Here is a 144,179-nt window from a genome sequence, read left to right as displayed (position 1 = left end):
GTTTCATTCTCACTGGTCTTGACAGTTCATGTGCCCACTTTGTCTTTGGTAATTAAGTGTTACCTACTTGACTTCTGCTACTCTGGGTCCTCATCATTCCTACTGAAATCAGGGAGTCCATCTCAGTGATGGTATATCACCTACAATCATACCTGACCTATAGAGGAGAATAACCACTTAGGCTTCAAGGGTAAGGTGCTCCACTTACCTGTTTCTCAGTAAAGTTGTGGAAAGAGTGTTCTGTTCCCTCAAGATGGGATGGGGAATGGGGGCTGTGTATCACACATGATAAATCCATTGCAACATTCCTATCTCCCTAGGATTTGCTCCTTCAGATTTTGTTGTGGAGTTCTGCTGGTATGTGAACTCTTTCTGCTGGTATGTGGGTCACCAGTGAGTCTGTGGTGCCGTCTAAGCTGTTAGAGCTTTCCCCAGATCCATGAGCTAGAATGTATTAAACCCAGACTGTCTAAAAAGCGCACCCATGTCAATGAATTTGGCCCAGTTTATTTGTTGTATTTCAGCCTTCTAGGTTTGGCATGCTTACAGCTGTTTCTCCCGTAGGGTACCCAGATTTCTTCTCCATGTTACTGGAGTTGAAACTATTTTGTTGTGCAAGCTATTTTATCTTGCACTGTGTTGTATTCCTGTTACTGTGGATTGTGAACTGAACTAGTTATGTCACCAGGGGCATAGCACATAGTTTGGGTGGGTCTTGAGGAGGAGCATTTCCTTCCAAGACTTCTACCCCAATGAGATTTTTCCTCAGTATTTTTAAGCAGAGGAAGGCTCATTTCAGAAACGAAAGGGCAGGATAATTCCCTACTATGGGAGAGTCAGTGTCTTATGGATTTAAGATTGTGAGCTTCCTGTTGGTCCGACTAGATGTTCCCATTCCAGTTTTCAAGTACTCATTCCTTTCTCATCAGTGCCCTAATTTTCACACAAACAACTAGTTGAGACAGCCATTCTAATTGTGGTGTTATTTTTACCTGTGCAATTAAATTTCATGTTTGATTTTCAACAATGTGAGTCCCGTGGCCACAAGAAATGTGCTTTTTAAGAGCTGTCTTGAAGCTTTCTGGTTCTCAGGCCTTGAATTGAGCTTGTAGTAAATCTGAGCATGTCATTTCGTGTGCAAGTCCAGCCATAAGAATCCTTGTACTCCTCACTAATGAGGTAGGAGCCAAACATAGCATTTACTTGGACTCCCAAGCAAGTGCTTTTGTTTGCCTAGCTTCACAATGAGCTACAGGTGATAGCTTGATTTTCATAACGCAGCTGAATGTCTTTCCCATTGTCAGGGAGCTTAGCTCCTGGCTCCAGAACAAAGACTTGATGAAATCACACACTTGATGAATCTCCACATCTCGTCTCTACCAGTGTACCTCCTGCAGTCACTGTCCGTCTCAATTTTGTATAAGTCTGGGTGTATGATCAGGAGACAAAAATCTCTCCTTGATTTCTAGATCTACATGGGAAGAGTTTACAAAGATGTAAAGAGTACTCTATCCTAGAACTGAACAGAATAATAAGGTAAGATTTGTAGGGGTGCCTTCTCCCCAAGACTGGGTCACATCTTATTTGTGAAGGTATCATTGCAGTCCATTGCTTGTGAATAAGTTGGCTGGGTTTCCTGGGGCAGAGGTGGTCAGCAGGCATTGGGCAAGCATTTGGAATGCAGACAAGCCAGGTATCCACAGGAAATAAGTGTTCAATTTGCAGACATTCCTGGCTGGTGGGTAAGTGCTTAGAAGACTGAGATCCCCATACACTTGTATTTCTAGAATAATTAACTGCATTTCCCAACACTTGGGATATATACTTTGTTAGAGACTGTTCTTTAAAAAAAATTTTTTTTTTAACGTTTATTTATTTTTGAGACAGACAGAGCATGAACAGGGGAGGGGTAGAGAGAGAGGGAGACACAGAATTGGAAGCAGGCTCCAGGCTCTGAGCCATCGGCCCAGAGCCCGACGCGGGGCTCGAACTCACGGACTCACGGACCGTGAGATCGTGACCTGAGCTGAAGTCAGATGGTTAACCGACTGAGCCACCCAGGCGCCCCTGTTAGAGACTGTGTAATCTAGATGGAGACACATTAAGTGATGTAAAGTAGCTTAGTGGTCTTGGTCAACAATCACTGGGTGCCCTCAATGAGCCAGGCCCCGTGACATGTACTGGAAAATAATGTTCTTCAAGCAGATGTAATGCTACCCTTAATATGCAAAGAACTCTCCAAAAGAAAGGGGATCCTCCTGTCAGACAGCTTTTTGGGGAGATGAATATATTCTGTATTTTCCTTGTACTGCTCATTACATGAGTAAACATAAGTGTCAGAGCTCATCCTCAGAATACTTAAGATCTACGCATTTCATTGCATAGCACTTATATCTCAGTTAAAAAGAAAAACCAAAAGGAAAAATGTACAGGTGTGGCATGAAAGTAAACACATTTGGGTCTGTTCAGCCCAAAGGACTTCAGTTTGAGACCCCTGGCAGTAAGTGCAATCTGTACGAAGCATTTGAGATGCAGTATTTGTGGCAGCATGTAATTTCAGGGTTCTGGTCTTTTCATGGATAGAATGAAGTATCTCGGGTTGTGAAGGTTATTTTGGTTTATGGTAATGAAACTGGAATTTCCAGTGTTTGTCATCACTTGGATAGCATTCTGTAGATCAGCATTTGGGCTGCTGTTCTGTGTTTAATTTATTAAAGAATTATTAATTTTTAACATAGGAGTTATCCTTCGAACTGTATCAGATTAAAAGATAAAGTGAGTAGGAAGCCTTGTTAAGAAAGGAATAAAGGGGCGCCTGCGTGGCTCAGTCAGTTAAGCGTCTGACTTCGGCTCAGGTCGTGATCTCACAGTTGTGAGTTCGAGCCCTGTGTCAGGCTCTGTGCTGACAGCTCAGTGCCTGGAGCCTGCTTCGGATTCTGTGTCTCCCTGTCTCTCTGCCCCTCCCCTGCTCATGCTCTGTCTCTCTCTGTCTCAAAAATAAGTAAAAACATTTTTAAAAAGTTAAAAAAAAAGGAATAAAAATGACATAAAAACTTGGTGAGAAACAGAAGTGATAATAGGAAAAGGAGGTTCTCCAGGAAGACTTCTAAATAGACCAGTGTGAAGCCGTCTGATTTGGCATTGCTCCTTTGCCAGGGTGAGAGGAAGTCCATAAACCTTAATTGAACTGAGCCTCAATTAGGACCCACTGAGGCTGTTGAACACTTGTAATGTCTTCTGAGTTTTATAAAACCTTTCCACCATTATTTTTCTTATCTTTTTGGGTTATTTAGAATAGCTTATGGTTACTTGCCTTGTTTGTCCTTACCTTGCCCAAAAGAAATCCAAAATATTCGTGTATACATTTGTGTTTGTATATAGGATACTCGATTTTCTCACCTGTTTGAATTTTTACAACAATGATTGGATGAATCCATTTATAATTGAGTATCTTGTCTCTTTGGAATGTTGGGCCATTAAGCCCTGGGACATTTGCTGTATATGTCACTGTTTTCTACTTAGTGCCTAGCACAAGACCACAATTTCTTAATTATTTGTGGAAAGAATGAAGGAATAAGCCCATTATGATAACTTAAGAGGAGGTTCAGGGCTCCAAGCCACTCTAAGCTCCATCAAATGAAGCCCAAGGGTGTTAACCAAATAGAACACTTCATTTTTATCCTCTGTGTACTATCCAGCAGTGTTCTAGGCCAGTGCTGTCCAATGGAAATACAAATGTGTAGGTCATGTATATGAACAAAGCTTTCCTATACCTGTAAAAAAAAAAAAAAAAAAAAGGAGATACACTTTATCCCATCTATTCAAAATATTTCGGCATGTAACCCATATAAAAATTGATTTTAAATTATTTTCATCATACCAAGTAGTCAGAATTCATTGGACATAAAATTTTTGTGACATGTACTTGATATGTGTTTGAATCGTGTAATAAATACAGTTGACAAAGTAGATGTAAGTTTACCCAACCATATTTAAGTTCTCTAATAAGTGAATCTGCAAATGAGTTTTACATTTAAAATATAAAAATAAATAAAACTTAAAATCCTGTTTTACTAACTGCCTATCAAGTACTCAATAGCATATGTAGCTGCTGGCTACCAAAATGGACAAGTCTAAAATGCAAGTCTAAAATGATGTCTGATTATTATTTGGGAATAAGAACCTCAGGAGATCAAACATTAGAGACAAGCCTATCTACATTAAATTGTGGATCTCTTTTTTACTAATTGGAAGGTGTTGGACAAATGATTAGTGTTCTATCTCTAATTTTATCAGCTATTAAGTAGGGCTAATGATACCTATTGTAGAGAATTGTTATGATAATCAAGTGAGCTGATATACATAGAGCTCCTAGTGAGAAAATGTGTCACATATCCTCAGGAAATTGTAATCGATGTTATTGACTTTCATACCATAGATTATACCATTTTTAGTGAATCTCACATACATCATCTGCAGAGAGAGAGCTAATGTATGATGTTTGATTGATGGATTAGTAATGCTTGCTGATTAATGATTGATGTGGAAAGGACTCCAGTTAACCCTGTGTCAAGAGTAATGAAAATTGCCATATTTACTTATATTCTTAAGTTGCACTGAAGTGATCTTGGCATCCGATTTCGCATCAGGCAGATTTCACCATCAGTGTCCCAGGATGGCAGCCATTGATTTGACCCATGGTAAGTCATTGTTGATTCTCATTTTCAGAGGATTCTTAAATGTAACCCCTATACAATATAGGGTCCAGGGATCTGGGCCTAAGCAGTTAGGCTGCTGGTTCATTAGAGCTAAAATTTGCCAGAGAATGCTGTTCTCTAAGTCAGCTTCCTGGTGTGTGTGCTTTGGGAGTTGGTGCTGCATAATCCCATTGATGAGTTCTATTATCTTGGGCAAATAAAGAATCAGAGTTCCCAGGGATTGGGTTTCCATACCTGCAAAATAAGACTGTGGCCCCTTTCTACATGGGTAGTGTGTCTGGCACATTCTTTTTGTGGCTTCAGGTGTGGCTGGGCTACTCTGATATTTTATGGCAATAGTGTGTATTTGCATGAGATTTCTTGAGTGTATAGGGATATACAAGAATCTCAGAATAGGATGGAATGACTTTCAGGTGGGTGATTCTGGGAGATATGCTTGTGTTGCATTCTAAGAACCTAAGTGTTATTTTTTCCCTGAGATCTTTCTAGAGATCATTTTCCCCTTCATGAGGAAAACACAGAGGCAGAAAGGATGGTGGCTGTCTGGCTGAAAAATTATCATCAGGTAAGAAATAATCACATCAATCAACAGAATGCCATATTTACATCTACCAGGTGGACACATTCCTTCTAGGCACATCTATGTCCTGAGCTTCCTAAAGCAAATGAAGCCCCATGCAAGGACTGAGTCCCGAATTGAAGCTTCCCTGGAAGTGGAAATTCATTGAAAAGGGATTACAGTGAGAAGTAGTCTCAGTATTTCCGTAATCAATCCTGAAGCTCAAGGATTTCAAGTGCAGGCTTCCGCCTTGCTGTGTGCTCTGACATGGTAAGATATAAGTGTCCTTTTCTTAAAGAATTCAGTCATTTTATGCTGTTTATCGAGAATCTGTAGCGTGCTCAGAAGTCTATTGCAATAGAGGGAAATAAGAAGAGAGCTCCTACTCTGGTTATGATGAGATAAACTCATGTTTAAAAGGTGACATTAAAACCATATGAGTGGAGAGGAGCAGTGAGTGAGTCTAGATCGAGAGAAGAGTACCTAGGACCACAGAACCATGAGATGATAATGAGAAATCTCACAACCCTGCATCGGTATTGAGTCTCCCATCCTGAAAAAACGTGTTCCTTTGGGGTTTTTTGGTGAACGTTGGTGGGGATGTTTCTTAGGCCAACCCCGGTGTGATGGTTTAGATTTCAGTGACCTTTGACGACGTGGCATTGGACTTCACCCAGGAGGAGTGGATATTACTGGACCTCTCTCAGAGAAACCTATACAGAAACGTGATGCTAGAGAACTACCAGAACCTGGTCACAGTAGGTACGTAAGGCTGCCACCATTCCTGATATGGATCGTGTACTTAATGTGTTTCCAGGCTTGGTGATGCCTAATCTGAAACAGAATTGGAAATAGGAGATGCATAGTCCCTGCACTAATGGGCTGTAATCTGCAGTGGGTATTCTGGAAATGTGGCCGTAGGGCCCACAGTAACACCATTGCTCTGCTAAGAATTTATATTCTCAGACTCCATTTTTGACATTCTGAATTATAAAGCTGGGGTTGTTGCCCCATCTTCTATGTTCAGTAAGCTATCCTGACGATTGTGATGCGCTCCAACGTTTGAGACCACTGCTCTAGTGATTTCCCCATCAGAAAAGGAAGATCTCCTTTCCTTATCTCCTTTATTTCCTTTGGGTTTTTTTTTTTTATGTTTATTTATTTATTTTGAGAGAGAGAGTAGGGGGAGGGAAGAGAGAAAGGTAGGGAAAGAGTTAGGGGGGTGGGGGGGACAGGGAGAGAATCCTAGGCTTTGACAGTGCAGAGCCTGATGCAGGGCTTGAACTCACAAACCATGAGACCATGATTTGACCTGAGGCAAAGTCAGATGCTTAATCGACTGAGCCACCCAGGTGCCCCTTCTTTATTTCCTATTTGAATAAATGTCTTATGCTTTTTAAATATATATGTACGTTTGTTTTGGCTTTCAGGGGTCAGAGATAATGATTTTTTTGCCACAGAAAGGGAGCATTTGCCTTTTTGGTCCTTTGGAATAATTTCACTGCTTTCATTAGAAATAAGAGTTTTAGGGGCATCCGGGTGACTCAGTTGGTTAAATGTCCAACTCTTGATTTTGGCTCAGGTTGTGATCTCATGGTTCGTGAGTTCAAGCCCCACATCCAGCTCTGTGCTGACGGTGCAGAACCTGCTTGGGATTCATTCTCCCTCTCCCTCTCCCTCCCCCTCCCCCTCCCCCTCCCCCTCTGTGCCCCTCCCCTGCTTGTGCTCTCTCTGTCTCTCAAAGTAAATAAGAAACCATTAAAAAAAAAAAAAAGAAATATAGTTTTGGATTCATCAGAAGCCTTGTGATCTCTTGCGTGAGTCTCTCCTATTAATGTACCTTTTCCTGTGGACAGAATATCAACTGTCGAAACCTAAGCTGATCGCTTGGTTGGAACAACAAGAGCTAAGGGCAGTGGAGCAGGGTATTTTGCAAGGTGAGTGTGGTGACAGACATCACTGGTGAATGAGAAGCATGTCACTGGTCAATCTGAGGTATGACATCTTTGCAACTTTACTGTGTAACATTTTTAAATACATTTTGTCTCAGGGCTGAAGCCATTTGTCTTTGATGTTTTGGGATACCTTGAACTTCCTTCAGTCTTCTATTGAAAATTTCTGTGATGTCACAAATGACCTGGTGCTTCTACAGGTTTATCTTTGGCGTGTCCTTGTTGTCCACATGTTTTTCATGTGTCTACTTGATAATATTATGTTACCTGGATAATATTTTGATAGTTTCACATCATATTTGGTTTTCAGAAAGTTATTTTTTAGTAAGCCACTAAAGTGTGTTCCCACACACTTTTCGTGGTATTTTTCCCATGAACAAACTGATGCAGTCTTTTTTCTTTCTTATTTCACTCATTTTAAAATGAAAATAAAACTGAGTCTTCTTTTAAGATTGTTTAGCCTATGGTTTATTTCTACAGATGTTTGAATCTGTGTCTTTGTTTTACTTCAGAATGGGAGACAGGACTTCAGACTAAAGGGTCAGAATCTCACCAGGATTTTTTTGGAGGAAAAACAGCCAGTGAAATACAAAAAGTAAGACTGATTTGAGATATTTCTTTTTTTTTTTTTTTTTTTAAGTTTATTTATTTATTTTAAGGGAGAGAAAGCAAGCGAGCGGGGGAGGGACAGAGAGAAGGGGAGAGAAAGGGAATCCCAGGCAGGCTCCACAGTGTCAGCCTGACTCAGGGCTTGAACCCACAAACCATGAGATCATGACCTGAGCTGAAATCTGATGCTTAACTGACTGAGCCACCCAGACACCCCTTTTTATGATATTTCTTCTATTCCGCATTCAAAAAAGATTGGTAGTTCTGTTATAAAAACTCAGTGCAGTTTGGATATATTTGAGACAAATGGCATTGACCAAAGACAAAGCAGAGATACTCTGAATATGATGATTTAGGGTTTATAATCTAAATCTGTTTTGAAAATTGTTGATTCCTCGATACCATAAGTACACATTCCCCAAGATATAACTTGTCATTGAGTCTTTAAACATTTTCATGAAATTTTACTAGAAGGGTGCCTGGGTGGCTCGGTCGGTTATTAAGTGTCCAGCTTCAGCTCAGGTCATGATCTCATGGTTCATGGGTTTGAGCCCTGCGTTGGGCTCTGTGCTGACAGCTCAGAGCGTGGAGCCTGCTTCAGATTCTGTGTCTCCCTCTCTCTGTGCCCCTCCCCTGCTCACACTCGCGTGCGCGCTCTCAAAAAAATAAACAAACAAACAAACAAATAAATAAATAAATAAATTTTTACTGGAATGATCACGAGAGTAGAATAGATGACATCAGTTTTTGGCAGAGGAATTCCGTGGTTTAACCTGAAAGAAATCAACAGGAACTGTATTTATGTAATAAAAGTGGTAAGAGTCCTTATCATGTTTTTAGCATTATAAGGTTGAAACTTATCAGTCTGAAAATGCTGTCATCATCTTTCATCCCTTCATCAACAGGAGAGGACCCACCATGGAGTAGAACTCTCTGACTGTCAGCAAAGTGGGAAAGACTTGAGGAAGCACTTCAACCTTAAGACACACGTGAGAACTCAAAATAGAGAGAACGCTTTTGAGTGTAACCCATATCACAATGGCTTCCTTAATCTGCAAAAGAAAAACTCTCCTAGAGAGAAGCTTTCTGAGTTGAATCGGTGTGGTAAAATCTTGCGCCTGACTCCACCTATCATGTATGAGAGAACCAGCCTGGCAGGGAAGTCTTTGGAATGCAGCGACTGTGGGAAAACATTCATTAATCATTCCCATTTTCAGGCGCACATGAGGATTCACACTGGAGGAGATTTTGATGAATGGAAGCCGTTTATAAGAGCTTCAGTCTTCTCAGCAGGCCATACTGAGCATGTGCAGACACATACTCAAGAACCCCATGAATGTAAACAATGTGGGAAATCTTATGCAGATTCCAAGTGCCTCAATAATCACATCATTCGACTTCACACTGGAATAAAACCCTTTGAATGTAGTGAATGTAGGAAAGCCTTTGCTACATCCTCCCGTCTTTATGTGCATTTGAGACTTCACACCGGAGAGAAACCCTATCGGTGTAAAGAATGTGGGAAACACTTCCAGTGGCCCTCGCTCCTTCGTAAACATGTTCGAACTCACAGTGGTGAGAAGCCCTATAAATGTAAGGAATGTGGAAAAGCCGTCAGTCGTTCGTCAGTTCTTAATGAACATTTGAGAATTCACACTGGAGAGAAGCCGTATAAATGTAAGGAATGTGGGAAACGTTTCGCTTGGCTCTCGGTCCTTCGTAAACACGTTCAAACTCACAGTGGTGAGAAGCCCTATAAATGTAAGGAATGCGGGAAAGCCCTCAGTAGTTCCTCAATTCTTAACGAACATTTGAGAATTCACACTGGAGAGAAGCCGTACAAATGTCAGCAATGTGGGAAAGCCTTCACTAATTCCTCACGACTTAGTGTACATTTGAGAACTCACACTGGAGAGAAACCCTATCAATGTAAGGAATGTGGGAAAGCTTTCGTTTGGCCCTCAGTCCTTAAAAAACATTTACGAACTCACGGTGGAGAGAAGCCCTATGAATGTGGTGAATGTGAGAAAGCCCTTGGTAGTTCCTCGTATCTTCATGAACACTTGAGACCTCACACTGGAGACAGACCCTTTCAATGTGGTGAATGTGGGGAAGCCTTTAGGACTTTCTCCTATTTTCATAGCCATTTGAGAAATCACTCTAGAGAGTAACCCTGTGAATGTAAGCACTGTGGGCAAGCTTTCACTGCTGCTTTCATCTGGATTCAACACTTAAGAATCCACACTGAAGAGAAGCCCTGTTGATGTAAGGAATGTGGGAAAGACCTCACTTGGTCCTCCAGCCTTCACAAGCGTATACAGACTCACAGTAGAGGGAAGCCCTGTGAGTGTACGGGATGTGAGAAAGCCTACACCACTTCCACAACTGCAAATACACATTTGAAGTCCCACTGGAGAGAAGCCCTTTGAGGGTACACAGGGAGGGGAGGCATTCACCGTTTGCTCAAGCCGAACTCCATGCGTGAAAACTGATACCGCAGAGCAACCCCTTAGACATAAAGGAGTGAGAGAAAGCCTTCACGTCATGGTCACAACGTAACACCTAAAAAATGCACCATAGATTATGTACAGAATAATTGTGACCAAATTTGTTACCCAGTTGATTTCAAAAACATGACCACCACACTGGGGGAAAACTGTATGAATATGAGGAATGTGGAAAAGTCTCCAGGTGTCCCACTGAATACATGAAAAAACTCACTAATTAGATGCCCCGTGAAGTTAAGCAATGTGGGAAGGCAACCAGTCTCCTACAGAGCACGCTGGAGGAACACAGTGAAGTGGTTAAATGTAAGAGACGTGGAACTCAGCTTATAGGGTGGGTTTATATATCTGTTATGAACATGTGCCACTCTGCCCTGACCATTTTGGGGAAGGGTCTGGCTTCCTGCCCCTGAGAGTTTTGCTAGTCTAGTTTCTACACCTTGGTTGCAGCCTGGTCCCAAGTGAGACTACCACCGTTAGACTTAATGCTGTTCAAGCCACCCGGGTTGTCTGGTCGCGTGGACCTTGTCTAATACTGTGAAGACGGTGAACATTTGAAGTAGTTAGTTCACTGCTCAGAGAGTCCACTGATGGTGCCTCATGGAGGTGAAGGTGTGGGGGTGGTATATGTCTCTAAATTTCCTGAAAATGCTCTTGGTTCTGTCTCACACCTGATCTTTCTGGGTCAGAAAAGACTTTAGAAATGGTGAGGGTTATACACCCAGATTTCATAGCTCTGCAAAGAGAGCCACACACCCAGTACTGGGTTAGAAAATACTTTCAATCTCAGTGTGCGGAGAGATTGGGAACAGAGCTCCTAGATCACCACAACCCGGAAGAAACCAATTATGTTGTTTGCCTGTGTTTAGAAATAGCTGCAGCTGGCACGTGACTTACTGGTTAGTTTCTCATCCTTTCATATGTGGGAGATAGAGAACCTTGTGAATATGGCAAGTCCTGATAATCTGAAGTACTTGCTGCCACCACTGGCAGTTCTTCAAATTGACCTTTGGATAGAGACGCAGAATCCACCAGAACCTTGTTTCCGTACTGAGTTGACACATTCATACACTCGTGACCCTTGAGCAGCCTTTAGTTTTGTGGGTGGCCTCGGAGGCCACAGCAGCTTAATGTCATGTTCGTTTGGGTTTAAACCAGTGGAGTACACGCCGAGTCAAATGTAGCGATGATCCTGATCAGAAGTGACCTGGGCACATTTGTCTTAGGTTTATGTTTGGAGGAGGTTGGGATATGAAGTGATTCTCTTGGGTGTAGGTGGGGGTGTAGGCTTCACTGCTTCGTGTGGGTTGCAGTGTAGAATACGCTGGCCTTCGGTGGCATCATTGGATTATTGCAAAGCCTACTTGTCCTCATTCCAACGATCTGATACCCTCATCAGTAACATCTGTGTTTGTCAATAACCACGCTTGCCGACTTTTTGTCTCATTAGGATCCTCTTTTCGTAGTCTGATTGTCTCTTCCTTAATAAGAATGTCTTCTAGATGGGGAAATGTAAAGCACTTTCCACCTGGTGGGTCTCACTGCTGTGACCTCCATTTCCTATGGGAGAAGCCTGGCAGTGTAGTTCAGTTCTGCTGGAACCATTCTTCCCAGAGAAGCTTGATTGCCTCACTGATGTACACTGTGGTACCCCCCATGCTGGACCCCTTCATCTACAGCCTGAGGAAAAGGATGTGATGGGGGCCCTGGGAAGTCTTCACCTAAGAGAGATGGGCCCTGATGGGCCACTGGTCTCAGAACCGAGAGGATATTGTGGGCCCCAAATGCAAATGTTGTGGATTTAAACCTTGTGGTTATTTTTCTCTTGTAATAGAAACTTCATTTCCTCTGTTTCCAGAGCACCCATGATGTGCTTGTATTTGTCTTTGTATTTGTTTCTCAACAACTTCTTTAGTAGTTCCTTTGTTACCTTTCTTCCCTAATTACAGTTCCAGAATTCTTTGGTCAGATTTCCTGTAGCCATTCCTGACATGGCCAACATTAGATGTGAAACACTTCCATCAAGTGCTGGCCTGCTTTCCTCAACTGCCCTCTCAAATGTTGATACTCTTCAAGTGCATTTATTTGGGTGCATTATTCACATGAAGAAGGGGCATGAAAAGGCTACTACAGTTGTAATTAAAGTCCTTGCCATGTCAAAACTGTTCATCCTGTTTTACATGTATAATTTCATGCAATTATGATGTTTCTTACAGAGATCTTCTCATTTACCCCATTTCCCACCAATAGCTTGTGATTGCAATGGATTCTACCATAGAAACAGGGATGTGATTTTCAACTTCCAGTGTAGGAATGTGATTTGAGTGGTAGTTTGCTTAGGAGTTTCTATGTAGTATGTTGCAAGGAGAAGTCTGAGATACTGCCTCATTCTTTGCCTTCTGTCGTCCTCCTATCAATCCCTCTTTTCTTATCCATGTTTAACTGCACCTTTATTTTCCATCATTGCTACCTTAAGATATGCCCCGGGACCTCAGGTGGAAACTCCTTTTCTCATTGCATGATTGGCAGCTGGTGGAGGGAAAGAAGAATGAAAAATGAGTGTTTGATGGGTAGAGTTTCCCTTTGGGAATATGAAACCATCTGGAAACAGCGGTAATGGTTGCACAAAACAAAAACAGAAAAAAAAACCAATGTATTTGATGTGAACAGAATAGAATTGTACACCTAAGTGTTTAAAATAGTGAATTTTGTTACAGATATTTAAACACAATAAAAAAGTAACAAGAAGAAAAGACTGAGATTCGTTTCTGATAATATCTTTAATTCTGTAGTAAGGTAATAGGCAGTTGCTGGGATTTTTTAGAGAAATCTTTTTTTTTAATTAAAAAAGATTTTTTTTTAATGTTTATTTTTGAGAGAGAGAGACACAGAGACAGAGCACAAGTTGAGGAGGGGCAGAGAGAGGGAGACACAGAATCCAAAGCACATTCCAGGCTCCAAGCTGTCAGTACAGAGTCCGACGCAGGGCTCGAATGCATAAACTACGAGATCGTGACCTGAGCCAAAGTCGGATACTTAACTGACTAAGCCACCCAGGTGCCCCTCGAGAAATCTTTTAATACTAGCCCTGAACAGTCTAGAACAGAATCTCAAAAATTCAATAGTGACATTCTGGTCTGTTTAATAATTTCTTGTGAGGGCTGTCCTGTGTAGTGTAGACTTTTATTTATTTATTTTTTTTTCAACGCTTATTTATTTTTGGGACAGAGAGAGACAGAGCATGAACGGGGGAGGGGCAGAGAGAGAGGGAGACACAGAATCCGAAACAGGCTCCAGGCTCTGAGCCATCAGCCCAGAGCCCGACGCGGGGCTCGAACTCATGGACCACGAGATTGTGACCTGGCTGAAGTCGGACGCTTAACCGACTGCGCCACCCAGGCGCCCCTAGTGTAGACTTTTAAAAGATCCCTGTTGTCTACCCACTAGGTGCCAGCACATACGTGTGGTAACTAAAAATGACTAGACATTGCCTTTGCATAGGGGTCCAAACCAGCCTGACAACCGCTGGAGAAAAATTCTATGGGTGCTAGAGTCGATAGTGTCAGCTTTTACACTGATGGCAATAAGAGGAAGAAAATTGTGGGGAGGATAAAACATCAGTTTAATCTTGGAAAGGGTGAGTTGAGGAGCCTACAGAACACCTCACTGGTAACAGAATATCAGAGGTCAGATTTACTCGTGTGTCCATTGGTCTGTACTGATGCAGGTATAAATCAAGGACATACTTCTCCAGTTTGAGAGCCTGCTTCTCTCCTCTCCTGCAACACACATACTCACCACCAAATGCAGCAATGACTGAAAAGTGACCAAATACATTTTGGATACTACTGGCTTAGCCATCTTTTGCTTTGATCTAGTTATGTGATAAGTTAAGATTTCCTTAAGATTAATGCACTGAAATTCCTGGGACCACAAGATGGCAGAATATGAGGTCCCCACTTGGATCCCCCCACAGCAACAATAGTCAGCCTTCCATGAACAAAAGTGCTTTGTGGAAGTTTTGGAATCCAGATAGGAGACTACAAAACCCGAGTAGAGTCCACAAACTAGGAGGGTCATTTTGAGAAGGGACACCTATGCCCAGATGGCCGGCTCACTGGCTGTGGTTCCAGCTACACATGTGGAAACAGCCATGTCGTCATGTGGACTTCGCTACAGCCCCATTTGGCCTTGTCACCAGCACCATCACTCAGGCCCTGGAAGGAAACACATCCAGCCATGCCTCTCAGGTAACAGGCCTGCTGACCTCACTCTGAGATGCAGACCTTGAGCAAGCCAGCCGGTGACCCACCTGAAGCCTCTCTTTAAAAAAAAATTTTTTTTTTGATGCTTATTTATTTTTGAGAGAGAGAGAGAGACAGAGCACGAGCAGGGGAGGAGCAGAGAGAGAGGGAGACACAGAATCCGAAGCAGGCTCCAGGCTCCAAGCTGTCAGCACAGAGCCCGACTCGGGGCTTGAACTCACAAACCATGAGATCATGACCGGAGCTGAAGCCGGAAGCTCAACCAACTGAGCCACCCAGGTGCCCCCCACCTGAAGCCTCTCTTAGCTGTGGTCTTCCCCACAGAGGAATCCAGAAGGACATGTGTCCATCTGTGAGCCTGGAGGCAGGCCTACTAACCTTGGTCTGACTGCAGATCTTAAAGCAGCCCACAACCCAGCTCTCGGCACCAGGCCACGATATAGGAGGAGTCCTGCCCATCCTGGGACCGTGGGGGAGACTGGCCCATCAGTGCCCCCTGAGGCAGGCCTGCAGAACCTGGTCATGGCTGTGGGCCCTAAGTAGCCTTGTGAATTGGCTCCAGGCCCTCTCAGCTGTGGTCTGGGGCCATTTGTGCCTGCCTAGTTGCACAACTAGAAATGCTACCACCATCTTTGGACCCTGAAGAGAGTGCTTGTCTTGGTGTTGGCCAAGGTCTTGGAGGGACGACCTTTGACCAGGGTCCAAAGAAGGATGATGGCCCTGACAACGGGACAGTATAGCACAGACTCCAATGCAGACCCAGTAGCAGCCATGTGACTGGTGTCAACCCCACTTGACTATGATTCTGGAGGTAGACCCCACCAGTCCAGGGACCCATACAAGACAGTTTTTTACGTATGAAAACAGTCTATACACTCTTAAAGAGATGTTTGCTCTTTCAGTTATGGAGACACAAATGGCAAGCCCCGTTGCCTGCAGATAGAGCCAACAGACCATTAAGTAGCCTACACGGAGCTGAGAGATGAAGGACTTTCTGTAACTATGTGACCCTAGAACGACTGCAAGAGTGATTGATTACTCAAATGTGCAGATCTAACACAAAGAGGCAATGATCCCAAGAATTAGGTAAACATGTTACCACCAGTGCAATTAACCCCAAGCTGAACACCTACAGCAGTAAATGCAACAAACATTACCAACCTTTATATATATACCACTAAATATTAAGACTTGTATACCATTCAAAACAGTGTGATATGAGTGTGAGTAAATGCAATACGAGTGAAGGAGTGTCCAGAGACCAATACAGGAATTCACTGTTTAATCAAGTTGGAATTTCAAATCTATAGGTCAAGAATAGCTTGTAAGTGGTACTGAATCCATCATCTTTTCTAGGGAAAAGAACTACTGGATCCAGTACCCTACCCCGCATGTAAAATATACGCTATGAGGATTAAAGACTTTGGTGTTTTGGAGCACCTAGGTGGCTCAGTCAGTTAAGCGTCCAACTTCGGCTCAGGTCATGATCTGGAGGTTCATGAGTTTGAGCTCCTTGTCGGGCTCTGTGCTGACAGCTCAGAGCCTGGTTTGGATTCTGTGTCTCCCTCTCTCTCTGCTCCTCCCCTGCTCATGCTCTCTCTCTCAAAAATAAACATTAAAAATTTTTAATAAAAAAAAAAAGTTTGGGGGCGCCTGGGTGGCGCAGTCGGTTAAGCGTCCGACTTCAGCCAGGTCACGATCTCGCGGTCCGGGAGTTCGAGCCCCGCGTCGGGCTCTGGGCTGATGGCTCCGAGCCTGGAGCCTGTTTCGGATTCTGTGTCTCCCTCTCTCTCTGCCCCTCCCCCGTTCATGCTCTGTCTCTCTCTGTCCCAAAAATAAATAAACGTTGAAAAAAAAATTTAAAAACAAACAAAACAAGACAAAAAAAAAGTTTGGTGTTTTTATTTTTTATTTATCTTTTGGTGTTTTTAAATAGATTATATTTAAGAAGTAAATTACAAAATCTGTATATAATTGAGATTTTTAAGGCAAGTTAGGAAATCCATATATAATTTTAAAAAAATATTTATTTTTTGGGAATGCAAGCTGGTGCAGCCACTCTGGAAAACAGTCTGGAGGTTCCTCAAAAAATTAAAAATAGAACTACCCTATAACTCAGCAATTGCACTACTAGGCATTTATCCAAGGGATACAGGTATGCTGTTTCGAAGGGACACACGCACCCCAATGTTTATAGCAGCACTATCAACAATAGCCAAAGTATGGAAAGAGCCCAAGTGTCCATCGATGGATGAATGGATAAAGAAGATGTGGTATATATATACAATGGAGTATTACTTGGCAATCAAAAAGAATGACATCTTGCCATTTGCAACAACGTGGATGGAACTGGAGGGGATTATGCTAAGCGAAATTAGAGAAAGACAAATGTATGACTTCACTCATATGAGGACTTCAAGGCACAGAACAGATGAACATAAGGGAAGGGAAACAAAAATAATATAAAAACAGGGAGGGAGGCAGAACATAAGAGACTCAAATATGGAGAACAAACTGAGCATTACTGGAGGGGTTGTGGAAGGGGGGATGGGCTAAATGGGTAAGGGGCATTAAGGAATCTACTCCTGATATCATTTTTGCACTATATGCTAACTAATTTAGATGTAAATTAAAAAAAATAAAACTAATAAAAAATATTTATTTTCGGGAGAGTGCAAATGGGGGCAGGGTGGCAGAGAGAGGGGGACAGAGGTTCTAAAGCAGGCTCTGTGCTGACAGGCTGACAGCAGGCTGACAGCCCGATGCAGGGCTCAAACTCACAAACCATGAGATCATGACCCGAGCCAAAGTCAGGTGTTCAACCGACTGAGCCATCCAGGCACCCTCATATACAATTTTTTTTTTATTTTCTTAAGTTTATTTTTTAATTTATTTTGAGAGAGAGAGTGTGGAAGGGGCAGAGAGAGATGGAGAGAGAATCCCGAGGAGGCTCTGCACCATCAGCACAGAGCCTGATGTGGGGTTTGAACTCACGAACTGTGAGATCATGACCTGAGCCGAAACCGAGTCAGACACTTAACCGACTGAGTCACCCAGGCTCCCCCCTCATATATAATTTTTTAAAAACACTTTTTTGGAGGCACCTGGGTGGCTCAGTCGGTTAAGCGTCCAACTCTTGGTTTCAGCTCAAGTCAGGATCTCATGGTTCCTTGAGTTCGAGACCCGCCTCCAGCTCTGTGCTGACAATGCAGAGCCTGCTTGGGATGCTGTGTCTCTTTCCCTCTCTCTCTCTGCCCCCCCCCCGCCCTTGTTCTCTCTTGCTCTCAAAATAAACATTAAAAAAACAACATTCAATGATATTTAAGAAAAATTAAAATAAAAACACTTCTTTGCCTATATAAAATTTAATGATTTATGCAATAAACATGAAACATTAATGTAGCAAAATAGGTATCGATTCAATAGATGGGTACAAAACATTTAATGATTCACATGAACAAGCCTGGATGAAATATGTTTTAAATCAGTATTTCAAAAGATCTTTTATTAACTGTACAAAGATAACCCACTCAAAATCACAGCAAGTATAACTTTAGAACCATTCCTGAATAAGGGAAGAATGCCCAGTGTTAGTGGTTTTTCACAAAGCAAGAACAAAAATATATATGTGAACAAAATATGAAAGATTTATAAAATTGTCATTACATTGAAAACACAAGGAATCAATGATTAGAGTTTAGCATTACGTCCAGTGTAACCAAAAACAAATAAGGGGAGGGGCGCCTCAGCTCAGGTCATGATCCCAAGGGTTGTGAGATGAAGCCCCCCCCCCCCCCCCCCCCCCCCCCCCCGTCAAACCTGCCTAGGGTTCTCTCTCCCCTTTCCCCTCTCCCTGACTTGAGAACTCTCTTGGTCAAAAACAAAAAACAAACCAGACTTCTTAGCTATATAAAAATTAAAAGTTTCTACAGTTATTAATGAAACATTAACTTAACAAGAGACATATCAATTCAATGTATGCATAAAGCACGTTGCATGATGTACATGGACATTTCTTTCACTTTTTATTGATGAACAACTGACATACAATACTGGATTACCTTCAGGCGTCCACGTAGCAATTTGATATATATATCCTATACAATGCACACATCCTAAAATAGTCACCACAGTAAGTCTAGTTGCCATCTGTCACCAAGGTTGTTACAATGTTGGATTGGCTCATATTCCCTATTGTGAACATTATATCCAGTGTCCCAGTTATTTTACAACCGGAAGACTGTACATCTTAATCCCCTTCACTTATTTCCTCCATTCCCTCCCACTCCCCTCCACTAAGTCTTGAGTAGATGTACTCTAGTCCTGTTTAAAGAGATCTTTACTAACTGCCCAAAGGCCATCCAACGAAAACCACAGCAAACGTGATTAGGGGAGCAACTTTATAACCATGCCTGAAGAGAAGAATGCCTGGTATCAGTGCGATCTCACAAAAACAGATATACATATTTGACACAGAAAAAGGAACGATATACAGGAACTGTCATAACAATGAAAGCAAGGCATCAACGACTAGACTTTAGCGTCGTGTCCAACGTAAACGACAATGAGAGGAAATCAAGGCCTAGAGACGGGATGGACTGCGGCAGACAGACTATGTGACGGACTCTCGGGCTTAACGACAAGGACAACGACCGTGGAGTCTCCAGGACGTGCAGGGAGGCCGGCAGGAAACCATTTACTGAGGATGTGGGGTTGAGCCCATTGGCGCCCTGCCACCGCCCCAGGGAGCTGGGCCCCGCCCCCCACCCCCGGCTCGGTCCCCACCCCCGCCTCGGTCCCCACCCCGCCCCGCGCAGGGTCCCGCCCCCCGCCCGTAGCCGCGCCCCCAAACCTGGTTCCTGCCCCAGCCTCGTCCTCCGGGGGGGATCCAGGCCTCAGGCCCAGCGCGAAGCCCACGCCCGAGGGAAGCCCAGTTCCGCCGTCTGAGGGGGAAGCCCCGCCCCCCGGTTCCCGGCAGGAAGCGGAAGTGGTGTCACGCGCTCGCCGGACTTTCTTCGCCTGCTGCTTCGCGCAGTATTGAGCACGTTGGGCTGCTGGTGGTTGGACGTGGGCCGGCTGTGGTGGGGAAGGCGTGAAGGGAGGCAGGACGTGGGAGTCCAAGGCCGGTTTTAGTCGGGGTCGGCGATGGTCCTGCTTAACGGCCGGGCCGCGCGGCTCGCATCCGCCTAGGCCGCCCGACAGGCCGCTGAGGCCGGCGGTTCTGGCGCGGAGCCGCTGTGGTCCTGCTGGGAGGGCGCGTGCGCGGGGTGTTCGTGGCCACTGTGTTCGCCTGTCCTGCAGTGTGCAAGCGGCCTTTGTGACTTTTGTCCCAAAGGAAAAGAGTTTTCTGCTGCTGGGAGTGGCCCAGACTCCGCCGCGTTACTCGCAGCCTCAGGGACCCGGCCGGTGAGCGTTCTGGAAAGTTGGTTCAGCGGGGCCTGTGTTTCCTTTCGGTGGGGAAGAGGCAGTTTTATCTGAGAATGTGGCTTTGTCTGCGCTCGTCTTTTCTTCGGGACACACTGTCTTAGGCAGGTGATATGCTTTCTCGGATGTGGGTAGTGTGCATGTTTCAGTACCTAGTTATTCACACGTGCTCCACTGGTCTTTGTACTAAAGAGAAACCGTTTTCACGTCGTTTTTCCTGAGACCCTCCTGAGCCTGTTCATTCCCACCAAGTGGCAAGCCAGGGACTCCGGGAGAAAAGAATGGAGGCGTGAATACTCCATTTTCAGAATAACTGGATTTCCCATTAACAGGGCATTTGGACTAAGTTTTTTTCCCATTTTTTGCGTAAAATCTTAAACCTAAAGGAAATGTAAGCAACTGTTGCTGTGAATGTGCACCGAAGCAGATTCACCCATTTTCGCATTTTGCGTGGTTGCGCTCTTTGGATAAAGAAATGTATTTTTTAGCGGATTGTTTGCGAGTAAATAGGAAATAAATTGTAGACATGATACATGACCTTTAAATACTCGGTAATGCATGTTTTAAGGATGAGGTTTTACTACTGAAATCATAATACAGTGATTCAGCCACGAAAATTAAAAATGTTATGCAATATGTACTGTATAAAAAGTAAAATTTTCCACTTTACCTCAGAATATGTTTTGGATCTCGGATGTATTCAAGGTTTATATATGACAACTGTTTGTCTCTTAGGCTCTGCTAACCTGCGGCAGAGCCATTGTTTCTTCATGATACTGACTTGGAAGCCTCACACGCTCTTTGCGAAACTCAGAGTTTCTGAGATCCCGATGTTTCCGTGCTGTCTTTATTTAATTTTTTTAAATGTTTTTTTTTTGAGAAAGAGACAGAGTGTGAGCGGGGGAGGGGCAGAGAGAGAGAGGGACAGAGATTCCCAAGCGGGCTCTGAGCTGACAGCAGAGAGCCCACTGTGGGGCTCAAACTCACAAACAGTGAGACCATGACTGGAGCTGAAGTCTGCCTTTTTATTTTTTTAATTTATTTTTATTTTTAATTTTTTTAATTTTCGATAGAGTGGGCGCGAGTGGGGTAGGTCCAGAGAGATAGGGGAACAGAGGTCCAAAGCGGGCTCCCTGCTGACAGTAGAGAGCCTGATACAGGGCTGGAACTCAGAAACTGGAATCATGACCTGAGCTGACGTCAGACGCTGAACGGACTAAGCCACTCAACACCCCTGTCCTCCCAAATCCCTGCTTAACCGACTGAGTCACCCCAGGTGCCTTGCATGCTGTCTTTATTTTCTGTAATTTCATACACTGATAAGTGAGTCCAGTAACCAGGCTTGCCAACTTTTTGTCTGAAAAGGCCCAGGTAGTAATGTAGCTAAAGTGCTGAAAATACAGGGTCATATAAGAAAAATGCCAGGTAAAGGTTAGTGAGTAACTGCAGGTGGGCTGTGAAGATCAGGTCCATTACTGTCTTGGAGTCCATCATGCAGGGTCTTGTGGCTCAGGCAGTACCTCTTGCCGAAGGGGGAAGTTTAGGTTTCCATCAGGGGATCGTTTGGCCACATGGTCTTTTGTCTGAGTTCAGAGAGAACCTGGAAAGAAGACCTTAATCAGTTAGAAAGTTTGAGGTTAACGTGGAGGTGGCTGAAGTCCTCTTGCATTGAGTACATTCTGCTTTGCTGGCCATCCGGCCTGGAATTCTTCAGCTCTGTCTTTGTAGTTGCACAAGCAACCATACCCCTTACTAAACAAATGTGTGTGGTTTTGTCTAGTAAAAGTTCATTTGCACAGTAAAAATTTAAAAAAAAAAAAAGGGGGGGGTGCCTGGGTTGCTCAGTCTGTTGAGTGTCTGACTTCGCTCAGGTCATGATGTCACCACTTGTGAGTTCGAGCCCCACGTCAGGCTCTGTGCTGACAGCTTGGAGCCTGGAGTCTGCTTGGGATTCTGTGTTTCCCTCTCCCTCTGCCCTAACCCACTCGCGTTTTGTCTCTGTCTCTCTCAAAAATAAATAAACATTAAAAAAACAAAACTTCATTTGCAGAAACAGGCCTGTCAGTTTTAGTTTCCGAACTTCAGTTTCAGAGGCTTCAAAATCTGTCACAAACTATTTTGTGGGTGATGTGTACCTAATTATATTGCGTAAGGAGTTTTAAACGTACATCAAGTGTCATTTGATCTCCATCACAGTCCATTTGTAAAGTACTCCTCAAATTTAGTCACAGTCTCATGAAAATATTTTACCTAAAAATTAATGTTACCCTGTAATAGCTTGTATAGTAATCAAAATGGGAAGGATGCAGCAGAAGTGAAAGCCTAGTTTATGCAAATAAATACATGGACACAAATAAACAGATACAAGCATAGACAAAATATGTCAACCCAGTACAGTTTAGGTTTAGTTTAGGTTTCTGGAATTGGTCTCGAGGTGATCGTAGGTGTCCATGGTTTATTTCTTCAAAGCCAATCCTCTATTTCCCAGTCCTTGGGCAAACTGGATGTTGGTGTTAGTCTTTGCAGTTCCCTCAGCAGTGTCGGTATTATTCCTGGGTGATTATGTCCAGTGGTGGGGAGTTCCAGGATCCTCCTTTTAACTTTGCTTACTGTAATGGCCCTTACCCTATGTGTCGAAGATAAGGGAATTCTGCCAGTTGGCAAGAGTGTCTATATTGCAGATACATTTAGATGCTATAGCTGGGTTTAATCTGAGTTCATTGGACTTTTTATTTTTATTAAAAAAGAAATTTTTTTACTGTATATTTTTGAGAAGGGGGGGAGACACAGAATCCGAAGCAGGCCCTAGGCTCTGAGCTGTCAGCATACAGCCTGATGTGGGGCTTGAACCCACAGACTGAGATACGTGAGCCGAAGTTGGATGCTTAACCGACTGAGCCACCCAGGCGCCCCTGGAGTTAAGACTTTTTAAAAAACTACTGTGCTACGGGTGCAGAGCCCTACTTGGGGCTTGAACCCACAAAACTGTGAGATCATGACCTGAGCTTCTAAAAGCAAGAATCGGATGCTTAACCATCCAGGTACCCCACTCCTTGATTTGTTGATATACATTGGAAGAGTAACAGATACAAACAACTCACAGACCCTACAGGTGATGGAGAGTAATAGGGAAGTTCACATTTGTATAGGGCCTTTCACCCCAAGACTGGGTCAGACCTTATTGTCAGTGATATCATTGCAGTCAATTGGTTGTAAAGAAGTTTGCTGGGTAGCCTGGGGCAGAGGTAGTTGGCACAATGGGCAAGCATTTGAAAACCTCTGGATTACGGTCAAGCCATGACTGGTGAGCAGATGAGTGGAGGGAACCATGGGTGACAACAGGTATAAGAAGCAGCACCCGAGTATCCACATTAGGGGGTCTGTGGGGAAGAAGTTTACAGACATGCCCTAGCTGGTGGGTGAGTGCTCAGAAGCATGAGACCCCACACTCATATTAGAGTACTTAACTACATCTCCTAAAACCTGGGATATATATTTTGTCAGGGACTGTTATTTCAATGTAATCTAGATAGATGTACTGTGTTTTTTATAAATTAAACATTTTTTTTATTAAATGAGCCTCCACACCTACCTTGGGGCTTGAGCTCATGACCCTGTGATCCAGAGTTGTGTGCCCTGTTGACTGAGCCAGCCAGGTGCTCCTAGTTAGATGTGCTTTGAGTGACGTAGGGACTCTGGTCTTGGTCTGTCAGTCAGCAATCACTTGGTGCCCTCACTGAACCAGGGCCTATGTCACGTATTGGAAAATAAAGGGCATCTTTGATACCCAAAGAGCTCTCCAAAAGAAAATGGATCTCCATGTCAGACAGCATTGTCATAGATCATTACTACACATAGAGTTCTTTACGGTAGGTGATTCAATATCTCTAATGTGATTCAATTTCAAAATTTGTATGTACCCAATAATATTGTTGCACAAGGTATAAACCAGTGCTTGACAGAAACATAAGAAGAAGTGGACAAGTCCAAAATTCACTGGGAGATTTAAGAATGTTTTTCCCTTATTGTTTCTTTAAATAGAAAAGTCAGCATATATATTTGTAAACGTTTTACAAACTGAGTAACCTATCTAGGAACTGATAGAAACTGAAAGAAATCAGAAACAGATTGTCTGGAATTAGGGTGAGGGAGTGAACTAGAAGGCTGAAGAGGGCTTTTCAGGGAGACGAGTATGTTTGTGTTTTTAGAAGTTCAATATGCTGTCCATTCTCTATTTTTTTAAGACTGTGATAAGGTGAGTAACTACAGTTGTTAGAGCTCATCCAGAAAATACTTAAGATCTACACTTTTTAAAAAAAAAATTTTTTTTAATGTTTATTTATCTTTGAGACAGAGAGAGACACAGCATGAACGGGGGAGTGGCAGAGAGAGAGGGAGACACAGAATTGGAAGCAGGCTCCAGGCTCTGAGCCATCAGCCCAGAGCCTGACGCGGGGCTCAAACCCGCGGACCACGAGATCGTGACCTGAGCTGAAGACGGACGCTCAACCGACTGAGCCACCCAGGTGCCCCAAGATCTACACTTTTTTTTTGTTTTTAATTTTTTTTTTTTCAACGTTTATTTATTTTTGGGACAGAGAGAGACAGAGCATGAACGGGGGAGGGGCAGAGAGAGAGGGAGACACAGAATCGGAAACAGGCTCCAGGCTCTGAGCCATCAGCCCAGAGCCCGACGCGGGGCTCGAACTCACGGACCGCGAGATCGTGACCTGGCTGAAGTCGGAGGCTTAACCGACTGCGCCACCCAGGTGCCCCAAGATCTACACTTTTGATTGCATAGCACTTACATCTCCATCAGAAAAGGAAACAAAACCAAATGGAAAAATGTTTGTGCACATGCTACAAAAGTAAACACATTTGTGGGCTTATTCAGCTCAAAGGCCCCATTTTGAGACCTCTAGGAGTAAGTGCAATCTATACTAGCATTTGAGATGCAGTGTTTGTGACAGCTTGTTATTTTCAGGGTTCTGGTCTTTTCACCTGTAGAATAAGAATTCTTGGAAAAAAAGATTTTTGGGTCATGAGGGTTGATTTCATTTATGGTAAAGAAACTGGAACTTCTAGTGTTTACCATCATTTGGATTCAGTTTTGTAGATCAGCATTTGGGCTGCTGTTCTGTGTTTAATTTATTGAAAAGTCATTAATTTTTGTAAGTTCATTTATTTATCATGTGCACACGTGTGGGAGGGGTAGAGAGAGAGAGTGGGGGAGAGACCATCCCAAGGAGGCTCCACACTGTCAGCGTGGAGCCTGATGCCGTCTCGAGCCAATGAACCGTGAGATCATGACCTGAGCTGAAATCAAGAGTAGGATCCTTAACTGACTGAGCTACCCTGGTGCCCCAAAAGTCATTAGTCTTTAACATAGGAGTTATCGTTTGAACTGTATCAGGTTAAAAGATATTAAAGTGAGAAGGAAGCCTTATGATTCTTTTTAATGTTTTATTTTTGAGAGAGACAGAGAGAGCACAAGTAGGGGAGGGGCAGAGAGAGAGGGAGACATAGAATCTGAAGCAGGCTCCAGCTAAGCTCAGAGCCTGACGCAGGGCTCGAACTCAAGAGCTGTGAGATCATGATCTGAGCTGAAGTCGGATACTTAGCCAACTGAGCCACCCAGGCAAGAAGGAAGCCTTATTAACAATGGAGTAAATATAAAAACCTGGTGAGAAGTGATAATACAAAAAGAAGGTTTTCTGGGAAGACTCCTAAAATAGACCAGTGTGAAACACAGACTGATTTGGCATTGCTCCTTTCCAGGGTAAGGGGAAGTGGGCAAACCTTAACTGAACTAAGTCTCAGTCAAGACCCGTTGAAGCTGCTGAATACTTGAAATGTCTTCTGAGTCTTTAAAATCCTTCCATAATTATTTTTCATATATTTTTGGGTCCTGTTTAGAACAGCCTATGGTTTTTTTCTTTTTCTGTCTTTACCTTGCCCAAGAAGCAATCCAAAATATTCATGTATACCTTTGTGCTTGTATATAGGATAGTCTTTATTTTCTCACCTATTTGAGTTTTTCCTCCATAAGCTCTGATGAATGGATGTATCCATTAATAATTGAGTATCTTGTCCCTTAGGAATGTTGGGTCATTAAATCCTGGGACATTTTTTGTATATTTCACTGTTTTCTACTTAGTGCCTAGCACAGGACCACAATTATCATAATTGTTTGTGGAAAGAATGAAAGAATAAACCTATTATGATAACTTAAAAAAGGAGGTTCAGGGCTCCAAGCCACTGTAAGCTCCATCAACCAAAGCTCAAGGTATTAACTAAATAAAACACTTCATTTTTCTCTTCTATATAATGTCCAGCAGTATTCTAGGCTAATGCTAGCCAATGGACATATGACCTGCAGGCCATGTATATGATTAAAGCTTTTCTGTACATGAAATAAACAAAAAGAGATCATACGTAATAATGTACTTTATCCCATCTATTCCAAATATTTCAGCATGTAACCCATATAAGAATTGAAGGTTTTTTTTTTTAAATTTTCTTCATTTTTTTTTTTTTAATGTTTATTCATTTTTTAGAGACAGACAGCACCATCAGGGGAGGGGCAGAGAGGGAGACACAGAATCTGAAGCAGACTCCGGGCTCTGAGCTGTTGGCACAGAGCCTGCTGCAGGGCTCGAACCCACAAGTAGTGAGATTGTGACCTGAGCTGAAGTTGGACACTTAACTGACCGAGCCACTCAGGCACCGCTAAAATGGAAGTATCTTAAATTCTTTAAGTCATAGTAAGATTTCAAAATTCACTGGACATAAAATTTTCATGACATGTACTTTGTATGTGCATGTAATAAATACAGTTGAGAATGTAGATGTATTTAAGTTTACCTAAACAAAATTTAAAATCCTGTTTTACTAACTGCATATCAGGTACTCAATAGCGTATGCGACTGGTGGCTACTAAACTGGACAGTGCAGGTCTAGATTGACAACTGATCATATTTGCGAATGAGAACCTCAGATCACACATTTGAGACAAGCCTGTCTGCATTCAATTCTGGATTTCTTTTTCCTAATTGGAGGGTGGTGGACCAATGATTAGTGTTCTATGAATCTAGCTTTATCAGCTATTAAGTAGGGCTAGTGATATCTATTGAAATGGGTTGTTATGCTAATTAAGTGAGCTGGTATACATAAAGTTAGTGAGACAGATATCTGTCACATACTGATTTGCAGTGAATGGTAATTGATATTAGTGACTTTCATGCCATAGATTATACCATTTTCAGTAATTTCCCACATACCACCTTCAGAGAGACAGCTAATGTGTGATGTTTGATGATGGATTGGCAATGCTTGCTGATTAATGATTGGTATGAAAAGGACTGTGGGTATCCCAATGTCAAGAATAATGAAGATTGTCATATTCACCTAGATTCATAAGTTGTACTGAAGTGATCAAATTTCCCAGTAGGTAGACTTCACCGTCACTCTCCCAGGATGGCAACCATTGACTTGACCCATGGTAAGTCATTATTGATTCTCATTTCCAGAGAATTCTAAAGGTCATCCCCACACAACCTGGAGTCCAACAACCTGGTCCTAAAATAGTCATACTGCTGTTCTTTTAGAAAGAGCTGAAATATGCCAGAGAATGCTATTATCTAAGTCAGCTTCCTTGTGTGTGTGTTGGGAATTGTTGGTACATAATCTCATTGATGAGTTTTATTATTTTGGGCAAATAAAGAACCAAATGTTTTAGGGGTTAAGTTTCCATACCTGTAAAATAAGACCATGACCTCTTTCTTCATGGGTAGCATGTCTAGCAAGTCCCTTTTCTGGCTCCAGGTGACGCAGGGCTATTGTATTTTATGGCAGTAGTGTGTGTTTCTGTGAGATTTCTCATGCAGGGATATATGGGGATCTTAAATTAGGATGGAATGATTTTCAGGTGGGTGATTCTGGGAACTAGGGTCAATTCTGTATTCTGAAGTATCCTTTCCTTTCCCCAAGATCTTCTTTCTAGGAATCCTTTCTCCCATCCTGAGGAAAACACAGAGGTAGAAGGGATGGTGGCTGTCAGGCCGAAAAATTATAATCAGGTAATAAAAAAGCGTATCAGTCAACAGAAAGCCATATTTACATCCACCAGGTGAACACATTGTTTCTAGGCACACCTGTGTCCTGAGCTTCCTAAAGCAAATAAACTGCAGACAAGGACTGAGTTCCCAGATGAATTTCCTCTGGAAGTAGAAACTCTCCTATCAAAAAGGGATTACCCTGAAAAAATTCTGGTATTTCGGTAATCAATCCGGAAGCTCATGGATTCCAAATGCAGGCTTCCGCCTTGCTGTGAGCTCTGACATGACAGTATAAGTGTCCTTTTCTCAAAGAATTCAGTTATTCTGTGCTGTTTATGAAGGAACTGTAGCATGCTCAGGAGTGTGTCATAGTAGAGGAAACTGTGAAGACCTACTACTGTGGTTAAGCTGACATAAGGTCTTGTTTATTTTTTTATTTTTTATTAAAAAAAAATTTTTTTTTTTATGTTTTATTTATTTTTGAGACAGGGAGAGACAGCATGAACAGGGGAGGGTCAGAGAGAGGGAGACACAGAATCTGAAACAGGCTCCAGGCTCTGAGCCATCACCACAGAGCCCGACGCGGGGCCCGAACTCACGGACCGCGAGATCATGACCTGAGCCCAAGTCAGCCGCTTAACCGACTGAGCCACCCAGGCGCCCCTTAATGTCACCTTTTTTTTTTTTTTTTCAACGTTTATTTATTTTTGGGACAGAGAGAGACAGAGCATGAATGGGGGAGGGGCAGAGAGAGAGGGAAATACAGAATCAGAAACAGGCTCCAGACTCTGAGCCATCAGCCCAGAGCCCGACACGGGGCTCGAACTCCCGGACCGCGAGATCGTGACCTGGCTGAAGTCGGACGCTTAACCGACTGCGCCACCCAGGCGCCCCTAATGTCACCTTTTAAACAAGACCTTATGGGGCGCCTGGGTGGCTCAGTCGGTTAAGCGGCTGACTTGGGCTCAGGTCATGATCTCGCGGTCCGTGAGTTCGGGCCCCGCGTCGGGCTCTGTGGTGACGGCTCAGAGCCTGGAGCCTGTTTCAGATTCCGTGTCTCCCTCTCTCTGACCCTCCCCCATTCATGCTTTGTCTCTCTCTGTCTCAAAAATAAACGTTAAAAGAAAATTTAAAAAAAAACTAAAAATAATAAAAAAATTAAAAAAATAAATAAAAGGTGACATTAAAACCATATGAGTGGAGAGGAGCAGTGAGTGAGTCTAGATTGAGAGAAGAGTACCTAGGACCACAGAACCATGGGAGGATAATGAGAAACCTCATAACCCTGCATCGGTATTGAGTCTCCTGTCCTCATTCTCCCATGAATGTTGGCGGAGATGTTTCTTGTCTCAAGCCAATCCCGGTGTGATGGTTTAGATTGCAGTGACCTTTGACGACGCAGTGACCTTTGACGACGTGGCATTGGACTTCACCCAGGAGGAGTGGATATTACTGGACCTTGCTCAGAGAAACCTATACAGAAACGTGATGCTGGAGAACTACCAGAACCTGGTCACAGTAGGTAAGGCTGCCAACATTCCTTGTAACATCTTTAGGAACAAATTTGTACTATGTATTTTTGGCGTTCCAGCCTTGGTGATGCCTAATCTGAAACATAATTGGAAATAAGAGATGCATAGTGCCTGCACTAATGGGTTGTAATCTTTAATGGGTTTTCCATAAATGTGGCATTAGGGCCAACAGTAACTAACACTATCATTGTTAGGAATTTACATTGTCAGACCCCGGGTTTTGTTTTTAACATATATTTTTTTAATGTTTATTTATTTTTGAGAGAGAGACACACAGCACAAGCTGGGGAGGGGCAGAGAGAGGGACACACAGAATCGGAAGCAGGCTCCAGACTCCGAGCTGTTAGCACAGAACCTGACGTGGGGCTCGAACTCATAGACCACAAGATCATGACCTGAGCTGAAGTTTGGACGCTTAACTGACTGAGCCACCCAGACGCCCCAAATCAGACCCTACTTTTGACATTCTGAATTATAAAGCTGGTGCTGTTGCCCTGTCTTCTATGTTCAATAAGCCATCCTGATGATTACGACACACTCCAGCATTTGAGTACTATAGCTTTAGTGCTTTCCCCATCAAAAGGAAGGTCTCCTTTCCTCACCTCCTTTATTTGCTGTTTGGATAAATGTCTATGTGCTCTGTAAATGTGTACATACCTTTGGGTTAGGCTTTCAGAGTCAGAGGTAAGTAATCTTTTGATTTGCTTTTCTAGTCCTTTTGAAATGATTTTACTGTTTTCATCAGAAGCTTTGTCATTTCTTACACAGTCCTCTTCTATTAATGTACCTTTCCCCCTGGACAGGATATCAACAGTCAAAACCCAGCCTAGTAGCTAGGTTGGAACAAGAAGAGTTGAGGACAGTGGAGAAAGGAGTTTTCCCAGGTGAGTGTTGTGACAGATATCGCTGGTGAATGAGAAGAATGTCACTAGTCAGTCTGAAATATGGCATACTCGCAATGTGTAAAATTTAAGATTCATTTTGTCTCATAGTGCTGAAACCATTTGTCTCTGATGTTTTTGCGTATCCTTAACTTCCTTCCCTCTTTTACTTAAGCTTTCTATGATGTCACAAAGTGACCTGTTTCTTCTTTAAGATATCATTTTGGTAAACTTAGTTGTCCAGAGGTTTCCTACTTTTCTACCTTGATAATAGTCTGTTTTTGCTCACGATATTTAATTTTCCAAAAATTATTTTTTAGCAGACCACCACAGTTTGACCATCTGCACTTAGTGCCAAATTTTCCCATAGACAAACTGCTGAAATCTTTTTTCTTTATTGTTTTATCAACACTTTTTTTAAATGTTTATTTATTTTGAGAGAGAGAGAATCCCAAGCAGGCTCCACCTGTTGGCATGGAGCCTGACATGGGGCTCAATCTCAAAACCGTGAGGTCATGACCTGAGCCAAAATCAAGAATCAGATGCTAAACTGACTGATCTACCCATGTGCCCCCTTTTTCACAGTTTTTAATATGAAAGTAAAGAAAACTGAGTCTTATCTTTTTTTAATTGTTTAACCTATCATTTGTTTCTGCAAATGCTTACATTTGTTTTACTTTAGAATGGCAAACTCAACATCAAAGCAAAGAGTCACCATCTCTCCAGGATTTGGGGGAAGGAAGAACAGCCAGAGAAATTCAAAAAGTAAGGTTGAGTTGTGATATCTCCTATTTTTCCACATTAAAAAAAAGATTGGTAGTTTTGTTTTAAAATCAGTGCAAGTAGGAGGTATTTGAGACAAGTGGCATTCATCCAAGAGAAGGCAATTCAGAGATACTCGATTATGATTTGGGAGGATAATCCAAACCTGTCTTGGAAGTTGTTGCTTCCTAGATCCCACAAGTACAAGTTTCCGCATATATAAGAGGGATTGAGTCTAAACATTTTCGTGCAATTTTAATGGAATGTTTCTAAGAGCAGAGTAGATGGCATCGGTTTTTGTCAGAGGAGTTCCCTCATTTAACTTGAAGGCATTCAGCAGGAGCTGTGTTTATGTAATGAAAATGGGAAGAATCATCATGTTTTTAGCTTTATAAGTGTGAAATCTGTAATGAATCTGAAAATCTGATCATCAACTTTCATCTGTTTATCAACAGGAAAGGACCCACCAGGGAGCAGAGCTCTCCGAGTATGAGCAAAGTGGGAAAATCTTAAGCCAACACTTACTCCTTAAGACACACATGAGAACGGAAAATAGAGAGAACACTTTTGAGCATACTCAGTATGCCAACAGCTTCCGTCCTCTGCAAAAGGAAAGCTCTACGAGAGAGAAGCTTTCTGAATTGAGTCAGGGTGGTAAAGCCTTCCACCTGACTCCATACAGCATGTATGAGAGAACCAGTCTGGCAGAGAAGCCTTCTGAAAATAGTGGCTGTGGGATGACGTTCATTAGTCATTCCCACTTTCAGACACAGGGGAGAAGTCACGGTGGAGGAGACCTCGATGAATGGATGCTTCCATTTCCAGGGATCTCAGTTCCCTCAGCAGGTCACCCTGTGTATATGCAAATGCACACGGTCAGAGACCCCTATGAATGTAGGGAGTGTGGGAAGTGTTACGCAAATGTGAAACGTCTCAATAAACACATCAGTCGATTTCACGCTGGAATAAAACCATTTGTATGTAGCGAATGTGGAAAATCTTTCTACACTTCCTCACACCTTTATATACATTTTATGATTCACACTGGAGAGAAGCCCTATGAATGTAAAGAATGCGGGAAACACTTCCAGTGGCCCTCAATGCTTCGTAATCATGTTCAAACTCACACTGGTGAGAAGCCTTATAAATGTATGATATGTGGGAAAGCCCTCAGTAGTTCCTCATATCTTAATCATCATTTGAGAATTCATACTGGAGAGAAGCCCTTTGAATGTCAGGAATGTGGGAAATGCTTTGCTTGGATTTCAGGCTTTCGTAGACATGTTCAAACTCACAGTGGTGAGAAGCCCTATAAATGTAAGGAATGCGGGAAAGCCCTCAGTAGTTCCTCAATTCTTAAAGCACATTTGAGAATTCACACTGGAGAGAGGCCATATAAATGCAAGGAATGTGGGAAAGCCTTCGTTAACTCCTCACGACTTAATGAACATTTGAGAATCCACACTGGAGAGAAACCCTATGAATGCAAGGAATGTGGGAAATCCTTCCACCTTTCTTCAAGCTTAGTTGGACATTTAACAGTTCACACTGGAGCAAAACCCTATCAATGTAAGGAATGTGGAAAAGCTTTTGCTTGGCCCTCATTCCTTAAAAAACATTTACGAACTCACAATGGATAGAAGACCTAGGAAGTGGTGAACGTGGGAAATTCCATTTGAGAACTCACACTAGAGCGAAGCCCTGTGAGTGTATGGAATGTGGGAAAGCCTACACCACTTCCACATCTGTAAATACACATTTGAAGTCCCACTGGAGACAAGTCCTTTGAATGTACACACTGACTGAAGGCCTTCACTGTTTCCTCAAGCCTAACTCAACATGTAAAAATTGACCCCAGAGAGAAACTGTGAATGTAAAGAATGTGATAAAGCCTTCACATTGTCGTCATGACTTACTAAAACGCCTAAAAATGCACAATGGATAGAAGACTTACATACATGATAAACGTGGGAAAGCCTCAGTTTTTCCAGTTCATTTCAAAAACACGAAAGAAGCCACATTGGAGGGATACTGACTGAATATGAGAAATGTGGGAAAGTCTACAGGTGTCCCATTGAATACATGGAAGAACTCCCTAACTAGATCTTGTATGAAGTTAGCAATGTTGGAAAGCAATCAGGACACCCTACAACCCACGCTGGAACAACAGTGAAGTTGTTCAATGTGTAAGAGACGTGTGGAACTCCACTAATAGGGTGGTTTTGTAGACCTGTGAACATGTGCTGCTCTACCCCCACTATTTTTGGGAATATTTTGGCTTTCTTTATTCAGCTGTCTGTGCTATGCTAGTCGAGTTTCTACACCAGGTTGCAGTCTAGACCCATGTGAGACAAGCAGTTTTAGACTTAATGCTATTCAAACCACCTGGGGTCTCTAGTTGTATGGACCTTATCTAATACTGTGAAGATGGTGACCACTTGAATTAGTTCACTGCTCATGGAATCCATCTGTATTCCCTCCTGCTGGCCCAGGTGGGTGACATGTCTCTAAATTTTCTGGAAATGCTCTTGTCCTTCTCACACTTGACCCCTTTGGGTCAGGAAAGACTTTAGGAATGGTGTGGGTATACATCCTAATTTCATGGTCCTAGAAGGAGAGCAAGACTCCCAGTAGTAGGGAAGGAAATATTGTGTTAATTTTTGGTAGCTTCCCAGTGAGAGGCTGGGAATGGAGAATGTTCTCTTTGTTCTTACATCACCACATCCTGGAAGAACAATTATGTCATTTGTGTGTGTGTTCAGGAACAACTGCATCTGGCATGTGACTTGGTTAGTTTCTCATCCTTTTGTATGCTATAAAACACAAAACCATGTGATTATGGCAGGTCCTGGTATCCTGATGTACTTGATGCATCACTGGCAGTTCTTGAAAGTGGTCTTTGGATAGAGACACAGACCATCACAACCTAGTTTCAATTTTGTGTGAACACATTCATTACACCTGTGACACTTGAGTAGCCTTTGGTTATGTTGTGGGTGGCCATGGAGGCTGCAGCTGCTTAATGTCACTTCCTATGGGGCTTAATGAAACCAGTGTAGAACATTTCGGATTAAGCTTAATGATAAATCCTGATCAGAAGTGACCTGGGCACATTTGTGGTATGTTTGTGTTTGGATGAGATTGGGTTACAGTGTGATTCTCTTGGGTATGGGTGTGGTCTTCACTGCTTTGAGTGGGTTGTGGCATATAATACATTGGCCTTCCTTAGGTGACATCATTAGTCATCTCAAAGCCTACATGTCTTACCTAACGGAACTTGTTCACGGTCAAATGAGACTAAGTCCTTGACTTCACGGTTGAGGTCAGTACTGCAGGTTGGCCTTATCTAACTACTTGGACTAGTAGTAACAGCGTTATTAAGTGCTGCATGAGATAAGTCAAACAGGTGAGCTCTGAATCTCTGGTATTAGTGGATAACAAAGTTGTATATGAAGTGGAAAAAGTGCCAGAAGTCTGTTTATTTTTCATGTTTTCTTAATGAAAAGTTCTTAGTTTTGTGAGTCAGATTTATAATTTTCTCATGTATCCAGATATTTTGTTGTACCTTGTTTATATATATATTCTGTGATCTCATATTTTTGTATTTATGTAACCCATCTGAAGTATGTTAGTGTATGGTATGACTCTATGTCTGATTGTCTCTCTTGCTTAGATATCGAAATTACCTGGACCATTTACTGAAAAGATAATCTTTCTTTTTGTCTCTATAGTGCCACTTCTGTCATTGCTTAGATTTCCATATATTTGTGTGTTTCTAAGTATGATTAATTGATTTTCCAATGTTGAACCAATCTTGTAATTATAGAAAAAACTCCATTTGGATATAATGAATTCTGTGTTTAGCCTGAATTATTTTATTTACTGGCAATTTGAGACGTCTTTTGGTATTTATTTTTGGGTAATAATGGGGTGTAGTAGTCTTTGCTGTCATTGCTCGAAACTTTTTTTTTCCTTAAGTAATCTCTGTGCCAAACTAGGGCTCAAACTCAAGACCCTGAGAGTTAGTTGAATGCTCTACCCACTGAGCAAGCCAGTCAACCCTGAAATTTTTAATGAAAATTGGCCTATTCTTTAGTAAGTGCATATACTTACTTTATGAATCTCTAAATCATTTTTGCAGATTAGAATTAGAATATTTTGTGCACTGGACTTTCAACCCATAAGCAATGTCTCCCCCTATATTTGCATGCAAAGACATTTAGTGTATTCTAATCTTCAAAAAAAATTTTTTGTATTTTTTTGGTCTACATTTCTCTGAAAATCAGTGGTGTTGATCATCTTTTCCTGTGTTGGCCATCTGCCTTTTTTGGAAAAATGTACAGTTGGGGTCCTCTGCTTATTCTTTAATTGGATTTTTTTGATGTTTAATTGTGATTTCTTTTTTTTTTTTCTTTTGTTTAAGGATTTTATTTGTAAGTAATCTCTACACCCTACATCGGACTTGAACTCACGACCCTGAGATCAAGAGTTGTAATTTCCACTGAGTGAGTCAGCCAGGGGCCCCTAATTGTGTATTTTCTTTGTGTATTTGGGTATTAGTCTATTAACAGATATGTCCTTTGCAATTATCTTCTCCCATTCACTATGTTGTGTTTTTTTGTTTGTTTCCTTTGCTGATCAATAGCTTTCATTTGGGTGTAGTCATCTAGGGATTTTCTTTGTCGTGAGATTCTTTATTACAGGTTCAATCTCCTTGCTCATTATAGGTTTGTAACAGAATTCTTTTTTCCCTTTATTCTTTATCTATTTTGTCATTTAGTATTGGTAGGTTTTGTGATTTTAGGAATTTTTCCATTTCATCTAGATTATCAAATTTATTGGCATACAGTCTCTCCCAATCCCTTTTCCCCCCTGTAGAATCACAGTAATGCCCCCACTTTCATTTCTGGTTTTAGTAATTTAAGTCTTTTTTTCTTTTTCTATTACTATGTAAATGTTGATTACATTGATCTTTTCAAAGATTTTTTGTTCCATTGATAGTTTGTATTTTTTCCTCCCGTCTATTCTTCTCTAGTTTTTATTGACTTCCTAATGCTACCTATGTTTTCTCCTTTTCCTGTGGGAGGCGGCTTGTGTTCGACCTCAGTTCTGGTCGATCCATTCTTCCTATAGAAGCTGAATTGCCTCAGTAATGTAGTGTGTTCACCTCCATGCTGAACCCTCTTCATGTACAGCCTGAGGAAGAGTGATGTGATTGGGGTGCTTGGTAGGTTTCTCAGCCAAGGAGCCCCTGTCTGTGATGGGCCACTGGCTTTTGAACCAAGAGGACACCAAGGGACGCAAATGCAATTGTTAAGAATTTAAATCTTCTGGTTATTTTTTCCTCTGAAAAGATACATTTCCTCTGTTCCCAAAGCAGCTGTGATTTGCTTATAGTTGTCACTGCATTTGTTTTTCCTCAATAACCTTTTCAGTAATTCCTTTGTTCCTTTTCGTCCCTATTTGTAGCACTAAAATTCTGTGCTTGGTCCAATTTTGTACAGCCATTCCTTAGATCTCTAACATTAGATGTGAAGCACATACATCAAGCACTAGCATGGTTTCCTCAAAAATCATCCTCTCTTGGGGCACCTGACTGGTTCAGTTAGTGGTGCATGCGACTCTTGATCTGAGGGTTTTAAGTTCAAGCCCCAGTTGGGTGTGGAGATCACATAAAAAATAAATCTTAAAAAAATTCTGTCAGCCGTTGATCCTTCCTTCACCTTTTCCCCTTAAAATAATGCAAGGGAAAGTTTATTACAGTCAAATAACATGCTTTTCATATCAAGACTGTTGTTTTACACGTACAATTTTATGTAATCCTGACATTTCTTAGAGGTATTTTCTGATTTACCCCGTTTTTTAAAGATCCTAATTGGAATGGCCTTTATCCTGGAAATGTGACACTCTCCTAATTGATTATCATACTTTTCCTGGAAACAGTGATATGATTTGAAACTTTCAGTGTAGGAATCTAGATTTAAATGGTAGTTTGCTGAGGTGTTTCTATGTAGTATATGTTGCACAGGGTAAGTCTGAGATATTGCCTCACTCTTTCCCTTCTAGCCTCCTTTTTTCATTCCCTTTTATTGTCCTTGTTTTATCACACCTATGCTTTCTTTTTTTTTTAAGTTTATCTTTGAGAGCGAGAGCTTGTGCATGTGTGAGGGGGGAGGGGCAGAGAGAGAGAGAGAGGGAGAGATTGAGAATTCCAAGCAGGATCTTCACTGTTAGTGCAGAGCTCAGTGTGGGGTGCTCAAACTCATGAGTTGTGAGATCATGACCTGAGTCGAAATGAAGAGTTGGATGCTTAACAACCGAACCACCCTGGCGCCCCACACCTTCATTTTCCATCACTGTGGTCTTAAGATACACCTGAAGACCTCAGATACAAACTACTTTTTTTTTTTTTAATTTTTTTTTCAACGTTTATTTATTTTTGGGACAGAGAGAGATAGAGCATGAACGGGGGAGGGGCAGAGAGAGAGGGAGACACAGAATCGGAAACAGGCTCCAGGCTCTGAGCCGTCAGCCCAGAGCCCGACGTGGGGCTCCAACTCACGACCGCGAGATCGTGACCTGGCTGAAGTCGGACGCTTAACCGACTCTGCCACCCAGGCGCCCCCAAACTACTTTTATCAGTGTATGACTGGCAATGGGTGGAGGGAGAGAGGAATGAAAAATGAGCATTTAGTGGGTAGAGTTTCAATTTGGGAATATGAAAATGTTTGGGAATGGAGAGTGATAATGGTTGCACAAAATCAATATGCTTCATGCCAAATCAATAGAACTGTACCCCAGAAAGTATTTAAATGTTAAATTTTATGTTATGCCTATTTAACCACAATAACAAAGAAAGTGAAATGGCACAAAGTAATGGAGAAAGACCATGAGACTCCTTTCAGATAATATCTTTAATTCCCTTGTAAGAGAATACTGAATTGTTGAGTGTTTTAGTCAGCAGTTTGTACTGGGATACTGAAATCACAATATTGTGGTCTATTTAATAATTTGTTGTTAAGGGGTTTTCCTGTGTGTTGTAGTTTTTTAAGTGCTCCCTCTCATCCACCCACTAGGTGCCAGCACGGAGTTGTAACTAGAAATGTCTCAAGGAATTGCCAGTTGTCACGTAGGGGTCAAAATCAGCCTGAGAACCACTGGAGGAAATCAATTCCATGGTGTTAGCTTTCAGAGTGATGAGAATAACAGGAAGAACGACATGTTGTTGGAGGATAAAACATGAGTAATTTTGGAAATGGTGAGTTGAGGTGCCTATGGAACACCTCACTGGTGACAGTACCTCAAGAGTTCAGTTGTATTGGTCTGGTGTTCGTCAGTCTACACTGGTGGCAGTATAATCAAGTACATACTTCTGTAGGTTAAGAGCCTACTTCCCTCCCACCCCCTAAAACACAGACATACATACAACACTATATTCAGCAAGGGCTATGAAACTTCAGTAATCACATTTTGAATACTACTGGACTTGCCAGCTTTTGCTTTGATATATTTATGTGCTAAATTAATGTAAGTAGATTTCCTTAAGTTGAGTACGTTGTAATTACAGTGACATCAGCCAGACAGCAGAATATGAGGTAGTTCTCCACTTGTATTCTCTGATAGGAACAATAATTCGGCAGGCTTCCATGAACAAAAGTGCCTTTGTTGGATTTTGGGATCCATGTAAGAGACTGTAAAACCTCAGTAGAGCCCAAGAACAAGGAGGGCCATTTTGAGAAGGCAACCTATGCCTTGGTGGCAGGATTGTTGACTGTGGTCCCAATTAGACCCAGAAAAAGCCATGTTCCTATGGGGATTTAGCTACCGCCCCATATGGCCTTGACAGCAGCATTATCCCTCAGGCTCCAGTAAGAGTCACGTCCACCCATGCCTCCAGGAACAGGCCTGCTGACTTCACTCTGAGATGCAGCCCTTGAACAGCCAGCCTGTGACTCAGCTGTTGTCTTTCCCATGTAGTAATCAAGAAAGACTTGTGTCCATCTGTGTTCCTAGAGGCAGGCCTACTAACCTTGGTCTGACTGCAGATATTGAAGCAGCCCATAACCCAGCTCCAGACACTCTGGCCGTGATCTAGAAGGAATCATCCTCACCTAGGGACCTGGGTGGAGACTTCATCCATCAGTGGCCACTGAGGGAGGCCTGCAGTACTTGGTCATGGATATGGACCCTAAGGCAGCTCTGTGACATGGCTACAGCCTCTCTCAGCTGCGTTGTGGGGCCATTAATGCATGTTTAGCGAGAGAGCCATACATTTCCACCTGGAAAAATAGCCCTGCCATATGTGAACCCTGAAGAGATCCCTTGTCTTAGTGTCAGCCGTACTGGCCAAGGTCTTGAAGTGATGTCCTTTCCTGGCCAGGGACCAGACAGGGTCGATTCACCTGGTAACAGGATTGTGTACCACAGACTCCAGTATAGACCCAACAGCAGCCATGTGACCTGGTCTCAAACCCACTTGACTATGATTCTACAGGCAAAACCATCTGTCTGGGGACCTATCACAAGACAGTTTTATCTATGAAAGCAGTCTATATGCTCTGAACTATACAGTTGCCTGTAGGCAAGACCAGCAGACCATTAAATAGCCTAAGCTGAGCTGACAGGTGAAGGACTATCTGTCCTGATGTGACCCTGTAAAGAATGGAAGAGTGATTACTCAAATGTGCAGATAAAATGCAAAAAGGCAATGATGACAGGAATTAGGTAATACCACCACAGGAAGTACCCCAAGCTGAGCATCATAACAGTAAATGCAGCAAATTTTACCAACCTTTATATATTTGCCACTAAATATTAACACATTTATAATAGAACTGCATCAAAACACACACATACTGTCAAAACTATATTGTATATGCCAGTCAAAACAGTATATTAGCATAAGCAAATATATTATTAGCACAGAAGTATCTAGAGCCTAAAATAGGAATTTCTTGCTTAATAAAGTTGGTATTTCAAATTCAAAAAATTTGAATTTGAAGCAGGTCAAGAACAGTTTATAAGTGGTACTGTATCATTGTCCATTGTTTCTGGGGGAGAAGTGACTGGATCCAGTCCCACACCCCACATGTTAAACTATATTCCTAAAGAGTTAGGATTAAAGAGTTCAATGTTTTTCGGGCACCTGGGTGACTTAGTTAAGCATCTCTTGATTTCATCTCAGATCATGATCTCACAGTTCATGAAACTGAGACCCCACACAGGGCTCAGCACCGACAACACAGAACCTGCTTGATTCTCTCCCCCTCTTTCTGCCGCTGCCCCACTTCCACTCTCTCAAATAAATTTTTTAAAAATAGAGTTCAGTGGTTTTAAACAATACATTTAAGATGAAAATCATAAAATCTGTATATAACCAAGTTTGAATAGACTTTTAAAGGCAAGATAGTAAAGCCAGATATTCTCAAAAACGCTCTTTGCCCACATAAAAATTCAATGTTTTGTGCCGTTAAATGTGAATCTCTAACATAACAAAATAGATAATTCAGTTGATGCAGTTATGTTTGAAAATGGACATGTGTAACTAAATCAGTGTTTTAGAAGATTTTTATTAACTCTACAAAGACAATCTACTCAAAATCAATGCAAACATGATTAATGGAGTAACTTTAGAACCATTCCTGAATAAGGGAAGAATGCCCAGTGTCAGTACTTTTTCACAAAACAAGTACAAAAATAGGTATGTGAACAAAAATATGAAAGATTTATAAAATGTCATTACATTGAAAGCACAAGGAATCCATGATTCGAGTTGACCATTGTGTCCAATGTTAAATAAAACGAAAGAAGGGGAAATAAAGGCCTAAATACAAGGTTGATGGAATAGGGGCAATACACTGGTTTTATTTTTATTTATTTTTAATTTTTTTTTTAACGTTTATTTATTTTTGAGACAGAGACAGAGCATGAACGGGAGAGGGTCAGAGAGAGGGAGACACAGAATCTCAAACAGGCTCCAGGCTCCGAGCTGTCAGCACAGAGACACGGGGCTCGAACAAACGGACCGCGAGATCATGACCTGAGCCGAAGTCGGACGCCTAACCGACCGAGCCACCCAGGCGCCCCATCTGGTTTTAAAATTAGGGGGAGATAAATACTGAAAAAAATGAGATGCTAGACCTAAGTCCTTTATTTACTAGTAACTACATGATATTATGGACTAATGTTCCAAATGAAAGAAAAGGATTTAAAGTGTGATTTAAAACAGAACTCTACATATAGTATGCATAAAAGGAGACTAATAAAAGGCTAGAGGAAGATTAACAAGTTGAGGAGAAGCAAGCTGATGTAACTGCACTATAGCACTTAAACAACTTCTGTGAATAGGTAGGAGCGTATGGCTCCAAGTCCCTCTTCTCACCCATATCATGAGGAAACCTCTCGAGGCAGAAATTTCATGACTGCATTGCAGACACTCATGTCTTCACGCACAGCCTAGCCACCATTGTTCTCCCTCCCTGAAAAGCCATGACTATATTAACACGTCATTCCCATTGCCAAAATTCTTGAATGTGTGATATGATTATTCCTTTCTTCCAAGGCCTTAAGTTAGCCTGTCACTATCTCATTGATGTTGGCAGAGAAGCTGAGACATTGACGTCAGAGACAAAGGCCGTAACTCAATCATGGTCTAGCCAGCAGCACAAGCATCAGCATGTCTGAATTGGCTCCCTTTGTCCCCACATCTGTCTAGGGTTACAGAGGGCCTACATGGATGTTTCCGTACACCCTGGTTGCTAAAGGAAAGGAATACTGAGCTTGTAGAATCTAGCTTATTTGAAGCAGTAAGCAAGCCTGCTCTTTGTCTCAATGGGAGAGGTGATCTCATCGTTCAAGTTTCTTCACTGCAAAGGTACATTTAACAAATTGCCTAGGGAGAGTGTTGAGGGACTTGCCTTCTTCCCAGGTATAAAAGTGATGGAGGGCAAGAGAGAAAGGTACACAGGTAATTCCCATTCAGGATTGACTGAAGCTTGATTTGGATGATCATTACAATGGTCTGATTAAGCCTCAAGAAAAGTGTCACCAAGCAGCTGCAGCCCTGATGGCCACCCATGATGTAACCCAGTGTTGCTGGGGATCAGAGTTGTATGAATTTGTATCACTAAGGCTGAAACGAATTTGTGTCTGTCCCTTTCCACACCCAACGTTCACACTTAGGAACTGTCAGGGATGGCATCAAGCACAGGAGATTGTCAAGACCAGCTATATTCACACCATTTTTCTGTTTTCACAGCACACGGATAGAATGACAAGCACAGAGTCAGACCCCCGCTGTGACACCTGTTGCTTGAGCTACATAGATATGGTTGCTTTGCCAGATTGTGGTACTGGATAAAGGGGTGGAAGAGCACATTCATTATTCTCACCCTCCTGCTGCACAGCTTGAATAGAAGAGTGTATGGGCCTCCCCAGTTGGTAGGGCGGTGTTCCCAGGGCATGTGTTCATGGTGTCTCACATCACTAGGTGTAATCTCACCTTTTCGCCACTCGTCCTATGCTTCATCCTGAGATTTTATGGGATAGGATCAGGTGAGAGAGGGACACAAGGTCATCCTTCCAAAACTGACAGACACGGTTTACATCCCCTACCCTGGCCAGTGTGAACAGTGTAGATGGACTCCATGAGCACTTTCAATGGTGATGTCCCTGTGTTAGCAATGTCCGATCATGCCAGTCAAGTAAGAGCATTCAGGTGGTAGAAGACAAAGTGTGAATTGTGTAGGCCCGCTTTGGGGCAGGATGCAACCTGGAAGGCGCAGCAACTAGACTGGTCTAGCCATCAGGGCAAGGATACATCATGCCCGCCAAGAAAAGGTCAGGATACAATGATAAATTATAAAACAGACCTACACAACCACCCACAGGAGATAAAAGGTCTGAATCAGGCTGAGCCTGATGTGGCTTGAACCCACGCACCTTGAGACCATGACCTGAGCTGAAGTCGGACACTTAACCAAATGGGCCACCCAGGTGCCCATTACTGTTTTTAAATCCGTAAGCACTTGAAGACTAACATTATGTTTGCTAGACCTGACAGTTATTTAGTACATAAGATTTAAAGTTGCCTTTCTTGGGAAGGGACGGATTGCTCGTAGCCACATAAAACCCCTGCCTAGTTTTTTTTTTTTTCCTTTTGGACTCTATTTTTCCCCATTTTTTAAATTTTATTTTTAATGTTTATTTATTTTTGAGAGACAGAGTGTGAGTGGGGGAGGGACACCCAGAATCTGAAGCAGGCTCCAGGCTCTGAGCTGTCAGCACAGAGCCTGATGTGGGACTTGAACTCATGAACCGCAAGATCATGACCTGAGCTGAGTCGGCGCTTAACCGACTAAGCCACCCAGGTGCCCCTCCTTTTTTTTTTCTTTAGGTATTTACCTATAAACTCTTGATGGTCCTGAGTGGCCCTTTGCTATGAGCGGTGGTCTCCTTTTCTAGATGGTCCCTTTCAACCTCAGAGGGACTGGAGTCTATCTCCAAGACAGCAACACAGGGAATTCCCAATTTTATAATAGTTTGACTTTCAAGAAGATGCTCTTACATATTGATAGGCAGTGGCACTCAAAGGAGCCCACGCACACTGACCAGGAGATTTACAAACCGGTTTGAGTTGAGAAACCTCCTGAGGTTTCTTAGGAAACCTCATGGATAAAATCAGTAAGATCCCTCATAGTCCGCCATGTAGGCAGGGGAACACATCATGACAGAAGCGAAGCAAGAACAACAGAGACATATGTGAGGGCCACTGCTGTCTTTGGCAGAGAAGGCTGCTGAGGACCTCCTGATCTCTTTGTCCCCCACGGGGGATGTAGTGGATGAGGAGACTCCCCCACCCCCCACCTTGGGGTTGCAAGGAACACCACCACATAGTATGGAGGAGAGGTAAGTTGTTTCTGGTTGTCCTTACGAGTTGGTAGGGAGAAAATGTTACCGACTAGGTCTACAGTTTGCATTTATACCAGCGAATCATAACATTTATTATTAGGGAAGACAGATGGGCCCTATAGAAGAACAAAAGGGCAATTTACCAGAAATATAGGATGACAACATTTGTATGCATCTAGTTATAGTGCCTCAAAATAAAAGAGACAGAGTTAAAAAAAACAACCACCTTACTATCCACAGTGATAGTGACGCATTTTAACATACCTCTCTCAATAAAGGACAAAGAAGGTTTGTAATGACACAAATTTTTTTTTTCAACTTTTTTTTTTTTTTTTTTTTTGGGACAGAGAGAGACAGAGCATGAACGGGGGAGGGGCAGAGAGAGAGGGAGACACAGAATCGGAAACAGGCTCCAGGCTCTGAGCCATCAGCCCAGAGCCCGACGCGGGGCTTGAACTCACGGACCGCGAGATCGTGACCTGGCTGAAGTCGGACGCTTAACCGACTGCGCCACCCAGGCGCCCCGTAATGACACAAATTTTAAAAACAGTAAGATTCATCCAACAGATGCACTGACAGTCAATTATACCAAATAATTACAGAAGAGGTGGTGTTTCCAACCACACTTAAAGGATTCATAAAACTTGACTACACATGAAATGTATTAGTTAGGGGCACCTGGGTGGCTCAGTTGGTTAAGTGTCCGACTTTGGCTCAGGTCATGATCTCGTAGTTCATGATCTCATGGGTTCAAGCCCCACATTGGGCTCTGTGCTGACAGCTCATAGCCTGGAACCTGCTTCAGATGATGTGTCTCCCTCTCTCTCTTCCCCTCCCTGCTCACACTCTGTCTCTGTCTCTCTCTCTCAAAATGAAATACACCTTAAGAAAAATTGAAATTGGGGCGCCTGGGTGGCGCAGTCGGTTAAGCCTCCGACTTCAGCCAGGTCACGATCTCACGATCTTGCGGTCCATGAGTTCGAGCCCCGCGTCAGGCTCTGGGCTGATGGCTCAGAGCCTGGAGCCTGTTTCCCATTCTGTGTCTCCCTCTCTCTCTGCCCCTCCCCCGTTCATGCTCTGTCTCTCTCTGTCCCAAAAATAAATAAACGTTGAAAAAAAAAAATTAAAAAAAAAAAAAAAAAAAAAAAGAAAAATTGAAATTTATTAGTTAACTGAAATCCGTTTTAACAGAATCTTCCCTCCAGAGTGGTTTAAACCAGTTAGGAATTTATTTTTTCTTGTGTTACAGGAAGTCCAGAAATAGGCAATCCAGGGTTAGTACAGACAAATAATACCGTATATATCCCTGACATATCATCAGTAGCCTCTGACTGTCATCCTCTTGGTCTATCTTCTAGGAAAGAAGAAGAGATAGAATAGAGGGCAAATGGTAGAGAGAAAATTCCAGATGAGACATTCCCATTTCCATGAGCTTTTCTAGAACCCACAAGCAGTGACCTCTATTTCTCACAGGCCAGAACTATGGGCTTATGGGCAAAGTGGCAAGGAAGTTGGGAGATGAATCCTTAAAAAACTGTCTACACTGCCAACTTGAATACAATTATATAGTTTGTTACTTTAGGAAAAGAAGGGTGGGATAGATCTGGGGATAGCAACTCATTGTATCTGACACATTAGCCCACACAGAAAGTTTCCAACAATTTTCTGTTTGAATCTATGTCATACAGAATCTGTATCATGAAGACCATGCATTTTGTGTATAATGCAATTAAGTTAGAAATCTATGAAAAATAACATATGCATGGAGTCTTCACATTAAAAAATACATTTCTAAATAAACTATAGGTCCAAGACATCTTGATGAGGACTGGAAAACATTTAGTAGTAAATTACGGTGAAAACATTATTTATCAACACTTCTGTGATGTAGATTAAGGGGACTATAGAGCACCCTATAACCTTTAATACTTAACAGTTATAACATGGTGTTGCTCTTTCAGGATGAAACACTCGCTGATAAAGACAATCACAGACCCATAACATTTGTAAGATTGGTCCCAGGAAGTCAGGAATTGTGCCTGGAGGCTTTCTACATTGGTCACAACAGGGCTGCTCTCCAGTGTGACTTCTACAATGAGGAATGAAGCATCAAGGATCAGTAAAGGCTTTCCTGTAGTTATTTCATTCATACTTTCGGCCCAGTGTGTATTCGCTTGTGCATTATAAGGTTAGTGCTGGTGCTGAATGCTTTTCCACACTGAGTACATTTATAGGGCTTCTCTCCTGTGTGAGTTCTCACATGCACCCTCAGGCAAGAGGAATTCCTAAAGGCCTTCCCACATTCTTTACACTCATAGGTTTTCTCTCCAGTGTGAGTTCTCTTGTGCACAATGAGGTAAGAGCCCGTGCTGAAGGATTTTCCACACTGACTACACTCGTAAGGTTTCTCTCCAGTGTGAGATCGTGTATGTTTCTTAAGGGATGACTGATCAATGAAGGCCTTCCCACAGTCACTGCATTCGTAGGGTTTCTCTCCGGTGTGGGTTCTCATGTGCTTCTGAAGGGATGAAGGAACAGTGAAAGCCTTGCCACATTCCTTACAGTCATAGGGTTTCTCTCCAGTGTGAGTCCTTCTGTGCACGTTAAGATGGGAGCTCTGGCTGAAGGACTTTCCGCAGTGATTACACTCATAAGGTTTCTCTCCAGTGTGAGATCTCACATGTTTTTTAAGGGAAGACTGAAAAATGAAGGCTTTCCCACAGTCACTGCATTCATAAGGCTTCTCTCCAGTGTGAGGTCTCACACATTTCTGAAGGGACAAGGGGCCAGCGAACACTTTCCCACGCTCATTACGTTCTGAGCTTTCCTCCACAGTACACAGTTTTTGGTGGGTGCTAAGCAAAGCTCTTTCTCTATAATCACTGCATTCACAGAGCTTCTCTCCAGTAGGTATCTGGTCATCTACTGGAAAGGAAGAGTGTATGCTGAGGGACAAAAGACACTGGTTACACTCGTGAGGTTTCTCTCCTGTGACAGTCCTTAAGTGTTTCCTAAGGGAGGACTCTTGATTGAAAGCTTTGCCACAATCCTTAAACTCAAAGGTCTTCTCTCCACTGTGAGTACTTACATGACTCCTAGGAACTGAGGGGTGGCCAAGGTCTTTCCCATTATCCTTATATTTGTGGCATTTCTCTCCCTTGCAATGTCTTGTACACATCAAGTGACAGTTCTTTCTGAAGAATTTTCCACAACGATCAAATTCCAAGGGTTTCTTGCTGGGTTGAGTTGGTACCTGCTGAACAAGGAATAAGTAAGTAAAGATTTCCTCACTTTCTTTACATTCATGGGAATTCTCTTCCAAGTGGATTTGGCCATACACAGGAAACACACGATTACGACTGACATTTTTACTATTTTTCAGTGCATGTACGTGAATTTTTTTTGCTCTATTCTTTCAAGTTGTATCAGCTCCAAACCAGGACTCCATCATCCCTAATAAAGGACATCCTAAATACGGAGTTTTGCCAATAATGAGTAAAGACTGAATCAATTATGTATTAAATACTTCACAATGGAATCATATTTAAATAAATGTTTACTTTTTGGCATTCTCTGTGAAACAGCAAATGTTGAGCCAAGTTTAGAGATTCCTCTAATTTTATGAGATTCAGGAATACTTTCCCAAGACAGCTTTATGGTGAGTAAATGCCACCTGCCTCACTGTCTCTCCTCATTTGGAAGCTAGTGCTTTAACTCCATGACATTCACAGACTTCTCCTCCTGTAAAAGACCAGGAATCATTCCTAGTGAATCTTACCGTCTTTATGTCATTGCAAGTTTTTTCTCTAGGAACATTCTGTACAGGAAATGCATCTTTTGATTTCAGTTGAATATCCAAGCCTGAAATTGAAAATTTTTATAACTATTGGGATAAAAAAATAGGGATAACAGAAGAAAGGACACAGGCGCCCCATGGATGTGTTTTCAATAACACTAAATATAGAGAGGAAATGTGAAACAGAAGATGTAACCCATGACCAGAGAAATTATTCTAGGAACGTGGCTCTTTGAGAAGATGCCATTGATAGGAGTGAGCAATGGAATGGGAAGTGTTTTACTTAGAAAGGATTCTGGAGGTTTGAGACAATAGGAGAGTGTATTATCTGGAAAGCAAAGTAGGGAGAATGGCACAAAAAGTATGCAAAGAAAAGTAAAATTTACAGAGGAATTAAAACAGTATTTTTCTCAGGGCGCCTGGGTGGCTTAGTTGGTTGACTGTCTGACTCTGGTACAGGTCATGATCTCACGGTTCATGAGTTTGAGCCCCGAAGCCCCGCTTTGGATCCTCTCTCTCCTTCTCTCTCTGGCCCTCCCCTGCTTATGCTCTCTCAAAAAGAAATATTAAAAAAAAGAAGAAAAAAAACCCAGTTTTTTTTCCTCTGAGACCACACGAAGATATGAATGAGGGGAGAGATGGTCAAGGAGGGAAAGTTCAAATAATGGCCTCAGTGTTGTCAACACAAATCGACATTCCTAAAAGGACCATCCCACATCAGCTATGGCTGCTCCACACAATGACTCCCTTCTGCCTGGGACTCACCTACACAGGCACCTTGGAGCATTCCTCTCTCCTCTGTGCTCAGTGCCTCCTGCCCCACCTCAGTGATCAGACTGTGCTTGCAGAGAGGGTACCCTGCTCGTAGAGAAAGACACGTGAGGTGGGAGGACTGTGAAGGAGACAAGAAGTCTGTCCACAAAAGTGGTTCCAATACTTTGATACTAAAGGATTCTGAAGCCAGGCAAGTACCACTTCAGGAGTGACAAAGGAATCAGATCCAAACTTTTCCACAAGGTCCCCCAAACAAACACCTACATAACGCCCTGTCCTCATGGAACAGACCCTTGACACCCAAACCCAAGAACAAATACACACTGCAATTACCTAAATGTTGTAATAGTACTGAAAATGAAATCAATGCATTTTTACTGGAAGCCACGAGATTCCCACAAGAGCAGGGGCCACTCATTTCGTGTTGACTGTGTATTGCCGTTCTTTTCACAAAACCCAGAACACGGTGTGTGATGAAGGACTACCTGCTGCATGAAAAAATGGAAAAATGAAGGAAGGAGGCCAGTCTCACCTACAGAGGCCAGGTTCCTGTAGTTCTCCAGCATCACGTCTCTGTATAGGATTTTCTGAGTAGGGTCCAGAAGTGCCCACTCCTCCTGGGAGAAATCCACCGCCACTTCCTCAAAGGTCACTGAATCCTGAAACGTTGCACACATTCAGGCTCAGCCAAGGCCCGTTTCTAACTATTCAAAAGAATAGAATGGTGGGGGAGGCTGCCAGGACCGGGGAAGGAGACCAGCGCACCGCTTGGGAAGTGCAGTTGTGCTCTGAAGGTCTCTTGTTATCTACCCCAAGGCTCAGTTCTTGGAACTCTCCTCTTTTGCTCTCCTTGCCTGGACCACCTCATCCAGACTCAAGCTTTTAGCAGCTTTTCTAACACATAGTTGACCTGATATTTCCACCCAGTAGGTTGTGAGGACCCTTCCAGTCTTAGTCAAGATCCAGTACAGACTGACCATACTGCAGGAGGAGAAAAATACTTGGAAAATGAATGAATGATTTTCCTAGTGAAAAATCTCTTTTCCTTCATAAGCACCCTGCAGAATATGGAACGAATACTCAACCTGGAGGAATATCTGGAAAAAAACAAAAAATTTACAAATGTTGTAGTAATAGAAGCCTTTCCAAAGGCATTCTTTCTCTCGTTCTGAGACGCCCAAAGAACTGGGAAAGCCTGAGGCCAGCCCGCTGGAAGCTGTGGGTTGTGGGCAAGACACGTATCCTTTGGAAACAGCATTTTTTTCTTTGAAACAGAATAATTTCCTATATACCTGTGACCAGGTGGTCAGCAATCCTGCAGCCATTCTTCCTCTTGTGTGTCTCCCTCGTCACCAGACAGGGTTCTGAGCAAGCCGACCTAGAGAAGACAGAAGCCACGAAAGTCTAGGCTTGACAGATATTCAACGCTTACAACCTAGAAGCTTCCTCATACTAGCTTCAGAGGGACCACACACCCACACACACAGTACAGTTCACCTTAAGATTTTATCTCCCTATCCAAGACCAACTAGGAATTAGAAATCTAATATGTTCTTTTTCTTTTTAAACTTTTTTCTGGGCCAAACTCCTAAAAATGTCTAGGGCCAATAGGCATTGCAAGGAGCAATGAGCCCCCACTAGTTCCAGAATGCCTCTAAATGTCACTTGCCCATGAAAGAAACCAAGGCTCATTTGAGAAATAGCTGAGTCCAGTGCAGAACGTGAAGTGTTCAAGGTGAGTCTGGAACATCTTTTTTAAGTTATTTTTTTTAATGTTTATTTATTTATCTATTTGAGAGAGAGAGGGAGAGACAGAGTGTGAATGGGGAAGGGGCAGAGAGAGAGGGAGACACAGAATCTGAAGCAGGCTCTAGGCTCAGCTGTCAGCATGGAGCCTGATGCAGGGCTCGAACTCACAAACTGCGAGATCATGACCTGAGCTGAAGTCGGACGCTTAACCGACTGAGCCACCCAGGTGCCCCAAGTCTGGAATATCTTATAGCAGAAAGTAAGAATCCCAGCAAAGGCTAATGGAGTTGTGTCAAAAATACACAGGAGAAAACTTAAAGGAGCTCTCCTTGGCTTAAGATGGAATAATTTAGGAGCCCCCGGCTGGCTCAGTCAGAAGAGCGTGTGACTCTTGGTCTCAGGGTTGTGAGTTTGAGCCCCATGCTGGGTGTAGAGATTACTCAAAAAAATAAAATCTTAAAAAGAAAAGAACAATTTAATAAATAATGACTGCAGTCAATTGAAATCATGTAAATGTAAAACAAAATCATGAGTTCATAATGATATTTAAAAAAAACCTTAATGGTCAGTATTGGAGAAGGCCAGCATATCAAGTCATAATTCTGAAAATTCATGAGAGGCAAGAATCAAGCATGTGTCTCTCTCTCCTTTATGAACAATAGTTTACGACTGCTAAGTTGTTGTGATGGGGAAGAGTTCTTCTTTATACAAGAATTGTACACGCTTTATAAGCTTTGTTTATTATAAAGAAAATGCTAGAGTCACAAAGTCACCTTTGCAACCAATAGTAAATTAATGAATCTAAGCAATAACAATCAGTGGTTACTCAATTATTAGGGGAAAAGAGAATGGGGATGTTTACTTATAGTTTTCAATTTTGAAAATATGTTAAAACTAAAAGGAAGAAAGATCTGTGTGAATATGATAGACTTCCACAGATTCTTTGCCATTAAAATTTGTCTTCTCTCCGCCCCCCCCCCGCCCCGATTTCCTCTGTGCTTCAGCAAGAATGTTATTGAGAAGAATCTATTCGAGAAGAAATATCAGATTCCATGACCCTTTTCTCCTACATACTTCAGAGTGGCCCAGGAACTTGGACATTCTCTAACATAACTGCAGTGATCAAAATCAGGAACATTTAAACATGGATTTAATATTATACACTCTCTATGCAGAATATCACTAACTGGTCCAGTAATATCCTTTATAGCAATACATTTTTTTGTTGTTGTTCAGTTTTTTAAACGTTTATTCATTTTTGAGAGACAGAGAGAGACAGAGTGCAAGCAGGGGTAGGGCAGAGACAGAGAAGGAGACACAGAATCCAAAGCCGGCTTCAGGCTCTGAGCTGTCAGCACAAAGCCCAGCGTGGGGCTTGAACTCACGAACTGTGAGCTCATGACCGGAGCCTAGGCCGGACGCTTAATTGATAGCCACCCAGGTGCTCCAGCAATCACCTTTTTAAAAGTGTATTTATTTATTGGGGGGGAGGGGCAGAGAGAGAGGGCGACAGAGAATCCAAAGCAGGCACAGCGCAGTGGGGCTCGATCTCATGAACTGTGAGATCATGAGCTGGGCTGAAATCAAGAGTTGGCCGCTCAACTGACTGAGCCAGCTGGGTGCCCCTCCAGCAATCACTTTTTAAATTTCCCATACGGCATCATGCCCTCAAACCATGGTTCTTTATGCTTCTTTAATCGGGACCCATCCCTCAGCCTTTCTTCATCTTTCAAGATACAAAGAGTCCAAATCCGATGTTTGACGGATTCCACCTCAGTTTTGGCTTTTCTGATGTTTTCTCATGATTAGATTCAGGAAGTTCAGTTTTTTTTTTTTTTTTAAATTTTTGATGTTTATTTATTTTTGAGAGAGACAGAAACAGAATGTGAGTGGGTTGGGGCAGAGAGAGAGGGAGACACAGAATCTGAAACAGGCTCCAGGCTCTGAGCTGTCAGCACAGAGCCTGACGCGGGTCTCGAACTCATGAGCTGTGAGATCATGACCTGAGCTGAAGTCAGATGCTCAACCAACTGAGCCACCCAGGTGCCCCAGGAAGTTGAGTTTTGGATGAAGGACTACCTGACTGATGAGTGTTCTTCTCAGCGTGCCACCTTAGGAGGCCTTAGGTGCCAGTCTGTCTCATTATAGGTGAGAACTATGGTCAGTTGGTTAAGGTGGCATGCCACAGGTTTTTCTATGAAGTTACCATTTTCTCCTTTTGTAATTAATGAGGAGTCTTATTAACTAGGGGGATAATTGGAGACTGTATAGATAAGCTGGGAACCTTTATCAAGGAAGGATCAAGCTGACACTGGAACCAAGTGATAAATCTTAACATCACAAAGACGATGTCTGGATAGCAGGTAAATTCTGATATAATGTAAAAAGAAACAGCACCATCTATAAAGTACTTTTGCCAAAAACAACAACAACAACAACAACAAAAAACGCTGACAAATCCTTTCATCTAATTAGCAGTTTACAGAAGAAAGAGTCTGAGGGGACATGTTAACATCATGAAGATATAAGATGATATCACGAAGATACAAGCAGCCAAACCCAGTCTGGGGGACAGACAGGAAGGACTTGTAACAGCTCACAGAAACGTGTGGACCTTCCATCTCGATTCCAGTAACACCAACTGCAGAAACACACTTTGAGACATTCCGAGGGAACTGAACACAGACTGGGTATTAGATGATACTGGCAAAGAGAAAAGCAGCCCCTGACATCCAGGAGCAGCCCTGGGACCATCAGCGAGGCCTGTGTGTTCTCCTATTGAACATGAACGACGTCACAGAACAGCAACAGCAGACACGGCCACTCTGACCACGGCATACGAAGACACAACAGGGCTGTTCTGTAGTCATGTCTGAACACAGAACATTATCTAGGCCTCAGAAATGACTCAGCGTCCCCCCTTTCTGGCCAAAATGAACAACGCTGCTTCCTTATCAATTACAGCTTCACCCTGGTTTATTTTCCCTCCTTCTTGGTAAGCTTTACTAATAAATTCGATGGCAGAATTGCCCTCACTTCCTGACAACATCTAATCCGGAACCCTCCACCAAGAGCACCTGCCACGAGCTCACACCCTGGAGGTCTAACACCCTTGGACTGAGAGGTCCCCCGGTGCACAATGCTGTGCATTCTGCCTTGCTGCAAGGAGTGATAGACCCAACCTGTGCAACTACTTGTAGCCAAAGACCACTGAAAATATCAAGAAATGTTCATTTAGGGAGTGTGATAACGGTATTGTGACAATGCTAAAAACTTCTGTTAAACATTTATTTTTATTAATGGATTGCCTCCTTAGTCTCTTGATCTGTAACAGCTCTCCCTTCCTCGTTTAGCCCCAAACCGGGTTAGGTAGTTATATCCTCATGCTGTCCTTTCCTTTTACTTTATTATTATTATTTAAAAATTTTAAAGTTCATTTATTTATTTGGAGAGAGAGAGAGGCAGAAAGAAGCAGAGAGAGAGGGAGTCAGCACTCCCTGCACTGTCAGCACAGAGCCTGACGCAGGGCTTGAAGTCATCAACTGTGAGGTCATGCCCTAAACTGAAACCAAGAGTTGGATGCTTAACCAACTACGCCACCCAGGTGCCCCATTATTATTATTATTTCTTTAATGTTTATTTATTTTGAGAGACAGAGCGAGCAAGGGAACATGAGCAGGGGAGGGTCAGAGAGAGGGAGAGAGAAAATCCCAAGCAGGCTCAGTGCTGTTGGGACAGGGCCCGATGCAGGGATTGATCCCACCAACCGTGAGATCATGACCTGAGCTGAAAAGAAGAGCTGGATGCTTAACCAACTAAGCCACCCAGGCGCCCTACACGTCCTTTTCTCTTATTAGAGAGAAAACTCAAATTATGGGTAAAATGATATGATGTCTGATATTTGTTCTAACAGGAAAATAAAACTCAGTAATAATATACAAAGGGAGGAACAGACATTATAAGAATGGCAAGCAGTGGTAATCACTGAAGCTGGGTGATGAGTACAGGGAGATTTTATCATAGCACTCTTGACTCCTGAGTATGTTTGAAAGTCCATAATTAAAACTTTTAAGGAAAAGAAAAGAAAAACTTCCATGCAGAAAGGGACATTGAGGATGTGCACCTGTCTAGACCCTGGCATCAGATTCAGTAGCAAAAGCAAATCTTAGGTTTTAGTCCAAATTCACATTCTTCGTGTAGTCCAGAAAACACCAAGAATAATTTCATTTCGAGGGCGCCTGGGTGGCTCAGTCAGTTAAGCATCCGACTTCAGCTCAGGTCATGATCTCACAGTTTGTGAGTTTGAGCCCTGTGCCGGGCTTTGTGCTGACAGGGTGGAGCCTGGAGCCCAGAGCTTGCTTTGAGTTCTGTGTTTCCCTCTCTCTCTCTCTCTCTGCCCCTCTCTGCTCGTATTCTCTCTCTCTCTCTCAAAAATAAATAAACATTAAACAATTTTTTTTAAAAAGCATAATTTCATTTCAGGAGGGTCCTAGGTGGCATTGCCACACTAATTGCAATTAGTATGAGCAAATGGACTTATCTCTGGAAAACTCAACTTCAAGCCAAGCCTCAAAAAATTCCCTCACATAAAGTTGTACGTAAATTGAGAAAGCCACACTTTAAAATGTTATAAATGCAAATACACAATGTACCATGAAAGAAAAGCAGCCAAAAACACAGCAGGAAGTAAAGGCAAAAAATACTACTTCAGATATTCAACTTTTTAGACAGGGAATATAAAAAACTGTTAAATTAAGAGAAACTCAGATGAATATGGAGTAAGATGCTATAAAGATGGTCAAGCAATTTAAGAAAGCTAATATAACTTCTGGAAAGGAAAAATATACTCATGAAGTCAGAAAGAAACTCAATGCAAAGTTCTAACCAGATTAGAACTTTGTTAGCACCGTTTGATAAGAAACTAGCTACAAATTTCCTAGTATTAGTAAATGACACTAACCTTTAGATTCTGAAAGCACAATAAATCCCAAGCTGGATGAATAAAAAGAAATCCACACCTAGATTCATTGTAATTTTTTTCTTCTTCGGTGTTTAATTTTTTGCCCACCATCTTAAGAGCAGCCAGGGGAAAACAAAAATCATCCAAAAAGGAAAAACAAGCGACGACCCAGTTCCGACAGCAATAATGGATGTCACACAAGAGCAGAACAGTACCCTCACTGTGCCAAGAAAAAATAACCATCAACTTAGAATCCTAAATCCAGTTAAAACATCTCCGTTAGTTTAAGAGCGAATTTATGACATCAAGCCTGAATCTAGTCAAGCTTCTAGACTAGCTACTTTTAACAGGAAATACAGGGATCAACAAGTTAAACACAAAGACAAGATATCAGCCAAATATATAATGGAGAACATTTTAAGGACAAATGACTTAGTATCTCCACTAAGTCAATGGAATTAAAAAGAAAATAAAAAGGAGAAAGGAGAGGGGATGAACAAAAACCAAAGTGATACATACTTTAAAAACAATATGGGGGGAAGAGTTAAGATGGTGGAGAAGTAGGGGAATCCGGGGCTTTCCTTGTCCCTCAATCACAGTTGTATTCAGGTCAGATCAATTGGAACACCCAGGAAATCAATCTGCAGACTTGGCAGAAGGATGTCCACAGCTGGAGGGAGACAGTATGGCAGGTGTGAGGTGCATGGAAGTGAAATGGGGGAGAGGAAAAATTGGTGCGGTGGAGAGGGAGGGAACCCTTTCCCTGGAGAGACAAAATGGAGAAAGAGAGAGGGGCTAAGAGAGTGCAGGAAAACCTCTGTGGACCACAGACTGGGGAGCAAGTACTGACAGTCACAGGTTTTTTTTTTTTTTTTGCAAACAGTGTTTGGAGCTCACATTCTGAGGTTTTGGAAGTGTGCAACTTTCTTCAGAGTGGAGCTGTGGTGCGTGCTCCTAGGGAGAGGGGGCTGGCCCCCAGAGTGCACAGCATGGGGTAGTGATTTGGGGGCACACTGGGAAAAAACATTTCCTTTCCTGGCATACTTGTAGCATACTTATCCTCAAGGACAAAAGACCCTGCAGGCGGCAGCAAAAGGCCTTTCACTGCAGGGGACAGGGGCACACCCTGAGGAAATTTAACCTTTGCTGATTTTAATTAATTATTATTTATTATTTTTAAAATGTTTATTTATTTTTGAGAGAGAGAGAGAGAGAGAGAGAGAGAGATGGAGAGAGAGAGGGAGACAGAATCCAAAGCAGGCTCCAGGCTCTGAGCTGTCAGCACAGAGCCTGATGCGGGGCTTGAACTCAGGAACGGCAAGATCATGACCTAGGCCGAAGTCAGTCACTCAACCGACTCAGCCACCCAGATGCCCCTAACCTTTGCTGATTTTAGTGGTGCTACATCATAGATTCTATGCACTGTGCAGGCAGCAGACATGGTACTATTATTCAGGGACAAAGGACTTCAGGCAGAGCGTGGAGAGGTTCTACACCAGAAGAGGGGAGTGGATCGTGTGGTGCTGGGTCCTTTAAGACTTCGAGTTCTGAATGCCAGTCACACCAAAGAAAAAAAGCAGGAGAGCTGTGGCGCAGGGCAAGCTGACTGCCCTTGCTATTCTGTGAGGGCTGCCTGAACAGCGGAGGCTGTGAGATCCTCTGTTCAGGGATGAGATTGGGGTGGCGCCATTTACCCCCAACACCAGCAGGGTGGGACTTCGGAGGGCAGCAAAGCGGCCCCCAGTGGAGGTGGGCCCTGCTTACACCAAACTCCACCCCCCTGGGCCCAGCAACTGCTTATTTACTGGGCCAAGACTGACGCTGAGCCAACGCAGTGGGACTCTCCTACATCAGATCAGCATGGCCAGCACCCTGCATGCACCAAGTGTACTGAAAATCAAGTGCTTCAAAATGACACCTGCAGTTCTGGTGGAAATAGGACCAGGCTTACTTTTTTTCTTTTCTTTTCTTTTTTTTTTTTAATGTTTATTTTTGAGAGAGAGAGAGAGAGAGAGGCAGAGTGTGTGAGTGGGGAAGGGGCAGAGAGACACACACACACAGAATTCTTTTTAACGTTTGTTTGTTTGTTTGTTTATTTATTTTTTGAGACAGACAGAGACAGAGCTTGAACAGGGGAGGGTCAGAGAGAGAGAGGGAGACACAGAATCTGAAACAGGCTCCAGGCTGAGCTGTCAGCACAGAGCCCGATGCGGGGCTCAAACTCACGGAGTGTGAGATCATGACCTGAGCCAAAGTCAGACGCTCAACCTACTGAGCCACCCAGGAGCCCCTGGGCTTATTTTTTTTCTTTCTTCTTTTTTTTTTCTTTTGGAATCAGGCTCAGGGTTTCTTGTTTGTTTGTTTCATTTCCTTTTTTTTCTTTTTTGGATCAGGCTTGAATTTTGATTTTCTTTCTCCCCTCCTCCCCTCCCCTTTTTCTTTGGAATCAGTCTTACATGTTTTTGATTCTCTATTTGTTTTTCTTTATTCCCTTTCCTTTTCTTTTGTTGGGATCAGGCTTTCCTCCCCCCCCCACCCCTGCTTATTCTAACAAAGAATCAAAGCATACCTAGGTAAAGGTCCAAACACTCCCCACTCCAAGCAAGGAGGAGCTCTGCAGAGGAAGACCAATGGGAAAGAGCAGCCAAAATGCAACAACAGAGTGCACACAGCATATACCAGAAACACTTCCTGAAGTGTCAGGCCCTGGGCAGTGTATGACCCCTTTCTAATACAGCATTATTCTCAGGTGGATACATAACAAGCTTTCAAAACACACAAAAGACAGAAACTTAGCAAAAATGACAAGAAGGAGGAATTTTCCCCAAAAGAAAGGTCAAAAGAAACCCCAGCAAGGGACTTGCTATCTGAACAGAAATTTAGAACAACAGTCATGGAGACAACTAGCTGGGCCTGAAAAAAGCACAGAAGACACCAGAGAATTCCTTGCTTCAAGGATCAAAGACCTACAAACTAAAGTCAGGTTGAAATAAAAAAAATGCTATAACTGAGATGCAAAACCAACTGGATACAGTCATAACAAGGACTGAAAAAGCAGAGGAGAGAATATATGATATAGGAGATAAAAATGGAAAATAATAAAGCTGAAGAGGGAAAGAAAGCTGTTAGATCGTGAAGGTAGGCTTAGGGAACTTAGTGATTCTATAAAATGAAACAATATCCATATCACAGAAGTCCCAGAACAGCAGGAAGAGGGGGTAGAAGTTTAATTTGAACAAATTATAACTGAGAACTTCCCTAATCTGGGGAAGGACATAGGCATTCAAGTCCAAGAGGCACAGAGAACTCCCCTCAAAATCAAAAACAAGTCAACACCATGACATATCATAGTGAAACTTACAAAATACAAAGATAAAATGAGAATTCTGAAAGCAGCTAGGGACAGAAAGTCCTTAACCTAGAAGGGTAGACACATAAGGTTAGCAGAAGACTTGTCCACAGAAACTTGGCAGGCCAGAAGGGAGTGGCAGGGAATATTCAATGTGCTGATAGGAAAAATATGCAACCGAGAATCCTTTATCCAGTAAGGCTGTCATTCAGAATAGAAGGAGAGATAAAGAATTTTCCCAAACAAAGGCTAAAGGAGTTTGTGACCACTAAATCAGTAAGAAATTTTAAGGGGGACTCTCTGAGTGGAAGGAAAAAAAAAAAAAAAACCAAAGCGAAAAAGCTACAAAGGACCAGAGAACATCACCAAAACCACCAACTCTGCAAGCAACACAATGGCACTAAATTCATATCTTTCAATAATCGCTTTGAATGTAATGGACTAAATGCTCCAATCAAAAGACACGTGTATCAGAATGGATTAAAAAAAATCCATCTATTTGTTGCCTACAAGAGACTCAGTTTAGACCTAAAGACACCTGCAGATTGAAAGTGAGGGGATGGATGGGGCGCCTGGGTGGCGCAGTCGGTTAAGCGTCCGACTTCAGCCAGGTCACGATCTCGCGGTCCGTGAGTTTGAGCCCCGCGTCGGGCTCTGGGCTGATGGCTCAGAGCCTGGAGCCTGTTTCCGATTCTGTGTCTCCCTCTCTCTCTGCCCCTCTCCCGTTCATGCTCTGTGTCTCTCTGTCCCAAAAATAAATAAACGTTGAAAAAAAAAAAGAAAAGAAAGTGAGGGGATGGAGAACCATCTATCATGCTAATGGATGTCAAAGGAAAGCCAGAGTAGCCATACTTATATCAGACAAACTAGATTCTAAAACAAAGACTATAACAAGAGATGAAGAAGGGCATTATATCATAACTAAGGGGTCTATTCATCAAGAAGATCTAACAACTGTAAATATTTATGCCCCCAAAGTGGGAGAAACCACATATATAAATCAATTGATCACAAACATGAAGAAACTAGTTGATAATAATACAATAATAGTAGAGGACTTCAACACCCCACTTACAACAATGGACAGATCATCTAAGCAGAAAATCAACAAGGAAACTGGCTTTGGATGATACACAGGGCTGGAGAGACTTCATAGATATATTCATAACATTTCATCCTAAAACAGCAGAATACACATTTTTCTCAAGTGCACATGAAACATTCTCCAGAATAGATCACATACTGGATCACAAGTCAGTCCTAAACAGGTACAAAAAGATTGAGATCATACCATTCATATTATTAGATCACAATACTCTGAACATGAAGTCAACCACAAGAAAAATTTTGAAAGCCCTCAAATACATGGAGGTTCAATAACATCTTACTAAAGAGTGAATGGGTTAACCAGGAAATTCAAGAATAAAAGTACATGGAAACCAATGAAAATGAAAACACGACAATCCAAACCCTTTGGAATGCAGCAAATACAATCCTAAGAACAAAGTATATTGCAATTCAGGTCTATCTCAAGAAGTGAGAAAGGTCCCAAATACACAATCTAACCTTACACCTGAAGGAGCTAGAAAAAGAACAGCAAATAAAGCCTAAAGCCAGCAAGAGGGAAATTATAAGGATTAGAGCAGAAATAAATAATATAGAAATAGGAAAACCAGATCAACAAAACTGGTTGTTGGTTGGTTCTTTCAAAGAATTGACAAAATCGGGGTACTCAGTCAGTTAAGTGGTGGACCTCGGTTCAGGTCATGATCCCATGGTTTGTGAGTTCAAGCCCCGGGTCCGGCTCTGTGCTGACAGCTCAGAGCCTGGAGCCTGCTTCAGATTCTGTGTCTCCCTCTCTCTCTCTCTGCCTCTCCCCTGCTCGTACTCTCTCTCTGTCTCTCTCTCAAAAATAAATAAACATTAAAAAAAATTTAGGGGCACCTAGGTGGCTCAGTCGGTTAAATGTCCAACTTCTGCTCAGGTCATGATCTCACATTTCGTGAGTTCAAGTCCCATATTGGGCTCTGTGCTGACAGCTCAGAGCCTGGAGCCTGCTTCGAATTTTGTGTCTCCCTCTCTCTCTCTGCCCTTCCCTCGCTCATGCTCTGTCTCTCTCTCCTTCAAAAATAAATTAAAAAAATTTTTTTTAATTTAAAAATTAAAAAAAAAAAAGAAAGAATCAACAAAATTGATAAACTCCTAGCCAGACTTCTCAAAATGAGAAAGGACCCAAATTGACAAAATCAGAAGTGAAAGAGGAGAGATCACAAACAACACCACAGAAATACAAACAATTATAAGAGAACACTATGAAAAATTATATGCCAACAAACTGGGCAATCTGGAAGAAATGGACAAATTCCTAGAAACATACAAACTATCAAAACTGAAACAGGAAGAAATAGAAAATTTGAACAGGCCCATAACCAGAAAATAAATGAATTAGTTATCTAAAATCTCCCAACAAACAAGAGTCCTGGGCCAGATGGCTTCCCAGGGGAATTCTATCAGACATTTAAAGCAGAGTTAATACCTATTCTTAAATGGTTCCAAAAACAGAAATGGAAAGAAAGCTTCCAAATTCATTCTATGAAACCAGCATTATCTTGATTCCAAAACCAGACTTAGACCCCACTGAAAAGGAGAATTACAGGCCAATATCCCTGATGATCCTGGGTGCAAAAATTCTTGACAAGATACTAACAAAACAAATTCAACAGTACATTAAATTAATTATCCACACCATGATCAAGTGGGGTTTATTCCTGGGCTGCAGGACTGATTCAGTATTTGCAAGTCAATCAAAGTGATACACCACATTAATAAAAGAAAGGATAAGAAACATGATTCTCTCAATAGATGCAGAAAAAGCATTTGACAAAATACAACATCCTTTCTTGATAAAAACCCTCAAGAGAGTAGGGATAGAAGGAACATACCTTAAGAGCATAAAGGCAATATATGAAAGACCCACAGTTAATATCATCCTGAATGGGGAAAAACTGACAGCTTTCCCTCTAAGGTCAGGAACACGACAGGGATATCCACTTTCACCACTGTTGTTCAATATAGTACTGGAAGTCCTAGCCTCAGCAATCAGACAACAAAAAGAAATAAAAGGCATCTAATTGGCAGCCAAGAAGTCAACCTTTCACTCTGCAGATGACATGATACTCTACATGGGAAGCTCGAAAGACTCCACCAAAAGACTGCAAGAGCTGATACATTAATTCACTAAAGTCGCAGACTATAAAATCAGTCTACAGAAATCACCTGCATTTCTATACACCAATAATAGAGCAGCAGAAAGAGAAATCAAGGAATTGATCCCATTTACAATTACATCAAAAACCGAAAGATACTTGGGAATAAACCTAACCAAAGAGGTACAAGAGCTGTATGCTGAAAACTATAGAAAGCTTATGAAAGAAACTGAAGGAGACACAAAGAAATGGAAAAAAAAAAAAAAAACCATTCCATGCTCATGGATTAGAATAACAAATATTGTTAAAATCCCAATACTACCCAAAGCAATCTACACACTCAGTGCAATCCCTATCAAAATAACACCAGGATTCTTCACAGAGCTAGAACAAACAATTCTAAAATTTGTATGGAACCACAAAAGACCCCAAATAGCCAAGTAATGATGAAAAAGAAAACCAAAGCTGGAGGCATCAAAATTCTGGTCGTCAAGCTGTATTATAAAGCTATAATTATCAAGACAGTATAGTAGTAGCATAAAATGAGACACAGAGATCAAGAACAGAATAGAGAACCCAGAAATGGACCCAGAAATGTATGCCCAACTAATCTTTGACAAAGCAGGAAAGAAATATCTAATGGAAAAAAGACAGTCTCTTCAGCAAATGGTGCTGGGAAAACTGGACTGAGACATGCAGAAGAATGAAACTGGACCACGCTCTTACATCATACACAAAAATAAATTCAAAATGGATGAAAGACCTAAATATGAGACAGGAAACCATCGAAATCCTAGGGGAGAACATAGGCAGCAACCTCTTTGACCTCAGCCACAGCAACTTCTCACTAGACAAGTCTCAGGAGGCAAGGGAAACAAAAGTAAAAATGAACTATTGGGATCTCATCAAGACAAAAAACTTTTGCACAGGGAAAGAAACAATCAACAAAACTAAAAGGCAACCTATGGAATAGAAGAAAATATTTGCAAATGACAAATTGGATAAAGGGTTAGTATCCAAAGTGTATAAAGAATTTAAGAAATTCAACACCCAGAAAACAAATAATCCAGTGAAGAAATGGGCAGAAGACATAAACAGACACTTTTCCAAAGAAGAATCCAGATGCTACAACAGACACATGAAGAGATGTTCAACATCAGTCATCATCAGGGAAATACAAATCAAAACCACAATGAGATATCACCTCATACCTGTCAGAATGGCTAAAATTAACAACTCAAGGAGCAACAGATGTTGGAAAGGATTCGGAGAAAGTGGAATCCTTTTGCACTGCTGGTGGGAATGCAAACTGGTGCAGTCACTCTGGAGAACAGTATGGAGGTTCCTCAAAAAATTAAAAATAGAACTACCCTATTGAATTGACCCAGCAATTGCGCTACTAGGTATTTATCCAAGGGATACAGCTATGCTGTTTCGAAGGGGCACATGCACCCCAGTGTTTATACCAGCACTATCAACAATAGCGAAAGGATGGAAAGAGTCCAAATGTCCATCGATGGGTGAATGGATAAAGAAGATGTGGTATGTGCATACAGTGGAATATTACTTAGCAGTCAAAAAAATTTGAAATCTTTCCATTTACAACAACATAGATGGAACTAGAGTATAATGCTAAGTGAAATCAGTCAGTCAGAGAAAGACAAATATATAATTTCCCTCATATATGGAATTTAAGAAACACAACAGATGAACATAGGGGAAAGGAAGGAAAAAAAGAAGATAAAAAGAGAGAGGGAAGCAAACCATAAGAGACTCTTAACTACAGAGAACTGAGGGTTCCTGGAGGGGAGATGGTTTGGGGGATGGACTAAATGGGTGACGGGCATTAAGGAGGGCACTTATGTAAATGTAAGTGATGAATCTACCCCTGAAACCAATACTACACTATATGTTAAGTAACTTGAATTTAAATGAAAAAATGTGGTGGCCCTGATACCATCCTGATTTGAATAAACCGACTGTAAAAAGATATTCTGGATACAATCAGGGAAATTTGGAGTTTGCCAGATGAGAAAACAGATGCATAGTACTGATGAAAGGACATGATTTCTGAAATTTGCTTTAAAAAAATTTTTTTTAAATCTCCAGAAATAAGAAAAAGCAGGTGGACAGGTTACCAGCACTGTCCAACATGATTACCTGCCCTAATACAGTAGCCACCAGTCACATACGGCTTTGAGCCCTTGAAATGAGGCTAGTGCGATTTAAGTAATTGATATTTTAACTTAAATAGCCAAAGGGGTGCCCTGCTGGGTCTGCCGGTGGAGCGTGTGACTCTTGATCTTGGGGTTGCAAGTTTGAGCCCCACATTAGGTGTAGAGATTACTCAAAAATAAAATCTCAAAAAAATTAAATAGCCACAAGTGTATAGTGTATTATACAGTCAGGTCAAGATGATCCGAGATTGGTAAAATATTGGTAATTGTCACAGCTGAGTGTTGATGACTGGAGGATGCACTATACTATTTTTGTGTGTGCTTCAAAATTCCCATATGAAAAGCTTAAAAATGTAAAAGGTAAAATAAAGGCATTTTAAAAATGTTTATTTACTTGAGAGAGAGAGAGAGAGAGAGAGAGAGCGAAAGAGCGAGAGAGTGAGAGAATCCCAAGCAGGCTCCACACTGTTAGCGGGGCTCAAACTCACGAAACATGAAATCATGACCTGAGAAGAAATCAAGAGTTGGACGTTTCACCGACTGAACCACCCAGGCGCCCCAAAGACATTTTTAAGTAAAGACTTGAGAGAGTTTACCCATCAAAAGATCATCACTAAAGTAAATTCTCAGTATCCCATGAAATTGAAATTTGTACACCTAATATGTTAAAGAAGGAGAATGAACAAAAATCAAATGGGTAAAACTAAATGGACCTTGATCATATAAAATGGTAATGATAATATCTAACTCGTGAGATGGGATAGCAGGCTAGAATCCTAATACTGAATAATAAAAATACATAAACTGGGAGGGAGGTGATTGTAGTTGTATGTTCCTTGTATTTTTCCAGGAGGGAATAAAGATGTTAATTAGCCTTATGATTCAACAACTGCAGTACTATGTATTTACCCAAAGGATACAAAATACAGATTTGAAGGGATACATGCACCCCAATGTTTATAACAGCATTATCTACAATAATCAAATTATGGAAAAAGCCCAAATGTCCATCATAATGGAATATTACTCAGCCATAAAAATGAAAGAAATCTTGTCATTTGCAATGACGTGGATAGAGCTAGTATGTATTATGTTAAGTGAAGTAAGTCAGAGAAAGACAAATATCATATGATTTCACTCCTATGTGGATTTTAAGAAACAGATGGACATATGGGAGGGGGGAAAAAGAAAAAAAGAGGGAGGTAAACAAACCATAATAGACTCTTAAATACAGAGAATAAACTGAGGGTTAATGGAGGGAGGTGGGTGGGGATGGGCTAGACAGGGGATGGGTATTAAGGAGGGTAGTTGTGGTGTTGAGCACTGCGTGTTGTATGTAGCTGAGGAATCACTGAATTCTACTCCTGAAACAAATATGCACTGTATGTTAACTAACTAGAATTAAAAGGAAAAATAAAAAAACGTTGATTAGCTTTTGACTTTATGCCTGCTAGGATAGCTAAGGTGACCACTGAAGGAATGGACTCCGTGGGTTTTAACTCACTGTCTATAAGAAAGAAAGGAATGAGAAAGAAAAAGTCAATTATTCTAAAAGCAAGACAGCTAAGTGGGGAAAAGAAACAAAAAGCAGCAGGTAAAATAAAGAGCACAATGCAAGATGGCAGAAAATATTGTATCAATAGTCCCAATGAATGCACCGGTAAATGCCCATTCTACAATTTAAAAGCAAAGACTGACATGTTAGAGAGTAAGATCAATTCCAGCTCTGTGCTCTTCCATGAGAAGCATTAACAACCAAAATAACACAGTAGAGCTGAATCTAAAAAATAAAAATGATATACCAGGCAAATAAAACCATAACTGATCCCACACATTTTATTTATTTTTAAATGTTTATTTTGAGAGACAGAGAGGGAGGGAGGGCGAGCGAGCGTGCACAAGGGCATGTATGCATGGGAGTGGGAAGTGGGGAGAGAGAATCCCAAGTAGGCTCCGAGCTCACTGTGGAGCCCGAAGCGGGGCTTGATCTCACAAACCATGAGATCATGATATGAGCTGAAATCAAGAGCCAGATGCTTAACTAACTGAGTCATCCAGGCACCCTCACATATTTTTAAACAAAAGGCATTACAAAAGACAACTATGTTAGCATATAAGGTTCAATTCACTAGGAAGATACAAAAATTCTGAAGTTGTGTACACTCATAGCCTCATGAAAGCTAACAGAATTAAAGGAGAAATAGACAAATCACCATCAGCACGAGAGACTTTCACAAACTACTGTCAGCTATGCAGAAATCAGAGGGGGAAAAAGAGGATATATAAAGAATTGAATAGTAAAATGAACAAGCTTCACCTAAAACACAGACCCTTCACTCAATAAATGAAGAATACATGTATTTTTTTCCAAGCACATGTGGAGTTTTTCAAAAACTAGCTCTCTTCCTATACTATACATCTAGTCTTAAGGCTTTCAAAGAATTTATACACAGAAACACTCCTTGACCAAAATGAAATTAAGTTATATAACAAAAGAAAACTATAACGTTGAGCCACATGACACTACCATTTCTTTAGGTCAAAAAATGGTGGAAAGTTGGCAGTTTCATATGGTTCAATCTAAAAGAAAAAAGCCATACATTTGGAGTTTAGAGACCATCACTTTTATGAATAACTAATGAATAAAATATATAATTAATAAATTAAATTGGAAGTTAGAATATACATAATACTATGGCTATTGATCAGTTCTAAGTACCAAAACTTGTAAGTAAGCTGCAGCTAATGTAGGCCTTAGGGGAAAAAAGTAAACTTCATATACTTATATTAGAGAAAAAATGAAGTTAAAAATCAATCTAAGTTCCCAGTTAAAGATTTTAGAGAAAAAAAAAACCCAAATAAGTGATGAACTAGAAAACAAAAAATAGAGATTGACCAAGCAAAAAAAAGCCTGGTTCTTTGAAATTGATAAAACAGGAAAAAGTTATGCAAGATTATTCAAGAAGGGAGGAGGCTCAAAGAAAATTAAGAAAAAAACACCCAGAATTACAGATGCTGCAGAGATTAAACATGTAAGACATTATGATTAACTTTATGTCGATCAAGGTCAAAAACTCACAGGAAACAGATCAGTTTCTGGAGAAATAACACTTACAAAAAATGACTACAGAAATAAACAAACCGAGTAGTCCTAAAGTTACAAAAAATGAACTAGATGGTGATGGTTGCATCACAATGTGAATGTGAGTAACACCCCTGAATTGTACGTTTAAAAATAGTTACAATGGCACATTTTATGTGATATATATATTTATCACAATAAAAAAAAAAGCTGGGGTGCCTGGGTGGCTCAGTTGATTAAATGACTGACTCTTGATTTCGGCTCAGGTCACAATCTCATGGTTCATGAAATCAAGCCCTGATTCAGGCTCTGTGCTGACAATGCAGAGCCTGCTTAGGATTCTCTCTCTCTCTCTCTCTCTCTCTCTCTCTCTCTCTCTCTGCCCCTCTCCCACTGGTGCACATATGTACTCTCTCATTCTCTCTCTCAAAAAAAAAAAAATGCAGAAAACCCCAAAATAATCTGGAGCTGTTGACCTTCTCAGAGAGATTCCAGGTCTCCTCAGCCCCAATTACTGCCAGGATAGATTCCTTTCACAAAACAAAACAAAAACAAAACAAAACAAAAATAAAGAACTAGGTGTTTAAATTTCCCCACAAAGAAAGCACCAGACATGGGTTGTATAAGTCAGTTCTGCCATTCAAAGAAGAGAGAAAAATCCAAACTGACTCAAAATTTTCCAGGGATTAGACAAACTTATAAAGACTTTGGTTACTGGGGCGCCTGGGTGGTGCAGTCGGTTAAGCGTCCGACTTCAGCCAGGTCACGATCTCACGGTCCGTGAGTTCGAGCCCCGCGTCGGGCTCTGGGCTGATGGCTCGGAGCCTGGAGCCTGTTTCGGATTCTGTGTCTCCCTCTCTCTCTGCCCCTCCCCCGTTCATGCTCTGTCTCTCTCTGTCCCAAAAATAAATAAAAACGTGGAAAAAAAATTAAAAAAAAAAAAAGACGACTTTGGTTACTTAAACTATACTTCAGTGTGTTTGCCACATATTTGCGTATTACTAAACATTAGTAGAAATAATAATTTATTGAATTTATAAGGAAGCATTACATATTTGGAAGGTTTTATTTATGAATTTTGCCATCATGCAAAACTCCAGAATTGTGTATGATCCAAAACATCATGTTTACATTCCGATTATTCTAATACCTTATGCAATTAGCACAGGGGAGAAATGAGGAGATGGACGTGCCACTTTTATAACAAGTTTACAAAATGGTTTGACTTATGAAAGGGATTACCTTGTCTAAGGGTATAAAGGGAAGAAGAAAGTTCTGTGTGATTGGTAGAATATTGACATCAGATGTGACACAGCCACGATAAGAAACAAAATAACAGGCAAATCTCATTAATAAACACAAATATAAATAACCTAAAGTTCAAACCAAATATATCAGTAAATGAAGACATTAATACATCAGAACCAACCTGAGTTTATCCAGGAATACCACAGAGGCTTATTAGAGAATCAATTAATATAGGGGCGCCTGAATGCTTAGTCAGTTAAGGGTCTCACTTTTGATTTCAGCTCAGGTCATACCCTCACAATTTGTGAGTCCAGCATGGGGCTCTGTGCTGACAATGTGCAGCCTGCTTGAGATTCTCTCTCTCTCTCTCTCTCTCTCTCTCTCTCTCTCTCTCTCTCTCTCTCTCTCTCACTGTCTCTCTCTGACCCTCCCCTGGCCACACTCTCTCAAAATAAACTTAAAAAAGAAAATTAATTATTAAAATTTATTTTATTAATAGATCAAAGGATAAAACAGTGTGATCATCTCAATGACACAGTAAAAGTGTTATTTAATACTCAACATCTCACATAACCAACCAAAAATAATCTTAACCAACTCTATTAAAAAACACAATTCAAGTAAAAAAAAATGGGCAAAAGATCTGAATACAAATTTGTCTGAAGAAAATACAAATGGCCATTAAGCATATATGAAAACATGCCTATCATTAGCCACTACAGAAATGCAAATCAAAACCACAAAGAAATGGGGCACCTGTGAGGCTCAGTAGTTAAGTGGCAGTCTTCAGTTCAGGTCATGATCTCATGGTTCATGATCTCTTGGTGAGTTCAGAACCCACACTGGGCTCTCTGCTGTCAGTGCAAAGACTGCTCGGGATCCTCTGTCTCCTCACCACCCCCCTGGTCTCTCTCAAAAATAAACATTTAAAAATAAATATATTTCTAAAAAGTTAAAAAAAAAGACACAAGTGAATGCCACTTGAGACCCATTTTGATAGTTATAAAAGGACAAATAACAATTAGTGAGGATATGGAAAAATCAGAACTCATACTTGCTAATGGGTTAAGTATAGTGATATAAGCCACTTTAGAAAAGTCTGCAGTTCTTCAAAACATTAAATATACGGTTATCATATGAACCAGCCATTCTACTTCCAGTTATATATTCAAGAGAAATGAAAAGTCCACACAGAAACTTATACATGAATGTTCACAGGAGCATTATTTATAATATCCAAAAAGTGGAAATAACCCAAATGTGCATCAAATGATGAGTAGATAAAATGTGATATAGCCATATAACGGAATATTACTTAGCCACAAAAAGAAATTAAATACTGATATAAACTACAACATAGATGAACCTTGAAAACATTATGGTACGTTTAAGAAGACAGGGGCAAAAGACCACATATTGTGTGATTCCATTTATATGAAATATCCAGAATGGACAAATCTATAAAGTCAAAAAAAGATTAGTGGTCACCTGAGTCTGGAAGGGAGGGAGGAATGGAGAGTGAATTCTAATGGGTTTGCTTTTTTGGGGAGTAACACAGAAGTACTAAATTAAATTCTGATGCTTCTATAATTACTAAAATCCACTGACTTGTATATTTTTAATGGAAGAGTTCCATGCGAATTACATGTCAATTAATCTATTATAAAAAACAATCTTAGTAAACACAGAAAAGAAAAAATAGAAAGGAATGTCTTTAACCAGAAAATGTTATCAAAAATGTAGAGCAAACATCTTACTATGAAGGCCTTTACTTTGAGACATGGAATAAGACCAAGGTGACTCCTGCAATCAGGTTTGGAAGTCTTGGCCAGTGTCTTGTAACGGGGAGGGCTGGGAAGAGATTTGGGGGTGGGATGGGGAGACAAGGATAGAGAGACATTATAGCTTGGAAGATTAGGGAGGAAAAATACACCTGCCACTATTCATAGATGATAGGACCATTATGTAAACATTTAATTTTTTTTTTTTTTTCAACGTTTATTTATTTTTGGGACAGAGAGAGACAGAGCATGAACGGGGGAGGGGCAGAGAGAGAGGGAGACACAGAATCGGAAACAGGCTCCAGGCTCCGAGCCATCAGCCCAGAGCCCGACGCGGGGCTCGAACTCGCGGACCGCGAGATCGTGACCTGGCTGAAGTCGGACGCTCAACCGACTGCGCCACCCAGGCGCCCCCCCAAACATTTAAAAGAATCTACAGGTAAGGGCGCCTGGGTGGCTCAGTTGGTTAAGCCACCGACTTCGGCTCTGGTCATGATCTCGCAGTTTGTGAGTTCTCGCAGCTTGTGAGTTCGAGCCCGGCGTCAGGCTCTGTGCTGACAGCTCAGGGCCTGGAGCCTACTTCAGAGTCTATGCCTACCCTCCTCTGCTCCCGCTCTGGGTCTCAAGAATAAATGAACGTTAAAAAAAAAATTTGTTTTTAAATCAAAAGAATCTACAAATGAATTATTTGAAAACCAAAAGAGGTCTGCAGCTTGTTGGATACAAAATAAACACACTGAAGGTTCAAAACAGAACAAGCCCCACCGACCGGGCGGTTGGCAAGATCTAAGAATATCGCACACGACCCTGGTCCAGAAATGGGAAGAAACATGCACAAGTCCATAGAGGGAACAACTCAATTGTCTGTCCATAGGGGACTAGAGTGCATCCGCATAATAACAACTCTAAGCCGACGTGGCTTCGAGTGAACTGATGAGTATTTCAGGATGGATGTGAGGTACAGGAAAGGCAATTTTCTTGTGGAAAAGCAAACTCGGGAGAGAATTTTGAAGAGGTGTACAGGGCATAATTTTAAGGCCTCGCCGACCCTCCTGAGCGCATCTCCTGATCTGCCTCCTCCCGGGGCCCGACGTCGCGAGTGGCCGGAACGCGAGGACCCACGCATGAAGGGGGTCTGGGCCCTGAGACAAAAGGCCGGGACGGCTGGAGGCCCTCAGCGTGGACACGCGCGAAACCGTCGGGAGGTGCCGAGGTCCGGGAGCGGCTGGCGCTGGGAACCGTGCCCTTGACCGCTCCCCAACCCCACACAGCTCTCTTGGACTCGCTGACACCTGGGCTGCAGCTGGAAGGGGAAGGCCGCCAAGGAATGAAAAACGTGTCCTCAGCTTCCGCAGTAACACCGGAAGAACACCGCCCCGGCCGCTTTTCCGCTTCCGGTCTCCAGCTGCCCTGCCCTGGGGCCCTGCAATAGGCGAACGCACTGGGTGGGGGGGGTGGCAGGGCTGGGGGGCGTGGTCGAAGCAGAAGCTGTGGGGTAGGCCGAATGCAGGAAAGCAGCTTTTGACTTAAAAAGAGGAAACTTGAAGGCAACTTGAAGAGTGGAGCAACTTGCTCTTGATCACAGAGATAAAACAGGAACTCGAACCTTCTTTGACGCCATACGGTCTCCCCAAAAGGAAAAAGTAGGAGTGCCCCAAGACTTTGAAAAAGGGATTTAGCAGCTGCAAAGGAAAATGAGTCTAAACCTCATTTCTAAACCACTATGGAGTTTCTTATGAGGCCACTGCCCCTATCTTCCTAACCAAAATAAAGTCCCACTGAAGTCAAAAGTCCCCATCAAGGTCAGAGACCTTTTTGTCTAGATTCAATCTGAACAATTTATACAGTGGTATTTTAAAACAAAAAGCAAAAATTAAAAACCAAAAAGGCGGGGGGCGGGCGCGCCTGGATGGCTCAGTTGGTTAAGCCTTGGGCTCTTGATTTTGGCCCAGGTCATGTTCGTGAGATCAAGCCCCACCTCGGACTCTGCATTAACACCATGAAGCCTGCTTGGAATGCTGTCTCCATCGCTCTCCGCCCCCCCCCCCCCCTTCTCAAAAATAAACATTTAAAAGCATGTATCTTAAAACTAGACTTAAAATAACGCTGTAAACTTTGGGTCTCAATCAGTGCTTTACAACCCCAAGAAATGGTATTTTATCAGGGGCGTGAGGACTGAGGATTGATTTAAATCTGCATAATCAGAGACTATGATCCAAAAGTGAAAATCCCGGGGCACTGGGTGGCTCACTTGGTTGAGCATCTTCAGCTGAGGTCATGATCTCGGGGTTCATGAATTCAAACCCCACATAGGGTTCACTGTAGTCAGGCCCATTTCAGATCCTCTGTCACCCACTTTCTGGCCCTCTCATGCTTGTGCTCTTTCAAAAATAATAAACACTTAAAAGTAAAAAAAATCCTAATCTGGTAGTAGAGAAAAGGATACATTTTTAAGGTGCTTTGGGGTTATTACTACATTTAGACACTCCAAACTCAGGATTTATAAAAACCTCCATAGCCCCTTGTTGAGCCTTTTCTTGACACCCCCATGAATAGAACATCTGCCTGGACACAGAAGGATTTAAGAATAATTAAGAGGACTATTGTTAATATTATTTAATGGTGGTACCTAGAAGTAGAGATCGGTGGTTAAAAGAAATCTCAATACCTCCTGGTGGGCTGTGCTTCTCAGGCAGACCAGCTCCAGAAAATACCTGCCAGTAAACTGAAGGCCCTTTAAGCGCCAGGGACTCTATTACTAATATTAAGTTTACAGATCAGAACCATGTTTTTAAAATGGCAAGTTTTCTGGAGCCTGGCAGGCTCAGTCAGTGGAGCATGTGACTCAATCTCGAAGTTGTAAAGTCAAGCACCTCGGTGGGTATAGAGATTATTTAAACTTCAAAAGTTTTTAAATCTTTAAAAAAAAAATGGAAAATTTTCAACCTACATTCCACCCCCCCCCCCAAAAAAAAAAAAAGATTTTGAAGAGGCTAGGTTCTTTTCTTCACTACATAATGAGCATAGTGAGACACGGTACTGTTAGGTGAACTATGAGGATGCTTACACACATTTACTGATCACTGATTCTTGGCTTTGTTCTGTGGACAGAGAATATTTTGTGACAGAAGTAAAATGCCCTAGCCCTCATGAGCTCCCCGCCAACACACAGCTTTGGCCAATAACTCTATCCTGACCATCTGTGTTTATGCACTGCACTGGAAACCCAGGACCTCTCATTTCTAGAGGTCGTGACAAAGGTGCACCTGCAGATGCAGAGGTCAGGCTGTTTATTCATAAAAATACAGCTAGGTAAGAGTTCACTAATGAAATTGGCTTCCTTGATTTAACTTTTTCTGAGGGGGGGCGGGGAGGAAGGAAATTCCAGAGAACCAAATGGTCCAGAAATTCAGTGAAATGTCTCTTCTCACTGCCTGCTCTGCTCCCTTCTGCTACAGTGAACAATCCTGGACCCTCACCTCAATGTTCTTCTACTCAAAAGACTACCAAGGGCTGACCCCACCTCCCATGGATGCAAACATTTGGGGCAGGGGAGTGGGTGTGGGGTGTTGCACCAATTTTTATGTCAAAGGTAAGTGGAGGGAACCCACACAAGATGGCTTCAAAGTGCCAAGCAGAACCTGGGGACATGAATGGGGTTGGCATAAAACTACTGCACCAGATGTGAATTTCCCATTTGTATGAATCTCATTTGAGAACTAATGACATAGGCTTCTCTTACTGGGAACCTTATGGGCTTTGACAGTCCAGTTAGGTTTGGGGTAATAAGCAGTGTAGAAATGCTGGAGATTTCCTCACAAGCATTTGTAAAAGTCATGTTAGAATAACTGCATTTATACCAACCCACCATAGGCTCCTACAAATCCAGGAACACTTTGCCATGCATTTGCCTAGAATCTTTGATCTCTTAAAAAAAAAAAAAAAAAAAAAAAAAAAAGGACCTCAAACTGAAAACAAGCCTTCAATCTCAATGGGTAACTCTTCTTTGATTAGAAACCTCTGCATTTCCAATCTGTGCATTATTACTGACCAAATTTTCAGATCAAAAAAAAAATTTTTCTACTTTAGAATTTTCTTTAAAAAAATTTTTTTTCTTCAACATTTATTTATTTTTTGGGACAGAGAGAGACAGAGCATGAACAGGGGAGGGGCAGACAGAGAGGGAGACACAGAATCGGAAACAGGCTCCAGGCTCTGAGCCATCAGCCCAGAGCCTGACGTGGGGCTCGAACTCATGGACCGCGAGATCGTGACCTGGCTGAAGTCGGACGCTTAACCGACTGCGCCACCCAGGCGCCCCCGGAGACATATTTCAATACAAATTTCCAGAAACTAAACATGAGGGATTTCAGGATTCCAAAACTAAAACTTCTGGCTTCATTAAATGCTCATGTATACTTTAAAATTATCTACCTTCCCTTGTCAAATGCTAAGTTTTTTTTTATAATAGACACATGTACTCTTGATGACAGTAACAAATTTTTCATTTTCTTGAGATTCCTGAAAATCAACACATATAACTGGGATAACCTGAAATTAAATCATTTGTACTGTTACTAGTGCCAAAACAAAGGAGAAAATATACATCCCTTTTATTTCTCCTGGAGTTTTTGTGGCTCTAAATCTGAACAACTACTAAGAAGCAAAAAGGTCAGTCTTGTTCTGATATGATTTTACTCTGACTTAATAGGTCTCTGCGACCAACCACTGGGGGGAGTTTTCAGGTTTATCTTGGGATCTAGTGAGTAAGTGGCTTAATAATAATAATAATAATGTCCTTGTTTAATAATAATAAAATCATGTCCTTAATTATTGTCATACTCATATTCTGAAATATTTGATGTCTAACAAGACTGTATAGGGACACGTGGGTGGCTCAGTTGGTTGAGGGTCCGACTCTTGGTTTAGGCTCAGGTCATGATCTCAGTTTCATAGAGATGGAGACCCACATCGGGCTCGGTGCTGACAGAGGGGAGCCTGCTTGGGATTCTCTCCTCCTTGCTCTCTGCCTCCCCCCCACTCACATTGTCTCTCTCTCTCAAAATAAACTTAGAAAAACAACAAAAAGACTGTACATGATGTGAAATCAAATGGATGGAATTTGCTGTGTAATTTCCACAATAAGAGAGGGGAAATAAACGGGAGGAGTAAAATAGGGAGATAAAAGTTATTAAAACTATTAAAAAAACTCATAAAAATTATTCATTCACAGCTGCAAAACCACGGGCTTGTCTTCATTCCTGTCAAGACCCAGCCTACGACTGTCTACTGTCCTAACTATTCACTTTCGTCAAAATGCGTGTTTCACATTCTTTACAATCAGTTGTTGGCCACATCTTGAAAGCAAGGGCAGATTCAGTTCTGCTGGCAGTTCTGGGTCAGCTGCAACATCAACAATGGGTTTCTGTGTGGAGATACCTGTGTTCTAATTGTGAGTTCTCTGCCCAGAGGAACACAGTAATTCTGAAAATCTGTCCACTTGTAATATAGAACCTGGAGGAACACAATTTGGCTATTGTTAATTCTGGGTGAGGCCACAAAGCCTGGAGTCAGTGACTAGGGTTCCTGTTAGCTCTAAAAACTGCATGATTTAAAGTGAAACAATGAACTAGAATCCAACAGAAATGATAGAGGATGCTTCAGGTCATATAAATCACATAAAACAGAATAAGAACAGAGGCTCCCTCAGAGAGCTGTGATGAAGTGACTCAATCCATGGAAAGCTTTCAGGGCATACAGTAAGTGCAAAATAACTGTGAGCTCTCACCAGCCCTTTTAAGTCAAGACTGTTAGAAATCTGTTTCTGTGGCATTTAGTAACAAAAGCATCTGACGTATTAATGATCTCATTTAACAAAGGGAAATGGGGCTTAGGAGAGGCTAAGGAAGTACCCCAAACACACAGCTCAAAAGCAACAAGGGAGAGGACCCACACTCCAGCTCTAGTCAGGCTCCAGACTGAGCCCGTAACACACATACTCTACTTGGGCAAAAAGAAAGCCAATTTCTGAAGCACACTGGAACCCTGGGATTTTCCCAGTTAATAGTTTAGACCACTGAAGAGACTAATAATGAAGAAGAGAGTTAAGGCTGTTATAGTTATTTCTGCAGTATAACAAACCACTCCAAACATGGTCATACATAAGAGCGGTTCTCAAAATGCGGTTACCAGCCTGCTGAGGGACCCCAGACACTTTCAGTCTGTGAGGCCAAGACTATTGTTAAAATAGTTCTATTATTTACCTTTTCATCGTGTTGACATTTGTATTGATGATATAAAAGCAGTGGTGGGTAAAAGTGCTGGCACCTTAGCAGAAATCAAGGCAGTGGCGGCAAGTGCCACATTGTATTCCTTATTGCCACATATTCATGAGAAATAAAAAATCCAGTTTTCCTTAAAAATGTCCTTGAGGCAACAGAAAATTTAGAAAATATATACCTGGGACCATGATGTTGGCTGTTTCTTAACATTTACAAACCTTTCTGCTATGATCAATAATTGTATTAGTGTATGATGCTTGATGCTGGATAATAAAATAGGCCAACATTTGAAAAATATGCATAATGTAGTGAACTATTTCCCATATGACTAACACGTGATGGCACAAGGTCGCGCGTGGGTAAAATATTGATTCAAAATACAAGAAAAATCAATGGACTTTAATGTAACAGAACAGGAAGAATTCACTGACAGAACTTCATACTCCACAGTGCAACTAATCTTTAAGAAACTACATTCGTTGAGTTTTGGTGAAGTACCAAATATCCAAAATTATCTGAAAATACTTCTTTTTTCCGATTATATATCTCACTGAAACCGAATTTTCTATATATACTTCATCTGAAACAACTTACGGGAAAAAATTGAATTCAGAAGCAGGTACGAGACTCCAATTGTCATTAAGCTAGGCAAAATGATTTATAAAATTTTTTTGTAAAACTTGTCACTCATCTGGTAAGGAAGAAAAAATACTTAACACCTGTTAAAGATGGTAAAGTGGACTTTTTTCAACCATTGAGACAGGTATAGGGACCACTGCAACAAGACTTTGCAGTGAGGGGGAGGGGGAGTGATTGGGCTTAGGTCTGAATACAGCATGGGTAAGTTGGAACTTACAGCCAAGGAACAGGATACACAGGTGGGTGGAAAATTATTGAGAAAAGATCAGGGGTAAGGGGGATTCTGGCTGAACTGACCTAACAGAATCTTTGCTGAAGACAGGCCTGGGTGATTAGAAACCACCTGAAGGATGGTGGAGGATGAGGAACCCAACTAGGTATCAAGAATGCTCATTAATGGAAAATGGGAAACTCTTGCTGAGTTAGCATGGTTCTTGCTGTAATTGGATTTTACAAGGAAGTGCACGGATGGACCCAGGAGAAGGTTCAGGACCCTCACTGAAGTTTGGACAAGAAGAGACTCTCACTTCTCACATTTGTTATCATTTTGAAAAAGTTATTCATAAATGTTAGGTACACTATGAAATTAGTTATAAAAATTTAAAACAGGTCTTATTTTCTAATATGTCAAATACTCATAGATACAATGCCCATAAAATAAAGATGCTCAATTTTAGAGTATAAAGAAGTCCTGAAGCCAAAAAGTTTGAAAAGTGCTGGTGTGGAACCACCACCATTCTGTTATTTTCACAGATCATAGGTCAGGAATTTGGACAAGATGCAGTGGGAATGAATGAATGGCTTGTCTCTGCCCTACAATGACCAGGGCCTTCCTTACCTGGGAAGACTCACACAGCTCAAGCCAAGGGCTGGAGTCATCTGGGGACTCATACATGCATCTGGTGCCTTCCTTGAAATGGCTAGAAGGCTGAGAGCAGCTGGACGGCTGAGAGAAGCATCTCCATGTAGCCCCTCCATGTTACAGTATAACTCCTTGTTTCCAAGGGAAGAATACTAACTGGGAGTATCCCAAAAGAGAACATGCGAAGATAACCAGGAGGGAATTGCATGGCCCCTTATGGCCTAGACTGGGAAATTATATGGCATCATTTATATTGTACTCCTCTAGGTAAAAGTCAAGGGAAGGCAACAATGTCAAAGAATTTGTGGGCCATGTTTTAAAACCATCAATCTGCCACAAATTTTTTATGTACCTCCACACATACAATAGTCATTGCCTATTAAAACCATGCCAAAATCTTGTGCCTATAGTATCAGACTCAAGTTCTATGTCCAGAATCTTAACATCCAAGTCAGGGCCAATCTGGAAAAGGCTATTTTAAAAGGTTTGGCTTGAGTATGTTATTCTCAGTTTCAAGATTTGTGAAGTAAAGAGACAAGCTATTTACTCCCCACACACTCAACATATAATTGTGAGAGAAGGAAAGGATAATCAGAAGAGATATTCATATAAGAAATGGGTGGGAGGCACCTGGCTAACTCAGTTGGAAGAGCACATGACTCTTGATCTTGGGGTCGGGAGTTTGAGCCCCACTAGGGGAAGAGAAGACTGAAAAAAAATAATAAACTTAAAAAAATAATAAAATGCTGGCTGCTTATCATAGAAAGAAAGGGGGTGGGTCGGTGGGAAGAATGGAAGACCCACTGCAGCCAATGGTCCATAGCAATTCTGAAAGTCAAACAGGAACATCTTGCCTATTCCTTAAGGGGCACTACTGAGCCACAGGAATGATTGATTCTTTGCAGAGTTCTGCTACCTGAATCATACTTGCTTTCCTGTAGGACCATATTTTTAACTGAGGAGTTTTAGAGACCTATTTCATCTTGCTCCCTGCCCACAGTTTGGGGGTTCAAGATCTCTATTCACTTTAAGACTTTTTTTTAAAACAAGTTTTAGGTTCAGTGAAACTGGGCAAGGTACACAGATTTCCCAAATACCCCTGACCCCACACATGCATAACCTCTACCATTACTAACATCTCATACCTGAGTGGTTAATTTGTTACAACTGATGAGCCAACATTGACATGTCATAATCAGGCAGTCCCCTGGGGTTCACTTTTGGTGTGCATTCTATGGTTTCGACAAATATAGAATGACATATTCACCACTATAGCATCATACAAGGTATTTTCACTGCCTTCAAAATCCCAGGTGCTTTGCCCATTCATACCCCCAGCCACCTTCCTCCACTCTTGACAACCACTGATCTCCAAGTTTGCCTTTTCCAGGATGTCATAGAGTTGGAATCATAAAGGATATAACCTTTCCAGATTGGCTTCTTTCATTTAGTAATGTGTATGAAAGGTGCGTCCAGGTCTTTACAAATCCTGATAGTTCATTCCTTTCAAATGCTGGATATTCCATTGTCTGGATGCACCAGTTTATTTACCTACTGAAGATATTCATTTGCCTACTGAAGTTTTGGCAATTAGGAATAGAACTGCTATAAACATCCATGACCAAACAAAACAAAAAAAATCCAACACCATGCATGTGCTGGTTTCTGAACGGACAGAAGTTTTCAACTTCTCTGGGGAAATACCAAGGACCCTAGATACTGGATCATTTGGTAAGAGTATGTTTAGTTTTATAAGAAACCACCAAACTATTCCAAACTGGCTGTACGATTTTGTATTCCCACCAGCAAAGCATTTGGCGCTGTTAGTGTTCCAGATTTTGGCCATTCTCATAGACGTGTAGTGGGATCTCCTTTTAACTTGTATTTTTCTGGTGACAGATGGTGTGGAGCCTCTTTTCATAAATGCTTATTTGCCATCTTCTGTGGAGAAGTGTCTGTTGAGGTCTTTGACCAATTATTAATAGGCTATTTTTTTTTTCAACGTTTATTTTTTTTGGGGGGGACAGAGAGAGACAGAGCATGAACGGGGGAGGGGCAGAGAGAGAGGGAGACACAGAATCGGAAACAGGCTCCAGGCTCTGAGCCATCAGCCCAGAGCCTGACGCGGGGCTCGAACTCACGGACCGCGAGATCGTGACCTGGCTGAAGTCGGACGCTTAACCGACTGCGCCACCCAGGTGCCCCAATAGGCTATTTTCTCACTGTTGTTTTAATATTCTTTGTATACTTTGGATAACAGTCCTTTACCCAAATACGTCTTTTGCAAATATTTTCTCCCAACCTGTGCATCTTCTCACTTGCTTGACAATGTCTTTCACAGAGCATATTAAATTTTAATAAAGTCCAGTTTATCAATTATTTCTTTTTATGGATCATGCCTTTGGTGTTTTGTTTTGTTTGTTTGTTTATTTATTTATTTATTTATTTTGGTGTTATATTTTAAAAGGATTGCCACACCCAAGGACATCCAGGTTTTCTCCTATGTTATCTTCTAGGAGTTCATAGTTTTGTGTTTTCTACTTAAGTCTATAATGCATCTTGAATTAATCTTTATAAATACAGACTGCAAAGATTCATGGTTTTGCATGTGGATTTCTGGTTGTTCCAGCACCATATGTTGGAAAGAATTATCTTTACTCCATTCCACTGCCTTTGCTCCTCTGTCAGAGATTAGTTGACTATTTATGTGGCCTATTTGAGCTCTCTGTTCTGTTCCATTGATCTATTCTTTTATCAATACCACACTGTTTTAATTAATGTAGATTTATAGTAAATCTAGTTTTTTAATCTTAAGTAATCTCTACACCCAACGTGGGGCTCAAACTCATGACCCCAAGATCACATTCTTCTTAGTGAAGCAGCCAGCTGCCCCAAGGTTTATAGTAAGTCTTGAAGGCAGGCAGTTTCAGCCCTCCAACTTTGTTCTTCTCTTTCAATGCTGTGTTAGCTATTCTGGGTCTTTTGCTTCTTCATATAAACATCAGAATCAGCTTGTCAATACCCACAAAATAAGTTGCTGGAATTTTGTCTGGATTGAACCCATTAGTGAGATTGGGAAGAACTAACACCTTGACAATTACTGAGTATATCCATGAACATTAAATATCTCTCCATTCATTCAGTTCTTTGATTTTGTTCATCAGAATTTTGCAGTATTCCTCTAGATCTAGAGAGATCTAGTACATATTTTGTTGTGTGAACAGTATTGTGTTTGCAATTTCAAATTCTATTTGTTCATTGTTAGTGTACAGGAAAACAACTGATGGTTTCATGGATATGTGCATGCATTAAAACTTAAACTGTACACTTAAAATATGTGCAATCTGTTGCATGGCAATTATACCTCAATAAACCTGTTAAGAAAACCAAACTTAATAATAACCAAAGACTCTAACAAGAAAAAAGATATTGAACATACACTTCATCAACAATGAATGGATGATAAGTACATGAAAAGATGTTCAACATCATTAGTCTTTAAAACTGTGGGTCTACTTTGAAAAAAAGACATACACACAGAAAGACAACTCATTTAAATAAAAATGCTTTTCTTGGTTTTCTTTTCAAGTATCAATTTTCTTATATGCAGTAAGTGAAAATTTGTACTCTATACTTTACCAAAATTTTTATACTCTTAGATTTTGTTTAAAAACCCATTGTAGCAAAGGCTTTTCATTTTAAAAACCCTTTTAGGATTTCAATTTTTATAAAAATATATGTAAGTTATTTACTGAAAGTATTGCTTTTACATTCATAATCTAACATGACTTACTACACGTAAAATAAAATTAACAAAGCCTTTTTCCACATTCCCTACATTTATAATTTACCATTCCTGTCCAGTGAGTTGTGTTTCCTAATAACAAAGATCAAAGACATTCCTCTATCTCTTTCAGTCACAGGATCTCTTCAAATCCTATGTGTGCTTTCAAATGTGTGTACACATTTTCAAACCAAATGTGTGCTTTCATATTTCCCCCAAATGAAGGATAAAACTAAAAAACAAACAAAACAAAACAAAACAAAAACCCCTACCCTTCTTACATTTGTAAGATTTTTCACAACTGTGAAATCATAGCTGAACAGTAAAATACAAGACAGAGCTAAAGGCTTCCTACATTCCTCATAATAAGGTTACCTTTATAATGAATTAGTACAAGTTAAAAAGAGAAAGTATTTAAGGCTTTCCCACATTCTCTGCAAGCATAAGCTTCTCTCAAGCGTGAATTCTTATGCGTTTAGTAAGGCATGAAGTACTAAACGTTTCCCCACATTCCTCATCTATATATGGCTTTTCCCCACTGTGAGTTCTTAAATGTCAAATAAGATATGTGGGTTGAGTAAAGGCTTTCCCACATTCCTTACATTCAAAAGGTCGTTCACCAGTGTGAGTTCTCACACGTACTGTGAGGCCTGATGAAACAGTGAAGGCTCTCCCACATTTTTTACATTCATATGGCTTCTCTCCAGTATGTGTTCTTTCATGTTGACTAACGTATGAGGAATATCTAAGTGATTTCCCACATTCCTCACACTCAAAATGTCTTTCTACACTGTGAATTTTTAGATGCTGAATAAGAAAGGAGGATCAAATAAAGGCTTTACCACACTGCTTACAATCATAGGGTTTCATTTCAGGGTGAGTTTGCATGGGATTTTCAAAGCAAGATGAGTTACTAAAGGCTTTCTTTCCCACATTCCTTACATTGATAAGGCTTCTCACCAGTGTGAGTTCTTATATGTACAGTAAAGTGTGATGACCCAACAAACGCTTCTCCACATTCCTCACATTGATAAGGCTTCTCTCCAGTGCAAGTTCCTCTGTGTTTTTTAAGACCTGAAGAATCAGTGAAGGTTTTCTCACATTTACTACACTTGTGGTTTTTCTCCAGTGTGATTTCGCATGTGAGTATTCAGTTTTGATAAACAAGTAAACTCTTTACTACACTCTTTGCAAACATAATGTTACTCTCTAGTATAAAATTGTACACATTTAGCAAGATCTAGGGAACAAGAAAAAGCTTTGTCAAATTTCTTACATTCCACAGGCATTAATTCACTTTGAGTTCTTAAATGTTGAAGAAGATATGAAGATCAACTAAAGGTTTTCCCACATTCTTTAGGTTTATAGGACCTTTTTTCTATTGCAAATCTGCACATGTACAAAAAGGCTTGTACAATGATAAATAGCTTTCCCACATTTCTTAAAGGTAAATGGCCTCTCTCCACTACAAATTCTTACATATTCTCTAAGGTGTGAGGAAGAAGGAATTCCTTTCTGACAGTGCATTTATAAGGTTTCTTTGGAGTACAAGGTTTCTTGTGAACCAGATGTGCATTTTGGCTTAAGGTGTTTCACACTGATTACAGTTAGGAGGGTTCTCTCCATTATCAGTTTTGTTGTATGGATTAAAGGCAGAGTTCTTTGTAAAGGCTTTTACACACTGATCACACAAGTTTTCTTTCTATTGTGAGCTCTCTTGTAAGTCTTAAAGCAGCAGTGTTCACTCAAGGTTTCTTCCCAATGGTTAAACAATTCCTCTCCAATGTGTTTCTCTCCTGTTGATGAACAGATTGGTGAGGTCTTATAAAAGTTTTCCAGCTTTATTACATTCAGAGATCCTCCCCTCTGCCTTGAATTGTTATACTATAGAGGAAACCAATCAGTATGACTAAAGTTTTTTGTTTTCTCTTCCATTTTCACTGTATGCAACGCATGGTTCCAGACCTGAGTGCTTTCAAGCAGAATGAAGAGACCATTCTGCTAAAAACTTCTTTTGTAGTCTTTTTTTTTCCTTTTGTAGTCTTTACTTTCACAGGGATTCTTATAGCATTTAGCTGATAACTGATCAAGATGAAATTACTTATCTGAGTTCTATATATGAAATATTGAGCTAACAATGTGTGAATGTATTTTGGGGAGTGTTTAAAGTACTTGTCAAATTAATAATGCTCAGAGACTCTATGAGAAACAGTTTCATTTAGGATGAATAACACTAGCCCCAAGTGTCTGTTATGGTTTTGTGCTGCTTTTCTATCTTATGGAATTTCCAAACTTCCACTGTTGTGGAAGGCAAGGAATTACACACTGTGAATTTTACCATTTCTACCCATTGGGTGTTTTCCCCTGCAAAATATTCTGCTGAGGTGCTGACCATTTGGTATTAAGACAAATCTCCCCATCTGAAATAAGATTAAAAAAAAAATTAAGGTCTTGGAGGAATAAATGATGGAAAGAAGTTGTTAAAAATAAAGACCAATGCCTATTTATTTTCAAAGACTGACTTAATATAGATTACAAAATAAAAAAGACATGAACATATAGAGATTGAAAAGTCTGACTATATTAAGAGTTTGGCAAAGAAAAAGGGTGCTGGTCAAACTGGTAGGTGATTCTCTAAGAAACGATTCTATACATGTCGAGACTGATGGTGAACAGAGAGCAACATAACCGGGAAAACAAAGTTGAAAGAAAATGAATGAAGAACTAAATGCAGAATTTAAAGAAGAAATAGATCTTACTGTCAGGTCAAAAGGAAGTTTCAGAAAGTAGATGAAAAGTTAAAGAGAAGTTTGAAGGACCCAAGGAACCTCAGAAACCAAAGGCACCAGCATTCTCAGGAAAAATCCATCTTCAAAAGCTTCCTGTTTAAGGGGCGCCTGGGTGGCGCAGTCGGTTAAGCGTCCGACTTCAGCCAGGTCACGATCTCGCAGGTCCGTGAGTTCGAGCCCCGCGTCGGGCTCTGGGCTGATGGCTCAGAGCCTGGAGCCTGTTTCCGATTCTGTGTCTCCCTCTCTCTCTGCCCCCCCCACCGTTCATGCTCTCTCTCTGTCCCAAAAATAAATAAAAACGTTGAAAAAAAAAATTAAAAAAAAAAAAAAAAAGCTTCCTGTTTAACATTTCCAAATGGACTGCAGCTCTCATGGATTCCTGCTGTTTTTCATAAAGAATCACATCTCCCTTTTCCCTTACTTTGCAGAACTTCTCCCACTATCCTCAGCTTTCCTTCTTGTTCCACCTGAAAGATCAGAACAGGTCTGCATAGCTAGCACCTGGCTCTCAGAAGAAGACACTTGATGTAAGAAGAACATGCAAGGGATGACAAATAGTTCCACAAACCAGGACCAAGATTCTGCTCTGCAGGGACACCAGATACGGTCAGGTAGAACTTGAGAAACAAAATGTTTGTGCCAACTTTATCAAACCAATAAACTTTTTTTTTTTTCAAACCAATAAACTTTCAAATGAAACTAAAATACAAGCACACACTTCCTCATTGCTCACCAAAAGAGGTGCCGATCTTTCCCCTAAAACCCAGGCTCAAACTTGTATACAAGTTTTTTAAGTCCTAAGCCTTTCAATCCATACAGACAATAAGGCCAGTACAATGAATAGATCTTCGTTTTCAAGAGGAAGTCACTTCAAGGTAAGGTCAGTGAGAGCAGAAACAACATCTGCTCTTTTTACCACTGCATTGCCAGTAGTCAGCACAGACACTAGGACACAGTTAAGCAAGGGGGGCCTGGCTGGCTCAGTCGGTAGAGCATGCGACCCTTGATCTCAGGGTCTTGAGTTTAAGCCCCACAATGGGCCTGGAGCCTACCTTTAAAAAAAAAAAAAAAAAAAAAAAAAAAAAAAGTAAAGATTTCTTCCAGAAAAAGCTAAATGAAGAAATGGTACCAACCTTACCTACTGCAACCAGATTCTTGTGGTTCCCCAGCATCACATCTCTGTACAGGTTTCTCTGAGTTGGATCCAGCAAAGTCCACTCCTCCTGGGTGAATTCCACAGCCACATCCTCAAGGATCACCAGATCCTAAACCATCACAAACATTCTGGCATCAAGCAATTGCCATCTAAACCAATGTTCACTGGAGAAAGAGAATGGGAGACCCAAAGCTTAGACAGGTTTCCATGTTCTCCCATCATCTCTTCCAGGGCTTGATGGTCCTCATGCCCATTCTCCTCTCTACCTGGACATATTCACTGGTGAGCTCATCCAGTCATGTAGTTTTAAGAGCACCTCATTCACCTAACTGCAGGTATCTCACCACAGCTACATTGTACTCTTTTCTAATCTTATTTTTCTCTAATGACAGGATTTACCATGGTCTGAGTACATTACAGACACAATAAATGCTGGCAATGAATGAATCATTCCTCTAGGGACAGCACAAATTCTGAAAAACACATGTCCACTCCCTCATAGAGTATCAAAGCAAGACAAGAGCACACAATCAACATGAATGAGAGTTGGACTGAATGAGTAGATACTGCGATAATAGTATCATCTCCTTATGTCATCTGTCAACCATATAAAATATCCTGAAACCTGAGGAAATTTATCTGGGTATTCAGTCCCTATGCAGGCCCTATATGCACAAAGAAACTCTGTGTTCTATTAGAAAAAAACATGTCTATCTGGCAGGAAGAACATGTACTTTTATAAAAGAATAAACTTCCTACTTACCTGAGAATAATTTGTCAGACACCTAGACACTGTCCTTTCTCCCTCTGATTTCTCCTCATGAAGACAGAAAAAATCTTGAAAAAGATGACCTTAGGAAGAAATAAAACCTGAGAACCCAGGCTACCCAAAGTTTCTACTCAAGCCTAGAAGCCACTCCAGAGTTGACACACATGCTAAGCAGCCTGCCTCATCTGAAACCAGAGGGGGGTTTGGGCTTTGGGAGGAAGAGTTTAATATTCCCATTTTACAGACAATGAAATTTAAAGTTTAGACAGGTAAAGATGTTGTTTTCTTTTCTAAGTTTATTTATTTATTTTGAGAGAGAGAGAGACAGAGACAGAGAGCAGAAGTGGGGCAGGGGCAGAGAGAGGGAGAGAGAGAGAATCCCAACGTGGGGCTTGAACTCATGAACTGTGAGATTATGACCTGAGCTGAAGTTGGACCACCCAGGTGCCCCAAAGTTGTTGTTTTCTTTGGCCAACAATAATGAATCTCACGTAAAAAAAAGAATCTCATGTTGATTAAGCAGAACATCTCCCACATCCTTATCCCTCCTTCCCAATCTAAGGATTCAGACATCAGGATGTTCTTATCTACTTAAGCCCTCTCTTAGCACAGAAACAGGACTGCTTAGACCTTGACAAGACAGGCCGTTCACAGGCCAGTTTAAACCAGTCCCTGACAGGAGCATCAAAAAGGACTTACCACAGGAGAAAAGAGCAATGGCTGGCATCCTGTGGGTGTGACAGTAAAATCTGACTGAACCCTTCTCGTTCCCAAAGTCCCTCAAGATGGTGTCTGAATTTAGCAGAGAGGTCAATCTCAATTCCTCTTGATTAAGTACCAGTGGATTCTCGCCACGTACCATCAATCTTTAAGCAACAGGCATCACTCAGCTATCATGAAGCATTATTCATTAGTCAGCTCTCTGCAAAAGATAAAGCTGTATTACATAAAAGCCGTTAGAAACTGTAGAGTAGTATACTACAGAAATATACATAACAATCGCCATTTACGGAGTACCTATTCTGTGCCACAAGCAGTGGTGGCTCAAAGGATTACCAACATAGTTACTATTACTGCCATTTAACAGCTGAGGCAACCTACATTGAGACAGGAGTAGCCACTGACCCAAGATCACCAATTAGGAAGAGCCAGAGTCTGAATACAGGTTACTCTACCTCAAAAGCCTGAACTCCTGAGGTTACTGTTACTCTCTAACATACCTGGATGACCGTGACAAGGTGATGTGCAAAAATGATTAACCCAGGTCTGGGTTGCTCAAATCCTGCACTTTCCTGAGAAAGGCCTGTCTTCAGACCTACTCTAGGCTGGGCTTGTGGGAGACGTCCATGGACTATCCTGCCTGGTAAGAATGTTTTTGTATGCCTGAGGCCTTGGGTCACACAATACCAGTCTGGGTGAATTCCAGATAGTTTAGGCTAACAACGTGATTTATGGTAAACATGTTTTTATACGCCTGAGGCTTTGGGCAATGTTCTAACAGTTTGAACTCAGGCTGGAGCTTAAGTGGCTGAAGTCAGTCATGCAGGTGGTGTAGGCCTACAGGACTGACCCACGATAAAACCTTAGGACCCCAGAGCTCAGGTGCTATAGACTGAATGTTTGCACCTCCCTGCATCTTCATATATTGAAACCTAATCCCCAGTGTGACAGTTTGTGGAGGTGAAGACTCTGAGAGGTAATTATGGGATTAGTGCCTTTGTGAGAGACCCCAAAGAGCTACCTTGCCCCTTCTGCCATGTGATGACACAGTGAGAAGACTGCCTTCATTAATCAGTAAGTAGGCCCTAACCTGACACCACATCTGCTGGCATCTTGATCTTGAGTTTTCCCAGCCTTCAGAACTGTGAGAAACTTCTGTTGTTGACAAGCCACCCAATCTATATTTTTGTTACCACAGCCCAACTGAACAGCCTACTGTATCAGGGGAGCTTCCTTGGTAATTTATTATTACTAGGAATATTAAGCAATGCCCATTTGACTGCACTGGGAAAAGACACCTGGATGCTTGTGCCTGGTTTGTCCTGGAATTAATCCTGTGTCTTACTTATCCCTTTGCTGATTCTAATCTGTATCCTTTGGTTGTAATAAACCATAACGGGTTTAACAGCAGGAGTCTTGTGCATCCTACTGCATTGCAGAGCGTAAGGGTGTTCTTGAGGATCCCCAGCACAAATGGTTTATTTAATTCAGACATCTTTGAGCTCATCCAGCTGGCAAAACCACCTAGCCCCAGTTGCCTTCAAATCCTTACATCAGCCTATGCTTTCATTCATTATGCCAAGTATCTTGAAGGTCCTTCTCTTTGCAACATAACACAGTAGGCAATGAGGAGAGAGCAGTGAACAGAAAATGCCCCATACCTTAGATTTTTTATCATTTTCCAAGGGCCAAGCAGATAATAAACACATAAATTTGTATTCTATCAGCTGGTGATAAGTGCTAGGGAAAAAATATGAACAGATCAGGAATATTATCCTCTGCCTCCCCCAACACATACACATACACCCAAGGATTTTTCTTATCAAACTTAGGACTAGCTCTGGGAAAGATAAAGACAGAACAGGAAAACAATCATTTTTCAGAAAACTCTTGAAAACTAACATCTGACTTGCCTAAAAAGTGAGATTCAACTTTTGATCTAAAGCACTAGCATAATTCAAACAAACAAAATAAACAAAATAAACTCAGAATACATTTCAAATACTGCTCTACTTCAATGGGGAATCAATCAGCTTAGAAACCCCTCACATAAAAGATGTGACCCTCTCCCCTAGGTCTTACAGGTATAAGATGGATGGAGTAGGTGGAGTGCTAAATCAGACTTTGCCCAAAGTTTATTTATTTATGTATTAATTTTTTGAAAAAAACCTCACTTTTTTTCCATTATATTTTGCCTTTTTTATTCCTTCTTTACCTATGCTTTATGTTCATTTAGTTGGTCCTTTCAAACATTTAGAAATTATAGTTGAGTTCCTTTTTCAAACATTTTGAATTATACATTCAAACAAGTTCAGAATTATAAGTGTACCGTACACTATCATGAATTTCTTGACCCGAAGCACTCATATGCCTCATCTAAATTACTCCTTTCTCCTCTCCAAATGGAAGCACTATTCTGCCTTATAAAACTGTAACTCTGCCTGTTTTTGAACTTCATATCAAATCATATGGTGTGCATTAATTTGTGTCTAGCATTTGCCATTCAGTGTCCTAGGACTATCTGTGCACTTCCTTGTAAAATCTAGTTTTAGCAAGAACCCTAATTAAGTCAGTTTAATTGCATGATCACCCTCAATATCTGATCAAGTTCCTAATCCTCTACCATTTCCCAGGTGATGTCTGATCACTCCTTTATTTATTATTTATTTTTAATGTTTATTTATATGACAGAGAGAGACAGACAGACAGACACACAGACAGCGCAGGTGCGAACGCACACACGCAAGAGGAAGGGCAGGGAGAGGCAGTTAAAATCTGAAGCAGGCTCCAGGCTCCCGGCTGTCAGCACACAGCCTGACCGGGGTGAGATCATGACCTGAGCTGAAGTCAGATGCTTAACCAACTGATTCACCCAGGTCCCCCTGTCTTTTGTTTTTAAGTTTATTTATTTTGAGACAGAGACAGCATGGGTGGAGGACTGGCAGGGGGGCGGGGGGAGAGAATGAATCTCAAGCAGGTTCCACGCTGCTAGCGCAGAGCCCGATGCAGGGCTTGAACCCATGAAACTGTGAGGTTTGACCTGAGCCAAAATCAAGGGTCAGATACTTAACCGACTGAGCCACCCAGGCACCCGCTGATCTGTCTTCAGTAAGAACCCTGTTAGGTCATTTTAGCCAGAATCCCCCTTACCTCAGATGTTTCCTCTTAATAATTTTCTATTCTTTAACCTGGCTATAGATTCCGGTCCCTGGCTATAGATTTCCACTTATGCGGTACTCAGTTGGAGTAGAGCCCGAGCTCTCACCCACGCTGTAAATTCCCATTGCAGTGATTCCTACACCTATCTCAATGCCCCAAGAAAAGTTTGCCTTACCATCTTTAACAAATGTCACTGAATATTTTTTTCTTGAACACCTTGCCTAAATCTCCCCTAGTCATAATACCCAGTGCCCTAAAACATTCCATATTAGACAGATGCTCTAACATAATGAATGATAAATTAAAATTCAATCTTTAGCAGTCATGGATTGGCTTATTAAAATGTAATCCCATGGACCCCCAGGTAAAATAGTTAATAGGACCAATGTAATTTAAAAGAGGGTCTTCAAGGGGGGAAACTCATGATATAAAACCTAATTAATAAAGGGGTGATTATTTGCAACAACTTTTCCATTTGACAGCCCAATTTTGCCTCTTCTTAAACCTGGAGAAAATAAAAGGTGCCTTATGATGTATTACGAGAACTGTAACACTGTGGTTCCATCCAATTAGGGCCCCCGTACCCAACATTCAATATTATTAAAAATCCTGGCTCCATCCAATCAACAACCAGTAAATATTTTGCTCTTACAGACTGGGCTAACATGTTTCTGCTGTTCAGTGCCTATTTAAATAGCCTCTCAGCTGCAATTTGCCTTCACCTCTGAAGTGTATCAAATTGATCACCTAACCATGCAGAGAAAAGACTCAGAGTACATGCAAATATTTGAGCAGAGTACTCTGAACTTTATATCCTTAATATAAGCTATAAGGACAAAAAGAAATGCAAATAAATTTAATAGTTTACTAAGTCTACAGTTGATAGTAACATTGGTATTACACTTTTTGAAACCACTATACACATACTGTAGCATAAAACAATATATTAATGCTAGTGTTTATTATAACAGAAAAGAGGTACGAGTATAAAATAAGATAAAGCAAACAAAAAAAATCCCATATTAAATTTTTACTGGGAATGAGTACAAATTTACGAGTAAGGAAACATGTACTTTAGACATCCACTGAAAGGCCTAGACAGGATTATACCCAAGTAGCACGGAGCCCATTATCACACCAACCTTGGTGTCTAAGAGGAAACAGGCTTTCTGGAGAAATCATTGGTTACAGGTTTGTAACAAGAAAGTACAAAGTGAACTGAGGCTTTGTTTTACACTTAAAGACTAATAGGGTTGTGTTTAAAGGCTAATAGGATTCATGTTGAAGGGACACTGATTCAAAAGGCAAATGTGGGGCAGCTGGAGCATCAAAATAAATGACAGGAATTGATTATAAAATAGTGAATGAAAGAAAAGCCCAAGAATATGTTGTGATACTCCAAAAAGAAAAAAAGTATAGAGGGCAGGGGAAGTGGGGACGGAAAGCTGCTCAGCTAAAGAATGGAAAAGGATTGACACAATTAGCAAAAACATCACTTTGTAACCTCCCCCCCACGCCCGCCATGTAAAAATAGGTTGAGGCAAAGATTGACAAGTGATGTTGAAACCCTTAGATGAAAGGCTGTTGGGGAACAGAATATCCCTCTGTTGCCAAGTATTACTCAAGGATTAAAAAAAAAAAAAAAAAAAAAAAAAGTGTGCCTATATGAGACAGAAGGGCACCTTAACTAAATGCTTCTCATCCCTCCTAATGGGACGTGCTTCCTGAATGGAATACAATACAAAGTACACAGAAACGTTCCAGTGTCTAAACTTGCCGTCTAACCCAGGAGCCACTGGGGGGTTCTCTGTGGCTACCATGAACATGTAACGTGGCTAGTGTGACTGAGAAGCTACATTCTCAACTTTATTTACTTTTAATTAATTAGATTTTAGAAATAAAATTGATTCAGTTACTTAAAAAAAAAAAAACACCACTTTTCAGTATGTTCCAACAATCTCGGTTTGGAGACCTTTTTCAACAGTAAAACAGTAAAAGCTAAATACAGATCAAGAATTCCCAATGAAAATTCAGCATCCACACGGAGATCCGGCATACACGCCAGATTCCAGCAACTTATTACAAAAGAAACATAAAATTTCTCATTAAGAATTCCCTATTAGCTGCATTTGTCATTAATTCCACTAATTTGAAACTGATAGCTGGATAAATTGGGTTAAATAAAACATATTAGAAATGATTTCCCAGGTACATTTAAAGTTTTTACTTGGCTATTAAGAATTATAAAAAATTACATCTGTACCTCACCTTATATTTCTAGGAGACAGTACGTCTCTAGACCCAACGACCACTTTACAAGGAACAGTCAAGTTAATTAGATAATTAAATAAAACCATAAGAGAACAACATCGTATCTGAATGCCAACATTTTACGATATAACTTTCCTGGAGCCTTCAAGAACCAAAATTAATTTCAGCTTTAAATGCAGGCACCTGTTTTAGGGACGAGAGAGCGAAAGCAAAATGCAATGTGCATTTTGCAATCTTGTTCGGGTTCTAGCTCCAAAAACCCCGACAACTGTAATAGATACTTTCGGAAAACTGGAGAAAGTCTACTTTCTTGGACGGACAGTGGAGTTTTGATGTTAGAAGACTGTCCTGATTCTCAGAGGATGCACGCTTACGATTAAAAGGTGAAGCGAATGTCTGCAATTTACCATTAAACGGCTCATCGTTAAGAATACACAGGACTAGAGACAAAATCTTAACAATTAGCGAACGTGGATGAAGGTTCCACGGATGTTCGTTATAGTGGCGCTGCAGATTTTAAGGAAGAATTTCTACACGGACACCCGAAAGAAAAACCTACCTGTCAAAACTTCACCCTACTTAGGGTGAATTCAATTCCAGCTAACGGCAACCGGCCCGCCACGTCTTTGCTCTCTAACTGCTACAGTCGAAGCTTCGGGCATTTGCAAGGCTCTGCCGCGCTGAGTTTTCTAACTTAACGCGAATTCACTCACTCAAGGCGTTTAACGTCGATAACTGACAACGCCAAGAGCACCGCGTGCCCGCCAGGATGCGACACAACAGCCACGCTGGGGGGGCGGGGACGTCGGGGCCGGAGTCGCCGCGACCAGGAAAGGCCTGGCTCCCACGCCTCCCCCGGGGCTGCTCCCCGCCTCGGGGCCCAGCCGGCCCAGGTTCTCGGAGGAAGGGGCTTTTGACTCCGCGCCTCTCTCTTGGGCTCCCCCCTTCCTACGTATCCACTCAGAGGCCGGGCGGCGACAAGCAATGACTCTCCCTCCGACGCGGGAGTGGCGCGCGGCCAAGATGGCCGCCGCCCCGCGCACGCGCTTTTCCGGTCTCCGCAAACGGCGCGAGGGGCGGGGCCTCGGAAGCTGGGCGGGCCGCGCCGACGCCTCTTCTCGCGCCCGCTAGCTGAGCCAGGCAGTTTTCCTCCTGCCGGGAGGCGGGGAGCCGCTCGGAAGGAGCTGGAGCGGAAGGTGGGGTTGTGGTCCTGGGCCGGCGCGGTGCTCTAACCCGTCTTACCTGGATGACAGTTGCTTTCAAATTTTGGTGCATACGTGAACCGTCCTCTTCATTGCACAACTGTGCCTGCACGTTCCCCGCGGAGATCATGAATACAATCGCTACATGGCTGCACTTGACCTTTTCCTAGGGCACTATGCGTGATTCATTTTTTCAATGTAGTTCAGCCTCCTGTTTGTGAAGGGAGCTGCAAACTACACTTGAGACAAGAGGGAGAAACGCTACAGCGTCTCAGTCTGAAGTCGCTGACACTACACTGGAGGTGAAGAGGTGACCTAAGTTTAAATGAAATGGCTTGTCTAGATGTGTGGCTGATGCGACATGTCTTCTTTACTGGGTTAGGAGAGCAACTGTTATGCCTAATGAGCCTCTGATTTCCATCATGATTTTGAGTTAAAAAGTTTTAAGAGCTTGGCCATCCCTTTCAGGTACCAACTAAAAGGAAACGGCTTATCATTTGGGAGACCCAGAGTGGGAGAGTTCTCCCTATTATTAGCCTTGAGTTGGCCTTAAGGCTAAGGCTACAGTGACCTCCCATGGCAGAGCTTCAGAGGTGTCATTAGTCATTTCCTAGAAGGAGGCAGATAAATCATTAAGTTGGCAATGGACGGTCTACAATAAGTCTTAGGAATCCTCTACATTATCTTTTAGTGAAAGGGGAGGGAATTTTGAATGGCTGTAATTTTTCTTGGTTTCAGGGATTTGCTTCCCAGGGATATGTCATGGACTAGGTAGTGAACCTGCTGGTCTGACAGAATTGTAATTTATTCTCAGAAACTTTGTCTTGTGGGAAAAGGAACCTTACTAAAATGCAGTCAGGAGGCCAGAGGGGGAACTCTCACAGGGTACCACTCCTTAATCACAGTAAGAATTATCAATTATAGGCCCCCCCAAAAGAAGAGCTGCAATAGGAAATTACAGCCCCCAACAGATGTACATCTCCTACAAGAAATAGACTACCCCAGCAATTTAGCCAATGAGAAACCATCATCAACCTGAACTCTTCCTTTTCTCCAATGGACCCGTTGGAAACAACCCCTCCCAACTTTCTCCTGCACCATAAAATAATGTTCCTCCTCTTTGTTGAACTAGCCTATGGTTTTTGCTGTAGGTTGCTTGTCCCAAATTACAATTCTCTGCTATTCCCAAAAAAACCTTCGTACACTGTCCCCAGCTCCTCCCTTTTCTCCTACTTGGGAGATCAGAAAGAGTGTGTGTAGCCAACACACTGGTCAGAGAAAAATGCACACAATGAGGTAAGGCGTGAAGGACAATAAACGTTTTTAAAATGCAGTAAAATATACATAAAATTAACCACTTTAGCCATCTTTAAGTGTACAACTCAGTGGCATTCAGTACATTTAGAAAGTTGTCCGACGATCCCCACTGTCCATCTCCAAAAATTTTTCACCATCCCAAACAGAAACTCTGTAGGAAACAAATCTTTATGAGATCCGACCAATGTTTTGGTCTCCAGGATTTCTGGAAACAGGAAAATGTGAGTTTAACTGCAGCAAAATGAGGCTGAATTGTAATGAACTTTAACAAGGTGTCAATCCATAAACTTTCTCTCTGTGCCTCAAGATAACCTCTGAAATGAAGACATTTAGACACTTCAAAGAACCTCCAGGGAGAAGCAGTTCCCTTGATACTGAACTTGAATTAACAGCACAAAATTAACTTTCTGGACACTATATGATTCCCTTTGGCCTCATCCTATTATTATTGGCTTATTTTGTACATTTCCCACAGGTGATGACAATGTTCTAAACACTCTAGTGTGAGTGGTAATGAACAACTGTGTTACCCTGGACCTCCTGCTGGCCAGCTGAAGCAGGGTATGTTTCGCTGCTGACACATCTTGCTGTACCCGGCTTACTGATTTAATTGGCTTGGGTCTGCATGGGGAGCCTAGCTGAAGCCATGTCCCCCTCATTACCCTGCCGGGAGTCATGGTTCTGGTCAGTCTTGTCTGAAGTTCCCTAAAAGAACAGAATCAATTTGGTATAAGCCCCTATGGCTACAGTTAATTACAATATCTGTGTTAGTCTCCTCTTGCTGCTGTAACAAGTTACCAGAAACTTAGTAGCTTAAAACAAAACAAATGTACGGTCTCGTAATTGTGAAGGTCAGGCATCTGAAATGGGTCTCACTGGAGTACATTCAGGGTATCCACAGGCTGTGTTTTTTCTGGAGGCTGTAGGGGAGAATTCATTTCCTTGTCTTTCCAGCATCCAGAGGCTGTCTCCATTCCCTGGCTTGTGGCCATAAATCACTCTGATCACTGCTTCCATTCTCACATCTCTTCCTCTGACTCTGACCCTACTGCCTCCCACTTTTGCTTAGAAGGGTCCCTGTGATTACACTCAGCCCACCTTAATAACCTGGGGTGCCCCCCCCCATCTCAAGAACCTTAATTTAGCCACACCTGCATAGTCCCCTTTGGCATACAAAGGAATATATTCACAGGTTCTGGGGATTAGGGCATGGACATCTTTGGCAGGGGCATTATTCTGCCTACCGCACAAAGCATCTACAAAGAATTCTTGGCTAGATACACGAAAAATCAGGGGCCAGAGTTGTAGAGAAATGGCTCTGCCACAGTGCCCTTGAGACTTTGTATCTATCCACATAGGCCATGCAGGCAAAGGGCCTGACTGTGGCAAATCTGAGTGTCGCCAGAACGCCCTGCGATCTTCCCAGAACATGAGGGACGGGAGGCCTGGAAGTAAGGAGCTACTATGAGGCCACCTCCCACTTACCTCCCCTGGGAAACTGTCAGAGGACAGTTTCTCATTGCCTCTTAGGTTCTGAGGAAGTAAGGGAGTTTTTTGCCCTGCCCCATTCGAACAGAATTGTAGAACGTAAAACTGCTTGGTCGCAGTCTAGATTGGGCTCTTCAGCTATGGGGAAGCGGCACAAAGAGTACAGGTTAAAGTTGATGGTCTCTGTGTCCGCCAGTAGAGGAACCTCCCCACCCTGCCCCCGGGGAGTATGCCAAAATGATGTTATCTGTGTAGTCTGAAGGCATGAGTTCTACTTCCCGGGTACTTGCCTGTCTCTCCTGTGAAACTTTTACACAACAGAACATTTTAGCCAAATGTAGAACTTCAAATCAAATGTCATCCATCTAGGCGGTGATATCTGGGAGGGGTGCTCTAATGAAGGGAATAATCATGTTTAACTATAGTCTACCGTCAGCCTCATTGATGCTTAGTGGCTCTAAGCACAGGCCGACCAGGGAATTAAAAGGTGAAATGGCAGGAATCTATACCCTTTCAGGGCCTTTGCTTGGCCAGTAATTATTGCAGCATATTGACCACCAACCTCCACTGGTTAACTGGTTCTTAACAGCTGGTGCCCACCAACAGCAAAAAGCTTTAGGCTCATTTCATGAGGGTGGCTCAGCAGGTCCCATTCTAATCATGGGAAAAGGTGATTGTCTGGAACACCCAGGACAGAATCTTGTAGCCAAAGTGCCCGATTTTAACAGTTAAGTTGGTTCCTGCCCTTTTTGTTAATCCTCCTCCCAAGGTATTCACTTCCTGGGGCTGGGGAAAGGGTTAGGCCCTTAAGAAGAGAGATGATGCGTATTACTTCCTCCAAGAGTCAACCCTTTTTTTTTTTGCCTTCCCCTTTTGCCTTTTGGTCTTTTACAAGTTTTTGGATGGTCACTGGCAAAGTGGAGGATAAAATGTCTTCGTTCTTACAGTGGTGACACTGCATTTTTTTTCTAGCAGAGAATGTCAGTCATTTTTTTTTCCCCCAGGATCCTTCACTCTGTCCTGTCTCATTTCCCCCAGGAGCTTGGGCTCTTTCCTCCTCTGGGTGGTATGAAGTTGTGATAAGCAGGATGCAACACCCATCTCGTGGTTCAGAACATTTTTTCAGTAAAACAGCCACCTTCTTTGGGCTCCTGGGAAAGGCAAGGATATAAACTTCTTTGACTTTAGTTAATGTTTTGTCTGGCTGGGCCCAAGAGTTGGGGGTCTCAGTGGCCCTCTGGGGAGGGGCTGGAATGCCATCCTAGACAGTGTAATGCCCGAAGTTCCGAATCCTCCCACAAAAGTCCACCAGAGTTGTAAGTCAAAGCCAAGTGGCAAGGGTCGTTTATTGCAGGTTCGAACCTGGTCCTCTGCGCACTCGTCGCAGGTAACGCCAAGAGGCCACGATCAGGGTTGGTACAGCGCTTTTATGGACAGAGACAAGTAGCACAGGGGAGGTTTTAAATTATGAGGTGCCTGATTGGTTGATTTTAAAGTAAGGACATTTGTTGTTCTCTGATTGGGCGTCCTTTGTCTGTCCTTTGGCGGGAAGGCTTTGTCCATTACTTGTGGCGGGAGGAGAAAGGGGGAAGGGGGAAGGGGGTAGGGTAGGTGAGGAATGTGTTAAGCAAGCAGGCTTACAGAAGCGAGAAATGCCAGTTAGTTTATGTGCAATTACTCATTTTATCACATATCAGATTACATTTAGGTAGGTTTACAACCCATTCTATTACACAGCGGGTTACATTCAGGAAAGGTTTCACATTCAGGAAAGGTTTTACAATGGTAGCAAACAGCAAGCAAAACAGATTTCTCAGCAATTGTATTTCTTATCAAAGATCTACAATAGGGGCGCCTGGGTGGCGCAGTCGGTTAAGCGTCCGACTTCAGCCAGGTCACGATCTCACGGTCTGTGAGTTCGAGCCCTGCGTCGGGCTCTGGGCTGATGGCTCAGAGCCTGGAGCACAGAAAGTTTCTGATTCTGTGTCTCCCTCTCTCTCTGCCCCTTCCCCGTTCATGCTCTGTCTCTCTCTGTCCCAAAAATAAATAAACATTGAAAAAAAAATTTAAAAAAAAAGATCTATAATAAGCAGAAAAGAGAACTTTAGCTTTAAACTAAGGCAGGGCAGTCATTTGGATTAAAAGCTGTTCTTTTCATTCCCCCCTGTCTCAAGTACCTGGGGACCCAATCTTGGGCCCTCCAGCGTTATTTAATTGAGCTCGCTTTTTATATCTAGGAGTTGATATTGCGGCCTAAGGACCATAACCTGAATGGCGTTTAGTCTATCTCTGATAAAGTTCGTTATTTTGTTGAATATAATAGGGCCGACGGCAAGAAGGAGGAGAAGACCTAGTAGGGGGCCTAGAAGGGGGAGAAGGTAAGGTAGAAACCCATGGAGTGCTGACCACAGTGGGTTTTCGGCCATTTCTTTCCGTCGGCGTGCGAGGTCCTCTTGGAGCTGTTTGATTTTGGTTCAAACTATTCCCGATTTATTGGCATAAAAGCAACATTTTTCTTGCAGGGCTAAGCAAATGCCACCTTGTTCTGCGGTTAGCAGATCTAATCCCCTCCTGTTCTGTAACATTACCTCTGCCAGGGAATCTAGCTGATCTTGCAGATCTTGGATTGTCCCTGACAAGGTCTCGACATCGTTGATTAGCTGTTGGGAGAGTTGCTGATAGGAGTGTATAGAGACTCCTAACCCTGCTGTCCCTGCAGCTAGAGTGCCTGTAATTCCCAGACCTGCCAGGAGGGGAATAATAGTTACAGCTCGTTTGGATCTGCCAGCTACAAAATCCAGGCTAGGAATGGGCATGGGGGTTTCTCCTGCAACCAAGTCGATATCGGGTAGCAAGGTGGCTAGGACACATATTCCGGTCCAATTATGGGGAAGGTAGGTGTAAGCTAGGTTGTTCCCGCAGACGAATACAGTAGTATTAGTACTGCATAGGGAGGAGTTGATAGTGATGTACTGGTGGCATTGGGCAAGGGACGTGATTCCTACATCTATGCTGTTGTTCTGAGAGGTAAAGTTGTTTATGAAGCAAGAAGTGTTGAACGGACTGATAAACTGAACAGGGAAAGGTGGAGGTAAGGAGGAAGGGAAGCAGTCGTCGGTTATACTAATATTAAGTATGGCGGGGATGGCGATGGGTTGGGGAGCTTGTTGGGGTAGGCACAGCCAGCAATCTTGGGCTAAAATTGGGTTAGTGGTGTTTAAGAGCGAGAGAGTGGTTTCTAGGACAGACATCGTCTGAGGGTCTAACTCGTAAGGGCTGTGCTTAGGGAGAATTAGGGGGTGGTAGTTAAGCTGTGGATACATATGTTTTGCAATTTTTTCAAGTTTCGCTTGTGTTTCTATCTGTCTGGCAGTGTCTTGGGGTCCTCCGCCGTCAGACACATGTATGGGGGCTCGAGGGTTCCAGCAGACGGCTTCTCCAACTAAACCATGGCAGCCAGCTTGAAGTTGCATATTATTATCACTAACTTTTGCGGCCCTGGTACTCTGTAAGATAGCTGTAAAGTAGGTTGTGGAATTGTCTGGCCCCATACATTGCTGATAGGAGTCATAACAAGAGCTATGCATCGATTCCTGGAAAGTAGAGCAAGGGCATTTTGCTGTGGGGGGCAGGGGTTTAGGTTTGTTAACACATATCCATTGCTGTTTTTGGGGTCCTGTGATGTCATAGGTCCGGGTTAAGTGAGCAATTGTGGTCCCACAGTCTTGGGTTTGAGTATATATTTGCTGATAGTGACCACCCTTTCCTTTAGAGCCGGCTATGGTTTTTAGTCTTTTACCATGTGGCAGGGTAAGGGTTTTAACTATGCCACCTCTGCAATCACAGGGCCTTCCATACAGAGCTTCATATAATTTCCGTTTGTCAACGGGGGCATTTAGTCCTCCTTTTAAGGGTCTGAAGTTTAGGGCCAGCAGAATAGAGATTAATATCCTGATCATGTTTAAGGAGAGTATGGTGCGAGATTAGGTTGGAGGTGGGGGGGCTAAGGTTGCGGGTTTGGTCTCTGGGGTCATTTTCGACGCAGAGTTAATTTTAAAGGGTGGGTCTCACTCAGGTCAACCGTCCAGGCGGTGTTGGCTTCTGGCACGAAGTCTTCTCGAATCGCAAAGGGATCAGCTGGTCAGGCGTGGGTGTAATGGATCCAGGTAGCAATCCCATCGACTTTGAGAGCAGTGGGCGTAGTCAGGATCACAATGTAGGGTCCCTTCCACCGTGGTTGGAGGGTCTCTTGCTTGTGTCTCTGCACGTATACCCAATCTCTGGGTCGGTAGTGATGCGGCTCAGGAGGGGGCCCGTTTTCATAAATGGCTCTCAACCTGGGCCAAACTTCCTGGTGGGCGTGCTGGAGTTCCCTCAGGGAAATAAGAAGTTTATGATCATCAAATTCAGTTAACACATTAGACTGTAGGTTGGGAATTATAGGGGGGGGCACTCCATACATGATTTCAAAGGGGGTTAATCCCAGTTTGTAAGGGGAGTTCCGCACCCTGAACAGGAGCGTAGGGGAGTAAGACTACCCAGTTAGCGCCAGTCTCCATGGTCAATTTGGTTAGGGTCTCTTTTAGGGTTCTATTCATTATTTCTACCTGTCCTGAGCTTTGGGGTCTATATGCACAATGTAGTTTCCAATCGGCCCCAATAAACTGCGCTATCCCTTGTATTACCTTTGAAATGAATGCTGGTCCGTTGTCTGATCCTATTAGGGTAGGGAATCTGTACCTGGGCATGATGTCTTCTAACATTTTCTTTGCTACTACCTGCGCAGTCTCATGCTTGGTGGGGAAGGCCTCCGTCCATCCTGAAAAGGTATCTATAAACACTAACAAATATTTGTATCCATATTTTCCAGGCTTTACCTCGGTGAAGTCTACTTCCCAATAGGCTCCCGGCCTGGTTCCGCGGGTTCTGGAGCCAGGGTTTTCCCCGTGGTTGGTGGCGTTAGTTAGTTGGCAAGCTTTACAGCTAGTAACTATCTGTTCAATTTTTGTCTTAGAGTTTTTTTTTTTTTTAATTTTTTTTTTAACATTTATTTATTTTTGAGACAGAGAGAGACAGAGATGAACGGGGGAGGGTCAGAGAGAGGGAGACACAGAATCTGAAACAGGCTCCAGGCTCTGAGCTGTCAGCACAGAGCCCGACGCGGGACTCGAACTCACGGACCGCGAGATCGTGACCTGGCTGAAGTCGGACGCCTAACCGACTGCGCCACCCAGGCGCCCCTGTCTTAGAGTTTTTAATGGTGATCTTAGCATGTCTTATTAAGGCTCACATTTTTCTTGTGCCCATAGGAGTGGCTCGGTGCATCTTGGATAAGACTTTATTTCCCATTTCTTCTGGGAGGATTATGCTACAGTCTGCTGCTCTCCACCATCCGTTAAGGCACTGAGTCATAGGCAATTTTTGGATCCAGTTTAGGTCTTCTTTAGTGTAGGTGGGACTTTCTGGTAAACTAGCTGAACCGGGGTCTGGTAGGGTGGTCATTAAAGCACAGTCCACCTGTAGGGCTACCTCTCGGGCTACTTGGTCAGCCAAATTATTTCCTCTGGCCACCGGTGTGACCGGTTTTTGGTGGCCTGGGCAATGTATGATGGCTAGTCGTTTAGGCAGCCAGAGTGCTTTTAAAAGAGCTAATATTTCTTCTTTGTTTTTGATAGTTTTCCTCTCTGCAGTTAACAGTCCCCTCTCTCTGTATATAGCTCCATGTATGTGGGCTGTAGCAAAAGCATATCTGCTATTGGTATACACGTTTAGTCTTTTGCCTTTTCCCAAAGTCAGTGCCTTGGTTAAGGCCACAAGTTCAGCCCGTTGGGCAGAGGTGCCAGCTGGCAAAGGCTCTGCCCAAACAGTCTCAGTTTCAGTTGTGACTGCTGCCCCCGCAGCTTTGACCCTGATGTACAAAGCTACTGCCGTCAGTGAACCAGGTAACTTTGGCATCTGGTAGCGGGTGATCCTGTAAATCTTCCCGAACTCCATGAACCTGTGCCAATATCTCAGCGCAGTCATGGAGGGGGGTATCCAAGTCCGGGTCTGGTAACAGGGAGGCAGGGTTTAGTGTTCTGAGGGGATTTAGTAATAGTCCCTGGTAGTGAACCAGTCGGGCGTTACTTATCCATCGGTCAGGAGGTTGTTTGAGGACTCCCTCGATGGCATGAGGGGTTGTAACATGTAACTCTTGTCCCATAGTTAACTTATCAGCATCCTTTACCATTAGAGCTGTAGCAGCGATCATACGGAGGCAAGGAGGCCAGCCAGCCACTACTGGGTCCAGTCTTTTTGAAAGATAGGCAATGGGCCTGGGCCATGGGCCAAGGAGTTGCGTCAGCACTGCTTTGGCTACCCCTTTATTTTCATCTACGAAGAGATGAAAGGGTTTGGAGACATCGGGGAGCCCTAAGGCTGGTGCCGACAACAGGGCGAGTTTAATTTGCTGGAAAGCCTGCTCAGTTTCCTCTGTCCATTCAAAGGGCACTTGTTCTCGGGTGACCAGGTAAAGAGGCTTAGCCATCTCGGCGAACCGACGTATCCACAAGTGGCAGAACCCGGCCGATCCCAGGAATTCTCTTACCTGCCTTCGCGTTGTGGGTGGGGGGATGCAGAGGACGGTTTCCTTCCGTGCATCAGTGAGCCATCGCTGGCCTTCTCTTAACAGATACCCCAAGGAGGTTACCTCGGATTTGCAGATTTGGGCTTTCTTTGCTGAAGCCCGGTACCCCAGGGCACCAAGTGTCCGGAGGAGGTTTTTGGTGCCTTGTAAGCAAGCTTCAGCAGTCTCAGCGGCGATTAAAAGATCATCAACGTACTGCAAGAGAGTTACTTTGGGGTTTTGATTCCGGTACTCACCCAGATCTTCGTGAAGTGCCTCATCGAACAAGGTGGGTGAGTTTTTAAATCCTTGGGGGAGCCGGGTCCAGGTGAGTTGCCCATTTATGCCTCTCTCAGGGTCGGACCACTTGAAGGCGAAGAGCTCTTGGCTTTTGGGGGCCAGAGGCAGACTGAAAAAAGCATCTTTTAAATCGAGGACAGTATACCATTGTCTTTCTGGGCTGAGGGCACTTAGGAGGGTATAGGGGTTGGGTACTGTTGGGTGTATGTCCATGACTCGGCGGTTAACTTCTCTCAAATCTTGTACCGGATGGTAGTCCGTACTGTTAGGTTTTCATACAGGCAGCAGGGGGGTGTTCCAGGCTGAATGGCAGGGACGCAAGATGCCTAAGTCTAGGAGGCGACGGATATGTGGCGTGATGCCATTTCTGGCCTCTATTGACATCGGGTATTGTCAGACCTGAACTGGATCTGCCCCTGGTTTCAGCTCTATGAATAGAGCTGGGCGGTTTAACCAACCCCATACCTCTGGTTTCAGCCCATGCTTCTGGAAACTGCTGGAGCCAGGGCTCTATGTTTTGACTTTGTGAGGGTGGCCCCTGATGGAGTCGATATTCATCTTCTAATCTTAGAGTAAGTATGGTAATGGGTTGGTTGTGAGGGCCAGTCACTTGGGGGCCCCCTGGCGTAAAATGAATCTGGGCCCCCATTTTAGTGAGTAAGTCTCTTCCTAATAAGGGGCATGGGCTGTCGGGGATGACTAGGAAGGAATGGGTGACCTTTCCATTTCCTAGGTCCACAGTCCTCTGGGTGGTCCAGGGATATTTTTTTATCCTGGTAGCCCCTTGGACCCAGGAAGATTTTTAAGAAATTTTTCCATGGGGTCTGATCAAGACCGAATGTTGTGCCCCTGTGTTGACTAGGAATTGAACTGGGTTCCCCTCCACTTGTAGCGTTACCCTAGGTTCGGGGAGGGGATCCAAACCCCGTCTCCCCTATTCTGCATCTTGAGTGAAGAGGGCAGGTGTGGTTTTTGGCTGCCACGGTTTTTTTTTTTTTAATTTTTTTTTTCAACGTTTATTTATTTTTGGGACAGAGAGAGACAGAGTATGAACGGGGGAGGGGCAGAGAGAGAGGGAGACACAGAATCGGAAACAGGCTCCAGGCTCTGAGCCATCAGCCCAGAGCCTGACGCGGGGCTCGAACTCACGGACCGCGAGATCGTGACCTGGCTGAAGTCGGACGCTTAACCGACTGCGCCACCCAGGCGCCCCGGCTGCCACGGTTTTTGATCATGACGTGGCTTTTTCTTTTTAGGGCATTCTCGGGCCCAATGGCCTTTTTCTTTGCAATAGGCACATTGGTCCTTATCTAGGGGCTTTTGTTTATCCAGGGGCTTTTGGACAACAGCGGCCAGGACTTTGGTCATTTCCTTGGTGACTTTAAGTTGCCTGTCCTCTGGAGTCTCTCTATTATTATAGACACGCTGGGCAATGCGGAGTAAGTCCTGAATCTGTTCTCCCTCCAGGTCCTCTAATTTCTGGAGTTTCTTTTTAATATCAGTGGCTGCCTGATTTACAAAGGCCATTACAACAGCAGCTTGGTTTTAGGGGGCCTCGGGGTCCATGGGGGTATACTGTCTGAAGGTTTTCATTAATCTTTCTAAATAAGCGGCAGGGCTCTCTGTCTTACCTTGTATTACTGAATACACTTTTGCCAAATTAGTGGGCTTGCGTGCAGCAGCCCGGAGACCCGCCATTAGAGTCTGGTGATAAATGCGCAGCCGTCCCCTACCTTCTGCCGTGTTGTAATCCCAGCCATCCTGTGGGGGTCAAGTCAAGGGAAAAGCTGCATTAATGAGATCAAGGTTAGCAGTGGGTTGGCCATCGTCTCCAGGAACCAGCTTTCTTGCTTCCAATTAAATTCTTTCTCACTCCTCGGTGGTGAACAGGATTCGGAGGAGCTGCTGACAATCATCCCAGGTGGGTTGGTGGGTAAACATAACACTGTCTAAGAGACTTATTAAATCTTTAGGGTTGTCAGAAAATCGGGCATTTTGGGTTTTCCAGTTATATAGATCACTGGTAGAGAAGGGCCAGTATTGAAGTCAGGGGTTCCCCGTATCGTCGGGAGGCCCTATTTCTCGTAAGGGTAGAGCTATGGTGGAGTCAGGAAGGCGGAGTCCTGGCTCATGTGGGGCCCGCCTACGGGTACGTCCAGCTGGCCCTTGGATTTCGCCCCCACTAGGCATGGGCGCGGGTTGAGCCTCCCTATCTTCTAGTCCTCCTATGGGCTGAGCTACGGGAGGCTCTGCCGGCGCGGCAGGGATAGGGGCAGCTTGCGGAATAAGAGGGGGAACCTGGTAAGGGGGAGGGTCAAGGGAAAGTAAGTCTTGGCTGTCGGGGAGGACAGAGGGTGCAGTTGGAGTTGGTGGCTTGGGAGGGTTGATAGGTTTAGCCGCCAGAATGTTGCATGGCCCTGTTGTTACGAAGGAGGCCATCCAGGGAGGTGGGTTTTCTACTAGATCTTGCCATACTAAAATGTAGGGAATCTGATCCGGGGGGCCTTCTTTCCCTGATAGGAAAATCTTTGATTTTACTTTAAGGACCACAGGGAGGCAGAAGGTTCCCTCCATAGGCCAATTAACCCCAAAGGTGGGCCATTCAGAGCGGCAATAGGTGATCAACTTCCCTTTGCGAATGTCTAGGCTTAAGTTGTGTCCTCTAGCTTTTACGTCCCTGAAGTTGGCGAGAAGGAGGGAGAGAAGGGTGCTCTGTGTTTGGCCCATGTTATGATTCTGAGGAAGAGGAGAAGAGAGGGGGGGCGCGGGCAGCACGGACGTGGGGGAGGGGGCGCTGCTGGCCAGGGGGCGGGAGGGAAAGCCGCAGGGAGCTGAGGAAGGAGGAGAGAAGAACAAAGGATGGAATAATCAATTCTGATCAGCGGAGGAAACACTTAATTCCAACAAAACATCCGACCCATGAAAGAAAAACAAGAACTAACAAGAATCTTTCGTAGCGGTTCCAACTTTCTGGTGCCGTCTCGGCCAGCCCAACAGAAAGGGTTATGGTTAGAACGGTTAGCGGTAATTACAAGGGCCCAGGGGTGACAATACATTTAGACTGACATAGAAGCACTCGCGTACTCGCCCGTCTGCGTCCCTCACGGGAACTTAGGTGCCTCTTAGCATGGGCGGGCAGGTATAAACCCCCTGCTTGGATCAAAATAAATTTTGACCACCTTAAGCCGTATGAGGATCACTGTGAAAGTCGGGTTAGAGCCCACTCGAATCCCGTAGCTTATGCCGTGGGACTACACATAGGGGAAGTCAGGCGCGTGCCCCTGACTCCCAACAATCATTCCAGTCGATTTAACAGACAGACACACAGACACACATTACATCAAAATATGAGTAACAATTGGCATGCCTAGATGTTTTTTGTTTTTTTTTTTTTTTTAGACGCCTAGAGATATTTCTTTAGCACTCTGGAAGTTCATAGAGAAAATGAAAGTATTTAGTTCGCAGGCGCGTTGGGCGTAAGCAGCCCACAGAAAAGAATCCTGATGGGCCAAAAAAGGCCCCCCGATGGACCAAGAAGGTCCCCTGATGGGCCAAGAAGGCCCCCAGATGGGCCAAGAAGGCCCCCAGATGTCAGTGGACGTCTCCAACTGACCCTGGCTGGGTGCCCTATAGCGCGTCCGCCAGGGTCACACCAGCTTCCAGACAGAACCGGTTCTCCAGGGAAGAAACACAGATCAGAGAGAAAAGGAAGAACGTTAGAGCCGGCTTACTTACTGATCGGAATCAGAAAGGACCTGTTGACCAGAAGTCTGGTGGGCTCGGGGCAGATCTCGGTGGGACCTCCAAATGTAATGCCCGAAGTTCCGAATCCTCCCACAAAAGTCCACCAGAGTTGTAAGTCAAAGCCAAGCGGCAAGGGTCGTTTATTGCAGGTTCGAACCTGGTCCTCTGCGCACTCGTCGCCGGTAACGCAAGAGGCCACGATCAGGGTTGGTACAGCGCTTTTATGGACAGAGACAAGCAGCACAGGGGAGGTTTTAAATTATGAGGTGCCTGATTGGTTGATTTTAAAGTAAGGACATTTGTTGTTCTCTGATTGGGCGTCCTTTGTCTGTCCTTTGGCGGGAAGGCTTTGTCCATTACTTGTGGCGGGAGGAGAAAGGGGGAAGGGGGAAGGGGGTAGGGTAGGTGAGGAATGTGTTAAGCAAGCAGGCTTACAGAAGCGAGAAATGCCGGTTAGTTTATGTGCAATTACTCATTTTATCACATATCAGATTACATTTAGGTAGGTTTACAACCCATTCTATTACACAGCGGGTTACATTCAGGAAAGGTTTCACATTCAGGAAAGGTTTTACAATGCTCGTAGCAAACAGCAAGCAAAACAGACTTCTCAGCAATTGTATTTCTTATCAAAGATCTATAATAGGGGCGCCTGGGTGGCGCAGTCGGTTAAGCGTCCGACTTCAGCCAGGTCACGATCTCGCGGTCCGTGAGTTTGAGCCCCGCGTCGGGCTCTGGGCTGATGGCTCAGAGCCTGGAGCCTGTTTCTGATTCTGTGTCTCCCTCTCTCTCTGCCCCTTCCCCGTTCATGCTCTGTCTCTTTCTGTCCCAAAAATAAATAAACATTGAAAAAAAATTAAAAAAAAAAGATCTATAATAAGCAGAAAAGAGAACTTTAGCTTTAAACTAAGGCAGGGCAGTCATTTGTGTTCTTTTCAACAGTAAATCTGAGTGGGACTACAGCTAAAGCCTGCTGGCTGTGGACAAAGGGACCTCCCCCAACTGTGCTTAGGAGACCTGCCATCCCTGCCTTATGGGCTTATGAACCTGTTGTAGCAATTCCTAGGGACTTGTCTAGTCTCAGAGTATCCCAAAACGCCAGTTGGCCATGGGGACCTCCTCTCGCTACAGCCCATGATGGGGTCAGAGGCAGCCCACCCTTGGTCCAGACTTAGGCACTTCTCCCCTTTTCCTGCTTGGGCCCGGAAGTCTTACAGGGTCCAGAGCTGCTTAGTGGGGGACCAAGCAGGCAGGCTTACCTCTCTCCCCAAGCTGCTGCACCTCTGACCCCAAAAGTCAGTTCCAATGATGTTCACTCAAATACCTATGAGGTAGGGAAGCTGAAGGGACTCCATTTTATTTATTTATATTTATAAATGTTTAAAAATGTTTTTATTTATTTTTGAGAGGGAGAGCACGAGTGGGGGAGGGGCAGAGAGAGAGGGAGACAGAATCCAAAGCAGGCTCCAGGCACTGAGCCGTCAGCACAGAGCCTGACACGCGGCTGGAACTCATGAATCATGAGATCATGACCTGAGCTAAGTTGGACACTTAACTGACTGAGTGCCCCAGGAGCCCCAGGACTCCATTTGAGAATGACCTCATCTCTGCTGTTTTTCTGCTTGGCCCCATTTACTCATGTTCAATATTTTGCCTCTGAATAAGACAAAAAAGCTATGTTCCCATTCAGGGGGAAGGCAAGAGAGTTAATCATTCTTTGAGTTTCATCCTAGGCCCCAAATACCTGATAACACCTAAGAAGAGCCAGATCCCAAACATGTTCCAGGACATTAGCTTTGAACAAGCCTTGGTTGATAATGGCATCAATACCCCTACCTTTAGTAATTTGTGGAGTCTACTGCTCACCTGACACTTTCCTTTGACTGGACCCTACCCTGGATTCCTGAAGAAAAATGTACTCTAGGCCCTTTTCCAATATAAATCCCTAACCCCAATTCTCTTTTCCTTTCCTAGTCTCCCAGACACTCGGTCTGCCATTTTCCATCACCGATGCAATTATTCAAGAAACTCTGTTTTTACTTTCTCTGGCTTCCATTTGATTTCAATCCTGTGAGAAGCCAAAGGCCCCCTTCACTGGTCCTGTGGTACCCTCCTCTAGGTCCCTGGGCCCACCCTGCCTGCATCTTGTTGAGGCTACCACTTGTTGAGGCTAATGAGACATAGTGGGAGATCCCAAAAAATATACAGAGCAAGGGGTGCCTGCGTGGCTTAGTCGGTTAAGCAACCAGCTCTTGATTTCATCTTAGGTCATGATCTCACAGTTCAAGTGTTCAAGCCTTGCATTGGGCTCTGTGCTGTCTACTTGGAGCCCACATAGGACTCCCTCTCCCTAGCTCTCTGCCACTCCCCTGCTTGCTTGCTCTCTCAAAACAAATAAACTTCAAAAAATAACAAAACACGCAGAGCAAAACAGCACAGAACAACACCATGTCAAACTGACACACAGGTATTTTAGAGTTTCAACCGCTTGAAACTGTCCAGTATAGTTTTGTCAATCGATTGTCCTGTTGACTGGTGGTCCCTATTATCTATTTCCTGATTACCTCAGTCGCATCCTGATCACCTGGAGGGAATTTGAGAGATTTGAGGACTGATCTAGGAGAAGACAGGACCACAAGAGGTAGAAAATCCAATGACCTTTACTGGGTTGACAAAGATTTACCATCCACTGTACCATCCACCGTACCTCTTGCTGATAAATTGTCATTTACCCATAAGATACTTGGATTTGAACCTGCTTTTATACTAAGGTCTCTTTTCCCCTGTTGTGATAGTGCTGAATAAAATCGGTTTTACCACTTTAAGTCCACCACTGTTTTTCTTCAACAGGGTGGCTCTTGGACAGGGTTGTGTGACAGGGGAAGTCCCAACATGAGACCATCCAAAGGCTTAGGGCACAGAAGCCACCATCCAGAAGAGGAGGAGGGCAAGGGAACCCCTGGGGGAAAAGGGCATCTGGGAGTGGTCTTACTGTCTAGGTGACTTTGCTCAGCACAATGGAGGAGTCAGAGAGCTCTGAAAGGCCACAGCAGCTTGGTGTTTTACTAGGCTCTATGTCTTATCAGTGTTCAGTAGATGCTGGGTGACATTTTCACAGTATCCAAAGCAGGGAGGCTCTGAATGGCTAAAAATATGCTTGTTGGGCTATTTTAAAAGTTGGATATGCAAAAGTTTGAGTTTGGCCCCAGAGGGCTTTTGAGTTAATGGGTCACAGTGAAGAAATAAACAACCCAAAGGCCAATACACAGAGTGGCTTATTAGCATAACAGACCTTTATCTCACACTACACACTAAAATGAATTCCTTGAGGAGTAAACATTGAGAAGTTTTAAAAATAATAAAATGTGGAAGAAAATTAGGAAAATAACTTTTATACTCTAGAGTTTAGGAAGATTTAAAAGCAAGCTAGGAAGGGCACCTGGGTGGGCCAGTTGGTTAAGCCTCTGACTCTTGATCTCAGCTCAGGTCTTGATCTCAGGGTTGTGAGTTCAAGGCCCCCCTGCTTAAAAAAAAAGCAAAAAAAAAAAAAAAAAAAGCGAAAAAAAAAAAAAGCAACCTAGGAAACCCAGAAAACATTCTTTTTTTAAAAAAAAATTTTTTTTTCAACGTTTATTTATTTTTGGGACAGAGAGAGACAGAGCATGAACGGGGGAGGGGCAGAGAGAGACGGAGACACAGAATCAGAAACAAGCTCCAGGCTCTGAGCCATCAGCCCAGAGCCCGACGCGGGGCTCGAACTCACGGACCGCGAGATCGTGACCTGGCTGAAGTCGGACGCTTAACCGACTGCGCCACCCAGGCGCCCCGAAAACATTCTTTAAAAAGTATAGGCTTGGGCGCCTGAGTGGCTCAGTAGGTTAAGCGCCAGATTCCTGATTTTGGCTCAGGTCATGATCTCACAGTTCATGAGTTTGAGCCCTACATCAGGCTCTGCACTGTCAGAGTGGAGCCTGCTTGGGATTCTCACTTTCTCTCTGCCCTCTCCCGCTTCATGAGGTTTTTTGGGGGTGATAGTGGGGCTTGTGGGATCCAGGTTTGATGACCAAGAAAGAAATTTTGAAGACGTTTTTGGTGCAAAAAGGTGATTTTATTGGAGCACGGGGACAGGACCCATGGGCAGGAAGAGCTGCCCAGGGACCATGGGGAGAGACTGGTTATATACTATGGGGTTGGGAGAGGTAAAGTCCAGGGGAAGTTTTCAGTGAGATTTTCATAGGCTAAAGAAGACTCACAGAATAGTGGAGGCCCAGCCATTGTCAAGCTAGGGTTGCTTTTCCCTCTAGCAAAGCATTAGCATTAAGACCATAAGGAGTTCCTGTAGAAACATTTTTTTTTCAACGTTTATTTATTTTTGGGACAGAGAGAGACAGAGCATGAACAGGGGAGGGGTAGAGAGAGAGGGAGACACAGAATCGGAAACAGGCTCCAGGCTCTGAGCCACCAGCCCAGAGCCCGACGCGGGGCTCGAACTCACGGACCGCGAGATCGTGACCTGGCTGAAGTCGGACGCTTAACCGACTGCGCCACCCAGGCGCCCCATGGAGTTCCTGTAGAAACATTTTAATCTGCCGGCCTCAAGTATTTGTCAACGGGCTGGAGGTTATAGGGAAATTTATTTCTATCTGCCATTTCCTTCTGCCTTTGTTTACCACTTTACTATGGAGGAGTGATGGAGACTTAGGTCCTGCAGGACTATGATCTCTATCAGATAACCATTTGTTTTTCCTTTTCCTTTGTTCTTGGGCAGCCAGGAGTGTCGGAGGAATATCACACATATCCTACCTGGGGTGTTTGCAGCCTGTCAGCTTGCCTTATGCTCCCTCCTTACTGCTCATTCTCTCTCTCTCTCTCTCTCAAAATTAAATAAACATTAAAAAAAAAAAAGTATAGACTTGGGGCGCCTGAGTGGCTCAGTCAGTTAAACATCTGACTTTGGCTCTGGTCATGATCTCACGGTTGTGGGTTTGAGCCCCAAGTCAGGGCTCAGAGCCTGGAGCCTGCTTCAGATTCTGGGTCTCCCTCTCTCCCTGCCCCTCCCCACTTGTACTCTGTCTCTCTCAAAAAATAAATAAACATTAAACAAAAAAGTATAGACTCAAAAGTATAGACTATTGGGTTATGTAAAATTAAATATTGTATACAGATATGACATCATAAAGTTAAAGAAGCAAAGTTATGTTATCAGTTAATAGATGCATGAACATTTGATTACATTGATCAAAAACTGATAATACATCTTCATAAACCAGATTTTAAAAGGTACTTCATTAACTTAAAGACACAAAACATAAAGAACACAATCTGAGTTTTTTGTGTCTCATGTCCATGAAGTACAGCCAGACCAATACTAAACCATCCTGCACACCTAGAAAACTGATCTGAGGATTAACACAACGATCTGCACAACCTGAACCACAGAATCCAGCAGGGATACAGATGGTTCCTGGCTTAAGATGTTAGATTTAAAGTTTTTTGACTTTATGATGGTGTGAAAGTAATATGCATTCAGTAGAAACCATACTTTGAATTTTTAATTTTGATCACATCCCAGGCTACTGATAGGTGGTATGATACTCTCTTTTGATGCTGGGCGGGGGTAGCCAGCTGCAACCCCAGTCAGCCATGAGATCATGAGAATAAACCACCAGTACACTTAAAACCATTCTATGTCCATATACCCTTTCTGTTGTTCAAGTTCAGTACACTGCTTAATAAATTGCACGAGATACTTAACACTTTATAAAAGATAAAATAAGCTTTGTGTTAGATAATTTTGCCCAACTGTAGGCTAATGTAGGTATTCTAGGCACGCTCCAAGTAGGCTAGGCTAAGCTATGATGTTAGCTAGGTTAGGTGTATTAAATGCATTCTAGACTTAATGGTATTTTCTACCTGGGATGGGTTTGTCAGGGCATAGCCCCATTGTAAAGTCAAGGGAAACTGTAAATATACTTCCTTTAATAGATTCAGGACTATGTAGCTCTTCAACTTCTTTTCACAGCTTCAGTTTGTTGTAAGTTTCAAAATTTGTCAATTTTATGTAAAATCTATTTTAAATAGAATGATGGATGAATGAATACATCTCGATGCATAAGCGTGTAAAAACAAAAACAAAAACAAACACAATCTACAGCAAATAGCTTACCTAGCATCCTTGATAATCATTACCGACCAAGACAAGAATGCTTGATTTCTTTCTGACTTTACAACAGTTTGAGAGGTCCTGCACAAAGAAACGAGGTAGTATTAGAACAAGAAAAAAACAGGGGCAGAAAATTGTATTTATACGGAAAATCAAATAACGTAATGACAACTATTAGAGGAGAGCCAGGTTTCCAGGTAACTGGACTTGCATAAACAATTATCAATCGCCTTTCTCTACAAGAGCAGTAATCAATAAAACAATGAAAGGGAAAACTAAAGACCTAAGAAAGGACTGAATTAATGGAAGGGAGATCTTAGGAAGTGGTATAGGCTTAAAGTTATAACTATCGTGTTCTGTGCATAACAAAGTGGAGAAGGGTATAAATTCAAAAAAACGCAATTGAGCATCCAGATGTCTGGCTTCGGAGCCTGAATGGGAGCCCCTAACCCTATCCCCGCAGCCCCGCCCCCTAGACCTCAGCTCCCCAAGAATTGCCAACCAAGTCTCGCCCCTCCACCTGGTTCCACCGTAAACCGTGCCCTTCGGAATAGTCAACTAAGCCACGCCCCTAGGCGTTGTCTCGACCCAGCTCCGCCCCACAGTCCTAGTCAACCAAACCCCGCCACGGACCTGATGTCCCCCCAGTCCCGTCCAGTTCCAAATCCTGCGCTGATTCGCCCCCAGGGCCCAACCGCCTCTCTCCCCAGAAGAAAACTAGCATTTCTCTTCCACTCGCGGCCCGAGAAAGAGATGCCTCCCGCCCGACCACCCCTCGTAATCTTACGGCTCAGCTACCGAGGCTCCGCCCCTTACGCTGTGCGAGGCCCAGAAACCGGAAGCAGAAGTGGACTCATGCGCCTGCGCGAGCTGGCGGCCATATCTCTTCGGTCCCCGTCTCGAGTCTGAGGTAGTTAATTACCTCGGTTCGTGTCCTTCCCGGCTGCCCCTGGCCAGCGCCAGGTCCGACCCGCTGGAGGCGGAGAGGTCGGCATTTACAGGACGGCCTCTCGGCCGTGCCTCCTATCCCCGCTGGAACCCAGCGGCAGGCCGCCGTTCGTCCCGAACTCACTGAATCCGGAGCTCTGGGCTGCGTCCAGCAGCCGGGGTGAGTCGGCTGTAGGTTAGAGTTAGAGAACCACCTTCGTATTTAATCGGCCTTTCAAAGCATCTTTTGGTGTCTTCTCAGAAAGTAAAAGCATCCCTGCCATTCGGGTTACGGGGACGAGCGCCTCCACCTCGTCTGTACGGTGGTCTGGATTTCAGCGTGTTCGGTGAGCACGGGGTGGTGACATTTGCTTCAACTCCGTTCGCATCTCTCCCCTCCTGGGGCAGGAGATATTTGATCGGTGAACTTTACCTTGCCTGTGGGCATCAATTTGATACATTATATCCAGGTACATAAATGTGAACTGATTACTTACTATCCCTGTTACCCCTCCCTCGTGGAATGCAGCTATAAATTTTAATCATTTATCTGTAGATTGTTTTGAATTTCATACCGAGAGTGCGGTCTTGTGCCATTCTCAGCATTTTCTCTTTTATTCTTGTACCTTGCATTCCTTTTTCTTTCTTTCTTTCCTTCTTTCTTTTTAATGTTTATTTGTTTGAGAGAGAAAGCACGAACAGGTGAGGGGCAGAGAGAGAGAGAGAGAGAGACAGAGAATATCCCAAGCAGACTCTTTGCTCTCAACGTAGGGGCCGGATCTGGATCTCCCCATCCCTGAGATCATGACCTCAGCGGAAATCTAGAGCCAGTGGCTTAACCGACTGAGCCACCCAGGCGCCCCTTCCTTTTATTTCTTTAGGGTATTTGCTAGGACTTCCACTACGGTAGACAGACAGTACTAGAATAGTGTATAATTTGCATCCTTGCCTTGTTCCTGATCCCAGAGTTATTCTATCATTTCAGCAGTTAAATAGGATGTTTGCTGTAGATGTTTGTAGATAATAATTATTTTTTTCCAACTAAAGCTGTTCTCTAATTTTGGTGGGTTAAATTATCACCAATGGATATTCATAGAGATCAGTCACTATTTTGTATCTAAGAGGAATAGTCATGGTTTTCTGTTAATGTGATGATTACATTAATTGAAGATTCAGTTTTTAACCACTATTCATTTCTTGACTGCACTAATATTTTTATATTACCTTGCATTCATATGTATGAATGAGATCTTGCCTATTTTGTTTTGAGTTGTACTTTTCTGGTCTTGGAAACATTCAGGAAAATCGTATTTTCCACCCCTGCAATGGAATTAGGAACCCTTTACTTATTTGGTGAACTTGCCTGTGAAACAATTTGTAATTTATATTTCCTTTGTGGGGCATGTTTTAAACTACTGTTTTGTTTAATTAAGGGCTGGTTGTAATCAAGTTTTGTATTTATTTTAGAATGTTGCCAGAAAGGGGCGCCTGGGTGGCTCAGTTGGTTAGGTGACCAACCTCGGCTCAGGTCATGATCTCCCAGTTCGTGAGTTCGGGCTCTGTGCTGACAGCTTGGAGCCTGGAGCCTACTTCAGATTCTGTGTCTCCCCATCTCTCTACCCCTCCCCTGCTCATGCTCTGTATCTCTGTTTCTCATTAATAAATAAACGTTTAAAAAAAAAAAAAGAATGTCGCCAGAAAGTTATACTTCTTTTAGAAATTCATTCATGTCTTACATTTTGATATATGTTTCCTTAATATTTTGGTTATATTCTCCCTGCAACATCTGTGGTTGTGACCCATTCATAATTCTATTAAAATTGCTAAAGGTATGTTGATTTCATTAGTTTTCAAAGGGCACATTTTTAGTTTTTATTCTTTTTATTAAAAAAAATTTTTTTAGCGTTTATTTATTTTTGAGAGACAGAGCATGAGTGGGGGAGGGGCAGAGAGAGAGGGAGACACAGAATCTGAAGCAGGCTCCGAGTTGTCAGCACAGAGTCTGACATGGGGCTTGAGCTCACGGACCCTGAGATCATGACCTGAGCTGAAGTTGGACACTTAACTGACTGAGCCACCCAGGCGCCCCTCTTTTTATTAATTTTAAAAAATATCATTAATTTTGTCTTATTTTCATTTTTCTGAACGTTTGTGCTGTTCTTTTTCCAACCTTTAGATTAATCATTAGCCCACAATTACTGATTTTTTTTCGTCTGGAGTTGATGATATTTATAAATATATAAATCACACCAGCTGTGGATTTCCAGTGTTCTCTGAAACACTTCTTTTTTTTTTTTTTTTTTAATGTTTATTTAGAGAGAGCGAGCATGAGCGAGAGGGGCAGAAAGGGAGAAAGAGAATCCTAAGCCTGCTCCACGCTTAGCGTCAAGCCCGCATGTGAGGCTTGATCTCACAACTGTGAGATCATGACCTGAGCCAAAATTAAGAGTTGCAAGCTTAACCCACTGAGCCACCCAGGTGCACCTGAAACACTTCTTTTAATTTTCTACTTCTTCCCTGCCACAAAAGTAGTCCTGACTCACTAAAGATAAATATGTGTGTGCCTCTCTATCCCTATAATGTGCTGGCTACATTATTATGTATCATGTACCACTACCTGATATGTTTCTCTGTTTATTCCCCTCCCTTAAAAGATTATAACATCCCTGTGGTTCAAGACTTTTCTGTTCTGTTTAGTGCTATATCCCCTGTGACTGTATGTAGTGGGATCAGGGTAAATATTACCTAAGTAAATATGAAATAAAGAAGCAAGAGGTAAGGGCCTTAAGGGAAGTGTCCTTGCTCAAGACAGGAGGCTTAGTCAAGAGAAGGAGCTCACAATGATAAAACATTTCAGTAGAATACTTCGTTTGTGTACTCTCCAGAGTACACAGCAGGGTTCCAGGCCAGACTCTGGTAATGTTAGTAATAACAGCCTCATTAACAACTAAATTGTAAGGTCTGTGTTCAGAAATACGCTTATTGGGATTTTAGGCTCTAAAGGAAAATAGGCCTGCATTCACACGCCTGTATATGTAGTATATACGCCCTTTCTGACTGAGTAGCATTGAGTATGTGGTTAATCGATGCTAAGATTTCTCAACTCTAAACTAGTTGTAATATCTGGTTTGCAGAGCTTCTATGAGAGGAAAGCTCTTGGCAAAGTCATGCTCACATCATGGTTGCTCAAATGGCACATTACTAATGTAGTAAAGGATGTTGCAGTTTTTACTAGATTTAAAACATACTGCTGGATCCACTGCACGGACAAAACGGTTGCGTTTTTGTTATTTTAAGTTTGCGTAACAGCTGCAGAGAACGCCATCGGAGATGACATATTTTGCTAACTTTAGGTGTTCTTGCCCTGCTGCTGCGGTCCTCTGTACAGGCAAACTTTAGCAAGAGAGTCAAGCATGGCAGTCTTCACTGCCTCCGACACGTGGAATTGAGTCGGTTGATGCTCTTTCTCAAAAACCAAGTTTCAGAGACCCTGCAGCCCCTGGAGGGAGGATTCGGTGGTCAGAGGCTGGGGAGCAATGCCTGTTAGCCTGCCAGGAGTGCAGAAGAAATGTCGGGAGTGGAGCCCCCAGAAGTTGGATATATAAGTGCTGTTTTGGATTTGACACCATGTGTATTTTTATGGTTGAAGGCATCGTGTCATAGGTTTTGCTTTTCATTATCATGGGAAAATTGACAGCTAAACTTTTAAAAATTTCAATTAACTTACAAAATGGGACGATTAACCTTTTTTTTTTTTTTTAATGATCAACACGGACCACAGCAGTGGTTTCTAGCTCTAAAGAGTTTCTAGCTCTAGAGGAGATAAGATTACTTCACCTTCTTAGCAGATCAGTGTGTGTTTGGTTGGGTATCTTGGGGCTGTGCGCGTGTGTTTGTTTTGAGGGGAGTGGTTCCTCATAATGGACCTGCCGTAGCATCTCGCCTCGTGAGTTGTGGGGAGATCTGGATTCTCGTGTCTTCTTTCTCTTGCTTCAGCTCTAACTTCTCAGTACTCTGGCTTTCTTCATGAAGGGAACATGAAAGAAGAAAGCGCTGCTGAGTTGCAGAAAAATATGACGCAGGTAAGTAGGGGCTAATAATTCGCCAAAAGAATTTTCCATTCCGCCAGGTCATTGACCTCCTGATTGTGTGGAGCAGTGGTCAGCAGTCTGCTTTTCTGTTGGGCCGCATAGTAAGTATTTTAGGCTCTGAAGGCTATAGAGTCTCTATTGCAATTGAACTGCCAATTTAGCCTAAAGCAGCCCCAGACGGTACTTAAACAAATGTTTTATTGTGGTCCAGGAAAACTTTACTTACGCAAGCAAGTAGTAGGCTGGATTTAGCCCATGTGCTGTAGTTTGCTGACCCCTGGCCTAGAGGACAAGAAAATAGGGCTAGCTGTGGGCCTGAGATGAAAGTTGTATTTCTGCAGTCCCCTGGGTCTCAGGTTAGTGAAAAAAAGAAGGTCTCTCTGTTCCTCGGTGTGTTTTATGCATTTAAACCTCATTCCGATATGACCCAGTGTTTCCTGTTGTGCTCAGTGCTATGGTGGGAAAGAAGGAAGCAGGTGAAATTGTTTCTGTGACAAGTAATTGCTGGTGTCAATGTGGAATTTATTTCATTTCTAGAGCATTTCATTTCAGCCATATGCTCTGGACTGTTCTGGATTATTATAAGACTGGAATTGGTCACCATCAAACTGTGGAAGAGATAAATTTAACATTTTAGAAGTGTAGTTAGATGCGGGAGACAGGATTGGATCAGTTAGGAAGAGAGTTACGGGGAGAGCAAAAGATCTGATGACTGCATTCTGGGGTAGATGTCAGGAGACCATAGTATCTTCAGAACTTACTGTGAGTTAGTTAGTTCTCAGTTCCCCAGTGTTATCAACCTCATCAGTTCTGCATATATGGGGAGAGTTGGTACCTTCCTGAAGAGAATATGTGTGGTGTGTTTTAGGACTCAGTGGTCTTTGAGGATGTGGCTGTGGACTTTACCCAGGAGGAGTGGGCTTTGCTGGATCTTGCTCAGAGGAACCTCTACAGAGATGTGATGCTGGAAAACTTCCAGAACCTGGCCTCATTAGGTAAGAGTGGCAACATTCCTTCATTTAGTTGTTGAGAAAACAATTTTACTAATTGACCTTGTTCTAGGATTTGGACTGAGGAATTAGAATATAGTGGTAAATACGACAGACACTCACTGACCCCAAGGAACTTACTGCGTCTAGTGGTTTCATCATGAAAATAAACATCTGTGTAGTGAACTGTCTTTTTCTTGTGGTTAAAAGCGTTGATGCTTATTACGTGTTGAAAGTGTGGGCATAGACTTCGGGCATCCCTTTGGGTCTTAGGGAGGTTTGTGGTTTCGGTCCTTAGGATAATTTTATTGATGTCAGTGTTCTTTACTCAGAGACTACCAGGAACATACCTGTAAACAAGTGGGGTTTATTACTCAGTGACCTGGGGAGCTGTGGTATGTCTCAGAAAGGTGTTAAAAGTACATATTATAGGGTTTGTGCTTTGGTTGAGTGATTTGGGGATGGGCCTGTGGAAGCTGGCTGTATTAGTTTCCTAGGCCTTTCATAACAAAGTACCACAAACTGTGGCTAAAAACAGCAGAGACTTATTTCATATTTCTGGACACTGGAAGTATAAGGCCAGACTCCTTTTGAAGGCTCTATGGGAAAATTTCTCCTGTCTCTTCCCAGCTTCTGGTGGTTGCCAGCAATCCTGGGTGTTTCTTGGTACACAGCATATCATTTTTTTTTTTTTTTTAAGATTTTTTTTTAAAATAATCTCTCCACCCAATGTGGGGCTCAGACCCACAACCCCACGATCAAAAGTTGCATGCTCCACCAACTGGGCCAGCCAGGTGCCCCATGCAGCTCTCTCATTCTAATCTTTGCCTTTTTTAAAAGAAAATGTTTATTAATTTTTAAGAGAGAGACAGAGCAGGAGCTGGGAAGGTGCAGAGGGAAAGAGGGAAATAGGGTCCAAAGCAGGCTTTGTGCTGACAGCAGAGAGCCCTATGTGGGGCTCGAACTCGTGAACTGTGAGATCATGACCTGAGCCAAAGTCGGACATTCAATCGACTGAGCAACCCAGGCGCACCTCTAATCTTTACCTTTATCTTCACATGGCCTTTTTCCCTTTTTATGTTAATCCTTATAAGGACACTAGTCAATGGATTGAAGACCCACTTCAATCCAGTGTAACTTCATCTTTACTTGATTATATCTACAAAGACCCTATTTCCAAAGTAACATTCTGAGGTTTCAAGTGAACATGACTTTTTTTTTTAAATTTTAGACAGAACGCACGCTAGTGGGGGAGAGGAAGGGGCGGGGGAGAGGAAGAGGGAGAGAAAATCTTAAGCAGGCTCCATGCTCAGCGAGGAGCCTGACAAGAGGCCTGATCCCATGACCCTGGCTGGGATCCTGACTTGAGCTGAAATCAAGAGTCACTTAACCGACTGAGCCACCCAGGTGTCCCTGACATTTTGTTTTAAGACACTTTTTTTAGAGCAGTTGTAGATTCACAGCAGAATGGAGCAGTAGATGCAGAGATTTCTCATATATGCCCTGCCCCTGTACAGGTACAGTGTGTCTTCTGCTGTCAACATCTACCAGAGTGGTACGTTTGTTACAACTGATAAACCTGAATTGACACATCATCATCACCCTGCATCCATAGTTTACATTAGGATTCACTCTTGGTGTTATACATTATGTGGTTTGGACAAATACGTAATGGTATATACATCAATCATTATAGTATCATACAGAGTGGTTTAACTGCCTTAAAATTCTCTTTGCTTTGTCAGTTCATCTCTTCTTCCCCTCTAACCTGTGGCAGCCACTGATCTTTTTACTGTCTTCATAGTTTTGGCTTTTCCAGAATGTCATGTAGTTGGAATCATATGGACCAAATCGTATCGGTTTTCCCGTGGCTTCTTTCACTTAGTAATATGCCTTTATGATTCTTCCATGTCTTTTTGTGGCTTGATAGTTCATTTCTTTTTGGTTCTGAATGATATTTCATTGTCTGGATGTACCACAGTTTTAGTTATCCATCCACCCACTGAATGACATCTTTTTTTTAATTTTTATTTAATTTTATTTTTTTTAACGTTTATTCATCTTTGAGAAACAGAGAGAGACAGAGCATGAGTGGGGAAGGGGCAGAGAGAGGGAGACACAGAATCAGAAGCAGGCTCCAGGCTCCAAGCTGTCAGCACAGAGCCCAACTCGGGGCTCGAACTCATGAACTGCGAGATCATAACCTGAGCCGAAGTCGGATGCTCAACCGACTGAGCAACCCAGGAGCCCATGAAGGACATCTTAATTGTTTCGATGCTTGGGCAGTTTTGAATAAAGCTGCGGTAAACCTGTGTGTGCAGGTTTTTGTGTGGACATGTTTTCATCTCCTTTGGGTAAATTCCAAGAAGTGTGATTGCCCTATCATACTATCTTCCAAAGTGGGTGTCCCTATTTGCATTCCCTTCAGCAACGAATGAGAGAGAGTTCCTTGCCAGCGTTTGTTGGTGTCAGTGTTCTGGATATTAGCTGTTCTCGTAAGCGTGTGGTAGTATCTCATTGTTTCAATTTGTGTTTTCCTGATGACATTTTGAACTATATTTTCATATGTGTATTTGTCATCTGTATCTCTTCTTTGGTGAGGTGTCTGTTGAGGTCTTTGGCCCGCTTTTTACTCAGGTTGTTTGTTTCCTTATTGTTGAATTTTAAGAGTTCTTTGTTTATGGGGGTGCCTGGCTGGCTTAGTCAGTAGAGCATGTGGCTCTTGATCTCGGGGTTGTGAGTTTGAGTCCCACATGGGTGTAGAGATTACTTAAATAAATAAACTTTAAAAAAATTATTTATTTTGGATAACAGTCCTTTATCAGATGTGTCTTTTCTAGATGTTTTATCCCAGTCTGTGGCTTATCTTTTCATTCTCTTACCAGTGTCTTTTGCAGAGCAATACTTTTTTAATTTTAATGTAGTCCAGCTTGTGAATTTCTCTTATGGGTCATGCCTTTGGTGTTGTATCTAAGAAGTCATCTCCAGACCCTAGGTCATCTAGATTTTCTCCTATGTTTTCTTCCAGGTATTTCATAGTTTTGCATTTTACATTTAGGTCTTTGATCCATGTGATCCCTTTTTGAGTTGATTTTTGTGAAAAGTGTAAAAGTCTGTGTCTAGGTTAATTTTTTCCATGTTGAGGTCTAGTTGTTTCAGTCTTTGTTGAAAAGACTATCTTCTCTATTACCTTTGCTCCTTTGTCAAAGATCAGTTGACTGTTTATGTAGGTCTATTTCTGGGCTCTCTGTTCTGTTTCATTGACCTGTTTGGACATAAATTTTCAAGGGACACTGTTCAGTCCACAGGTGGTCACTTTAGATTGGATGCTGACAAAAAGAGGTAGAAATTTTATTATGGAGTAGTGTGTGTGTATTGCGGGGGTGGGGGTGGGGTCATCCTTAGATTAAATTACATAGTGGCCTTGTTTTGCTTAATTTTATCATGGTCTCAGCATAACCTTGTTTAAGATTGGTATTCTTTGAGATTTTTATATTCAACAGGAGAACAAAGGGTCCTGAGTATCAGACCAGCTTCTAATATTGAAGTTTAGATATGATTGTCACATTGGTTCTAGAAATCAGAGGCTGTGTCATTGTCTCTGTCACTGTCAACCCCCCCTACCGTGCCCCCACTTGAAAAACTTTTTTGACGTCTTGTTGAAATTAAATTTACCTTGCCCATAGAGTATCAGAAGAGCAAAATTTTGACTGTCATGGAAATGTTCATGGTTTGTCATTGTTTTCCATCATGATAAGCCTTTCTGCATTACTAGGGTATCCACTCCACACTCCGTATCTGATCTCCCAGTGGAAACAAGAGGAGGACCTGGAAACAGTGGAAAGAGGACCTATCCAGGGGGAGCACCAGGAAGGCAAGAATCCTTGGGAGAAACCATCCTGGTTGGGGGGATATTACGTTTGGAAAAATCAAATAAAAGCAGAGCAAAATTTTGTTTTGTTTGAGGGGTTTGATCTTCCAGATTCCTTGTTTTGATTTTTTATCAGTATTCTCACAGTGTCCTTGTTCTTGGACAGATCTGTATTTCCTCTTGTAAGTTAGTATTTGGCCATGTGCACTTTATCCGGTTCCTTTGTGTTTTGTTCTCCTAATAATTCTCTATTTGTGTCACTATCAGTCCTAGTCTTCATAGAATCATTTCTTAGTTGCGTACCATTTTGACCATTGTGCATATTATTACCAAAGTCCTGAAACAGCCACACTTCCAGAAGTCCTTTGCTTATAGGTGCCTTTACTTTTTTGTTTCAGGTTTTGAGACTCAACTTAAAACTAGAGAATCAGTTACTCCACAAGATACTTATGGACAAAAAATATCCAATGAACAGAAGATAGTTAGATTCAAAAGGAATGATTCTTCGTCATCCATTTTACACAAAAACGGGGAATACCGGGGTATTTATTATCAGAACAAAAACCGTGAGAGACATTTGAGGTAAGTAAGAAAAAGTAGTGCCTGAGGAGAGGATCTTAAAATGTCATAAAACTTAAAAAAACATGTATATAGAACTTGGTCAAAAATTGTGAATTCATAAAGAATTTTTCCAAGATTTTTTTTTTTGAAAATTACATTGAGATCTTCACTATTTGACACATAGTTCAGTTGTAAGCAATTATCAGAAAAATTATATAAGTCAAAACAACTCATTGATAATATTGGCTATGGTAGACCCCTCTGGGAAAACTTTGAACTTGTAATTTGATGGGGCAGAAAATGTACATAATCCCTGAAAATGGTAAAAATTTATTTACCACTAATAGTGTGCTTTTTATTTTTAAAAGAAGCCCCGTGGTGGAGAACGTCAATGAACACAGTGAAGAAAATCGGCGTGGACAAACCTTCGGCCAAATCTCACATCTGAATATACTGAAGAGAACTACTGAAGTAAAGTCCTATGAATGCCGCGAGTGTAAAACGGCCTTCGCAGATCATTTATCCCTTAAAAATCACATCAGGTCTCACGCCGGAAGCAAACCCTATCAGTGTAAAGAATGTGGGAAAGCTTTTCATTTTCTTGCTTGTTTTAAGAAGCATGTGAAAACTCCCACTGAAGGGAAACCCTATGAATGTAAGGAGTGTATGAAAGCCTTCGCTTGTTCTTCATTCTTTAGGGCACATATGAAGATTCACACTGGAAAGACCAACTATGAATGTAAGGACTGTGGAAAGACCTTTAGCTGTTCTTCATCCCTCACGGAACACAAAAGGATTCATAGTGGAGATAAGCCTTATGAGTGTCGGGAATGTGGGAAGGCCTTTAGTTGTTCCTCCTCACTCTCCAAACACAAGAGGATTCATAGTGGAGATAAGCCATATGAATGTAAGGAATGTGGGAAGGCCTTTAGTTCTTCCTCTCACCTTATAATACACATAAGAATTCATACTGGAGAGAAGCCTTACGAATGTAAAGAGTGTGGGAAGGCCTTCAGTGAGTCCTCAAAACTCACTGTCCACGTCAGAACACACACAGGAGACAAACCATATAAATGTAAGGAATGTGGGAAAGCCTACAATTGTCCCTCCTCCTTAAGTATCCACATGAGAAAACACACTGGAGAGAAACCCTATGAATGTCTGGAATGTGGAAAAGCCTTCTATCTTCCCACTTCCCTGAATACACACGTGAAAAATCAAAGTAGAGAGAAACCCTATGAATGTAAGGAATGTGGAAAAGCCTTCAGTTGTCCCTCATCCTTCAGGGCACACGTGAGAGATCACACTGGAAAGATACAATATGAATGTAAGGAATGTGGGAAGGCCTTTAGCCGTTCTTCATCCCTCACGGAACATTTAAGAACTCACAGTGGAGAGAAGCCTTATGAATGTAAGGAATGTGGGAAAGCCTTTATTAGTTCCTCCCACCTTACAGTACATATAAGAACTCACACTGGAGAGAAACCTTATGAATGTAAGAAATGTGGAAAAGCCTTCATTTATCCCTCAGCCCTTAGGATCCACATGAGAACACACACTGGGGAGAAGCCCTATGAATGTAAGGAATGTGGGAAAGCCTTTCGCCATTCTTCATACCTTACTGTCCATGCAAGAATGCACACTGGAGAGAAGCCCTTTGAATGTCTGGAGTGTGGGAAAGCCTTCAGTTGTCCCTCATCCTTTCGAAGACATGTAAGAAGCCACACTGGAGAGAAACCCTATGAATGTAAGGAATGTGGGAAAGCCTTTGTGTGCCCTGCCTACTTTCGAAGACATGTGAAAACTCACAGCAGAGAAAATACATAAATGTCAGAAATATGGGAGTGTCTTCAAGGCATTTTCACATCCTCCGTCTAACATTGCGGAGATACCCTATGAATGTAAGAAAGCAGGAAGTTGTTGCTTATCTGTTTGAAGACTCGAGAACTCACAGCTGAGAGAAACCTGTGTATGTAAACCTTGTGGTAATACCTTCAATGAACATCACTTAACTGGATAAGGAAGCTTAACTAGAAGCGCAGATCAGTGACTCACCTTGAAAGTGGACTGCTGGCTCATTGATTTTCACTTTCTGTTTTCTGGTGTGAATATTTAAAGTGATAAGTTTTCCTCTAATACTTTTTCAGCTCTAACCATGCTTAAATTGTGAGGTACTTTTATTTGGGCTGAGACGTAAATGTTCTTCATAACAAAATCTTTTGGACCCATAAGGGGATTTGAGGTGTTTTTCATAGGCAGGCAGGAGTGGTTTTTTTTTTTTTTTAATTAGTTTCTAATTAATGCTCATCGTTCTCCAAGTATACGAACATTATGGTATCAACACTTTGGTATTTGTGATTTCTTTTGTAATTTTTTTCTTGTAATTGGTAGTTTCATTTTGATCCAGCATGGTAGATACTGGAAATTGCTTACTCGGTATTTTTTTCTTTTCTCTTTTTTCTTTTTTCATACTTATTTATTTTGGGGAGAGCGCAAGTGGGGGAGGGGCACAGAGAAGGAGAATAGAGTATCTGAAGCGGGCTTTGTGCTGACCGGCTGACAGCAGTGAGCCTGATGTGGGGCTTGAACCCACAACCCTTGAGATGATGATCTGAGCTGAAGTCAGATGTTTAACGGACTGAGCCACTCAGGTGCTCCTTTTCTTTTTCTTTCTTTCTTTCTTTCTTTCTTTTTTTTTTTTTTAACTAAGAACTTCTAGTTTTTGATGTTATCGGTTTTTACTATTAAAAGCTTTTCCTGTCTAATACGCAATTTCAGCAGAAATTAATAAGTGCGAAGTTCTCCAAAGAAGAGTCGCCTCTGATACCTTGTTTTTGTATGTTGTTCTTTGTCCTCACTCAAGGCTGGGAGTTGGACCCAGTGTTTTGAGTTTAAAAAGAGACCTTGTGAGAAGAAAGCTAGAAGTAAAGTTGGTTGAGCTGGCTTGTATGTGTTGGACATGGTTGGGACTTCATTTCTCAAAATCATTTCCTTCATCCAGTTCCAGGTTAGAGTTGTTGAAAGTAGTTTGCATGAAATGGGAAGGCAGAAGAAGCCATTATTCTTCATTTAGTGGAGCCATCCAATGAAGACAGATGCATAGGGGCCAGGTGGGCTTCAGTTTCTGGCTCATTTTCCTGATTACTGGACCCACCAATCAATTCTAGGTTGAAACAGAACATTATATGTTTTCACTTCAGTAACCTCAGAGACAGCAGCTCTGTAGACCTCTCCATGAGTTCCTCCATCATGGTCATACACAGCTTCTTAGATTTTCTGGCAAGTTCCAGCACTGTCATTTTGCTGATACTATAGTCCCTCTGGCACATCAACTGAATATGTAGAATTGGTGCCATTTTGGAGCAGGATTGTTATCTGTGGTCCAATCCATCACGTCACTTTGCTCAAGGGGAAAGACAGCTATGTAAATCCCCTGGGACCTCAAGTGAGAAGAGCTGTGGACGGCAGGGAAGATTAGTTATAATTGTAAGCATCAGACAGGGTGTCATCCTATTTTACTGGAGGAAGATGTATATTTGACACCTTCAAACATTTTTCTGCTTTTTTGAGAAAGAGGAGTTCTTTAGTTTATGCTTCTTCAGGTACATTTAGCTATACTTCTCCCTTCCGTTACATTTCCACTTTATTTCTGAAAGTATACCTATGGCGCTTTCTCTTTATCATTTTCTGCTCTTTTAGTAAAGCATATATATACCAATATGCATGAAGTGTGCTACTCCTAAGTGTATAACTTGATGAAATTTTTCTTATGTACACACCCTGATAATCAGAACATTCCCAGGATTCCAGAAAGTTTATTTATCTGCCTTGTCAATAATTGTTCCACAAAGGAAACCACAATTTTGACTTTTCATTCAATTTATTAGGTTTGCTTATTCTTGATTTTCTTGATCTTTATCTAAGTGCTTAAATACAATACGTACAATTACGTGTTTGGTTTCTTAGTGTGGTGTCTGGTTTACGTTTTAATTGCTCCTTTCACAGACTTAACACTCATTTCTCTTGATATACGTTTTGTATGTAGGAATGAGATCACTGGGTAGACTTTATCTTTAGTTTCGATAGTTACTGCAGTTTTTCAAAAGGGCAGATTACACCTATCATCCTAAAAGCAATGTGTGGAAATTGTGGTTATTCCATTTAGCTGGCCAAACTTTCTAATTTCAGCCACCCAGCAGAGGATATGGTAACAGCCTGCTTTGGTTTTAGTTTGCAGTTACCTGATATGTAAGGATGAGAAGTACGTTTTACGTGCTTGTTGGATACCTTTTATGAGGGCATCCTGTTGAAGCATTTCACCCATGCTTGGTTCCTTTTTTATTTGAAGGGTTTCTAGGTATTTATCCTTGATTGTATGTATGTGTATCTCTATATCTAAGTACATGTACATACATATATAAAACCTTTATATATGTGTGTGTATATATGTTATGTATATTATATATACATATATTACAAATAACATTTCCCAGTCTCTGGCTTCTCTTTTCACTCTTCTCATTTTTGTAAGCTATAAAGAGTTTATTATCTTGACGAATTCTGTCTGTGTGTCTTGACTGTGCATTTTTGGGTTAGCTATTCTTCCTGGCAGGCTATTTCTCTCTGCTGTAGGTCCCAGAAGATCCAGGCTCTTTCTTTCCATGTTGAAGTCTCAGGGAGAAAAGAATCGATGGCCTTTTTGAATAACTCCAATATGTTGATTATAATAGAATCTGACTGGCTCACTTGCTAATTGTTATCGAGTCACAGTGCAGTGTCCCGATTTGTTTAAGGCAGGCTCCCATGCTCATCCAGAAACCAGAGTAGAGTCTGCACTGAGTCAGAGTCCTGACAGTTGTCATGTATACAGAGAGGGGAGGAGGCAGCAGTGGGCAAGTGCGGATATGGGAATAGAGGTAATCTTGTCTGCTAGCATGTTGTGCTTACTGTGGTCTTAGCAATAGTGGCGAACTGAAGTCTGGTAACTCAACAAGGGCTAAGTAATTGTAGAAATCCTTTCATAAAGGTTAGATGCCATCTGTTAACATATCTTTAGATTGCTAAAGATGGCTTCTCAATCTCTATGTTGCTTTGTAGTATGTAGGGAAATCTGGGAGTGAGACACAATTTTTTTATTCTTCATTTGTTTCTATATTTTTAGAATTTCCTTATCAATTTTCACAAATACGCTGAGAGTATGCTTGGAATTGGCATTGACTTGATGCAATAACCTGAATGAAATTGACATCTTTATGATACTGAGTCTTCCAATTGAACATAATATAATCATCCATTTACCAAGGTTGTCTGTAATTTCTCTTAACAGTATTTCATGGTTTAATTGTAGAGGTCTTGAATATTTTTAATTTATTTCTAGGTATGTGGTGTGTTTTGCTTTGTAAATATTTTTATTTATTTCCTTTTTGATTTTTCAGCTAGCGCGAATTGCAATTTCTTTTTGTACTTTGATCTTTTTATCCAATGACATTCATAAATTAAATTATTATTTGAAATATTATTCAAATAGTTTGTGGATTATTTTGGATTTTCTGTGTATACAATCCTGTCAGTTACGAAAGAAAGTCTTACTTGATTCTCCCCCTCCCTTTTCTTTTTTTAAGTAGGCTCCACGCCCAGTGTGGAGCCCAACGCAGGGATTCAACTCATGACCTTGAGATCAAGAGTTGGATGCTTAACTGACTGAGCCATCCAGGCACCCCAAAACGTCTTAACTTGGTTTCTAAACTTTGTGGGTTTTTTCTTTTCACCTCATTGCTTTATAATGATGAATAGAAATGATGAATATGAGCATCTTTGTCCTGTTCCTGATCTTAGGGGGAAATGTGCCATATTTCAGAAGTATAATAATAACTATAGTTTTCATAGATTAATTTTATTAATTTATTATTTTTTTAAAATTTACATTCATTAGTTATCAGATAAGGCAACAATGATTTCAGTAGATTCCTTAATGCCCCTTACCCATTTAGCCCATACCCCCTCCCACAACCCCTCCAATAACCCTCAGTTTGTTCTCCATATTTAAGAGTCTCTTATGTTTTGTCCCCCTCTCTGTTTCTCTATGATTTTTGCTTCCCTTCTCTCATGTCCATCTGTTTTGTATCATAAAGTTCTCATATGAGTGAAGTCATATGATACTTGTTTTTCTCTAATTTTGCTTACCATAATACCTTCTAGTTTCATCCACATAGTTGCAAATGGCAAGATTTCATTCTTTTTGATTGCTGAGTAATACTCCATTGTCTATATATATACCACATCTTCATCCATTCATCTGTCGATGGACATTTGGGCTCTTTTCATACTTTGGTTATTGTTGATAGTGCTGCTATAAACATTGGGGTGCATGTGTCCCTTCAAAACAGCATATCTGTGTCCCTTGGATGAATATCTATTAGTGCAGTGGCTGGGTCAAAGGGTAGTTCTATTTTTAATTTTTTGAGGAAATTCCATACTGTTTCCCAGATTGGCTGCACCAGTTTGCATTCCCACCAGCAGTGCAAAAGAGATCATCTTTCTCTGCATCTCGCCAACAACTTTTGTTGCCTGAGTTGTTAATGTTAGCCATTCTGACAGGTGTGAGGTGGTATCTCATTGTGATTTTGATTTCTATTTTCCTGATGATGAGTCATGTTGACCATTTTTTCATGTGTCAGTTGGCCATGGATGACAAGGCCAAGGATGTCTTCTTTGGAGAAGTGTCTATTCATGTCTTTTGCCCATTTCTTCACTGGATTAGTTGTTTTTTGGGTGTTGAGTTTGAGAAGTTCTTAATAGATTTTGGATACTAACCCTTTATCTGATATGTCATTTGCAAATATCTTCTCCCATTCCGTCGGTTGCCTTTTAGTTTTGCTGATGTTTCCTTCACTGTGCAGAAGCTTTTTATTTTGATGAGGTCCCAATAGTTCATTTTTGCTTTTGTTTCCTTTGCATCTGGAGACGTGTTGAGTAAGAAGTTGCTGCAGCCAAGGTCAAAGAGGTTTTTGCCTGCTTTCTCTTTGAGATTTTGATGGCTTCCTGTCTTATGTTTAGGTCTTTCATCCATTTTGAGTTTATTTTCCCAGCGCCACTTGCTGAAGGGACTGTCTTTATTCCATTGGATATTCTTTCCTGCCAAATCAAAGATTAGTTGGCCATATGTTTGTGGGTCCATTTCTGGGTTTTCTGTTCTGTTCCATTGAGTGTTTTTGTGCCAGTACCATAGTTTCTTGATGATTACAGCTTTGTAATACAGCTTGAAGTCCGGGATTGTGATGCCTTCTGCTTTGGGTTTTTGTTTTTTTTTTTTTTTCAAGATTGCTGTGGCTATTCAGGGTCTTTGCTGGTTCCACACACATTTTAGGATTGTTTGTTCTAGCTCTGTGAAGAATGCTGGTGTTATTTTGATAGGTATTGCATTAAATATGCATATTGCTTTGGGTGGTATTGACATTTTAACAATATTTGTTCTTCCTATCCAGGAGCATGGAATATTTTTCCTTTTTTTGTGTCTTCTTCAATTTCTGTCATAACCTTTCTATGGTTTTCAGTGTATAGATTTTTTACCTCTTTGGTTAGATTTATTCCTACATATTTTATGGTTTTTGGTGCAATGGTAAATGGGATCGATTCCTTGCTTTCTCTTTCTGTTGCTTCATTATTGGTGTATAGGAATGCAACCGATTTCTGTACATTGATTTTATATCCTGAGACTGTACTGAATTCATGGATCAGTTCTAGCAGGTTTTTTTTGTGGAATCTTTTGGGTTTCCATATAAAGTATCATGTCATCTGTGAAGAGTGAAAGTTTGACCTCCTCCTGGCTGATTTGGATGCCTTTTATTTTTTTGTGTTGTCTGATTGCTGAGGCTAAGACTTCCAATACTATGTTGAATAACAGTGGCGAGAATGGACATCCCTGTCTTGTTCCTGACCTTAGGGGGAAAGCTCTCAGTTTTTCCCCATTGAGGATGATATTAGCAGTTGTTCTCTCATATATGGCTTTTATGATCTTGAGATATGATCCTTCTATCCCTACTTTCTTGAGGGTTTTTATCAAGTAATAATGCTGTATTTGGTCAAATGCTTTCTCTGCATCTATTGAGAGGATCATGTGGTTCTTGTCCTTTGTTTTATTGATATGATGAATCACGTTGATTGTTTTGTGGATATTGAACCAGTCCTGCAACCCAGATATAAATCCCACTTGGTTGTGGTAAATCATTTTTTTAATGTAGGATCCGGTTGGTTAATATCTTGTTGAGAAATTTTGAATCTATGTTCATCAGGGAAATTGGTCTATAGTTCTTTTTTTAGTGGAATCTTTGTCTGGTTTTGGAATCAAGGTAATGCTGGCTTCATAGAATGAGTTTGGAAGTTTTCCTTCCATTTCTATTTCTTGGTACAGCTTCAAGAGAAGAAGTGTTAACTCTTGCTTGAATGTTTGGTAGAATTCCTCTGGAAAGCCATCTGGCCCTGGACTCTTGTTTTTTGGAAGATTTTTGATTACTAATTTGATTTCTTTACTGTTTATGGGTCAATTCAAATTTTCTATTTCTTCTTGTTTCAGTTTTGGTAGTTTATAGGTTTCTAGGAATTTGTCAATTTCTTCTAGATTGCCCATTTTATTGGCGTATAGTTGCTCGTAATATTCTATTATTGTTTATTATTATTATCTGCAGTGTTTGTTGTGATCTCTCCTCTTTCATTCTTGATTTTATTTATTTGGGTCCTTTCCTTTTTTTTTTTTTTTTGCTCAAACTTGCTAGGGGGTTATCAATTTTTTTAATTCTTTCAAAGAACCAGCTTCTGGTTTCGTTGATCTGTTGTACTGTTTTTTTTGTTTTGTTTTGTTTTTTTGTTTTGTTTTGTTTTTTGTTTTGGTTTCAATAGCATTGATTTCTGCTCTAATCTTTATTATTTCCTGTCATCTGCTGGTTTGGGGTTTTATTTGCTGTTCTTTTTCCAGCTCTTTAGGGTGTAAGGTTAGGTCGTATATTGAGACCTTTCTTCTTTCTTTAGGAAGGCCTGGATTGCTATATACTTCCCTCTTATGATGCCTTTGTTGCATCCCAGAGGTTTTGGGCTGTGGTGTTATCATTTTCATTGGCTTCCATGTACTTTTTAATTTCCTCTTTAATTTCTTGTTTAGCCCATTCATTCTTTACTAGGATGTTCTTTAGTCTACAAGTGTTTGTTTTTCCAAATTTTTTCTTCTGGCTGATTTTGAGTTTCATAGCTTTGTGGTCTGAAGATATGCACAGTGTGATCTTGATCCTTTTGTACTTGTTGAGGGCTTGTTTGTGTCTCAGTATGTGATCTATTCTGGAGAACGTTCCATGTACACTGCAGAAGAATGTATATTCCCTTGCTTTAGGATGAAATGTTCTGAATATATCTGTTAAGTCCATCTGGTCCAGTGTGTCATTCAAAGCCATTGTTTCCTGTTGATTTTCTGTTTAGATATCTGTCCATTGCTGTAAGTGAGGTGTTGAAGTCCCTACTATTATGGTATTATCATCAATGAGTTTGTTTATGTTTGTGATTGATTTATATATTTGGGCGCTTCACATTTAGAGCATAAATATTTAAAATTGTTAGGTCTTCTTAGTCCCCTTAATTATGATATAATACCCTTCTTCATCTCTTGTTAAAGTCCTTATTTTAAAGTCTAGATTGTCTGATATAAGTATGGCTACTCCAGCTTTCTTTTGGTGACATTAGCATGATAGATGGTTCTTCGTCCCCTTTCAATCTGAAGGTGTCTTTAGGTCTAAAATGGGTGTCTTGTAAACAGCATATAGATGGATCTTGTTTTCTCATCCATTCTGTTACCCTGTGTGTTTTGATTGGAGCATTTAGTCCATTGATGTTTAGAGTGAGTACTAAAGATAGAGTTTATTACCATTAGGTTTCTTGTAGAGTTGGAGTTTCTGGTGTTCTCTGGTCCTTTTTAGTCTTTTTTGCTTTTGGTCCTTTTTTTTTTTCCCCCATCGTTTCTCCCCTCTTCCCGTCTTCTCTCCCCCTTAAAATTTCTTGCAGTGCTGGTTTAGTCGTCACAAACCCCTTTAATTTTTGTTTGGGAAATTTTTAATCTCTTCTATTTTGAATGACTGCATTGCTGGATGAAGAATTCTTGGCTGCATATTTTTCCGATTCAGCACATTGAATATATCCTGCTTCTCCTTTCTGGCCTGCCAATTTTCTGTGGATAGGTCTGCTGCAAACCTGAACTGTCTTCCCTTGTAGGTTAGGGACTGTTTTTCCCTTGCTGCTTTCATGATTCTTTCCTTGCCTGAGTATTTTGTTTGACTATCATATACCTAGCTGATGGTCAGTTTTTGTTGAATCTAATGGGACTCTTCTGTGCTTTCTGGAATTTGATGTCTGTCTTTCCCTGGGTTAGGAAAGTTTTCTGCATGATTTTCTCACATAACCCTCTACCCCTTTTACTGTCTCTTCATCTTCTGGGACCCCTGTGATTCTGATGTTATTCCTTTTTAAATTTTTTTTTCAACGTTTATTTATTTTGGGGACAGAGAAAGACAGAGCATGAATGGGGGAGGGGCAGAGAGAGGGAGACACAGAATCGGAAACAGGCTCCAGGCTCTGAGCCATCAGCCCAGAGCCTGACGCGGGGCTCGAACTCACAGACCTTGAGATCGTGACCTGGCTGAAGTCGGACGCTTAACCGACTGCGCCACCCAGGCGCCCCCTGATGTTATTCCTTTTTAATGAGTCACTGATTTCTGTCATTCTTTAATTGTGTTCTTTGGCCTTGTCTCCTCTTTTTTTTTTTTTTTTTTTTTTTGCTTCATTATTCTCCATAAGTTTGTTTTCTGTATGGCTGATTTGCTGCTCTGACTCCTCTATCCTTGCCACCATGGCATCCATTGGAAAGTGCAGCTCAGTTATAGCATTTTTTATTTCATCCTGGCTAGCTTTTACTTCTTTTATCTCTGCAGAGAGGCATTCTAATCTATTTTCGGCCCCAGCTAGTATTCTTACTATTATGATTCTAAGTTCTGGTTTGGATATCTTGCTTGTACCTGTGTTGGTTAAGTCCCTGGGTCTTGTTTCTTCCTGCTCTTTCTTTTGGGGGTAAATTCCTTTACTTCGTCATTTAGAATGGTGAAGTTAATAAGATAAAAATTTAAAAACACACACACACACAAGTCAAATAAATGTTGCTAGATCCTAGATGTGTTTTGGTCTCGTTGTTGAAAGGAGCTTGATAGATTAGAGAAAACGGGGGTGGGGGGAGGGAAAACCTGAAAATTTGAAAAAAATGAATTCAATAAAATAGGATAAAGTGAAATGATGGAAGTAAAATAGATTTTGAAAAATTTACAAAAATGTAAAAAATATAGTAGAAAAAGTTAAAGAAAAATATTTTTAATAAAAATTGAAAATAAAATTTTTCTGTTTCTGTATTAAAGAAAAAGAAATGAAAAAGAAGAAAAAAAATTGAATAGGTGGACCAGCAAACAGATAGAAATACAATTTAAATTACATCATTTTCCTCTAACATCAAACTATGAAGCAATTTACAGTATGTAAACTAAGCGGGCAGAGAGACTTGTGGTGTTTCTGAAGAGCGAGGTTGGCCCGGTTGGGCGGGGTTTAGTGTAAAGGCTCTGTTCTCCACTAGGTGGCGCTGCTTAATTTACTAGGGTCGTTTGTTGTGGCGCCTGTAGGTGTGTATGCACATGCGCGAGCGGGGTGAAAATGGCGTCATCCAGCTAGTCAGACTAGTATCAGAACTCTGTTCTACCCAACCAGCAATCGTGTACCTGTCCTTTGTCTCTGGCTTCCGTCCACTCCCTGCTTTTACACTGTCAGTGAGCAAGCCATCAGGTTGCCAGGAGGCACCTCCCTACTGAGTTTTATCCCAGACGCAGCTGTGTTTCCAGACCCCTTACTTATGAAGGAATGCGGCTCCCCCTCCCCCCCACTCAGACCTTCAGGGGGAGGGTCTCACCGAACAATGGCGGGTCCTAGCAGCACCCAGGAACATTCGAGGGACTGTGCTGCCGCTGATGCTCAGAGACTGTGGCCGGGTGCCCACCCGCCCCAGAAAAAGTTCCTGTTTCAGGGATTATGGGAAATCGCAGCACGCGTCTGGCACCGGGCTTCCCCCTTAACGCCCTTGTTCCAGCACCAGCAAATGTTGTTCTCCGGTCTGCTGGCACCTTTGCCTTGTGGGGGCCACACAGCCTCTACCAGCTGTCCTCCCAGCAGGGGAACCGCCTCTCCCCATGTGGCCCGAAGCCCCCCCGGACTCCACTCTGCTCCTGGGGACTCGCCCTTCCCACCAGAGCACCCCCAGGTATGGAACTGGAGAGTTTCAGACTCTGCGCTCCCTGTTTGTAGAGTTTTAGTGGAATTTAAACCCTCTCCTTTTTCCTTTCTCCCTTTTTAGTTCAGCCCCTGTGGCTGTTTCCACTTTTCCACTTTCTCTGCAGCTGCTTTGGGGGGAGGGGTGCTTTTCCCATACTCCCCACATCTGTGTCCTCTCTGCATAAGCAAAAACAGCTCCCTGCTTTCTGTGGCTTCTCTCTCCCCCAGTTCACCTCTCCGTGCCACATACCTGCTGAGTTCTGTGGTTCAGATTGTGTGGATTGTTGTGTTAATCCTCAAATCAGTTTTCTAGGTGTGCAGGATGGTTCAGTGTTGATCTGGCTGCATTTCATGGACGTGATATGCAAAAAAAGCTTCCATTCTGTTCTGCCATCTTGGCTCCTCCTCCGACCATAAGAGCATCTGACTCTTGGTCTCAGGGTCATGAGTTTGAGCCCCACGTTGGGTGTAGAGATTACTTAAACAAAAATGTTAAAAAAAAAAAAAAGAGAATGTCTTTCAAAAAATAATAATGAAGGCGATTTCATTTTATCCCCAATTTGTCGAGTATTTTCTTATTGTTGTGAGTGAATATTGATATTTATCCAGTGCCTTTTCTGCATGAATCATGGTCTTAACAACAACAACAAAAATCCTTCAGTTTATTAATATGGTGAATTAACTACATTCCTTGATTTTCAGATGGTAAAATAACATGTGTATCTGGAATGAGCCACACTTGGACGTGGTATATATTAGCCAATTAGCCTTTTCACTTTGCTAGAATTAGTTATGTCTGGTAATTAGAGGCTTATCTTGTAGTTTCTTTTAATATACTTGTCTGTGTTTTATATCAGATTTATATTGCCTCTTAAAAGGAGCTAGAAACTGTTCTGAAACACTTTGTGTAAAATTGGACCTGTTAGGCCTTTTATGTTTGGAATAATTCACCAGTGAATCTTTTGGGTTTTCTTCACAAAAGTTTTCTTAAGATAGTTTCACTGATGAATTACACCAAATTATTTATATATGACAAAGGTTATTCAGGTTTTTTTGTTTTTGTGTTAGTTTTGCTAAATTGTATCTGTCCATTTCATAACTTTTCAAACATGTTGACATAAATTTGTTGATAATAGCCTTTAATTCCTTTTTAATGTCTGAAAGCTGTAATTCTATCCCCTTTTAATTTCTGATGGTGGTAATATGTGTGTTTTCTTCCTTTTTCTTCATCCTGTTAGGGATTTAGATATTTTTTCAAAGAAACTTAAGATATATTAATTTTTTCAAAGAAAGGAGAACTTTACTCTTCTTTCTGATTCTTTAATTTCTGGTTTTATTCCCTTCTATTATATTTGGGTTTAATTTAATTCTAGTTTTTTGAGATAGATACTTGTATCAGGGCCTGTCTTCTGCTATGCCCAGTCTATTTATAAGCCTATCCAGTCAGAACTTTCTACCATTAACATTATCAGTAGCAATATGTTTGAGATATGTGCAGAAAAATACTGTTTATGTGTCTGTTATCCTAAGGTCCTGGGTCTTCCTTGGTGGAATGGAAAGAAAACTGGACTGGGGAATGCAGACACCTAATTCCTAGTATTCAATTTTCGACCCTACCTCTATGACTTTTAAAAAGCCACTTAAGCTTTCTCATCCTGAGTTTGGGGTATGTGTGTATAAATTCTTTTTTACTGAAATAATTATAGATTCAAAGTAAAAAAAAAAATATGTATGGGGAAATCCCATGTATCCCTCACTCAGTTTTCCCCAGTAGAAATCCAAGAGCTTATTCAGATTTCACCAATATGAATGGAGTGTGTGTGTGTGTGTGTGTGTGTGTGTGTGTGTGTGTTTCTTTGCAGTTTGAGCACTTGTGTAGATGAATGGACCTACTACCACAGTCAAGATACAGAACTGTTTCATCAGCACAAAAGAACTCCTTTAAACTACTTTGTATTTAGACCCAAACCTCTACATCACTAGCCTCAACAAGTACAATATGTTCTCCATCTGTGTAATCTTGTTTTTTCAAGAATATTATATAAATGAAATCATACAGTATGTAACCTTCTGGAGATAGACTTTTTTTCACTCAGCATAATCCCTTTGAGATCCATCCAAGTTGTGTGAAGCTGTGTCCTTTTTTATTGCTAACAGTGTGTTTGCTTTTCATCAAATTAAGTTCTCCTCTTCCTAGTTTGCAGAGGTTTTTTTTTTTAATCATGAATATAGGTTTTGGATTTTGTCAGATGCCTTTTCTGTATCAACTGATATCCTAGCCTAGTCGATGCAGTAGATCACACTGATTTTCAAATAATGGACCAGTCTTGCACATCTGGACGACATCTCCAGTCATGGTGATTGGTGGATTCAGTTTACTAATAGTTGCTTTTCTGTTACTTTCTCAATTATGAAATCTATTTTAAGGCTAATATATTAAATCTGTAAGGTGTTAAAAATAGGCAAGGAACAAGAAACAAGTTTTTGTGTTTAGTCTAAGGCAGATATATTATCAACATTGGCCATAAACCAAAGCCATTCAGCAACATAAGAGATACAGATAGAAAGTACTGGTCGAGTGGCTTGGATGGAGCAGGGATCACATCCATTCTGTTGGATCAGAAACACTTCCTTCACTGCCCCCACGTTTTTAGACTCTGGAAGAGTTTAAAGGACTAAGATTTGTTTCAGAGATGACTTGAAGAGAAGGGGCTGCCCTGGTTTTATGAAAAGAGGAGAGGTAAAAGGAAGTATTTAACCTTTAATGAGCTTTTATTCTGTGTCATTCACTGTTTTAACTTCCATGTATTAACTTACTTGATCACAAATATTTCATGAGTTGGGTACCTATTATCAACATAATATACATGGTGAAATAGAGTTACAAATGAGCTCATTAATTGCCTGGAATTACATGGTATGTGGTAGAACTATGTCTGAATCCAGAACCCATGATTTCTAATACTAAACTATGCTGCCTCCAGAGACCAAAGAGTTTTGAAGAGTCTAGACAGCTATTGGGGTCAGATGGGGCTGGGAGCAACATTCTAGTGTAAACCTCACTTGACATCTTTTAGGCAAGCACCAAGTATCTTCTCAGCCATCCATATGACATGAGCTCCCCATGTTATGGAAGGAGTGTGGTTATAAGGGAAGGAGAGAATCCAATTCATAAAATGTGAAAGACCAACCTTGCTTTATCTTTGAAAACATGTGGCACATTGTTAGCATTATATAAATATTGACAGCTTGATTTAACTGAAAGGTTTATTGGGTAATTACATCAGATACTACTTGAAACACCTTATAGCTGTAATGTGTTTACTGTTCACAGTGATGAGTAATTTCAGATAAAATAATTCTACTCAAACAACTAGAAACACTCAGAATAAACAAGAGTGCTAGATAATGGAAATAAACAGTTTAAATTAAAAAAAGATACGTTCAAATATAGAGATGTTTTCAGGTTCTAGCATGGGAAATGTTAACAATAAAGATGCCAATATTCCTGGTATCATTTCATCATCAATGTTCAATAAATCAAAATTGCAATGGAAATTTTAAGTGGAAAAAGTCTTTACAGGAAGAGCCTTCCTTGTGGGTATATGACTAGAGGAGGCCAGATGAACTTCCCCTGGGAAGAGGTGGGACTCAGAAGTAATTGAGCTGGACCAAGGACACGTTTTCTCCTCTGGTTGTCCAGGATTGTGACGTCTACAGGGAATGGAGTTCGTGAACCACTTCAGCTAATTATGAGCTCTGCATCCAGCTCTCAAGGCCACAATACCATAATCAGCCTGTGTCTCCAATCTTTCAGGTTGCTAGTCCCTGTCTAGTGGGCTTCATACCTGTATCTCCTCGCAGAGTAGTAATCTCCATCAGGAGGCCTGGCTGGAGTCTGTCTGCCAGTCCTGGGGACAAACCCTCTGCCATTACCACTCACCAGGCAGGAGAGGGGCAGCACACTGTCCCTCCTTGGTCATGCACCAGCAAAGTCACAGCGTAGCCAGTGAGTGCCATGACAGATAGTGGATGGAGGAGGCACTGGGGGAGCATAGTTTCCTTATTGTCAGGACAAGCAGGACATTTGGGTTAGACAGATGTTAGGGCACCAACATGCAAAGTTTCCACTCCAAGCAATATGAGGTTTACTCTCATTCAGTGTTCTGCCTTCCTCCCACACTGGTTCTAGCTCCCATAGGCATTACTCCCACATGGCATGATCAGATCTTTCTAAACTGTCCCTTGAGTACTCCAAAATCACAAAGTGATGATGATGATGAAGACAGTAAGTATGATATTAATTTTCATTGGTTTCCTAAGCGGCAGGCTGTGAGCTAAGTGTTTTGTGTAGATTGTTTCATTGCATCTGTATAACGACACCCCAAGAAACAGGAACACACATTATCATTTTACAGATAAATAAGAGGACACGGTATTTAAATGTAACTTGTATTAAGCCATGAAATAAAATGGGTATGAATTCAGATTTGAATCCTCACATCCAGACTCCAGACATAGGACACCTAGCCATTATTCCCTCCTACTAACCCAGTCTGTCATTTTACTTGCTGGATCACTTCAGGCAGAGACATGCCCCCCCCCCCCCCCCAGTGCTTTTCCCTTTGGTGGTTTCCAGTAGACCTAAGGGGAGAGTAATAGGTACCCCTTGCTGCACCAGCTAGACTATAGTAACAAGCTGTAGGAAAGATAGCTGAGATCAAGGTAGGGATCATAGAAGGATCAGCTGCTTATTATTCAGGGAAGCTCCCTCTCTTGTCCCTGCTCCTAGATTTTCCTTAAACTATCTTCCTCCTTTGTGCTAGTTGCAAGGATTAAATGGTATATTAGAAACTGTATATGTGATGAATGTGTATAGAAATGTCAAAATAAAGTTTAGATATTCTTATGATTAACAGGCTAGTTTCATACTATTTTATTAAAATATCCTGTAATTTCAAGGTATGGATTTCCCTGGATATCTGACACGACATTTTATTTTGTCCTTATACAAGCATACTGAGTATACTGAGTGAAGGGAAATGACTTGAGTCTCGTTCATTTCTGATTTTTGGTCTTTAGCACAGAAGTGGCAACAAAAACAAATAAAAATCTCTGTTAAACATTACATAGCCCCTTAGTTCACATGAACGTAGAGTCGGCGATATGGTTTATACCCACTGGATGCTTTCTTGCCTGGGCGTTTATCTTTTTCAGCAATATCCCACAGGACTACAGACAAGATAGAGTAGGCTTATGTGTTTCCATGGCATGGACTTTCTATGAACCTCTTATTTTCTTTTTGTAATATATACATCATTCAGTTACCAAAAATTTGTGGAGATTTTAAATAATGAAAGGTTTAAAAGAGGGAGAAAGAGAAGATAAATTTTACTTTATGAACAGAGACACTTTTAGGATTTCACATTTAGGATATAGGATCATACCACGCTCAAGTTCCCTCGGACAAGAAAAGCTTTGACCTCTCTGTCATGTCATTAAATAAAAGTTATTAAATATTTCTCAAGATTAAATTTCATCAAACCAGCTACTGAAAAGTCACTTAATACTGATTAAAATACCATAACTGAATATTAAAAGCCAAACTTCCGGGAATATCATTTTCCCCATTTCTGGTAAAGAATGCTATCAGAAAGAGGTTGAGACATTTATGCATACTCCAAATTTAGTGTGTGAAAGATGTGGGGCTCAGACTTTGGTCTCCTGACTCCTGTCTCAGGCCTATGTCTCTTACATTAAAGCTGAATAAGTATATATTTTTTCAAGCTTGCTTTGTCCCAGAGGAACAAATGGAGACAGAACCATTGGTTTCTCATCTTATGACTCAGGGAGGTTATCTGTGAATTAGCAGAATGCGCTAAGTGGTTCTGGCATGAATATTGTAGTTAATAGGATTTTCTATGAAGAGTAATGTCATTTCCATCTCACTATGAAAATCTGAGATGTGCAAATATTGTTTCCTCTACAAGTTGAGAATTTCATGTGAGCTATCATGGAATGAGATTACTAGATAGACTTTAGGGATATTCCTGATTCTATATCTCAGAAGTAAAAATGTAGGCACCAAATAGGAAAATTAAATGTGCACTGATTTGTACAATGCAAACAACTATACTTCATATATATATGAATATGTATGTATATATGTATGTATATATTATAGATATTCTCAGTTGTGTGATAATGGAGAAGTAAAAGAATGGGTTTTTTTTTGGCATTATGAACACTTAAAAATTTTTTTTAAGTTTATTTGTTTATTTTGAGAGAGAGCGAGAGAGAGAGAGAGAGTGAGCGAGCCTGGGAGGGGCACAGAGGGAGAGAGAGAGAGAGAGAGAGAGAGAGAGAGAGAGAGAATCTCAAGTAGGCTCCACAGTGTCATCATGGAGCCTCGTGAAGGGTTCAAACTCACGAACCGTGAGATCATGACCTGAGCCTAAATCAAGAGTCAGCCTTAACCAACTGAGCTACCTAGGTGCCCCTATGAACACTTTTTTAATGGCAACAGATGGTAAATTGATACAAGTTACAGGTTAGTATATAATGGATACAAAATCCATCCAGGTAACAGAAAAGTATCACTTACAAAAGTAAATCTGATTCAAGTGGCTAAAGAATTCAGACACCCCATTTTGATAATTACACAGAATTTTCATAGGAAGGAATTGAAAAATAAAAATAAGTCTATTCCTCTGTCAGAACTATGCATCACTAAAGTGTTTGAACCAGATAGGTCACAGAAGTCTTTCACAGAAACATTTAAAGTTTAATGAGAATATTTCAGGGACAACATGTGTAGTATGATACTTTTCAGCTATGTTTTCAGGAAGACTGTTTATGGATATGAACTCAATCCTAACACCATGGAAACATTGGCAGGAAAAATATACCTGCCAAATTCATGACAGTGGTTGCCTTTGTGGGATAAGTATGCCCAGGAACAAGGTCATGAAGGGAGAGTAAGAAAACTGAAATTTTATTGGTAATATTGCAAATCTGTATAAATATGTTTTTTTTTTTAAGTTTGTTTACTTAGAGACAGAGATAGTGGGGGATAAGGGCAGAGAGAGAGAGGGGAGAGAGAAACCCAAGCAGGCTCCACATTATCAGCATGGAGCCTGATGCAGGGACCGATCCCACAAACTGTCAGATCATGACCTGAGCCCAAGTCAGATGCTTAACGGACTGAGCCACCCACGTGCCCCTGAATGTTCACATTTTTTAAAAGTTTTATTTATTTAAGTAATCTCTACATGCAACACGGGGCTCATAACCCAGAGATCAAGAGTCATAACCCAGAGATCAAGAGTCACATTCTTTTCCGACTGAGCCAGCCAGGTGCCCCTGAATGTTTACATTTGTAATATAGTGAGTGGGTATTAATATTAGTAGATAAAATTAATGGGGCATTTACCAAGTGGTAATATTCTAAGGCAAAGATTCTCAACTGTGGCTCTATGTTACAATTATAGTAACAGTCTATACAATTACAACAGACTCACATGTAGAGATTCTTACTTAACTGGTTCTAGTTCTAACTGATTTAACCTGTAGCCATGCTATTCAGGGTATTTATTTATTTATTTATTTATTTATTTATTTATTTATTTATTTTTATATATGAAATTTATTGACAAATTGGTTTCCATACAACACCCAGTGCTCATCCCAAAAGGTGCCCTCCTCAATACCCATCACCCACCCTCTCCTCCCTCCCACCCCCCATCAACCCTCAGTTCTCAGTTTTTAACAGTCTCTTATGCTTTGGCTCTCTCCTACTCTAACCTCTTTTTTTTTTTTTCCTTCCCCTCCCCCATGGGTTCCTGTTAAGTTTCTCA

At 41.8% G+C, this 144,179-nt stretch overlaps 5 protein-coding genes and 1 pseudogene across 11 annotated transcripts; 2 read left to right on the top strand and 4 right to left on the bottom strand.

Annotated features, from left to right (window-relative positions):
* The first annotated feature begins 2,849 nt into the window (after positions 1 to 2,849).
* LOC122486830 (zinc finger protein 426-like) lies at positions 2,850 to 35,115 on the top strand. 4 transcript variants are annotated; one of them, XM_043586449.1, is made up of 7 exons: positions 19,442 to 20,013; positions 27,479 to 27,532; positions 28,021 to 28,109; positions 29,466 to 29,610; positions 30,424 to 30,504; positions 31,184 to 31,266; positions 31,719 to 35,115. In XM_043586449.1, exons 2-7 carry the CDS (start codon positions 27,508 to 27,510, stop codon positions 32,901 to 32,903), a joined length of 1,608 nt encoding a protein of 535 aa, XP_043442384.1. In that variant the 5' UTR covers positions 19,442 to 20,013; positions 27,479 to 27,507; the 3' UTR covers positions 32,904 to 35,115. The 4 variants fall into 4 exon arrangements, with proteins under 4 accessions (XP_043442383.1, XP_043442386.1, XP_043442384.1 ...); XM_043586450.1 differs by having other exon boundaries at positions 28,021 to 28,112; positions 29,487 to 29,610; XM_043586448.1 differs by lacking the exons at positions 19,442 to 20,013; positions 27,479 to 27,532; positions 28,021 to 28,109; ... (2 more) ...; positions 31,184 to 31,266; positions 31,719 to 35,115 and adding exons at positions 2,850 to 4,700; positions 5,198 to 5,283; positions 5,913 to 6,039; ... (1 more) ...; positions 7,742 to 7,824; positions 8,744 to 13,101.
* A 10,264-nt stretch (positions 35,116 to 45,379) lies between these two features.
* On the bottom strand, positions 45,380 to 85,896 carry LOC122486831 (zinc finger protein 177-like). Of its 4 annotated transcripts, none has more exons than XM_043586452.1 (6): positions 85,788 to 85,896; positions 50,035 to 50,120; positions 49,275 to 49,401; positions 48,734 to 48,826; positions 47,951 to 48,033; positions 45,380 to 47,428 (listed from the first exon to the last, which is right to left on the bottom strand). In XM_043586452.1, exons 2-6 carry the CDS (start codon positions 50,065 to 50,067, stop codon positions 46,319 to 46,321), a joined length of 1,446 nt encoding a protein of 481 aa, XP_043442387.1. In that variant the 5' UTR covers positions 50,068 to 50,120; positions 85,788 to 85,896; the 3' UTR covers positions 45,380 to 46,318. The 4 variants fall into 4 exon arrangements, with proteins under 4 accessions (XP_043442387.1, XP_043442388.1, XP_043442389.1 ...); XM_043586453.1 differs by having other exon boundaries at positions 45,380 to 47,425; XM_043586454.1 differs by lacking the exon at positions 48,734 to 48,826.
* Positions 80,677 to 87,436, bottom strand: ZNF559 (zinc finger protein 559). Its single transcript, XM_043586447.1, is given in 10 exon segments — positions 80,677 to 82,787; positions 82,789 to 82,975; positions 82,977 to 83,227; positions 83,229 to 83,383; positions 83,386 to 83,448; positions 83,451 to 83,552; positions 83,555 to 83,656; positions 85,788 to 85,914; positions 86,569 to 86,657; positions 87,274 to 87,436. Coding segments are annotated over 10 exon segments (1,713 nt in total). The 3' UTR covers positions 80,677 to 82,313.
* Positions 87,437 to 100,782: 13,346 nt separating this feature from the next.
* On the bottom strand, positions 100,783 to 105,681 carry LOC122486550 (annotated as a pseudogene).
* Positions 104,849 to 107,329, bottom strand: LOC122486833 (proline-rich protein 36-like). The gene has a single exon (XM_043586458.1). The coding sequence runs from the start codon at positions 106,360 to 106,362 to the stop codon at positions 105,682 to 105,684; it is 681 nt and encodes a 226-aa protein (XP_043442393.1). The 5' UTR covers positions 106,363 to 107,329; the 3' UTR covers positions 104,849 to 105,681.
* Positions 107,330 to 114,396: 7,067 nt separating this feature from the next.
* Positions 114,397 to 129,499, top strand: LOC122486828 (zinc finger protein 699). The gene is made up of 6 exons (XM_043586445.1): positions 114,397 to 114,816; positions 118,466 to 118,551; positions 119,429 to 119,555; positions 123,325 to 123,423; positions 123,819 to 124,002; positions 124,350 to 129,499. Exons 2-6 carry the CDS (start codon positions 118,507 to 118,509, stop codon positions 125,806 to 125,808), a joined length of 1,914 nt encoding a protein of 637 aa, XP_043442380.1. The 5' UTR covers positions 114,397 to 114,816; positions 118,466 to 118,506; the 3' UTR covers positions 125,809 to 129,499.
* The last annotated feature ends 14,680 nt before the right edge of the window (positions 129,500 to 144,179 follow it).

The sequence above is a fragment of the Prionailurus bengalensis genome, chromosome A2 (assembly GCF_016509475.1).
Source record: "Prionailurus bengalensis isolate Pbe53 chromosome A2, Fcat_Pben_1.1_paternal_pri, whole genome shotgun sequence".
Classification (NCBI taxonomy): domain Eukaryota; kingdom Metazoa; phylum Chordata; class Mammalia; order Carnivora; family Felidae; genus Prionailurus; species Prionailurus bengalensis.
Note: the sequence above shows the minus strand (reverse complement) of the source record. Positions and strands in the feature narration are given on the sequence as shown.

Bases quoted from the DNA above. Each gene is read 5' to 3' on its own strand.
- LOC122486830 (XM_043586448.1), top strand. From the start codon at position 4,676: ATGGCAGCCATTGATTTGACCCATG. The intron at 6,040-7,133 runs GTACGTAAGGCT...TCCTGTGGACAG, and splicing joins CCAGAACCTGGTCACAGTAG to AATATCAACTGTCGAAACCT. The intron at 7,825-8,743 runs GTAAGACTGATT...CTTCATCAACAG, and splicing joins CAGCCAGTGAAATACAAAAA to GAGAGGACCCACCATGGAGT.
- LOC122486831 (XM_043586452.1), bottom strand. From the start codon at position 50,067: ATGGCTGCAGGATTGCTGACCACCTGGTCACAG. The intron at 48,827-49,274 runs GTGAGACTGGCC...CTCTACGAGCAG, and splicing joins CAGGAACCTGGCCTCTGTAG to GGTACCCTCTCTGCAAGCAC. The intron at 47,429-47,950 runs GTAAGATTCACT...TTCCTTGTTCAG, and splicing joins CTTGCAATGACATAAAGACG to CAGGTACCAACTCAACCCAG.
- LOC122486833 (XM_043586458.1), bottom strand. From the start codon at position 106,362: ATGGGCCAAACACAGAGCACCCTTCTCTCCCTCCTTCTCGCCAACTTC.
- LOC122486828 (XM_043586445.1), top strand. From the start codon at position 118,507: ATGAAAGAAGAAAGCGCTGCTGAGTTGCAGAAAAATATGACGCAG. The intron at 119,556-123,324 runs GTAAGAGTGGCA...CTGCATTACTAG, and splicing joins CCAGAACCTGGCCTCATTAG to GGTATCCACTCCACACTCCG. The intron at 123,424-123,818 runs GCAAGAATCCTT...TTTTTGTTTCAG, and splicing joins CCAGGGGGAGCACCAGGAAG to GTTTTGAGACTCAACTTAAA.